This window comes from Argiope bruennichi, chromosome 10 (genome assembly GCF_947563725.1).
Source record: "Argiope bruennichi chromosome 10, qqArgBrue1.1, whole genome shotgun sequence".
Taxonomy (NCBI): Eukaryota; Metazoa; Arthropoda; class Arachnida; order Araneae; family Araneidae; genus Argiope; species Argiope bruennichi.
Window position 1 is genome coordinate 63772177 of NC_079160.1, and position 109300 is coordinate 63881476.

Below are 109300 nucleotides of genomic sequence, written 5' to 3' on the forward strand. Positions count from 1 at the left end.
AGATATTCCTTATCAGAGGACTGTTTCGGGGAACGTCTTTACAACCAGGTACGCAAATATATAAAATTAAATTTCACAACAACAAAAATACATCTAACATACTAACATACAACATACAACAAATTTTACAAAATTAAACCTATTGATGTGACATCAAAGTAACATGAAGATGAAGTTGCACATCTAATACAGTCCTGTGATATCACATAGTTTTTCTTTCTGCAAGATGCATCAAGAAAACATCTCTATATTCAAACAGTACTTTTGATAGGTGCCATGAACAGTAGCATGAAAAATGAAACTACGCATGTCATCTGCCTCTACCTATCAGTGACGTTCCATCATTTCCATTCCTGAAATCAAGATTCAAGAAGTATTTTCGAGGTATGCCATATGAACCGGAATTGATGTTATTTCTCTTGGAACACTTTTATTATTAAGAAAATTATAAAAATATTATTCCTTGACGAATCAAGTATTTGTTATCTTGATTGCCCCATACGTCATTATAACAGCATCATTTGTATTGTGCATTTAAGATTTAGGAATCTGAGCTTAAAATATTGTTACAAATCTGCAATATTGCTTCTTTGTACATTAAGTATCAGGAGAACAATTTAATAGATATTTTAGAGGATGCCTAATGAATGTCAGACCAGTGACCTTTGACCTTGGCGGCAAAATTGTAATTCTAGACAATACAAGAGTTATGGCAATATCTCTATTAGTGATGGAAATCCTTCTTGAGTTTTCGGTATTCTGGCTGGAAACCTATATAAAGCGGGAAGTCAAAATTCAGTGAAAGGATTTTTCTCTCTGGAGTGTTGAACGCTGAGTGAACTCTCTAGCTGCACCCTGAGGGTTATCGTTGTTTTGAAATTGTTTAATAGCGATTTACTGTTCATCTATATGTGGCTCATTTCTGCAAGTACTGTTTTTGCGTATACTCCGGTTATGTTTTACTCTCTGTGCTTCGTGCTTTTTGCGAAACAAAGCATCGTAACTCGTAATCGAGTGTGTTGGTCTTCTCAACAAATAGTCACCGGAATTATTTTTCTCCAAATAAAGTTTACGTGACTAATATTTTTTGAATTCAGAATATGAATTCCAAGAAGGATTCAAATTAAGAAATCCAAGCGGTGAATAAATTCAAGGAAGAATTTAAATTATGAAGTTACGAAATGAATTTCACTTTTTTTCTACTTCAAAAACTGATAAATTTGATATTTATTCATTAATTTACTTTAAAAGAAGAAAAGAAAAAGTGAGAAAAGATATGGACTCTTTTTTTTCCCGAAACATTGTTATTTCAAATCATATATTTCTTTTAATGAATTCTGAATTAAAGAAAACAATGGCAAGATGATGAAACGATGACAATCACATGATTATGTGAGCTTTGAAAGTTGGAAACTATGTTCATTAAATTTTATTGACATATTGCTACTAATATGCGTTAAAGTGTAAATATTCTTTTCATTTTACGGCTACAATAATATTGATTATAGATAGATTTGCAGTTTTTAAATGAACACAGTATTTGATAAAATTATGCAAATGAGAATTTTCTCATTTACCATATTTGCTGTTAAATAGTATATTCATAAGAAATCAAAATAACGTAAAGCAGTTTTTATTGTATTTTTTTACTTAGTAACCATTTATATAGTGTAATTTTGAAATCGGATGTCTACAAAATAGAAGGTTGAATTGAAACCTGCTGTAGAAATATTTATACATTTAAAAAAGAATGTACGTTAGGAGTATGCTGAATTTCAAATATGTTCCAGAAAATTTGTCATGCTTTATGATTTTCTAAATCCACAACCATATTTTATATCTAAAAAAACAGCAACAAAAGGAATCTTCAAACTAGTTTTTTTCCTAAATACAATAGAGAATATAAATTTAATATCGTGTGAATAGGTAAAGGAAATATCTTGGTACTTTTGATGTGTTTATTCTTATTAGAAACATAAATATTAATATAAAATGTGTCTAAAGTTAGAGAATGTATTCTTCAATGCATTCTCTATTTTTATTCACCAAATATACTTCAAAAATATCTAATTAGAGAGAAAAATGTTCATATATATATATACAATATTCATCTCAATAAAGAACGATATTTGAAATCATTTATATAGTGGTAGAAATAATTATGAAACCTTAAGGAAGTGATATGATAAATGGTTTGTTGATCGGTTTGGTTTGGTTATATTAACGTCCCGTTTGAAGCAACACTAGGGCTATTTTGGAACGGACCTCGTAATTTTGAACCGTGGTCAGATGACGAAGACGACATCTGAGCTGGCCACCCCCCTCTCTACACCACACCACACTAGCGGGAGGACGTTTGGTCATGACGGATTTAACGTGTAACAGACCCCCTTACACGACGGTTCTTCGGTGGAATCGAGTCACGAACCTGAAACCCTCCGGTTCCGTAGCCGAGACCTTACCATCAGGCCACCGCAGCCCCGAAAAAAATGTTTTGTTGATGGAAAACTGAATAACTTGAGGAGCTTCATTTTGCTTGATTTCATCATTTCATTTTTTCTTAAAAGCCTTTTAACAATTTTCAAGCCTTTCTTTAGAACATGCACCCATAAAAAACAATAACAGAAAAATAATGTATAAATGATGCTGTATGAATATTTTTTGGATTTTATACAATTAACTTTTTGAAATTCATTTTAGCGATAATTTATTCTTATTCAATGAAAGCACTTAAATTGCATACAAAGGGAGAAATTTCAATTAGCAGAGAAGCTTAAAATTTTGAAATAAGACCGAATAAGCGTCGAGCAAATAATGGCGATAACAGAATCAATCAAAATGCATGCACAAATTTTTGAAAAAAATCGCTTTAAGGAGCTTATTCTCACATTCCGTAGTACGTTTGTACTGAATTTGGTAGCTCCAAACAGTAATCTGTCTCCTTAAAATGGTAACAGAGAGACAGATAATACATGCTCTATCTTCTTAAATATATTAAAACTTAATTGTAAAAATAAGAGCATGATATTACTATTTTTAAATATTTTTCTATAAACTCCATATTCTTTGATAAATTTGCTGACATTTTTTTGATAATAAATTAATAATGAAATCAATAGTTAGAAACTAATCTAATGAATTATTTAAACTTTTTGTAAAAAGTTTTCTTAATAAGCCCAGAAATTTAAAAAATTATATAAAAGCTTATTTTTTTTAACGATTTTCGGGAAAGAAATGTTCAGAATAATGATAAGGGAACAGAATTTAATTCTTCGATGTTAAATGTTTTTTTAAAACTGCGATTGTTTTAGTTTTTAGAGGATAAATATTTTCTCAAACTACTTCCTTCCATGATTTATTGACAAAACTTCATAATTAATTATATGTGCTCTTTACCTGAATTTATATATTAAAATATAAATAAGTTTATAAAAATCTGATTTATTATAAACTAGCCGCTTTTGGCGAACATCCGGTTCGCTAGTATTAATGGAGCTAAAATTTCAATCGAAATATTTTATGCTATTTGGTCTGTTAATAGCTTTGCCTGCAAAATATTTTTAAGCTTCAGATTTTGATAGTTATATAATTCAGTTATATTGTTATGTAGACCTTAAACAGTTCTGTTCATTGTACTACTTATCTCTCTCTTTAATTTTCTATCAGCACCTATAAATTTCAACTTTAAATTAGAGTGGAAATGTTAAACTGCAAGTAATACAAAATCCCGTTTTGCTGAAACCAACCAGGTTTTTTATAAATATGAAAATTGAAAGCAGAGTCGTTCAGCATTGAATGTGCACTGCAGAATAATTTTCGTAATTTAAATAATATCTTAAAGAATTATTCAACAAAAATTTCTCTGCATCATTGTAAAGTTCAGTTTTCAGTTTTACTTTCAAAATATTTAAATTATGTAAATAAAAATATTTTTTTGGAGTCAATAAATGTACTTATGAAAAAAATTATTAAATTTTGCAGTTCTTTTGTACTAAGGAATCATATTCTGCGAAATACTCTTGACACTTCAATTCTTAAATAAATGAATAAATGAATTTTAAATAAATGAATAAATGAATTTTAAATAAATGAATAAATGAATTTTAAATAAATGAATAAATGAATTTTAAATAAATGAATAAATGAATTTTAAATAAATGAATAAATGAATTTTAAATAAATGAATAAATGAATTTTAAATAAATGAATAAATGAATTTTAAATAAATGAATAAATGAATTTCTATATTCTGCTATCAAATCTGGCTGATTTATGAAGTTTTTATACATCAATTTTTAGAACAATCAATATTTTTATAATCATAGGACAATCATTGTGGAGAAACCCTGGGTGAAGATTGGCGTATCTTCTTGAGACGGTCGATGAAGTGGTCTAAAATCGCCAGTTTTTATAGGAGAGTGATTTTCAAATTTCATAAATTAGTCAATTTCAGCGATTGATTTAGATGATTGGAGTTTAACAATTTTTATTTAAAATATTGATGCCTCAATAATATTTTCTTAAATATAATACAAGGGGCAGAGAACCTATGTAAATATTTAAAATTCGTAATTCATCGGAACATTTATTGACTGCAGTTACACAAAGTACAATTATTTAATTCATTTAGACCATTTTGTTAGCAAATATATGCTCCAAATTAGCTGATGGGCCCTGATTATAGTGATTATCTTATATATATTAAAGCATGTTTGCCTTAAATTGAATGGTTTTTATTGTATTAATAATAAAGATATTGTAAAAGATCATAGAAAACTTTTCTTCCATTTACTTTTTAAAAAAATATCACATTTCCTGTTTATGTCAGTTCTTACAGTTATGTGCTGAAAATTACATTTTTCTAGATTTGTTATGAAGTAATTAACTTATTTTTTAATCAGAGCTTTTATCAATGTGATGGCAACTCGTTGAAGAAAGCTATTTTTTTTCGTGCTCATGCAGCTTAAATTTATTTTCATTTCGAGCGAAATAAATTGTTTAAAAATAAAATAAAATTATTTTTTAAAAATTAATTAAAAATGGAAATTTAATTTATAGGTTAAAACATTAGTATTATTGGAAAGATTATTTTAAAGCTTCAATATGATGTAAAAATCAATTTTGTGCTTTAATATTTTTATAACTTATAGCTGATAAACGCCAAAATTTAGCTTAATCTTTATTTAATTAAAATTCAAATTAAAAATTAGAAAGAAATTACTCCGAGGTGCACACTATCGACCTCCAAGGTATATATGTGCTAAATTTGATAACTGTAGGTCAAACTGTCTGGTGAGTAGAGCGCCAACACACACACACACACACACACATACACACACACACACACACACACACACACACACACACACACACACTGAGCTTTATTACAAGTATAGATTGCCTTTAATTTTGATGTTCAGTTTTTTTTTTAAATTTCAATTACTCATATTCTATTTTAATTGTGATTTCACGTGTACTTCATAAATTAATATTGATTAAATTGCTACAAAGAATTAATCCCAACATGACTCTAAAAAAGAAACAAGATCTTTATTTTTATTTTAAAATTGCATAAATGTAGTAAATACCTGTTATATTTTAATAATAAAAATATACTTCTGTATTTAATGATCACGATGAAGTTAGGAGATTTCCTTTAACTAGTTTTAAGAACAAATTTTTCCTTAGAATTAAAAAAAAGTTATATTTAAAAATATGGTCTCTTATCTAATAATCATGGTAAAGCCAATAAATTTCTTTGATCGAGACTTGAGAACAATTTTTGTTCAAGAATTTGAAAATATGCATAAGGAAAACTAAGTTAAAGCACTTAAATTCATTATGAAAGACTTCTTGGAATGAAAGCGTAAAAAGGCACTCTTTCCATCTTAAAAAAGATAATATTTTCTTTAATAATTTATGATATATATCAACAAGTAACTGTAGCTATAAGTATTGACGTTATTCATGAACATGATTTACAGCATAAATATATAAATCAATTTATAATTCATAAATATAATTTGAAAAAGATTCGAATTAAGATTTTCCTTTGATCAAGACTCCTTAAAAGTATTTTAATTTTATTCTATTTTTATTATAATTTCCAATCAGCTTTCCTATTTTTGTTATATTATAAAATTAACAAGTTTTTCCATGATGTTAAAGGATATTATACCCAGAAAAAAATGTATCATTGAAACCATAGTGAAAATCATTTAGCCAATGCTAGATTTTATAAAGCTGATGATATTCTTTAAAAATATAAATAAATTGACATTGCTTTAAATTTAGTGAGCATAGACTGAAGAAGTGAAAATATAAGAACAATTATATTAAATACGGAAAAAAAACCTCATAAGCACTACCTATGTCTTTCCAAATTTAAAATACATTGTATACGCTTCCGCCGCTAAATGTACATGATTTTTCATGAACATTTCCCATTCAGATGACAAAAACACTTGCTGATCCTGAAGTACAATGTAATCTAGGACGAACGCTTTGAGATCAGCATCATTGTGCATATCTGCCAAGAGTAACAAATCGCAGCAATTGGATGTTTGAAGATTGTGTTTCAGGAAAGATGAGCATTTTTGTTTCAGGGAAACAATTCCATATTTGTCTGCAGCGAAGTAAAGGTTCTTCGCACCATCCCATTGAAGATCCTCCAATGTGTCTGTATATAAGAAATGCAACATCTTCCTCACAGTATCGTCGTCCAGGTCCGGTATGTTCACGCATTCATCTGCTCTTTCTCTCATGTCACTTGTAAACATCGTTTTAAAAACTGGAGATCTGGCACAGAGGACAGTTTTATGGGCGAGAAACATTTCTGTTTCTGTGCATAGTTTTGCATCGCACAAAGCTCCCTCTTTATACAATGCGACCAAGTCGCTTTTAAGAGTACCCGGAAATTCTAACTCTCTCGGTATGATGTGTAGAGAATTCGAGTTTTCATTATTTGACGCCATCCACTGAATATTTTGGCACATGTCGAAACCATAATCAACTGTCTCAACCCTGTCTGGGTCTGCTACTACGGAAAATGATATTTCACATTTCAGCGTCATTGCACCTTTTGGTAAATACAAACGTTTGTCACTCACCAAAGTTTCAAACAGGACATTAAGAGGGAATTCGCAAGTTTGACCCGATTTTTTCCAATCCACACTTTGTCCACAAAGTCGCCAGTTTCCAAAATTATCCAAGATCATTACTTTGGCAGTGAACAGTTTTAAATATTCACAACGAAGTGGAATTTCGACAAAAAATTTTCCTTCATCTGTAAGGCGTATTGTCATGAAAAAAGATAATTTATCAGTTGAAGATGAGCTAACATGTACAACCTTTTTTAATCCAGGTACTAGACAGTTTGCGTTTTCTACAGTTCCCAGAAAGAATGCTCTTTCAATTCCTATGATAGTACGAACAAGACACTGTTCTTCTTCCATGACTGGCGAATCAAGCTCCCACATTCTACAACGGACAGTTAGAACATCTTGTGGAAGAAATGCCTCTCGCATTTGACTAAGTACATCGTCTTTCATTGCATAAACCGCATCGCTGTTATCACCTTTTCTGAAATTGTTTAGAAATCGCTCAGAGGTGTAAACAAGTGATCTTCCTGAAATAATAAAAGCGAGTTCGAGGTCTAAAACCAAACAATCAGGACCACCATCCATTTCCTCTCTCTGAAGACATAATCCAATAGAATCCTCCATTCGAAAACCATGAGTCGTTCCAAACAATTTCAATTTCCATTTGGTTCCTGTTATGGCATTTACTTGAAACTCTGGGCTATTAATTTCGGCGCCATCTTCCTTTTGCCAGTAATAACTGAAGTTTTCAAAACGCCATACTACAGTAAAACCATTCATTTTAAAGTCTCTTATAGTTTTTGAACATCAAAGCGCAATAAACATTTAAAAGAGAATTTCCGGATACTCCTTAACGATAAGGCTTCAAGTTCTTCCTGTGTCACTCGATTCTGTACTGATGCCAAGAGAGAGTAAAGAACTAAAGAAAAAAAATTGTCCGTTCCTGGATGTTTACCAAATCTTTTCTACCCAAACAGTGTGGGTGCTGGGGTTTTCGTCGTTGCCAGAGTGCACCTCATTTAAAAATAAACACGAAGTTGTGTATACGCCAGTCTTTAAATCTCTGTTCATTTTTTTTATTTTTGAGAGATAAAACAAATAAAGTTTTTCTAAATTACTTTAAATTAATTTCAACGAATAAATAAAAGTCGAATTAAAATTTCAGAATGAAATAAAAAAAATAAGACTGTATGCATTAAAAATGGGCATTATATTTATTATTTTATTTTTTATTTCTATGCGATTGGAGTGGTTTTCGCAAATCTTTATTAATAATTTAATTTTCAGAGTGCCTTTTAGAATATCGTTTCTTTTTATTTATAAGTCATAATCATTTATTTCAATATTAAAAAGATTTTTTTTAACGTGGGGCATCAAATAATGCTTTATGTGAAATCGCTGAAGATAAATATTTAAACTTACAAATATAATTCACGGTGATTTAATAAAAACCAGAAATTGAAAGTCGCCGATATCAAATTTGACAAACTAAAATGTATATATTTTTATGCAATATATTGAAATAAAATAATGCAAAATATAAGACAGTTTGCTTTAAATTTGGAGGAAAAATTCAAGAAAAAATGAGATAGATTGTATTCGCGAAGTTGTAATTATAATGATGTATTGCTCTTACATTCAAAATATTTGAATTTAATAAATAGATAGTCGTAGATTGGCTTACAATAATGAAACGAGCTATTTTCAAAATTCTGCTATCATTCAATTAACATCAACTATTTAATGAAGTTTGGCTTGGAAATCAAAACTCTATAAACAAGTGTAAGATCTCTCAATTTAATAACATGTTAAAATACTTTTATTAAAAATAAAGGAAAATTAATTTGTGAGCTTTGGCGCTTTTCTGGACGTATCGTTTTATGGAATAAACAAATTTAACGGAAATACTCTTTGAAGTGTAGGAAGATGCAACTCGGAGTAATTTTTTTTGCAGGAAGTATAATGAAAATTTTAATTAAGTGAAAATTAACTGAAATATTGTTGTTTTTAAAGGAACAAAATATTCTTACATCAAAAACTTATTTTTGCATATTTGAAATTAAAAAGAATCGACTTTTAATTATATTAATTTAAATGCAGTGAAAAGTGTACATAAATTTTGGGAATTTTTCAATAATATTTTTTGCCATAATTTTAAATAATAAATTTTACTGCTCAATGTCCTTATATCAAAACTTAATTTTTATATAATTTAAAGTTAAAATGGGACGATTTTTTAATTATTCTAATTTAATTCTAGTGCAAAATTTTCCTAAATTTTGCCAATTTTTCAAAAATAATTTTTGGCAAAATTAAAAAAAAAAACAAAAAAACATTTTACTGTTCCTACATTAAAAATTAATTTTTCATAATTTAAAATTAAAAAGAACCGATTTTTTTTCAATTATACTAACTTAATTCTTGCTCAAAATTTTACTAAATTTTAATAATTTTTCAGAAATATTTTTTGGCATAATTTTGAACAATATATTTCATTGTTGAGTGAAATTAACGCCGCCAAATATTTAATCGCTCAATTTTCTTCTATTATTGTAAGCTAAGGGAGAAGCGTTTTTAATATCTGTATAGTTAACATGAGAAATAAGGAAGTTATGTTACAAAGATTATTATTAGGAGGATTGATATGCGTAAAAAACAAAACAGGTGTAAGGCTATTAAAATAACACGACTTTGATATTCAGCACAATATGATGCATAAAAATTATTTCTTTGAAAACCAGCTGCACATACTGTAAGGAATAAGTTTTCTCTCGACTTACAAAATACAGTGCATTTTTTTGTTTTGATTTGTAGTGTATAGAAGAAAATCAAGTGTGAATTTTCTATTTATTCAAAAGTTTGTTTTGGGTGAATGGCAGCATTACTGGGATGGCTCAGACAAAGGTGTATATTCTACGAGTTCTTTTTAATCCATTAATATATAATAAATACTTATTAAATTTTGCATATGGGTATGATCCTTTATATTTACATAAATTTCATAATATAAATTATCCTTCTTGTATATGCGTTTTGTTTTGCGTCTTCTTGTCTTGTTTTGTCTGATGATTTATTTATTTTAATCTGAGATTCTGGAGTCTTCTTTACGCTGATAATGCAGCATAATGGAGATAATGTACAATAATGCAGATAATGTTTATTAAAACTTTTGTATTGTTCTGCACTAGTTCTTAATTCACTTTTCTAGTTCCGTTTTTTTGTTTACAACCTCTGGAATCTTAAATCATTTGTTCGTTTTCTTTCTACAATTTTAGTATTTACATTTGTATTTTAGTTAACTGATTTATTTTAAATATTAATCAGTTATTGTTTGATATTGCAGTACAGTATACTATATTTCCCCTTCTCTGGGCGCTGTCATTTTATTTTTATGTTTATGCGTGTTTTCTATTTTTTTTTAAATACAAGTTTTAATTTATATCTCTGCTCACAGATTAGGCTTGTTTATGATTTAATTTAGTTATTTAATTTTAGTCAAACGAATGTATATTTTTAATAGTCGATCTGGTAATGATCGTAAACCTTTCGATAAATAAATAATGATTCTTTCCCCGGTGTTTTCAAGGTCTCACAATCCTTCGGGAGGCGGGTTCGTTGCGGGGTAGACCTATACCGAGTGTCAGTTTTGGATCCCTTTTTTAATTAAATGTATGTGAATATTATTTTTGGGTCCAAATTTCAATATTATACAATTTTGAAGCCTACATGTGAGTTGTCTTTTAGTTGGCTTATTGTGCTTTGAATTACCACACCCACATACATGTAGACAAAGAGGCAAATAAGCAAGAAACTTTTGAAACTTTCGAGCTTTTAATTCAAAACATGGAACTATAATAATGCTTTAGGTTTGATTCCTCTATCGTTTTGTTGTTTTTAAAATCTGTCTTTAAATATGTAGCGACGTTAAAAAGCACTCAATAAATTATTTTAATATTTTTGCACTGCACGTGCATCAATACAATAGTTAAAAGGGAAAATGCTATTGTAAAATGTTTGAAAAATATTATTATAATAAAGGGAAAAAATCATTGAGAAATAAAATTGGTATAACTAAGGAGCTCATTTTTTTAAATTTCATAATAATGCAAAATATTGAGCTACGGGATTAAATTATTATAATAAAGGGAAATATTATTGAGAAATAAAATTGGTATAACTAAGGAGATCATTTTTTTAAATTTCATAATAATGCAAAATATTAAGCGTACGGGATTAAATTATTATAATAAAGGGAAATATTATTGAGAAATAAAATTGGTATAATTAAGGAGCTCATTTTTTTTAAAATTTCATAATAATGCAAAATATTGAGCTTACGGGATTAAATTATTATAATAAAGGGCAATATTATTGAGAAATGAAATTGGTATAATTAAGGAGCTCATTTTTTTTAAAATTTCATAATAATGCAAAATATTGAGCGTACGGGATTAAATTATTATAATAAAGGGAAATATTATTGAGAAATAAAATTGGTATAATTAAGGAGCTCATTTTTTTTAAAATTTCATAATAATGCAAAATATTGAGCTTACGGGATTAAATTATTATAATAAAGGGAAATATTATTGAGAAATAAAATTGGTATAACTATGGAGATCATTTTTTTAAATTTCATAATAATGCAAAATATTGAGCGTACGGGATTAAATTATTATAATAAAGGGAAATATTATTGAGAAATAAAATTGGTATAACTAAGGAGATCATTTTTTTAAATTTCATAATAATGCAAAATATTGAGCGTACGGGATTAAATTATTATAATAAAGGGAAATATTATTGAGAAATAAAATTGGTATAACTAAGGAGATCATTTTTTTTAAATTTCATAATAATGCAAAATATTGAGCTTACGGGATTAAATTATTATAATAAAGGGAAATATTATTGAGAAATAAAATTGGTATAATTAAGGAGCTCATTTTTTTTTTAAATTTCATAATAATGCAAAATATTGAGCGTACGGGATTAAATTATTATAATAAAGGGAAATATTATTGAGAAATAAAATTGGTATAATTAAGGAGCTCATTTTTTTTAAAATTTCATAATAATGCAAAATATTGAGCGTACGGGATTAAATTATTATAATAAAGGGAAATATTATTGAGAAATAAAATTGGTATAATTAAGGAGATCATTTTTTTAAATTTCATAATAATGCAAAATATTGAGTGTACGGGATTAAATTATTATAATAAAGGGAAATATTATTGAGAAATAAAATTGGTATAATTAAGGAGCTCATTTTTTTAAAAAAATTTCATAATAATGCAAAATATTGAGCGTACGGGATTAAATTATTATAATAAAGGGAAATATTATTGAGAAATAAAATTGGTATAACTATGGAGATCATTTTTTTAAATTTCATAATAATGCAAAATATTGAGCGTACGGGATTAAATTATTATAATAAAGGGAAATATTATTGAGAAATAAAATTGGTATAACTAAGGAGATCATTTTTTTAAATTTCATAATAATGCAAAATATTGAGCGTACGGGATTAAATTATTATAATAAAGGGAAATATTATTGAGAAATAAAATTGGTATAACTATGGAGATCATTTTTTTAAATTTCATAATAATGCAAAATATTGAGCGTACGGGATTAAATTATTATAATAAAGGGAAATATTATTGAGAAATAAAATTGGTATAACTAAGGAGATCATTTTTTTAAAATTTCATAATAATGCAAAATATTGAGCGTACCGGATTAAATTTGGTGGGATAATTTGCTCCAAATTTATTTCGGAAAATATTTATAACTTTGATTAATTCTTCATTGAAGCTTTAATTAAAACTGAAATACCTTCTATTAATGATTAACATACAAGGAGGAATTGCATGCTGAATTTGATAATTCGAAGTTTAACGATCTGATCTGTAAAAAATCTCAAGCAATTTTTTCACAATATGAATTTGTCTATCGGCTCAGTTTATAGATAGTAAGTCGAATCTATAAAAATTATAAAAATAATATGTAATTTGAGAGATCAGCGTGCTTAATATGAGGTATGTAACATCCGAATGTGACGAAAAATTTAGGACAGATTATTCAAAAATCGTGAAAATTAATCTTACGAAAATATTCCAGCGTTTTTACACACTATATGAACATATTATTAAAAGAACATTTTCTTTATTGTGGTAATAAATCCAAAAATTCAAAATTTCTCTATTCTAAACATATTAATAAATTTCCTAAAGATATAACCATAAGATAAAATCTATGATTGACAATGACATGCATAATAGCTTCAGAACTTATGAATTTGTGAAAGTAAGAAGATCGAAGACTTTTGGAAACTTGTTGACTGCAATCACATCTTCTAAAAATATATTTCAATTATAAACTAAAAAAAAATTTTTAGATAAAGTTTATTTGAAGCTTAATATGTTTAAAAGATTACAAAGAAAGTTTCTAGCAAATAACAAGTATAACCAAAGATATAACCATAAGATAAAATCTATGACTGACAATTACATGCATAAATAGCTTCAAAACATATGAATTTGTGAAAATAAGAAGATCGAAGACTTTTGGAAACTTGTTGACTGCAATCACATCTTCTAAAGATAAATTTCAATTCTAAACTAAATAAAAATTTTCAGAAAAAGCGTATTTGAAGCTTAATATGTTTAAAAGATTGCAAAGAAAGTTTCTAGCAAATAACAAGTACAACCATAAGATAAAGTCTATGATTGACAATGAAATGCATAAATAGCTTCAAAACTTATGAATTTGTGAAAGTAAGAAGATCGAAGACTTTTGGAAACTTGTTGACTGCAATCACATCTTCTATAAATATATTTCAATTCTAAACTAAATAAAATTTTTCTGAAAAAAAGCTTATTTGAAGCTTAATATGTTTAAAAGATTGCAAAGAAAGTTTCTAGCAAGTAACAAGTACCAAAGAAAACAGCATAAAAATATGTATACTTCTACATATTTTTACTATGTGAAGGAAAGATTTGTTATATGAGTCGAGTAATTAATTTTGATCTTTACCATTCTTTGATTGGATCTAAAATTTGATGCTATTTTCGATGACTATATTCCAATTTTCTTTTAGCACTATGAAATCAACACTTTCACATTTACATGAACAGACAGACTTATAGATTGTCAGTCATTTAATGGATTCCGTAAAATTAGACACAGATAAACAGTTTTGGAAAAAACTCATTTATAAAAATTCTATCACTATTTTTGTGTGCTTTTGAGTTATCGTGTATACATATGCATTGAATGAGAGATCTTAACATCAAAAAACATTTGATGAATTTATGTTAAAATTGTTTACAGATATACAATTTTGACGGAAAGCTAATTTATTAAAATTTAGTTCTTCCTAGTGCGCATTTTTGAGGTATCATATTCACATACCACGAATACACAGACTTAATGACCGTTACTGAATTGATGGATTTAGGCTAAAACTAGATAGAGATATGAAATTCTAATTCTGTGCAAAAACCATTTACTAAAAATCAATTCTTCTTCTTGTGTGCTTTTAAGGTATCATGTTTGTATGAGATAAATAGACAGACTTAATGACTGTCAAAGAATCGATGGACTTAGAGTAAAACTAGATAGAGATATAGAGTTCAAATTTAGTAAAAAAATAATTCACTGAAACTCATTAATTATTTTAGTACAATTTTGAGGGATTACGTTCACATATGCAAAATAGGTAAATCCCCTGAAAGATAATCGATAGACGAAATTGGTTGATACTTAGCCAAAATTTAGCATTGGAATTTTTTTTTTTAATATTTGGCTTGTTATGTTATTTTTTATTTATCTCATTTACATGTGAAAGGAAATCTAAATCCTGCTGATGTATTTTGTCTAATTTTAGAAACGGATAATTTCGTCAGAGAACGAAATTTCATTTATTTATCTTATTTTGTTCTTGAAATGTCTTTTTCAAAAACACACTGTAAGTCAGAAGAATGGACATCCAAATATCATTTCAAAAATGATTATTTAGGCCTTAAATAGGAGTTCAGATTCCAGAGGTTGAATTTTTTTTTTAATCATTTAAATATTTTCTCTTTGCGCATCGTCAAATTGCTGATTACAAAAAAATTAAGTTGTTTAACTAAAAAATACAGTAATATAGAATACCAGCAGTTAATTTAAAACAATTAGCGATAAGACAAGATAATAGAGACTCTTCTCCCCCTCGACTTCCTCTTATATTTAAGCAGAAAGTTTATTTAGGCTTGTTTCCGGTTCAAGTGTCTGTGATGGTAACTTCATAATCCAGATAACAACCGCCGGAAAGGCGTGTACACTTCTGTCTAGTGGCTTTATTACTCAGCTATAAACTCTAACGTTGTGAGTTCGAACCTGAAACTTGCACATGTCCAAGCCCACATGATGCGTATGAATCCTCCCCCTCAAACGACATAACCGTGCTTTTTAACTTAGTATGACGAAGGAAACCAAATAAGCATTTGCTAAAAGCTTTCAATTTGATCACTCAGACCAAAATTCGACGGAAATTTAGTTTTGGGAGTCAGACCATTACGTTTCATTAATTTAGGTTAGTTTATTTTTTGTCTTCCCGTTCATATATATGCAAGTATATTGAAGATGGACATTTTGAAATATTTGGTCTAGATAAAGATTTATAATTCGGATGATAAAACTAAATACCTAAATTTTATTCATTTGCTATTTCACGTTTTTACCTTCCCATAGAGAAGGATACGTTTTTACTTTCTTATAGAGGAAGTGAAATCGTCAAAGCATTTGAATTCGAGATTTTGATGTCTCACACCACCTTGAGTCCGAAAAATAAGTTTCTGGCATTAAGTTTATTTGGCTTGGTTTGGTTATATGAACGCCCCGTTTGAAGCAACACTAGGGCTATTTTAGGGTGGACCTCGTAATTTTGAGCCGCGGTCAGATGACGAGGACGACACCTGAGCTGGCACCCTCCCTCCACACCAGCGGGAGGACGTTTGGTCATGACGGATTTAACGTGCAACAGACCCCCTTACACGACGGTTCTTCGGTGGAATCGGGTCACGAACCTGAAACCCTCCGGTTCCGCAGCCTTGGCCTTACCACCAAGCCACCGCGGTCTCTATTTGGAGTTTCAATAAAACGATAGTAGTTACCGTGTCTAAACGATAGTAGTTACCGCGTCTATGAACACGGTAACACTAAAACGCTTTCATCCAAACGATTGAAATCCGGGATATGGAATTACGAATAAATTTGTAGCTTTCTACAAAATGTTGCTTCAGAATTCTGTCTCCCTGGCTGTTTTAGCACACGTGAATCCGATAACTATAAAAACTAAAAGAGGTAGTTAGATAAAATTTGGTGCACATGTTTTGCATTTAATATGTAGATACTAACCAAATTTTGAGATAAATTCATCAAATGATTGATCAACTGCCTGTGTGTACTTCCAAATGCATACGAACGTATAAATGGGATGACTTAAATCAATGAAATTTAGTATTGTTACGAATCTGTAATGCTGCTTTCCAGCATAGTTGGTTCCATCATCAGAAAGACTGTTTTACAGTCATCTGTATTGGACGGAGTTCGGGTGCCGCTTCGGAGGTCGCAGAGCATGGCGACACACTTGGCGAAGAAATTGGCGACTTTGGCGCTAAAATAGATTATACCCGAAACATCGAGAATTTTCCCGATCCGTCCATTGGGAACCGAGATACGTCGAGATAGTTAGTTCCTGATTGGTTGAGAGGCTTCTAGCCCCGCCTCCTGAGACCTATGAAAGGAGGCAGTCTGCAGCTGCCGGGAGTAGTCGGAATCGACGATGAAGATCGAGTCTTTCAGAGATTAGCAGAGCAGCGACGGAGTCAAGCTAGTGCTGAACTAAGCTGTGCGCTACTGTCTGCAGTAGAGTCTTGTTGTATGCTGCTGTGTGCACGTCTCGGCTGAAGATAATTGTCTTCTCTATGCTAAATATAGTTGTCGTCTTTGTGCTGTCTTCGTGTCGTTGTTTTTTTTTTCTACTGCCGTCTGCTGATTGAGCGTTCTCCACACCATATAACTTCCACTATCCAAACGAACCCTGAAATTTCGTAACTGTATGTTGTCTGTTGACTACAACTGTAGTTTTGTGTCAAATTTAGGTGTTAATCAGCCGGAAAAAGGATTTCCAAAATGCATATTCTTGTGATGGATCTAGTAAAAATGCTAGATTTACGCTAAAGATCCAAATGAATAACTATCGTTCACCAATGCCTCCTTCAAAGGTATTTGAGGCCTTCCCAAAGTTCATAATTTTCAGCGCTGGAAAAGGGGATGAGAGCTTTATTGAAGAGTATATGAGAAAGTTTTATTCCTATTGGTCTAGTTAGCATATTCACATGCATAAGGACAAACAAAATTGATTTTATCCAGATAGATATCATCTCAGAATTTGACAGAAATGTACAAATGATGATAATACCACTTGTCAAATTTATTTCGTCAAGCTCAAAGAGTTTTTAAGTTGTAGTTTACAGAGATAGACGAACATTAATTCTGAATATTAGTTTCTTGGAAAAAGGCTAAAATATAGCGATTCATAAAAATCTTGAGATCAAATTTCTTTTCGTTTGCAAAACTATTTTTTGTATCTCTTTGTACATGAAAAAATAAAAAAAAATAGCATCAGTTATCGTCGTGAGATGAGGTAGGGCGAATTTCCGACAAAATGAAAACGCAAACAATTGATAAGATATATGTTGTTGTTTTATCAGTATTCGGCGACTGAAGCTCTAGCTATGTTATCAGCCACTCCCTACAGGTATCATTCTGTGGACTGACGAAAAGTTGTATACTTGTGTATGACATTTATATTTATCCGGAGATTCGAAAGTTCATTTATTTCTGGCAATAGACAAATAGGAATATTTAATCCGGAGTTAAACATAGATGCAATGCTTGTTAATTATTGAGGAATATCATATTGATGATAATATTAATAATAGAGTGATTCAAGATAATAAAAAAATTACTGAATTTTATCTTCAGAGATTAGACAGAATAAGAAAGTTTAAACAGTATAAAAGTGTTTCTTAACTGAGTACTTAGAAATGCAATTCCAACGCAGACGAAAGTTATTACTTGCAGTTTCAAAACCAATAGAAAGTATATCTTTCATTGCGGTAGTGAAACGTTTCAATACCTTAGCAACTGAATATGTGATAGAGGCCTATTTTTCAGAATTACCCGAAAATCAACCTTCTGGGTTTATTCATCGATTAAATGGAAGTGAAATTACATTCCACATAAATCTCTCTAAAGATATACATCTATATTCATACAAAGTGTCCATTTTGGATAATTTAGGAATATGGCAGGACTGCGGTCAAGGTGGCGAACAGCAAGGATATGGTATGCGATTTGAATTTCCATTAACAAAGAATTTTACAACACTCATGGAAAATAAGCAACTTTTTCTTCGAAATGACATGATCGATCTTAGATTTGAAATGAATTGTTTTACTCGATTAAATACGATGGCACAGAAAATTCCTTCTTCTGAAAAAGAGAAAACATCTGATTATGTTGCGAATCTACGTGTTCCTGTAAATGAAAAGAAACGGAAAAATCCACCATCAACTTTAGCGGATGATCTTACCTCTTTGTACAAGGAAGGGACTTTGTGCGACACAAAATTACGTACAGATTCAGAAACATTTCCAGTTCACAAGAATGTTTTGAGTGCTAGATCGCCCGTTTTCAAAAATATGTTCACGAGTGGTATGATTGAAACGACAGGGGACTGCGTTGATATTCCTGATATAAGCGCGGATACCGTACGTCGGTTGTTGATGTTCATATATACTGATACAGTAAAGGATATGACATGGCAGAATGCAATGGAATTATATGCTGCTGCAGATAAATATCAAATAGATTCTCTTAAATTGAAGTGTTCGACCTTCTTTAGATTAAATGTTCAACCAACCAACTGCTGTGATCTTCTATGGCTGTCTGATTTGCACCAGGATGCTGATCTGAAGCAATTTGTGCAACGATATATCGTCACACGGGACAAAGACGTTTTTGGCTCTGAAGAATGGCGTGCTTTCATGAGTAATAATGTTCAGCTAGCAGCTGATACAATGTACTTAAAATATGCAAGCAAATAGTGAGTAACTGTGTATTGAGGTTCAATATTTTATTAATTATTATAACTTTTTTGAGTTTTCAATACGATTTTGTGAAGATGTTACATGCATGAAGGAGAAAATAACTTTTTTCTATATAAATTATTATCGTGTATACGTTTCCTCGATATATTATCGATAAATAACATTTTTCATTATAAAATGTATTATATACAAATTGGGAGCATTAATGCAATTCCATCATTTAAAATTAGAATGAAACATTTTTGAATGTATGATAATTCGAAATAAAATAATTGTAATTAGATTTTCAACTTACATCTAAAAAATTAATGGTAAGTTATAAAGTATCTTTTATTCATGGAATTCTTTGTGTTTATGTTTTCACTATTTGAATTAGTGAAATTGTTCTTGTTATTTTTTGTATAAAATGCTTTATTTTTTCTACGGAGACTGTTTTAAAATAATTTGCAACAAAAATAACTACATATTGTATAATTTGCTTATTTTTTGCATATTTAAAATTTTATGAATTAATAAACTATTTTGTATGTGATATTCTTCTTGTCTTATTGAACTGTACTTTATTTGCCAATCTGAAGTATTGGAGACAATTATACAACACATTAGACATTCAGTAGGATTTTTTCATTCAGCATTTATTTTTATTTTTTCTTTTAATTATCTATTAGTTTTTAAAATCATATTTCAAAATCTGAAAAACTACTTTAAAATATTGTTTATAAAATGCTGACTTGAAATTCTTATTTTCTGTTTTAAGTTTTGAATTATAAGAATTTAATTTAAACAAATGATTCGCTGACTTGAATGAATATATCTATAAAGATTCTTTTATGACAATATTTATGTTTAATATGAAATTTAAATTCACTTTTATAAATTAAAAATAAATTAAAAGCCCCATATTTAAAAATAATGCACAGATTAGTCGAGGCAAAAAGTACTTCCAATTTATACCTAATCTGTAATATCGATATCTTATTAATACATATTAACATCGATTCTTCAAGTAAACGTATTTAAGACAAATATTGAACAATAATTTTGATGGGAAATTCATATGCGGACAACAGAATATTTGCAGAATTATTTGCAAAAGTTAACAAAGCCTTCCGAAATAGAGTGAAATTTGAAAAAAGAAAAATAAAAGACAAAAACTACGAAAACCTTTTTGTTCAGTCTATTATTTCTCTTGCTTCACATTTTTCTTTTGTGATTTCTGGCATTTTGAAAGTTGTTACGGGCTTCAAAAATATTTAAAGATATAAAGGAATAGTTCTCCATTCATACAAGGAAACAATGTTATTATTGTGATAAAAAAGCTACACAGATAAATCATTTAAATAAAAACCTCAAACATATAAGAAATCGTTTGCATTTTTTATTTGCCTTTTTAATAAGAATAAAAAGACAAAAAATAAATGAGAGTAGAAAGACAATAATGATCATTCTAGGCTTTGTGGAATCTTGCCCTTTTATATATTCCTGAGTGAGAAAAATTCATTTTGAGATTAACATAATTCTTTTTTTCAATATAACAGCTCGAATCACCATGAGTTAGTTGAATGAAATTGATTATTTAATTTTTTCAAGATGACTTAAACATGAATCAAATTTCAAATACAATATCAAGTTGACTGTCTAATGGTATATCTAATTTTTTCTGAATCTAAAAAAAATAATGATTAGGTAATCATTTACTTAATTTTAATCGTATTTTTATATTTAATCATGAATGAAATTTTCACCCATTTTAAACTGAAAGTTCATTTGCGATCAAAATTTTCAGACACTGTATAGCACATATCTCGTTGATTCAAAGCCAAATAGAATGATTATATTCATTTATACGGAGAGCCAGACATAATTCTGGAGTTTTAACTCTTCATGATTTTTTTTTTTCCTTTTTTTTTTTTTTTTACAGCACGCGAGATGTTAATTATTTTTTTGGTTAGAAATTAACTCTAAACTGTCACAATAGATGGCAGCACAAGCGTTGCAAGTAAATTCAGTTTGTTTTCCTTCTACAGGGCGATTCAAATTAAAGTACACAGATACTAAGTGTTGAAAATGATGAAAAAGTAATATTTTCATTTGACAATTTCGAAGAAATTTGGAAAGAAGTCGTTCCTAAGATGGAATTTAACGATTATTGGAATCTATCATAAATCTACCAAACTTATATATATATATATATATATATATATATATATATATATATATATATATATATATATATATAAATTTTTGAAACAAGATGCAATTTGCATGTCAGAATGTTGTTACTTGGAAGAATCAAGAGAAAGAATTTCAGTATGTATTTCTAGATTTTCTAATATTTTCAGTTTCTTTATTTAATAATTTATAGCTTACATCAGTTCATTTAACTATGAAAATATTTACTTCGAATTCATGATTGTAATAATTTTCTGTGATGAATTTAAGTTCAATAACATTCCAAAGCTTTATTTTACGCTCCCTTTTTAAAAGAGTTTCCTTTCAGCCTGGTTTCTAATTTTTATTTTTGGTTGGTTACAGTTTCAATTTCCTTTTCTTAACTACTATAGAATATTTTAAACCAGTGCATTGAACTTAAGAGAATCAAATTGAAGTATTATTATGTATACTATAAATTCTTGTTAGTTGTCTGAGAATATTATTGAATTCAAAATTGTCACAAGCATTTCCTCAATAGCGATATAAATGTAATATTTGTCAATTTTTTTCTTTTCCAGCATAATAATATAATCGTGCGTTTCTAATTCATTTCACTATGTTTATTATTAACTATTTCCAACAGATTCAATAGATAGTCAAAATGACTGCGATATCTATTGAGGAAAGTTATAGGTAAATATATATTTATTTTTCTTTATTGATTGATAATGATTAGGTTATAGTTTAAATTCACAATTCAGATGTTCTTCGAACAAATCAGTCAATAACTCAAGTCTTATATCCTGCATAAGGAAATATTTATTCTTTACTTTTTAAACTATTAATATTACAACTATAAATATTTAAAAAGAATTACAATTTAAATTCCCTCAATAAATTGTTACTTTATTGTCAATACCATGCTTTGATAATTTTTTCATTTTTTGACGTTTTTTTCTATAAAATATTATTTAACTTGCACTGCCTTATTTTGCTGTATTTGATAATTTATCCATCTATGATAATGATTTCTTTCTACTAGAGAAAAATGGAAATAAATGGACAAACCTTTTAAATGTTCATTATTAATTATTAGAGCTATGCTTATGTTAAAAAAAAGTAAATTTGTGAATAATTTGCATCTCAAATTATTAAGTGTATTTTATTCATCTTCAAGTAAAAGTGAATAATTTAATCCGTTTTATGACATTAAATTTTAATGGATATTCAAATCCAAACGTATTAATAGTTTAAAAGGTTTCATTTTTTCCTAATTTCAATAGATTTGAAATTCAGAGGTGATTAAATTATTTGCAGAGCATACAGTCTCGACATCAGAAATCAGACTGATAAGTATGATTAATTATCCATTAAACAAACATCATTGATATATGACATCTATATGCAGAATCAAATGAATATGTTAATTACTTACCTTTATTGTGCAACAAGTAAAATCTGTATTTGTTCGAGTTCAATTTAATTTAGTTATATTAACGTCCCGTTTTAATGCAACACTAGGGCTATTTTGGGACGGACCTCGTAATTTTGAACCACATGGAGGCATGAGAAAGGGGGTGTTAAACTATTAAAAGAAAAACAACCAATTTATGACTGTTTTGCTGTTTTATGCTGTATTCTTTGAATAAAGTCACTGAAGAACGATTGAAAATTTTCACAATTAGCAGAGACAAAAATCTTGCTTGGAAGAATTTGTTTGAATATTATATATATTGGTTGTTTATAGTTCCAGTAACTTTTTACAAGACAAGATGCAACAATTTTAAGAAAAGACATTTTGATGAAGAAATTAGAGAAAAGAATTTATTTATATAGTTCCTAACATTTTCTTAAATACTCCTATCGTTGAAAAAGCAAACATACACGGACGTATGGATGGATTAGACTAATTCCAACAGAGAGAACGGTAAATTTCATCTATCGCTATATTTTCGATCGTGAAAATTTCCAATTTAATGTAGACTTGAAGAGGAACGTGACGTGGAACAGTATACAGGAAAGTTTTGGGTTTTTAGACAATATACGGCAATGATATGACCGTTCGCGGATATTCAGACGTTCTTTGTAAAACAGAATACATTGAGATCTAGAAACACTACGAGAAAAAACAGGGAATGGAGCCAAACATTACCATGAAATATTTAGCAACAACAGTTGTAATCTCCTATTCTTTAAACGAGATCTAGAAAATTTAACTAAAAAAATCCAGACACCCTGCCAACTTTGTACAAGAAACTAACTTCAAGATATGGATCATCTAGGCAAGAAATCGTTCCGAAGAATCCTGCTACAAATTTACACTAAGCTCTTTTTAATTCCTTATATTTTAAAATCCTCTCTTTAATTCCTTATATATCGTTAGTGGAAGTTTGAAGATAAATGATCTTGCCAGCGACGAATAATTCAGAATACAGATATTTTGCGAACGACTCATAGCACCACAAGCGGATTGCTTTTTGGGCTTATCGAAACGTTAAGTAAAACACGAAAGCAATTTTACTGAGATCTAATGCCTACCGAAGTTGATAAATGGTGAAGATAATACTAAGATTGCGGAATGAAAATAGGATCCAAGGTACAAATTATAGGGATCTTATAATGCTATATTTTGTTTACCACATTTAAAATAATTACTTTGTGTATTCTGGTACATTTTTCCTATACGGACAGACATGGGGAATATTTTACCAAATGTAATGAGCAATTCCTCTTCCCTGTCAATAATTATCGATAATAGTTGAAGAACCCTTTAGAAACCGATTTCATGTTATGACGTTCCTGTGATATTACATTCGAATCAAAGTACACATTTTAAATTCTGTACTCTTTTCAGCTCGTCAAACTTTTGGAAATTTTCAAGATTCAAGCAACAGAGTTACGTATGGAATTGGAAGATCTGGTGTGATATTTAATCAAAAGTTTTAAGAAAATCATTCTTTATTTCTTTTAAAGAATCAGCCAAGTAGAAATACGCACTTTTCTCTTTTTCTCCTCATTTTTTGGAGAGCAATCCATGCACTGCATCAATAGAATCGTCACGCCTTTTTGCCAAGAATGGAATTAATTTGGCGTATTAACACGAATTTCGCAATAAGTGTGAAGGCTTTTAAAAATATAGTGATTTTAATGGTATCTCTATTCTGACTCGAGAAGTACGATACTTTTAGAAACTTCCATAACCTTTTAAGGAAATTATACGAGCAAAGGTGCACATATAAGACATACACGATCAGTCAGTGAGTGAATTCTCTCTTTGGAAAATTACTAAAAGGCAAGGTTTCTAAGATATAAGCTATATTGTGCTATCATTTTATTCGACTAATGTATGTTGTTGACTTTTGAAAGTGCTCTCTCATGTATACTTTGGTTGCACATATATTTAGTTTTTTTTTTATCGGCTTTTTGTTTTATTGATGACTAAAGCATCGTTATCCGTTTTCTATCTTTCTGGATCTCTCACCATACACTCATCTGACAAATATGTTAAGTAACTTTGATGTTAAGAATAATATCTACAGTGATGATGTTGACGACATCTCAAACGGAAATGGCTGTTAATTATATGCGTCAATATTCTCTTTTAACGTTATTTCTCATTTGGAAATTATAAGACATTTATAATGTCGTAGAATATTATGTTATTACCTTTATATATTGACATGTGGTAGTTCAAAGCACTCTTATTAATTGGCATGACGGTTAAAGTGTTTAAAACTATATTATTCAGGAAAAATTTCACGAAGTCTCCGTCATAAAGATCTTGCATATAAAATAATAATAATATTATTAATTTCACATTGCCGTAAATAATCATTTAAATACAAAGTAAGTCTCATACACAATGAACAATAAAAATTTCATTATATCATTATACTCCTAGAGTGACTTCAGTTCAAAAAAAGAAGTTGTAGTTATTACAGGCAATATATATACTATTGCCTTACTTTAATATATTTATATGTAGGGAATATTTCACACATTTTAATAAAATAATTTACAAACCAATCCTTATTTGCTATTCTCTGGTAGTTGAAAGATTTATTAAACCATATTCCATGAAAATTGCGGAAAGATAAAACAGTTCTATAAATGTTATTCAAATTTATCAATTTAGTTTATTTCAATCAGTTTTTAATTTTGATTAGGATTTGTTTTCATTCTTGATATTTCATTTCCCATTTCGAACAATGAGAATAATGAATATTAAGTTTCATCAAAATTTCTTGAGTCGTTTTGAGCATATGTTCATATATTCCTTACTCAATCGCATTCCTTACCCAACAACATAATGATACTTTTTTTTGAAGTTCTTTATTAATGTATTTCGTATGTTACCATTTTTCCTTTATTGCTTTAATAGTTCGCACATTATTGGGAACATCAACCATCTTAGTTGACCTCTGGAAAAATAAATTATATTTTATAATAGGATATTCAAAATTTTCTTTCAAATAATTTGATTAGACACATTTCAATCTTACCATATTTTTCATTTCAAAGTATTGAGTGGCGTGATTATGAAATTTAATGCTAATCGATCAATCTTTCCACAAATCTCTGAAGGCAATTTCTGTTTCACAATTTTTATTCAAACAGTTTGGTTACTGGCAATTCAAACTTAGCACATATTTTTCATTTTACAGTTTTAAACTCATTGATAAAATTTATTGTTAGTCAGTTAATTAGTTATATAAATTTTAAAAAAAAATCATCTGCAGCTTTTTTACATGTGGATCGATTTATCCTTAAAGTAATTTTAGTTAGTCAAACTAGAATTAATTTGTCAAGTATTTTGTTTAAATCGACCCGTATAATAGGAAGTACAGCAAGAACAAACATGTGTTAAATTTAAGTAGTGTAAAGAATTTGACTCGGTAATTGCCAGAACGGCCGATAGATGTCAGCACGGTATTGGTTTAGAGCAAAAATATGATGATATCACACCAGTAGAACGTTCTGCGGACTGAGAGTTTTTTTTGGGGGGGGGCGGGGGGTGTTCTATGTTGTGTTGTGTTAAGTGGTGTTGAAAGTATAAGGTCATTGATGCCTGATGATGGTGTTCTATCTTCTGGATTAAGATGATGGTCGTGGGAGTGGATTTACAAATGTTGTAATGTATGAATTTCCTATTGTTTATATGTTTGTGGATGTTTTTATGTTATGTGTTTTGTCCGACTGTGAAGTTATAAATAAACAAATTTAAAAGACAAATTTGGCCTAATCACTCGGCTATATTTTGATGACATCAAGTAGCGAGCTATTACACATTATTGTTTTACTTCATTTGCCGATTTTACATCTTTTTCTTTATTTTAGTGACACTTCAGTGGTTATTGGCTCTTTGTATATTATATGGAACGAAAGGTATTGTGAGAGGAGCTCTTCTGTTTAAACAATTAATTCTATTCTACACACCGGAAACTGTAGAGGTAGGAAAATGCGGTATCGTAATATTCTATTAAATGCATTCATACCGGCGTCCTGGCATAGGGGTAGCCCGTCTTCCCCGTGTTCTGGGCGTCCTGGGTTCGAGTCCCGGTACGGGCATGGTTGTTCTTCCTCTGTTCTATCTGTGAGATGTGTGAATGTGCCCCCCTGTAAAAAGGGGTTGTGCAAGCGAATGAGATGTGTGAGTAGCTAAGACGTATTCTTGGCCCTAGTTGGCGCTACTAAAACAAGAGACGCTACCTTGGCTTAAAATCGCTGACTTTGTCAGCGAGCTTGTGCATGGCAAGTGCCATTATAAACAACAACATTCGTAATATTTAACATTTTTGAAGTTTTAAATTATATTAGATTTAAATAAAGAAACAGGTATCAAATGAGATTTTCATTAAAAGAAACTAAATAAATAAATGTATTCTTTGAAGTTTTAAAACTTAATCATGGCATTACAACTAATGTGTTTGTCTGAAAATAGAATAGAGTGAAATTTCCAGAGCAAATTTAACAAATTTATATATAAATTTTATGACTGAAGTCAAAAAATTTATATTTAAATTTTATAACTGAAATCAAAATCAATCAAATGGTATCTATTTCTACATTTATATGCATTCGTCAATTTCAATTTCCTAAAAGGGTGCTAGAAAATTAAATGAATAGCATACACTATACAGACCCATATACATGCACTGTGCAAACTCATATACATGCACTGTACAAACCCATATACACGAACTGTACAAACTTGTAAAATAAACGAAATAATATTTCTTTTTTGAATATTAAATTATTTACATTGTAATTAAATATTTAGTCAACGCTGATCAGTTTCTACTACCGTAAAATAAAAATTTTATGAAAATATTATCCTATAATTCCAGAACAAAGATAAGATAAATATAAAAATATCAATTCTGAAAAAATATTCAAATACTTTGATAAACTTCTCATATTGCGATATGAGTCGGAAATATTTCAGCAACATTCCAGCTCAAATACAAGCATAACTTGAAGTTGCGATGTGTATCAGAACAAGCAGTCGTCAAGGAAGATAATAATTATGCACGATATTGCATAAATTTTCAGTGAAATAAGGAAGAGGCTGAAAATATTAGACACTGCTGCATTGACGTTCAGATGATTTACCCTGATAAGGTAGTAATTATGAGCATTAAAAATTTATGTTAAAGCTGTGTCTGATTTTCAACGGAGCCCAAAATGTAAGGAAAATTAATTTTCATGTAAAAATGATGTATTATGTGTAATGAATGACATTATAAATTTTTTTGAATATTCTTTCGTCATGGAACGAATTATTCTATTTTGGACAAATTGTATGAAATTTTTTTTTCACTAATAGAGAGTTTCGAATTATGATTAAAAATCGGGATCAAGTCATGCACGTTAATGAAGTTTAACTGTATTACGCATTTATTAAACATTTGCTATTTAATTTTAAGCCAGTATGCATTAACAGTAACATTATACATATACATTAACAGTATACATTATTGTTAACAGTAACTTCCACTGCAAGAATGCCAAAAGACATAAAACAGCAGCATTTTTTGAAATACATTAAGACAAAAAAAAATTTCAAAAGAAATGGAACAATTTGCTCTATTTATGGGCATTGTCTATGCTCCTGGGGTTTTTTAATTTCCATACCATTGTTCAAATTCTTTTTTCACAATTTTTTTTATTTTAATATAATTTCTCACTCTCTCTCTCTCTCTCTCTCTCAAAGAAAAAAAATTGAGCTTGTGCGCAAAATTTCTCAAAAACTACATATTCTATTAATCTAAAATTTCATGAACAGGCTGAAAATAAATTCTTCCATGACTTGCACATCAATTTTTAGATAAATTTTTCACAGAAAAAATTTTGCATGAATTTTATTTAGATTTTTTCCTTAAAATTTCTGTTTTTTTAAAATAATTGTTTTTTAAAAATATTTTTTTTCAAAAAGTTTTATAAAAAGTGTGTAGAATTTCAAAACAGAATACTTATATGCAAATTAGTATTAATTTTGTAAAATTTGACAAATTTGTAAATTCAGAATCCAGCTCTCAATAAAATACTGATTTCTAAGATTTTGAAAAAAAAAAAAAAAAAACCAAAAAACATCCGATTTATATTTCTTTATTACTTTTTAATTTTTTTCTTGAAATTACATGAAAACATGATAAACAACGTAATTGTAAATAAATATTCTATGGTTGAAATTCAAATTTCACAATTGTTTCATTTCTAAAATAGACATTCTGGAACAACAATATTTTTCTTTAATTCCATGGGTGATTGTTAAGAATCCTGAAACCCCTTAAAAGATAAAAAATTGAGAGTTTCACTTCAAAATTTTAAAGATTCTACTTATTTAAATATGTAGGTGGTCCCTAATGCGAATGCAATTTATATATTTTTAAACAGAGCTTATTTCCAAATTAAATGACATATCTGTATTCAGTTTAACTTTTATGGATTAAGAGAAATAATAAACATCTGACTACTTTTTTAAAAGACAATACCAGTTTTTCTATATGTCTGTACCATTATGAGTGAACTGAATTGTTTCACTAATTGTTTTTTAAGCGTTTAATTGCATTTCTGTTATAAAAAATTCCATAATTCCTCAAAATAATCTTTTAAAAATCATCTTAGTATGTCTTCATGAATGTTGATTACTTCAATTCATCCATTTAATTTCATCAGAATGGAAGACATTTTCATGTACCGAGGACTGCGACCATGGCTATATCCGGACATCATCTTCAACTTGACTTCATGTGGCAAACAGTTCAAGACTAATGTCCAGATTCTTCATGGATTAAGTGAGAAGGTAGAACAACTTTACTTAGTGAAAACAACTCTTTTCTTTGAATTATAATATTTTGATTTATTCTCTGAATTTTTGAATTAAAATAAAATTTATTGAATTCTTAAAATTATTAAATATAACTACTATTCGACCAGTTTGCTTACAATATTAAATATTTCATCTTGTTCAAACCTGACGACGTGTATTTCATTTCTAAATTATAGATGTTACGAACTATCTCATCTTCTCATACTTTTCGTTCCAATATTTGCTGTAAATATTTGTGAAAATAAAGTCTGTGCACTAAACACTAACATTGCAGCCTACTGTTCTGTGCTAAATTACATGAAAAAATATTTATTTATCTTGTTCAAATTTGAGAATCTCTCATTTTTTATTCTATTTCAGATATGATGTATTGAAACATTTTAACAATTACAAATTATTTAAACCTAAATATGATGAATGATATATTCTTTATGATACAACTCATAAAGTATTATCAAATTTCTTACACATTTCTAAATAAAGTTAACATTGAAATTTTTTCTTGAAGAGATCATTAAAAATTTTTTTTTATGTATAGACCTCTGATATGGTACTTTATTCTTGCACATCTATATACGAATTGAATCTTCTGCAAGAACTATATATTCCTATGTATAATTCTTGTATTTCTACATAAAACTATGAGGAAAATATGATATTTAATGTATTTGCACAGTATGAATAAGTTTCTAGTACAGAGGCGCTAGTACAATGTTTGCACCGGCTGTCACAAGAAAGTGTAGTAAAGAAGGAGTAAGGGGGGGGGGTGAACTGAGTCTTCTGCCAAGAACTATATATTCCTATGTATAATTCTTGTATTTCTACATAAAACTATGAGGAAAATATGATATTTAATGTATTTGCACAGTATGAATAATATTATAGTACAGAGGCGCTAGTACAGTGTTTGCACCGGCTGTCACAAGAAAGTGTAGTGAAGAAGGAGTACTGGGGGGGGGATGGGTGTGAACTGAGTCTTCTGCAAGAATTATATATTCCTATGTATAATTCTTGTATTTCTACATAAAATTATGAGGAAAATATGATATTTAATGTATTTGCACAGTATGAATAATATTATAGTACAGAGGCGCTAGTACAGTGTTTGCACCGGCTGTCACAAGAAAGTGTAGTGAAGAAAGTAGTACTGGGGGGGAAGGGTGTGAACTGAGTCTTCTGCAAGAATTATATATTCCTATGTATAATTCTTGTATTTCTACATAAAATTATGAGGAAAATATGATATTTAATGTATTTGCACAGTATGAATAATATTATAGTACAGAGGCGCTAGTACAGTGTTTGCACCGGCTGTCACAAGAAAGTGTAGTGAAGAAGGAGTACTGGGGGGGGATGGGTGTGAACTGAGTCTTCTGCAAGAATTATATATTCCTATGTATAATTCTTGTATTTCTACATAAAACTATGAGGAAAATATGATATTTAATGTATTTGCACAGTATGAATAATATTATAGTACAGAGGCGCTAGTACAGTGTTTGCACCGGCTGTCACAAGAAAGTGTAGTGAAGAAGGAGTACTGGGGGGGGGGATGGGTGTGAACTGAGTCTTCTGCAAGAATTATATATTCCTATGTATAATTCTTGTATTTCTACATAAAATTATGAGGAAAATATGATATTTAATGTATTTGCACAGTATGAATAATATTATAGTACAGAGGCGCTAGTACAGTGTTTGCACCGGCTGTCACAAGAAAGTGTAGTGAAGAAGGAGTACTGGGGGGGATGGGTGTGAACTGAGTCTTCTGCAAGAATTATATATTCCTATGTATAATTCTTGTATTTCTACATAAAATTATGAGGAAAATATGATATTTAATGTATTTGCACAGTATGAATAATATTATAGTACAGAGGCGCTAGTACAGTGTTTGCACCGGCTGTCACAAGAAAGTGTAGTGAAGAAGGAGTACTGGGGGGGGGGATGGGTGTGAACTGATTCTTCTGCAAGAATTATATATTCCTATGTATAATTCTTGTATTTCTACATAAAAATATGAGGAAAATATGATATTTAATGTATTTGCACAGTATGAATAATATTATAGTACAGAGGCGCTAGTACAGTGTTTGCACCGGCTGTCACAAGAAAGTGTAGTGAAGAAGGAGTACTGGGGGGGGGATGGGTGTGAACTGAGTCTTCTGCAAGAATTATATATTCCTATGTATAATTCTTGTATTTCTACATAAAATTATGAGGAAAATATGATATTTAATGTATTTGCACAGTATGAATAATATTATAGTACAGAGGCGCTAGTACAGTGTTTGCACCGGCTGTCACAAGAAAGTGTAGTGAAGAAGGAGTACTGGGGGGGATGGGTGTGAACTGAGTCTTCTGCAAGAATTATATATTCCTATGTATAATTCTTGTATTTCTACATAAAATTATGAGGAAAATATGATATTTAATGTATTTGCACAGTATGAATAATATTATAGTACAGAGGCGCTAGTACAGTGTTTGCACCGGCTGTCACAAGAAAGTGTAGTGAAGAAGGAGTACTGGGGGGGGATGGGTGTGAACTGAGTCTTCTGCAAGAATTATATATTCCTATGTATAATTCTTGTATTTCTACATAAAATTATGAGGAAAATATGATATTTAATGTATTTGCACAGTATGAATAATATTATAGTACAGAGGCGCTAGTACAGTGTTTGCACCGGCTGTCACAAGAAAGTGTAGTGAAGAAGGAGTACTGGGGGGGGGTGAACTGAGTCTTCTGCAAGAATTATATATTCCTATGTATAATTCTTGTATTTCTACATAAAACTATGAGGAAAATATGATATTTAATGTATTTGCACAGTATGAATAATATTATAGTACAGAGGCGCTAGTACAGTGTTTGCACCGGCTGTCACAAGAAAGTGTAGTGAAGAAGGAATACTGGGGGGGGGGATGGGTGTGAACTGAGTCTTCTGCAAGAATTATATATTCCTATGTATAATTCTTGTGTTTCTACATAAAACTATGAGGAAAATATGATATTTAATGTATTTGCACAGTATGAATAATATTATAGTACAGAGGCGCTAGTACAGTGTTTGCACCGGCTGTCACAAGAAAGTGTAGTGAAGAAAGAGTACTGGGGGGGATGGGTGTGAACTGAGTCTTCTGCAAGAATTATATATTCCTATGTATAATTCTTGTATTTCTACATAAAACTATGAGCAAAATATGATATTTAATGTATTTGCGCAGTATGAATAATATTATAGTACAGAGGCGCTAGTACAATGTTTGCACCGGCTGTCACAAGAAAGTGTAGTGAAGAAGGAGTACTGGGGGGGGATGAGTGTGAACTGAGTCTTCTGCAAGAATTATATATTCCTATGTATAATTCTTGTATTTCTACATAAAACTATGAGGAAAATATGATATTTAATGTATTTGCACAGTATGAATAATATTATAGTACAGAGGCGCTAGTACAGTGTTTGCACCGGCTGTCACAAGAAAGTGTAGTGAAGAAGGAGTATTGGGGGGGATGGGTGTGAACTGAGTCTTCTGCAAGAATTATATATTCCTATGTATAATTCTTGTATTTCTACATAAAACTATGAGGAAAATATGATATTTAATGTATTTGCACAGTATGAATAATATTCTAGTACAGAGCCGCTAGTACAGTGTTTGCACCGGCTGTCACAAGAAAGTGTAGTGAAGAAGAAGTACTGGGGGGGGGATGGGTGTGAACTGAGTCTTCTGTAAGAATTATATATTCCTATGTATAATTCTTGTATTTCTACATAAAACTATTAGGAAATATGATATTTAATGTATTTGCACAGTATGAATAATATTCTAGTACAGAGGCGCTAGTACAGTGTTTGTACCGGCTGTCACAAGAAAGTGTAGTGAAGAAGGAGTACTGGGGGGGATGGGTGTGAACTGAGTCTTCTGCAAGAATTATATATTCCTATGTATAATTCTTGTATTTCTACATAAAACTATGAGGAAAATATGATATTTAATGTATTTGCACAGTATGAATAATATTATAGTACAGAGGCGCTAGTACAGTGTTTGCACCGGCTGTCACAAGAAAGTGTTGTGAAGAAGAAGTACTGGGGGGGGGGATGGGTGTGAACTGAGTCTTCTGCAAGAATTATATATTCCTATGTATAATTCTTGTATTTCTACATAAAACTATGAGGAAAATATGATATTTAATGTATTTGCACAGTATGAATAATATTCTAGTACAGAGGCGCTAGTACAGTGTTTGCACCGTCTGACACAAGAAAGTGGCGTGAAGAAGGAGTACGAGGGAGAATATAGAAGAACCAGAATTGAGAAGTGATGAGTCCTTTTCAATTAGTGTTCATGAAATATAAATTCTACACAATAGGTGTCACTCTCCCTTTTCGTCTGGAAAAGATGTATGGTAATATTTATATTTGTAGATACAAAAAAAAATTTAGCATTATTTAATTAAGAGAAAATAATGATAATTTGAAGAATATGCTGTCTCAGAACATGATTCTTTCTTCTTAGATTCATTTACCCTCATTATACAATTGGTTAATGTATGTGGTAATATTTAGACCAATATACATTATAAAAAATCTTACCAATGTCCAATTTTCAACAATGAATAATTATTCAGAGAATAAACAATTATGTTTCTAAAGCCTGCGTATTGTTTGCTCTCATTGTACCTCTGGAAAGACAGTGAAATGATACTCTTATCAATAATTATTAATTACTGAAGTTTGAAGACTAGTAATGAATAAGAATTAAGAGAATATAGACTTGTATATAATCCTCTTTATTTTATGATATTACATTTGCGTTAGAATTATTGCAATCTTCACCACAGACAATAAAAGAAAAGAAAATTGAAATGATAACAAGAGCCGATTGCAGATCGAAATCAAAAATGGAAATGGAAGACTTCTTTTGAGAGAAAATAAAATGCCCTTTAAAGTTTGTAAGTGTAACCGTTAACTTTATCTTCTTTTATTATTAATAATTCTTTGTTTCAAATTGTTTGTCCATATCTCAATATTATAATGTTTTGAATGCAAATAAATTCAAAGGTGCAAAAATGATTTTTAATGCGTGTGCATATTCTAAAATAATTATTTACTATTCAATAGTTAATAGACGATAGTTTTGCAGTTTCTAAAAATGCTAGGTTGAAATAATAATAATAATTAGACATGCATATTATGAATTTGGGAGTATTATTCTTATTTTACTTTAATTATATGGTTATACTGCATTAGAATATTTCGAATCTGTATTATGACTTTTTTATAAATTTTCTTTAATATGCGCACTATGACGATTGTTCTGGAAGAAAAATATTTGTATATTCAGTGTTTTGTGTGGCAACGTATGGTTTTCTAATTATCTCTATTCAATATGAAACAATACTAACTCGTTTCTTTGAATTACTCGTATCGTTTCTAAAGCATATACAGAGACTACTGTGATAAAACCGCTTGAAATTTCAGCTGGATATACCGTACATCCTGATACTTTATGCCTCATTTTTATTTTAGTCCTGCACCGAGATCGTGAATCATTTCCAAATCCAGATCGCTTCCTACCAGAAAATAGTAAAAAAAAGACATCCTTATTCTTATGTTCCTTTTTCTGCTGGACCTCGGAACTGCATAGGTAAGAATTTAAATTTCAATAATCGGGTATGGAACTTCTCTAATTATTATAAAAAACCAAAGCATTAATTAAAAAAAGTTTAATAAAGATCATTTTTAAAAGTACATTTTTATTTACAATTTCTTCAGAGTTGGCGAATCCCATATAAATATTAGAAAAAATAATGAAAAGATTTAAAATATGTGAGTCTTGAATTCGAGCTTAAATAAATCAGTAAAAGTGAAGAAAAAAAATTCATTTCACTGTAACCATTTGTTTCTTTGGATTTTCCCTCTATATGAATTTAATTATTTTATTTACTTTTGAATATAGTTTTACGAAGTGTTCTTAAATTTTTAAAATAATTATTTTCAAAGTGAAATTTTCTTTCTGTTTATGTGATGAGTTAAAATAACATTTTCGTGTAATAGATTTATTACTTAAATCTAGGATCAAATGCAAATGATCTCTTTTGACTAAATAATTACTGAATTTATTTTATTAAACATATTTTATGTTGAAGAGTTAGAATATTATATTAAACGAATTTATTACTTTTCTATGTTTTTTTTATTGGTGATTACATGCGGTTTTTTGTTCATAGGTCAGAAATACTCAGTGATGGAAATGAAAGTAATTTTATCAAGTATCCTAAGGCGCTTCTATGTCACATCATTAGACAACAGAGAAAAGGTGATTATCTGCCGAAAATAATTTTATCAAGTATCTTAAGGCGCTTCTATGTCACATCATTAGACAACAGAGAAAAGGTGATTATCTGCCGAAAGTAATTTTATCAAGTATCCTAAGGCGCTTCTATGTCACATCATTAGACAACAGAGAAAAAGTAATTATCTGCCGAAAATAATTTTATCAAGTATCCTAAGGCGCTTCTATGTCACATCATTGGACAACAGAGAAAAGGTGATTATCTGCCCATATGTTTTTCTTCGGAGTACCAGACCTTTGCGCTTGAAATTTCAGTCCAGGTGGTAGTAAAATGTTCAGTATTCTTATTTAAACCCCAATTATTTTTAATTTATAATATAAAACTGACTTCTCCTTCAGCACTCCAATAAAGAGAATAAAATGCGTTTCTTCTTCTGAAATTTACATTTCTCTTGGATAATAAAAGACTATGAGGAGTGAAAAAGCTAAAACATTATAATTTTTCGAAAGCAAGTAACTTGGTGGACAAACGCAGCAAGTCAGAAACAAAATTCTTGATTAACCCTGCCATGAAAAAGAAAACTATCTCTTATGTGAAAATTCATCCTTTCGTTCAAAATTGAAAGAAAAAGGAACATTTCTATGCTTTTAAACCTGAAATGACTATAGAAAGGATTATGAAGTAACAAGAACTATCTTCTGCTTGTAAACGTTCAACTAAATATCCCGTATATCCTTAATTTTATACCTTTTTTTTTAAATAGCTTCTATTTTCAAACATACAGAAAGGCGTCAGTCTGTTAAATAGTTTCAAAGGATTATAAAACTTCGAGGTAATTTAAATACAAACGATTTTTTGCATTCTAAAGAAGAAGAAAAAGAAGGGGAAAAAAAAAAACTGAAACAGCATAAGCAAATGGGTGTATTCATACTTGCTCTTGTCAAATAAATTCTTTAAACTGAGTGTTAAGCTAAAATGAGAGATAAACCCCTTTTAATTGTTGTCTGAGAAACGTGACTAAAACTTTATTTTGCAGCTTTCAATTGTTAAAATTAATTTTTTATTTTTCCCATATTGCTAATATTTTACAGATCAAATACATTGCACTTTTAATCTTTTCATGACATAATATGATATGTTTAAACCTTCACGTAGATTTTCTAGCATCTGTTCACAAAGTAGAATGTTTTTTCCTGAGAAAAAAAATCTATTGGTTCTTATCCTAATTGATCCTAAATTGCAATCTTATCTATAATTTCTTACGTTAAGAATATGTTATATTCCAAGTTTCACTGGTCTATCAATTGTATTTTTGCATTAACGTAAACACACAAACATAGACATGAACATAAAGACGTAAACAAATTTTCAAAATTTAGTTCTTTAGAATCGAAATGCTCTAAACAGTAAAGCCATTTTTAAATGTCAAGATAAAACGTTCTGAATATTTCAGTTATCTCCAATTTGTATTTCACATTCAAGATTGTAAAATATTAATATTGTCACGAAATTTCAGGGGTTCGTTTGGATAGTTGATGTTATATGGTGTGAAGAACGCTCAATCAGCAGGCGGCAGTAGAAAATAAAATAACGCCGTTTATTTACACGAAGACACACAGGACAGCACAAAGACGGCAACTATATACAGCACAGAAGACGATTATCTTCAGTCGAGACGTGCAGCATACAACAAGAATCTACTGCAGACAATAGTGCACAGCTTAGTTCAGTACTAGCTTGACTCCGTCACTGCTCCGCTTATCCCTGGAAGGCCGTTATCACCGTAAGGTAGAAAGATAATAATCAGAATATGACCAGGGTCTGAAAGTGAACTAGAACTATCCGTGACCAGATGAATCGATTACTGAAGACTTGGAAATAAAATTCTTAAATTCCTTGATTGTTGATCAGTCTGTACGTTTAAGTTAATAGGTAATATAAAAACACAGTAAGGTAGTTAATGCAATTGGGAATGTGGTTTAGAATTCAAATTTGATCAGATGGAGAACTGTTTAAAATGCATACACAATTGACATCAGTATATGACGAAGTTGAACACAAAATGCACCTATTATTAACTTATGTGAGAAGGTTGAGAGAGATCTCTTGCTGGTTTTATTGCAAACAGTGACGTTCGAAAATTAAAAATAAAAGGCTATTCAAGATAATATATGTGGGAGTGAAGGGTCCATCCTCTGAAAGAACTCACTTCTAAACGGTGTCTAGTGTTAAATATAGGTTCTATTGTACATATTTACATTTTGGTACATATTACAGCGTGGACACCTCATCGTGCTACCACGGTTCACAGCCATTCAACCTGAACAGTCAACACCCACTCTCCAGTTTCATTCAATATACTAGAGTTAGTGTTCTTTCTGGCTCCGCCTGCGCCATCTCGTGGAGACTGTCACAACCATAGAGCTGAGATACTGATAGAGGGAGTGCAACCCTACTTTGGTGTAGGACAAGATAAAATCACGTGACTTGTGGACAGAATTTGTGTTCACTGTAACCTCATTCTCCGGTTCCCATTATATTTCAATGGCAGATTTTTTCTCGCTTTTCACTGTTGGTTTTTAAAACTTATTTAAGCCATGATTAACTATTGCTGTGCAATTGGATGCAAAGAAAAGGCTTCTAAGGATAGTCCTGTATCATTTCACAGGTAAGTACAATAAACAATTTCTGTTAATATCCATTTTAAGTCAATTTAAAATTTCATACCCTCCGTCACTCAGTGGTTTTGGTGTTAAAACTGAATAATATTTCATAGTTTGGTTTAATTATTGTATTAAATTTATTTAATTTCTTATTAAGCTTCATTTAAACTGATGTAACTGCATTATATTTTGTTACTTGCTTTATTTTAATTTCGAATGTGTTACAAGTGCTTGGCTGCAAGCTTGGCGTGATTTTTCTCTCGCCAATACACGTGTTTACATAAGCATTATTGACCGATTAATAATTGTGTATTTATTTTAGTGCAAATAAAGTTCCTTATTATTTCCAATATGTTGTTTCTTTTTTACCATAAATATTCGAATCGTATTATACCGTGAAAGATATTAAATTATCATTGTGAATGAAATAGTGAAACTAAAATTTATGTTTTATTGAAAAATTTATATAGTAAAATTTCATAAATGTGCTAGCAGTAATTACATCTTTTTATAAATTTTAATTAAGATCTAAAAAGAAACTAGGGCATATTCTAAAGATAAATTATTAAAGAACAAAATGCTATCTTTACAGATACAAATTTTGTCTGAATGTTAACATTTATTAATAACTTGCGATATGCACATATCCTAAAATCACCATTTTCGTAAAAATTTCGAATTTCCTTATTATTTTGTATTAAATCAACACATGTAAGATTCCAAAAATGATTTAATTTTGTTTCTGCGGTAGTTAGAAGCAAAGTTACCGCCAACACTATAAACCAGAATCGAAATATTTAAAACTGATATTAACAAGGAGAAGGCACGAAGTTTAAAACTGAGTTCTGAATGAGATTTTGTATAATGATAGTATACATTTAGAATGTTTATTAATGAAAATATTAAGACTCAATAGTCAACCTTAAAACTTTCAAATTAGCTTATATACTATTAATGTGTTGCCCGAACGAGTGCTTGAATAGTGCAGCGGTTAGGACACTGGCGCCGCATTCAGGATACCTGGGTTCGATTCTGAGCTAGTATTATTTTTCTTTCTAAATTATTTCAAAATAATTTAACAGTTTTAATTAATATCTTTTTCATTTTTTATGCAAAAATAAATATTATTCTGAATATTCAAGAAAAAAAAAGATATATAGAAATATAAAAGATATTTATATTATTTCTTATCTATATCTAAAAGATATAGATAAGAAATATAAAAGATATTAATATAAGGTCACTTTTATAATCTGCTTTTATTATAAAAAGTTTTTTTTTATCTGTATGAAATAATGATAAAAGTATTTGAACATGTAATGTAAAATTAAAAGATGTTTTTATGTAAAGAAAAGAAATAAAATGTTTACTTAAAGAAGAAAAATACTCACTTTTAATTAATGCACAAAAACAAAGTAAAAAAGTAAACATAATTTAAATCAACAAACTCGGCTATTGATTGAACATGTAATGTAAAATTAAAAGATGTTTTTATGTAAAGAAAAGAAATAAAATGTTTACTTAAAGAAGAAAAATACTCACTTTTAATTAATGCACAAAAACAAAGTCAAAAAGTAAACATAATTTAAATCAACAAACTCGGCTATTGATGTAAAAAAGAAAACATTATGCTCAGTTTTCAAAGAATGAATGATATCTCTCTCTCTCTCTCTCTCTCTCTATATATATATATATATATAAATTATTTAGGAAATATTAACCGGAAATGAAAACCGACCGGACCTAATGCGGGGAAGCAAAATGTCTCGCGGCAGTTTTTGAGTATGCCAAGATTTGCGATATGGCGCCAAAAAAGGCCAGATTTCTCACAAGTCACATGGCTCATGTTGCGTACACTTGTTTAGACTAGAAACAAGTGACTAGCTTCCTCAATTTATATATCAGCTCTATGGTCACAACCACTTCTACATGTAAAAATATATACATATACTTCTACATATATATACATTTTCCATTATTCATCGTATAATTATTATCATAATGATGATTATGATTAAAATGCAGAGCAATCAATTTGAAATTCCAGGTGGAATCTAAAAGTTACCTCTAAACATGAGTTTTCAATTCTTTAATATATTTAAGCCTCGAAGATGATAAGTAAGTATATATTCTGACTTTACACAACTATGTTGGAAGTTTTTGTGGAATGCTGCTATAAAATAATCATGAAAGGAATACTTTATATTGTAATATACTCTACATATTAAATAAAATCACAATTATTTAGATAAATTACATGCTTTAATAGGACATTTTAATGGGACATTTCATCCCCTCTCCTTTTTCTTTTGCCACCAACTAGCGTAGCGTTACAAATTATTTTTTGTGATATTTACACTCTCTAATAAAACTGGCAAATAAAACAAAGAAACACTTGTGTTTCTTTCTTTTTTAAAAAATTTCTACTACCGGTATTAAAACCGGTTTCCCGGTATTAAGATCTAAAAAATACCGAATACCGGTATTGAACTTTTGGTCCGATATTGCAATAACTACTGCTGATGTTGATGGCTATCCCAAAGATTTCAATTAAAAAGTGTTTATTTGGTTTTTGTCCAATTTTGGGCATCCTGTATGAAATTTAGCAAAGAGAGTATTCTTTTTTAATCTCAAAAACGGGAATACATGCATTAAACCTGCGCTTGTCCATCGTTTACAATTTTTGAATGTTTAGCTAAATTATTTACAATTTAAAGGTCATGCACTTTATTATAATTCATTTTCATTATGAAAGAACTGATGGGGCAATTAGAGCACGATTAATAATTACATAAATTATTTGCTTTATATCATTTCTAAGACCGAAATCAATATTCTCTATTCTCCAAACGCGATACCAGCATTTTGCAATATCTGATAAAGCTTTATAAAACATTTTTCGTCATTCAAGTTTTCGGCTTTAAACGACGAATTACAAAAATTTAAATTTAAGCACAATATGGTTATTCCAAAACCTAACTAGAGACATTAAAAGTTTTCTTTGAAATGTTTGGGAATAAGTGGAAAGGGAAAGAAATTAATTTACATAAATATCTAACATCTTAGTTTATCAGAATGAAAAACAACGGCGAAAAAATGGACTAAAGTTTTTTATGACCATAATCATAGAGCTAATAGTTTTTTACACTAACATCAGCAAGTGGTTAAATGACGGTCGGTATTCTTGTTTATCAGTAGTTTATCATGGTAACACAAAAATAGAACAATGTAGCGAATGGTACTTTTTTTCATGTGTATTTTTCACACTGAATTCTACATTTGTATTAAACTTTAGCCCAATGAACCAGTAGAAAGAGTTCTAAAGAACATATTGTTCTTCATCATATGATGAAGAAAACCGTGTTCTATATTTCAGAACTTTTGTTAGAGATAAAAGGAAAGTTGAGTAAAGTCCGTTGTTAGGTTTATTTTATTTCGATCAAAAATACCCATAATCTCTATATTAAAGACAGACAGCTTTATGTTGATTTTAGTTCTGGTTATAAAAAAAGCTGCTGCTGGATGATAGGCTAAAACCTTCTTTATCTTGGTGAGGATTTCAGCAAAGGATAGACCGATTCAATTAAATCAGAGATAGCGAAAGAATATGTAAAATTAAACGATTATTAGGACGAACACATTAACTTTTAGAACATATTTATCATTACTTTATTCTTCCTTATAGAGAAGATTTTGATTCTGCTACACTTACACTCATACGTTCATTAACGCAGCATAAAGGAAAACACATATAACATTTAATAGGTCAACGGAAAAGTCATAAGATTCCGATCAAACAGCTGTGAATGTCAAAAAAGTGTGACTAGGTAATTATGTAAAACAATGAGGCGAAACCTTGAGGAAATAATGCTTCTTATCTGATAATACAAAGTACGTGAAACTTTCTGAATTTAGTACTAAATGTAAGGTATTTCATATCTTAAATGATGAAATTCCAAAGAGAGAACATAAAATAAAGTAAAAAGGATATAACTCTTTGTATTTTGTATTACATTTTAAAACAAATTTTCTGTCGAAATGATATTTAAATAAAAAGAGAAATATTAAAAAAAAATTAATTCAGGTGATTAGAAAAGACACGCGAGCAATTATGAAGCAGATTTCTTGGTTTGTTCGAAGAGACGAAACTAAGGCTTTCTGATGCATTGCAGAATCTTGCTTAATCAGTGTTTTAAATAAATTATGCTCAGAGGAGAATTAATAGAAGCCACTGCTAAATACATTTTTACCGTTTCTTATTAGGGATTGCAATACCGGACCAAAAGTTCAATACCAGTATTCGATATTTTTTAGATCTTAATACCGGGATACCGGTTTTAATACCGGTATTAGAAATTTTAGAAACATAAAGAAAACACAGGTGTTTCTTTGTTTTATTTGCTAGTTTAGTAAAATAATTTGTAACTTATAAATTATAACAGTATATAAAGAATCACAAAAAAGTAAAGGAACAACTTATTTATTTAAATCACAAAAATTGTAAATATCACTATTCAGTCTGTGGTATTATTACAAATTTTTGAAATGTGATCTTAAAAAACATAATGCATCAATTGTACTGTCTTTAAGCCTGAAAAGTAATTTTGTGCAAAAATTACTAGCTGTCGAAAACGCTCTTTCGGCATCTATTATAGTTAGTGGCACTGTTAGCAATGCGCGATATACTTTTTCCAAGTATTTACCTCTAAATCCCCCGTCTTCAAATAAATCAATTTCTTATCGGATGGTTTTGGATATAGTTGATTTCTTTATTGTATTTTGGTTCGTTGAAATTTTCTTATTTATCGCTAATTCTAATTTTTGTTCAAGAGACAATTCCTTTTCACTATCGACATTAGTGTCATCATAATCTTCGATAACTGAACCGAATTCTTTTGAATGTGGATAGGTTTGCGGGTAAAAAATTTTAAGAAAATTTACTATAAACTTAATCAGATTTGAATTGGTTATTTTCTTTTCTTCTTTTTCATTTTCATTTTTAAAATCATTATAATTATGTAAATAGCATAAGACATTTTCTATTTCGATATGCCTTTCTTCTGTGCGATTTTTTCAATGTAATATATAATCTTCAGATAGTGATGTGTGTTGTTAAGAGTAAACGGTTCCAACGTGTTTTAAAATCTAATATTAACATATATTCTGTTTTATTTTCAGTTAGTATGTATTTTAGTAATATGTCATCTATTTTAGGGGAACGTTTAAATATCTTAACAATTTTTCGAACTTTATATATTATAGGAAGCAATTCTTGATGGGTTAATATTTCAGCCTCATTAGCAATATCTTCTTCAACAATTACATTGTCATTATCTTCATTGTCAATATCACTCTCACTCTTACACTTTTCAAAATTGGAATCCGAAATTTCTATATCCACAGTATTTGGATTCGTCTGTTCTTTATTTTTTTTGGTATAATACATCTATTACTCCTAAACTTTTTTCATAATTGTTGCTCCATCAGTCGTTATGGTTACAATATTTTCTTTCAGGGATAATCCATGTTTCGCTTATTTAGATTTAAGCAATTAATTAGCTAATTAATTTCGCCCGTTAGGGAGACATAAAAACAAAAACGTATACTATTTTGCTATGTTCTCGATATCTGAACGTATAGTGGAGACAATTTTAAAAATTTCTAGTAAATACCGAAAAACCGGTATTTAAACTTGTCAATACCGGTATTACAAAATTGTACAAATGGCTCAAAATACCGGTATTCGGTATCCCGGTATACCGGTATTGCAATCCCTATTTCTTATGGATTAAGTAAATTTATTTCTTTAATTCGAAATTGCGTGAAATAGCTGAGAATTTTGGAATTTGGACACTATGTAATTCGTGGCAAGACTTAAATGCATCGCGAGTTTGGACCAACCCTGCCATCACCGATGTTTAAAATTTAACTACATGTGCATTTTAAACTGTCGAATGACATTTTATTGTAGAATGCTGGATTTATTAAAAAAATGTTTCAAATTTTTTTTATTACTATCTATTTTCATCTGTTCCATTTTTTCTACAAAGTTTAAATGTAATAAACTTCAAACTGCAATGTCTTAAATTGGATTGCGCTATAATTAAATGACAGTGAAATTTAATAGTAAATAACTGTTAGTTTAGTTTAATTCCATGTCATCAAGTTTTTAAAAAGCTGTCAAATAGTGAAGTATTTGCATAATGAATTTTTTTCAAGTTTTTTATTAAGATAATGTTTCCGACAACATTTGAAGTTCTTTAAATATTTGTGTGTTTTCAATTTACAATCCCATATTTAGCACAAATAGGTGATGCATTCTTCATTAGTTCATATACATAGCTATACAAAAAAAATTGCTTATTAGTTATGTATCTCTCTCTCGCTCGCTCTCTCTCTATACATATATATATATGATATATATGTAATGATAATTTAATATTTAATTTAATTCAAATTAATTTCCTAAAATTTTCGCCTAATTCGGCCCATGTCGGGGGGATTTTAAAGTATTCTCTTATTTCCTGATATCATTTCACGTATGAAGCTGTGTAAAAATTACTGCGCAATCACTTCTACATATTAAATGAAAGTGATCCCTTTCGTTGCCCTTGTCAAAGGTCAACATATGTATTTTATCGGCACGTGGCCTGAAATCCTATGTAATATAAGACTAGTGATCATTTGTTTCTCGCTTTTTCTTACTTCTGCTTTTGTGCGCACTGTGGCGGACATGCCTTATCCACGTCTCTGCTTGTAAATAATTATTCTTTTCCGATGGATTAAAATGAATTTATGTCTTAAAATAATGTTATATATATATATATATATATATATATATATATATATATATATATATATATATATATATATATATATATATATATATATATATATATATATATATATATATATATATATATATATATATATATATATATATATATATAAGGAAAATATGTACTAATTCTTTATGCTTCTATAACTGCGTAAAGGAAGACATTGCTAGATTAGAGATAGAGACATTGCTATGGATTAGAGATAGAAGAGATAGAGTTTGTTCGCTTTCTCAGCATACATAACTCTGTTATTGTTGATTTTACTTTTTCTCAAAGCTGAGTTTCTTTTTATCACTCAATTGGTAGTTTTACTTTCCTATATGCTACATGAGACAGCTATAATTAGTGCTCATTATAGAAAAGAAGAAGAAAAATCAATAGCTAAATAATTCGAAATGCATCTAACTTTTTTTTATTTTAATGGCTTGAAAAATGGAAAACCCTTTCCTATTTCTTAATCAAAACCAATGTTTTAAAAGGATATTTAAATTCTGTCTCGTTTTATCAGATTGCACAAAAAATCTTTTACTTCTAGATATTAAACAAATTACTCTCAGGTTTGTGCCATCAAATCATTAAGACTTCATGTATAGAGAAACATGCAATTTCAGTCATAAAAATACATAAGAAAACAAATCACTTTGTCATTAATAGCTAGTCTAATGACGATGATTAATGTCAAGAAAAAGGTTCTCTCACATGGGTAAATTAGACTTAAGAGTTACTTATAATAACTCGGAAAAGAAATGGGGTTAGATTATGAATGTCACCAAATTTTATTTTAAAAGCATATTTTGAATTTTTTTTTCTGTAATTGGAAAGTTTTGTAGTCTGAAAGTCTGTAATTGTAGGTGACTTTAAGACTATATCCTGTGTGGTAGCTTTCAATCCAAGGAAAAACAAATATTTCATGACAGATTGTTTCATTTTATGATGCTTCAAAAATAAGGATGCTGTTAATATCTGTAGCTAGCGGAACAAGGATTTTCTGTAGTTTTCAAGAACAATTTCTCCAGAAACTTGCTTGCTATCTCTCAGTGATATAGAAAGCAAGAGATAGAAAGCTATCTATTCTTATTCGTGAAGGTATCTCTCAATAAAGAAATCTTTTTCTCCAATTAAAAAAGAAATAAAATATCGATATTTTCTTTTATATCTTCAACCTTTCATTCGTTCTCCCAGTCTTATAATGTTTAAACATGTCATTTAAATATAATGTGAAGTATTAGTTATCCTATGGCTTTGCTGCTTAAAATCAGAAATGATAAGAAATTTAAATATGTTTCTTGAATTCAGAAATCTATTTGTTTCATAATGCATGCAATGACATTTATATCTATGTAATGATTATACGTACATTTAAAATAAAAAGAAAAAAGATTTTTAAATCATTGCCAATAAATCGAAACTCCGCTCATTCAGTATTTTAATTATTATCTATCGAAGCAACATTGCAAATAACTTTTGTCGAATAAATGTCATCTGCTCAAAAACATTATACTCGAACAAATCAACATTTTAAATTATTAAAAGTGATATTTCTCTAAATATTATTCTAAATTGTTTCTGATGGTGATTGTCACTTCAGCAATTATTATAGATTGCTACTGGTTGTATATAAAGACACTTAGCGATACCAAGTTATAAAACTGATTTAGCTCCCTAACACAATATTTTGAACCATATTTTCCTTTCCTTCAGTTTATTTAGCTCCCTAATACATTATTTTGAACCATATTTTCCTTTCCTTCAGTTTATTTAGCTCCCTAACACAATACTTTGAACCATATTTTCCTTTTTTTCAGTTTATTTAGCTCCCTAATACAATATTTTGAACCATATTTTCCTTTCCTTCAGTTTATTTAGCTCCCTAACACAATTGTTTGAACCATATTTTCACTTTACTTCAGCTCATATGCACGACCAACGAAATTACTTGCTTTTCTGTATTCTCTATCTTTTTTTTCAGATACATTATTATTTTTTTAAAAATTTGTATTCATTTCAGTATATTATGTTTTTTAAATTTGGAATTTTAGGCCTGTGCTACCTTTTTTTGAGAGACGGTGGTGTAAAGTTCGGTGTTTTAATGCTGATTCGTTGATGAACACGCAGAAATAATATTTTTTTATATATCATCTGAACATTTTCATTATTGCTGAGTAATTATTTGTGATATTTTTCTAAACTGTTTTTTTTTGTATTTCCTTTTCATTTTGAGTTTTTTTGCATGCATGTATATATTTTTGTGGTGTATAATACATAATAGACTTTGATCATACTTATTAAATTTACAAGTAAATAAGTACTTGAAGTAAATAATTTTGAACCTCGGATATGCGAAACCTCGGATATGCGTCATACTTTTTCCCTTGTAATTTTAAAGCCAAATGTTAATAAATGTATCCATAAAAATATAAACACACACACACACACACACACACACATACACACACACACACACACACACACACACACACACACACACACACACACACACACACACACACACACACACACACACACACTGTAATATATTTATTGATTATACATTATATTTATTATTATATTAATATTTGTCATATATTTATTACTAATCATTATATTAATTATGCCGGCATAGAGGTCTGGCGTTTTCCCCGTGATTTGGGCGTCTTGGGTTCGAGTCTCGGTTTGGGCAGGGTTGCTCTATATGTGAGATGTGTGAATGTGCCCTCCTGTAAAAAGGGGTTGTGCAAGCGAATGAGTGATGCGTGAGTGCCAAGTCGTACTCTTGGCCCTAGTTGGCGCTGCTAAAAAGACAAACAAAAACACGAGATGCTCCCCCACCGGCTTTAAATCGTAGCCTTCGTAACAGCGGGCTTGTCCATGGCAAGTGGCATAAGAAAAAATTACAACATGTTAAAAATTGTCCAATATTTATTAAGAAAAGACATATAAGTTAATACAAGGACGAAACATTAACATAAAAACAAACATAAAAATGTAAATAAATATGAGCGGTACTTTTTACCTACTCACTGTCAAACTCTCGGCTACCAGTTTAGGCTCAAAAACAAGCGTGTTTATCATGACATAATCAGTAATGAATTATGTATTTTCTATCCCTAAGAGGTGCAAATTATTATTTAAATTCCTTGTTGATGTGTTCGGTATCTGTTAGGAAATAGAATTCGTTTGTATTGCAAATTTACTTCATATGGTTAACTTGCAAAGAAAAACATTTCTTTTTTAAAATTAGTACAATTTTAGAAAGGAATTAAGATTTTAAGTTAGCGCAATTTCGTTACATACATATTTTCGCTTTTTAATTATGTATTTTATATCCCCAACAAGTGCAAATTATTATTTATATTCCCTGGTGGTGAATAAAGTATTATGAAGTAGAATTTATATGTAATGCAAATTTACTTTATATGATTAACTTGAAAAGCAATACATTTTTATCTGTGTTGGTTTCTATAACTACATTGCCTCTTTCAAATTAAATTAAATTAAATTAAATAAATATTCGAAATCAAATTTAGTTGAAATCAGAATCGTTGTTTGTCACCAATGGAAAATTTAAAAAAAATCCCATTTATTAAAAATAAATTTCAGAACTGTCACTATAAAAAGTTTATTTTAAATTGCCATTGTAAGAATATTGACTTAGATAGTCTCTATGATTGATATTTCCTGCATTAAGTATATGCAATTAACGTATTTTTTATTAGAAATCGTTGAGAACACGATATCTGCAAAGATAATTTTTTAATTTGATCTCTTTAAGATAAACAAATCTTCATTCCGGCTCAACATTGGTTATTATTGGGATAATTTTGAATATCTTAGATTTATATTTAGAACATGAAACTATAGTTTGTTCTCGTCTTTTTTAATTTTTTTTTTTTGCCTTGAGCGAATTGAGAATAATTTGTGCTCTATTTTATGACCTGAAATAGTTTCTATTTGAAACATACGGCCACTTGGTGAGAGATGCAGACTGTAAGGAACGATCCATCATCATTACGAACACTAGAATTAGATGATTTCAATTTTTATCTAAAAAGAACTTTTTTTTCTTTAAATATAACTCTATAGCTACAATATCCTTTGGTATAATCAGAATAAGAAAATACCTGAATCTAAAATAAAAATAAGCCATTTAAGGACGAATATAATACTCATATAATAGACTAGTAGCATAAAGCCCATTTTAATTACAGTCTTAATTTACACAAAATATATGGATCCATGAAACAACTTTTAGTAATAATTCAGAGTAATTTTTCCACATTTTAAATTCTCAAACTACTTAATGCTACAAATAAGGTATTGGTTTATGAATTATGAAAAATCTAAAACAGTTAAACTGAATTCTGCTGCGAAAATATATTTCAAAGTCGCTATTTTAGGCCGTTAAAAATTTTAATGAAACATTTTAATAGATTTAAGAAGACATTACTAATAACCATATGCAAATAAGATTGAGGGTTGAAAATAGAAGAATAAATGTATTATTATTGAACTATGTATACTACTACGAAATACTATTAAACGTTAATAGTATTTTATTAGATTTTTTTATGTACTCAGATTGACTCATTTTAAGAATATAAAGAGGCCACTTTCAGCAGAAATTAGAGCCAAAAATAATTATTCTTATGTGGTATAATAATAATAATTTTTTATTAACTATTATTATTTAATAAATAATTTAACTATTTTGTTTAATCATCTTTTATTATTACTGTAAATAATTATTTAGATTTGTCTAATATTTGAGAAAGTTAAAATATAATGAAATTTACTTCTTTTTAAATTCTACAATTTAAATTGCAGTGACGAAGAAGTATGATAAAGTATTTAAAATATTATAGAAGTGAACTCATGCATTCACTTAGAATTACAAGAAGGAAAGTTACTATTCAAATGAATTTATTATGTTTCGGTCACAGTTTTTCAGATAATGCAGTAATAAACTTTATAATAAAGTAGTAAATTGAAATGTGATAAGAAGTTATCATTTAAATTCAAACGCTATTATAATTTTTATTTTAATAAACTCATCGATTTTGATTTCCATGGTATTCCACAAATGATCGATTATGCAGATAAAATAACTTTTATATATCATAATATTTATATGATAAATCTATAAACTTCATCATGAGCAAAATTTGTTCATCATAAAAAAATTTTAATATTATAGTATTTAAATGATAAATCAATAAATTTCATCATGAGTAAAATTTGTTCATCATAAAAAAAATTAGAGTGCTTAATGCTCGTCTTTATTTTTTATGGAGTTACTCAATGGGCCGTGTTTCGTAGAATAGTATAGAATATTTTTTTCCCGTTTAGTATCTCTTCCCTCAAATCGACTGCTTTTAAAATTAGCTAGGGTCTAGGTAAGGTCTCGGCTTCGGAACAGGAGGATTTTAAATACAAGATTCGATGCCACCGAATAGCCGTCGTGTAAGTGGGTCTGGTGCACGTCTGGCCAGACCTCCTCTCTCTGGTGTAGTGTGGAAGCTGGGAGAGACGGGTACTAGTTCTGGGGTCACCTTCGTTACCTGATCGCGGATCAAAATTACGAGGTACGCCCTAAAATAGTCCAAGTGTTGCTTTAATATAACTAATTTAACGGAAATAATCTAATTAAAATTCGACACAAATCAGCAATTTTAATGTAAAAGTTATATTCTGAATTTCATTCATTTTAATTATATTATCTCTTTTATATCCAGAAGCACAGCCTGTTGCACAATATTGAGCGATATATTATATTATTCGATATTCACCAAAATTATACAGCATTATAAATATTGTTTAATATCATACAGTTGCTTAATACTGTGCAATTTGAATGTGTTACTAGTCACATGCACTAAAAAATAAATGGATAGATGGTCAAAACGGAGATGTATTTGGTCTAAAATTTAATTCTGCATTATAATTTTTATGCAAAAAACAGGTTGCATGTTTAATTTTGATAAGGTGATATTCTATTATTCCATTTCTACTCAGATTTAAAAGTATGGAAAAATATTGGAATAATGTTTGCCACAAAGATTATGCAGGTCTAAAATTTTTGCGAAAGTCTACATATAAATTTTTATTAATTTAAATTATGGTGACTCTTTTTGTTGTAGTAAACATATACACAAGAACAAATACATAAACTTCGAAAAGCAATTAAATTTATATTGTATCATATGCAAATTTTGCCTTATATTTATTAAACAAAAGAGAAGAGGAAAATGAAATAAAAGAATATACAACAATTCATAAATTATTAAAATTTGTGTTAATATTTCATCTAAGAATTTTTTTAGACTAGGAAATTCTCTTTTAATATTTTTAAAAATTTAAGAGTTAATAAAAGTATATTTTTTATTTAATTTTAGGAAGGGAATTTTGCATAAAATGTATTATGTAACCTTCAACAAAACTAGTTACCGTTGGGCGCTAAAAACTATTCCTGCTAGGGAAAAATAAAATTCATAAGGAAAGAAGCTTAAATGATTTAAATCTTTTTGATGAAACATTAAATTTCATTACACACGAAAAACAACAAGAAGACAAACAATTAATAGAAACATTTAAGGAAAAGTACAATTCTCGGGGGTAAACATCATGCTTAAATCTATAACTCCAGAGCACAGACTGAAGTTTTATCGAGCGGCCCCTAGTTAGCAAGCTGGAAAATTGGAATTAGCTCTTATACGGATTGAAACGTCGGTTTTACTAATTTGGCATATTGGCGTATTCACTACTATAAACGTATTCATATCAATATTTTTCTTCTCCATCTAAAATATGCACATATGGTTAAATATTCTCCTTGCCGATTTGTACATCTGCACAAAAAATGATTGCAGAATGATTCTTTATTTAAGAACGGATTAGTAACTTTTGTACAGCAGTGGAAGGTTCAAACTATTGCCACTCATTATTTCTCTTATATTTTAAAGGAACAAAATCAATCTCAATAAAGAAAAAAATCCTCCGTATTTGTAAGTAAAACTTTTTTTCCCAGGCAAATATTGTATGCATTTAAAAATAGGCTGCATATAGCATGGAATTGAATATAGGTATTTGTTTCTTTAATGTTTGTTTTAAATAGCAAACCAAAATTGCTTTGAAAATGTAATAATCATTATGTTTATAACAAAATTTGGTGAAAGTTGGAAAACAATTTTGAATAAAATTCTTCAAATTTAGTATAATATGTAAACTACTGAATCAATAATGATATGTTTTCACTCTTACTTAACTCTACTTACTTTACTCTATACTTAAAATAAAACATTTGTAAAATACTGGATATTACGTAATGAAAAATTTTTTTTTATTAATCATGGCATTATTAAAATATATCCAATAAGAAATAAGCGGAGAAAAGGTTATCAGATTTAAAAAAAGATTATAAATACTATATTACAAAATTTTTCCGAATTTAAGGGAAAAAAGTAATGCATTAGTAACTAAATTTTAAAACATTTTTTTTGAGAAAAATGAAAAAAAAAATCGTTAACGTTTTTGTTAGTTTATTTCTGTATTATTCGTCAGTTTTTTTTTATGTAAATTGTCGTCCAAATTATTTACATTTTAGAAGCAAATGTGTTATGTTCAATATTTCTTTTAAATTTCTCTTGCATATAAATGTATAAACATTTTTGATGTATGCATAATAAATATTAATTGTTATATCATATTTTTAAATTTATTATTTCATTCATCTGCTTTAAAGATGAAATTTTGTTAATAATTTTTTACTGAGAAGCTCGAGTTTTCTAATTTTTTTTTTTTTTTTACTTCTGTAAGTTCTGATTGATAAAATGACTTTTTTTTATTATTTTTAGATGTTTAAAATTTAACTGATTAATTTAATTAACTGATTAAATTTTGAATAAATTTTGAATAAATTTAATTGATTAAATTTGGAATAAATTTAACTGATTAAATTTTGATTTGTACGAGTGAAGCTTAATGACGATGAATCAGAGGAAAATCTAATTTTGATCTACAGAAATTCAATTTAGGATTTTTAAGGTTATTTTAAGTTTTTTATTATAATGGATTTCAAATACGTCATAATTATAAACATGAATAAAAAATTAGAACCAAAATTCTATGATTTTGTGCATTAATAAAAATGTGTTATTGTTCTTTTATGTTATATGTTTTAAGAGAAATGTAAAGTGTCATTGTTTTATCATAATTCTCAAATACATGTGCAAGTTTTAATTATTTGAAAATTTTTTTCAGCTTCATTCCTTTTTGAAATTATGCTCCAACATACAGAATGGAAACCAGTTTTTATGATTATTCAGATTTTTATAATTACATATTTAACGTACAAGCTATTACATTTCGTGAAAGAGTATCTGCCATGTCATGGGATTTTTCGACCATCCTCAATATCAGGGATTAAAGGCAATCCTCAAATTGTTTATTTTTCTGCTTTGAATGCTATTTACAATAACTGTAATGCTACTTGCCCTGCTCTGTGTGGTAAGTATTCCTATATTGTAAAATAATTTTCCAAAATTTCTATCCAGCACACAATTCTAAAGCTTTATACTTTTCCCTATGTTTAATGAGATTTGTAATTACAAGAAAGGAACTGGAATTTATCCTACATTGTACAATCCCCAACAAAAAATAATGGGACCTTTCTATTATTTTGTTATTTATTATGGCGTCTTCACAAAACTGGTATCGATGGAAAGTTTTCGGAAGGACAAATTTTGTTTCAAGCCAATTGATCTCCCAAGTTTATAAACATTATTAATTAATTCCCATAACAAAAATCGAGATTTTTTTAATAAATCGATAAAATAAGCCTTTTTAAAATCTATTGATCAAATTTCGCTCCAAAATTGGCAATAATTATTAAGATATAATAAATTAATTTTACTTGCATTTCGACACCGACTAAAAATAGCACATATTAGACCAGGATTGGCGAACCTTTATGGATTAACGTGCCATGGTAAATTTGAGCGTTTCCGATAAAACTTTAAACTGAGAAAATCTGCATGAAATTTCCTTGATTGACGAATCAATTACGAAAATACATTCTTCAATAACCTTTTCTTCGTCTGGTTTCTTATGCCCATCTAAATCTTTGATATAATTTTTTTTCTAATTCACTGCAGTTTTTCTTAATAATATTATTCCTAAAACATGCAATACAGCGTCAAAAGCGCGAATAAATCCATCATGACGATATTTGTTTTATTTGTACCTTGAAGCGTTATGTTCAATTCATTGAAATGTTGGCACATGTCTGTAAAAACATCAATTTTGAGAGCTACATAACATCCAACAACTGTGGATATAGCTGATATTCCCACTCCTTCTGTAGAATCAGTCTGATTTCTTCCAAGCAGTCAACAAATCCTTGAAGTTCGTTCCCACTGCTCAACCAGCGAACATTATTATACATTAGTAATCCATTATACACCTAGTTGACTTCATCCAACAGACTCCAACTTTCGCTTATTTAAAGAATGCAACTATATGAGGATAGCTATTTTTGTGACTAACGCCCTTACATTATCAAGAGATGTTAAACCACTCTTCGAACACAAGACTTGTTGGTGAAAAAGGCAGTGAAGTTTAGAATTCAAGAATCGAATGTCCCATGTCTGTTTGAAATAAACTAATGAACCCATTTTTTTTTGCCCACCATATTTAGAGCACGATCAGTTACTGAAACAATTCTTTTCAAATCAATGTCTTTCACAGCAAGTGAATTTAATAGTAAGTAGTCGTAATAAATATCTGTACCAGTTTTTAAATGGAATGGGAACACTGCGTTTGTTCATAATACTTCATAGTGAACTTTGTTATTTTAAACTAAAATGCAAACCGTTTTGATCGGCGGCGTGCCCAAAATATTGTGTCACGTACCATCAATGGCACGCGTGCCAATGGTTCGCCATCCCTGTATTATTTGGATCTCAGATTACATTTATTGTGTTTTATTTCACAACAAATACGAAAAATTAACCAAACGCGATTCAGTCTGATATTTAGAAGGAAGTTGCATATTTCAAACTCTAAGCACATCAGTATTTTCAAAATATTTTCGAAACTTCTTCTTTTGTTAATGCCGTCCTAGATATTGCAATAACACTTAGAAATTAAATTTTTATTGTAAAATTAAATATATTGGTCCTCGTGTTTTTAAAACGAATTTTGTTTAATTAATAAAAAAACTAATTAGTATGAAGTTATTTGAAGTAAATGAATTTATGCCTTTATTTAAAACAGAAAATTTTAATTTCAGATGGGAAAGATTATTAATCAAATAGGAAATTCATTAAGCCGAAAAGCATTTTTTATTACTAATGTAGATATTACGTTTTGGTTTTAAATAGATTTCAAAAAATATTTGAATTAAATCAACAGAATAAGTAAATTTATGACCTTAAATTACAGAAATAAAGGTTGTCCAACATAACATAACTTAATTGGTTCTTCTGGTGAAAAAAATTGCATGAGGAGGAAATTTATGGTGATGGAACTATTCATCACAAAAATTATCATTTTTTTTTGATATTTCACAAGAATTAAAATTTTATATTTTTAATTTTCTCTTCTAAGTAGCATGTAAGGAATTGCATGTAATCAACAGTAACTGGACCCCCTGAATTAAATAAATTAAATATTATCTAAAAATTATCATATGTTAAATCTTTCTGAAGTAAAAAAAAAATAATCCTCTCCGTAAGCTGAAAGGTAAAACTAGATTCCTTTACATCTATTTGACAACATAATCTATCTGATATCCTTTATTATATCTGACAACATAAATCCTTGATCCAGCAAGTTATTATGAATATTAGGGCTTGACAAAACATTTTTCCATTCCTAACTTCTAAGGTATTGCAACTATCAAAAATTTTTGAATAGAAAAGTTGTTTGTTTTAATGAGACGCCAATTTGGCTAATTGGATTTATTTTTCTATCTTCAATACTAAAAAAGTTACAGCGAAATGAAAATTTCTACTACTTCTAAACCTTTAATCTGAGACAAGATTTTAATTTAGCCCTACTATATGGTTGCCTTCTTTGCTTATTTCATTGAAAAGTGGCTAAAATTAAAGTTTGCACCCGAATAAAATCTTTCAACAAATATAACTTTTCCATCGAGCCATTAAAAATCGTTAATTATTTTTTTTGTCCTAAAGTGCACATGACTTTAAGAATTTTGAAATTTACACGAGTTAAGAAGGTGAGTAGAAGACAGAACCAAAACCTTTCTTCTTTACAGGCACATTTCTCAGCTGTGGATTAGCCACTGCTATATTCAATCTATCATTGCGTGCCCTTTTAAATACACACTTTCTGTAGTTCCACTACAAAAGGGTTTGAATAAGCTACGATTCTAGGAAATATCACAACCAGTGCTTGTTTCGTTAAAATTTTACCCGCCTTCTTTTTCTAATGAAACAATTAGCGGCGATTCTATATATTAGATAATATGATAAAAGTCTAAATAATCCAATGGAAAGTATTGTCAAAATAAAACATTTGTGTTTTGAAGATTATAATATAAAATTTTACATTCTAAAAACATTTTTATATATGATTGAGTTTGCCAAGTTACGTGATGTATTCATTTTTCAAAATTTAGGTGGACTTCAAGCAATGATGGGTTTGTGTCTTATATACGGAAAGAATGGTTTATTTAGATTCCTTCTACTATTTAAACCATGTGTCATTTTCTTCAAAGCAGAAGCAGTCGAAGTGAGTAAAAAAAGAAAAAAAAATTCTGTTTTAATATAGATGTTTTTTTAGCACATATTTTACTAATTTTTTTTTCTTTGTAAGAATGTCTGTCAATAAAATGATTTTTTGAAAATTTTTTAAAAAATATCTTTGAAGATTTTATCATATTATAGGCTTTAGTTGAATGTTGCATTTTATAAAGTTATTATTAATTTTATTTTATGCTAAATTTGTTTTTAAATATTTTGTGTTCACAATTTGTTTATCTCTAAACAACATAAAGGGTCAAATTTAAAATTTTGTTGGATATATCTACAGTACAATCAAGAGTAACCGGTTCCCGATTAACCGGCTTCCTAATTATCCGTCCTAGTTTTTTTTTTATATTATCCGTCCTAGTTTTTCTAGATTTAATTACGATTTATCGTAATTAAATCGTAAGGCAAAGCGTCTATTAAGTCATCTATTAAGGACTTTTCAAAATCCCCAAACTGTAAGTCTGACTCTTATCATAAAGTTACCTTTTCATACCTGTGAAAAATAAAATCAGTTTGTGTCCCTTTCTTTAAGAACTAGGCTTACGATTAACGTTAATGTTTTATTTATGTTTCCTGCATTTAAATTAGGCATTACAGAAGTTATGTTAAAATGTGAACAATGTATATCTTTCAGCTTACTTTTTCTATGACAAATTCTTGAAACGTGCAGTGTAATATATAAACGAATATAAATTACCAATGCTGAGCCTTCAATTTTAACTCGACACGTTACCGGCAACTACTTCTATGATTCACTGGGCCACGGCTGCAATCTCATTGAGATAAAAGTAGGGCTTAGTATTCAGTAAGTGAGAAAATACGTATTTCGTAATACATTTGGTATAAAAACTTTGTCTTCCGGAATTGGTGGGTAGAGAAATGAATTCATAGAACTCCGGCCTATCCAGTTTTTTTGTTATCTGGTCTGCCTTTCCGCCACATTAGGCCGTATTCTCGAGAGTGTATTGTATTATAACTCTCTTAATAGATGTAAAGGTCGCTCTGATCAGAAGGTCTTTTTTTATAGCTTTTGATTCCTTAAATTCTTTTATTAAATAAAATCTTTAAATAAAGGTTTTGGTCTAAATAATTTTTTTTGTGTGTGTGCATACATTTCAGAATGTCCTAAAATATCCCAGGATTTTGTACAAATTGCTCTCAGTGCAAGGATCGTTTTTTATAAAAACCATGGCTAATTAAAAAAAATATTAATATTATTTGAATCAATTTTAGTTTGTCATTTGATAATTTTTGCAGCAAAGTTGTAATATAATGCTAGTGAAATGATGCAAATAATAATTTAAAGGATAAAATTAATATATTTATTTCAGGACTTCTATTTTGGCGATATTACAGCTTCATTGTTTAAGCTTTTTGTTATGAGTAAATGCCGGGTTTATACTAGGCCAGGTATAAGATGTACAGTAGGCAGCGCATGCGTAGAAAAGCTGAAAAATGCTGTTCGGTCGTTGGCAAGTAATTGTCCCGACGAGACAACAACATGCTGCTGTATTGTATTTTTTTTCTTACAGTGTTTGCAGAATTTGGCGTTTTTTTGACGAGAAAAAATTAATCAATTATCATCGATTAATTGCGGCATTTTTTTGCTCTTTGTTCTTTGTGATGCTATAATTATTTGCATCAGAAAGAACAAATTATTTACTATTTTATTTGCTATTTTTTTATTTGCCATTTTTTCTATGGTTTTCTAAATTTTATGTTGACTTTCTATTTATTTTATCACGTTTCTTTGTGTAAATATTCATCATTTCAATACGATTCGCAGTGAAAGAGGAAAATTCAGGAAAGCGAAAACGGCAATTTATAGCCAAGCATGGAATGCCTAAATCTATCTTATGAAATTATGGTAAACATAAATCAGTCCTTTTCTGTTCATGCTTTTCCTACTGGCCGTCTTATGACTGGCTGAGTGTAAACCCGGTATTATATTAAACGTATCTATGAAGTAATGTCCACTTCAAATAGCGCTATTAATTTATCTTTAGGTTTCTTACTTTTAATTATTGAATCTCGTACCATAAAGAATCGTAAAAACATTGTTTGATATATTTTTTTTTTACTTTTTACGTACTTTTTAAAACATTTTAAATTATTTAACTATTTTTTACCATTTTAATTATTTAACTTTTGTAATAAGCAATTAATGTTTATTCTTTCAACAACTTTTGTTACATTATAACCTCAGTTTTAAGAATTTAACCACATTTTTATAAAATGTAAGTGTCTCTTAAAAGAGTCTGTAAATATGTAGGAAAAAAAAATGTTCAAAATATGAAAAATATGTTCAAAAAAAAAAATCAGGATATATATAGCTTTACTATATTAATTGCTAAATTCTAATTTACAACACACACACTAATTAGGCAATTAACATATTTTAATCTAGATCGCGCACCCCTCTTATTCCAGTGGTCTAGACAGCTGTAAAATAGATAACCCTCCACTGATTCATAGAAACATGCTAGAGGGTGTGACTATAAACACTTCACTTTCTTGACTGATGTGTGTAGCAGGAGCGCCTATTGAAAACTTTCATTTATTATTTTTAAATCTGAATTTATTATTTCTTGAAGAATGCACTTTTTCAAATAAATGTTTTTAACTATTGTACAGTACATAGAATCAAAGCTTATCCATTATCCATCTTATTTCGTAATATATGTTGATAATGGGACTCGAACTAAGAGAAACAAGATTTAAATATTGATTTATTGTCCGAATCAGATACTATATAAATTATCTTATTAATATGAATCTTCAGTTACAAGACACATACTGATGGTAAATTATATATATTGTGAAGAATATATCTTTTTTAATTGGAGTTCTTATGTTTTAAATTAATAAATATGTTTCAGGCTGTTTTGAGCAGTCCAGAGCTTATTAATAAAAGCGGGGAATATATTTTCATACGACCAGCGATTGGTAATGGACTCGTAACAAGGTTTGTCAGCAGTATTCTTTTGATATTTTTTTCGATCGAGCAAATATCTTTTTTTACATTTCTTTCTGTCTTTTTTAAATTATTTCTTTTTTCCACATATGATATAAACCATCAAACATGTAATTTTAGATTCAGATATTATGTACTCTATTTTATATTTTGTTTACAAATTCGTTCCAAATATCAATAATGTATTAAGAATAATTCCTAAATAGCCGAAGAGTGCGTAATTGAGAGATTAATTTAAAATAAGCGTTATTAAATTGAACCCACATGATATCGTACATAACGTAACAACAATGCGAAGAGTTTTCACAAATGTTTAATTATTTTTAGGTTTTCCCGAATTCCTCTTGGGTTTGTGTTCTCACTATTTTCCTCCTTTGTTCTATATTATGTCACGCTTTACATTAACTTCCAAGAAAAATGAGGAGAAGCGAATATATAAGTTTTGATGCATTATATTTTCTCGCTTTATACCAATGATCTGGTGAATGGGATGAATTTAAGCTGATATAAGAAAAAACGAACAAAGATTTATGCTTGAACAAGGGATACAACTTTTACTACTAAATATATCTGAGTTTTTTTTCCAAACTTTGATGGAGTATTAAAAAGAACAATAGTGGAGGAAACTGAACTTTTTATCAAAAGTTATGAGTAACCCTCTTTGCTTTTCGACATAATCGCGGTGAAGATTCAATAATTGTCATATTTGTGGAAAACGTTGCTATCTCTTCCTGGAAAATGTTGTCGCCAATGATGTCAGATGGACCTTAGAATTCTTTTTAATCTCCTCACTGGTCTGGAATTTTATTTTGGCTTCCTAACAAGTTCTTTAATTCATTGATAACCTGCATTTTCCATGAAAGAAAACAAGAGCACAATATTTTCACAATAGAAAATCTTGCTCAATGAATTAATCATATAGTTCAAAAGAAATGGAGGACGCTGACATTTAAGAGAACAACCTGGACTACCAGCGTAATTAAATTGTGATTATAGAAAATGAATAGACATTTCTTTTTCTGTAATAGACATTTCTTAAAAGAAAATTGAAAAGAAACTTTAAAATTCCTTTTCACATAATTTGCAGGAACATTCTTCAAAGAAAGGGTCAGAAATTAGGTCCACCGTTTTGATATATGCTTGAATATTGAAAGTTATTATATCAAATATTAATCTTATTTGTACGTAAGTGTTGTTAATACTTTTTTCTCTATTTCTTTTTATGGTCCAAAGGGGCATAAGGGGAAAAAGGCTCTTACATTAACATTTCTAACTCAAAGAAAAAACTCAAAGAATGAATTTATGTAGATAAAGTACATTAAATTGCCATTTTGTAATATTATCAAAATTAAAATATTATTATAATTATGTTAATTCAATAAGAAAAACTGACCTCAACTGGTGGACAAATTTTGAAAATAATTTTTTTTTCATCAGTTATCCATAAAGAAAATTTAGGTAACAGCTATTTTGCACTCGCAAATTCAAAATTGTACATACTTCAAAATTGTATTTCTGGGGCTAAATAATTACTGCAAAACAATAGAAACACAGCAATCTTGATGCTTAGTATTGTATTTTGATAATGCTTAATACATTTGATTCTGCCGCCTCAACTCCGTAGGCAGTTCGAAAGGAGCAGTTATAGATTTTGATTGGATAATATTGAGCTCAGAACTTGTCCCTTTGATTTTGTACATTTTTTTAGCAAGAGATTACAAGATGGAAATGACATGAAATAAACTGTTAGCAAATTGTCACCATCAAATACAGCAACATTTGACGATACAGATATAAAAAGATATGTTGACTTAATATAAAGATTGTGGCATGCAGCAATATGAATTATACTTTTATGCAATTCATGTAATAATGAACATAATAATATATTTCATGGTCTACGACTCATTTGTCCATAATATATTTTATTGTTTCTCATTTTGTATCCATTCAATTGGCCAATGGAACCTACATTGGCGATAAATTAAATAGATTAACCCTTTACACTAGTAAAAATAATACGATGGGTAATTATTCACTTAAAACAAGAACTTGCTTATTGATCAGGAAAAGAAATATATATAATTTTTTAAGTTTAATTTCCCTGAAAAAGTAATTTACATCTTTTTACCATTCTGTAGGCATTTTTAACAATCAAAATTGAAAAATAAATAAATAAAATGCTAAAATAATGCACCATCTTGAATGGTGAGAGAGAGGCACCATCCGAGTGCAAAAGGGAAAATGCGATATTAATGAAAATAGTTAAAAGATCATTAAGGGATATAAATGTTTAAAAATCACAAATACATATTACTTAAAGATTGGCCTTTAAGTAATATACAGCTATTATTTTTTGTTTGGAATTAAAGACAAACAATGTATTTCTTTTAGAATCAAAGACTTTTTGAAGTTCGTTATGCATTTTTTGATATTTTATAGCTTAGGGACAGATTGGAGAAAGCAGAGGAAGCTATTAACGCCAACATTTCACTTCTCGATTCTGGATGATTGCATACCTATATTCCAAAAACAAGCTAATGTTCTGATTTCAACTATAAAATCTCGTATTCATGAACCTTGGATCGATATAGCACCTTTGTCACATTTGTGTGCTTTGGATATTATTTGTGGTAAGCATAAAAATGTTATTTCATCTTTAATGGATTTTTTTTCTGAAATTGTAAAAGAAATTTTTATATAAATTGTTTATTTTTATATATAATCATAAAATATAGAGAAAAAAAATCAAGCAACACTTAATTTTTATATGAAATTATGCCAGAAGTTAAAGTGTTTTGGTGTCGTTCATTTGATTAAAATACTTACGTCACTTGGGGATTTATATTATAATTATAGTTTCTTTCTAGTTATATTTCAATTATAGTTTATTTCTCAGGAATGGTCAAGCGTTATCTTCTTCTGAAATAAAATATTACAATTGTGCCTACATTCAAGCAATAGCAATCTTTCAAGCAATTTTTGAATATTAAGAGTTCTATGTAGCAATAGAGGTAGTCGCTTTTACTAAAGATCCTCCTCTCCGTACAAGAACATTACCTCCGACATGGATGTCTTTTTCTTGTAAGTTAAACTGTTTCATGTGGCAGTAGACAGAGGTAATTTATTTTTGCTAAAGATCCCCCTCTCCATACAAGAACATTGCCTGTGACATTTATGTCACTTTTTTTGTAATTCTTATACGGATTATATAAAATATTAACAAGTTTACATATGTGAATATATCGAGAGTCATCCAGTAAAACGAAACAGAAATGAACACTGAACAGAATAAGCTTCTTCTGATTTTTCATTCCAGTTTACATTTTCCCCCAATTCAAACGATCTGACTTGAGAGAGAAATTAAAAAGATGCATTATTTCCGTCGTTTAGTATACAAATCTTTTTCATTCAACCTTATACACTGATACACTTCTTTCGTATAAAAATATAATCGTTTATTCTAAAACTAAATGGAGCCATCATTCTATTACGACTAGTACTACATGCTATCTGAAGCAGTAGTGATTCTTGCCTTACTTTAAGTAGGTTTACGAAAAGCTAAACCACATATTAAAAACTACTCCCACATATAGTACTAAACAGAACGGTCGACACATAGCCACCTTGCAAAAACAGACTATTATCGATGTTTTTCTGAACGGCCTATTACTCTATGATGCAATATTGCTCGCAAGTGTAATATGTAGCCTCGGTCTTAATCTTAGTCTTCGAGTATCTACAAATTTGATACTGTAGGTCACTCAATTTTGAAAATATCTTGTTTCACAAATAAGAGAAAAGGATACGTGAGTGAAATATTGCTTTGTCAGAAGACCGAAGCTATAATTATTCCAATAACTTGCCGAACCTTTTGAACACTTCATAAGAAAGCTTCATCCAAATAATGTTAGACTACTTTAAAAATACGTTAGTTTAATAACTTTAAAAAGAGTTTTAAAAGTTAAACCTATACGATGTTTTTGTTTTATTTGGAGTCAGTTTTTCTAATTAAAATGAATGAATGACAGGACAGGAACGTTCTATTTTCCATGACATATTCCTTGCGATTATTTCTATGATATTTTGGTTGTACTGTTTATTGGAATGTAATGATCACTTTGACGTGGATTCGAAGTGATCACTACAAATGACGTCCACTATATGCTCCAACTAAATACAATTAAATTATTACATTATATGTTGCTGAATTTTATTTTGTTCCATAAATATTGAAATGCCTTCTTATTATTCTCATTCAATGCTGCCTATTTCAGAAACTGCCATGGGTGTCACTATGAATTTCCAAATAGGAGGAAATTGTGATTACTCAAACGCTCTTCATGAGTAAGTAATTAAAAATGAGTTGTAATTCAACATTTTATTTATTCTTATGTCCAATGTTAATGAATTATTGTATGTACGGAGCACTGATATTGCGGTTTTCTCTGTTTTAAAAAAAATTTATACTATATAATTTTATTTTGCTTCACGTATTTCATGTTTGAAATATAGATTTTTCATTTACTTTCTTGATGGCCTAGAGCCTTAAAATTTTGTACGAATATTTCTTCTTGAAGATAGAAGACTATTTTTAAAATGATCAGAATATCAGCTAATCGATTAGTGCAAAATAATTTCGATTTCGTAAACATGTTGGCTGAAAATGAATTTATAATAAAATTAATCTCAATATTTTATAAAAATTATATTAATGCAAAGTTTTAAGTTTAAATACTAAGAGGTTTTGTTTAGAAAAGCAAAATGGTCAGTCGTTGAAATTAGAAATAAATAGTAATGACAGACAGTAATATTGGAGAGTAAAAACAATAGTAACAATATTAGTAACTAATTGTAGAGAGTAATAGTAATAATAGTATAAGAAGTTATAATAGAAAATAGCCACTGAAAATCACGAAGAAAATTATTTACGGAATATAAGTAAAGAAGTTTTGAAAGGAAATATTTAAACGAATCCTTTCATATTATAACTTGTCACCCTCCATCATCAATATATTGATCGTGCAGTGTTCTGTGCAGCGTAAGTAAATTTTTCTCGTCCATTTTCATTTGTTGACTTCTCAAAGAAATAGATCTGCACATATGCACCTGTGAACAAGAGACATTGCTTGCCAATGGATCTTTTTGTGCTATCCTTTATCGCAAGGAAAATGTTTGTATATTATCTAATATATAGAATCGTCTCTAACTTTTTTTTATCGAAATTTAATGAAACGAAGCTTTTAGTGCTATCATCACCTCAATACAGTCAAGTTGTTCTTTCAGCAGTATGTTGGCAAAAGTGTCTGAAAACATGCATATAACCGAGTTATTCTTTTTCATGGTTTTTGTTATTATTTTTGGAGTCCTTGACTCCATGTTTCTGAAAGTGCTTTTAATACGAATGACGCAAAAAGAATAAAAAAATATTTTAAAAATAATATTTTAAAATATTGTATTCTTCATTTTTTTTTGTTAAATTCTAACAGAGATGTACATTAATGTAATTCCGTAATATCTAACTGAAAAAATTTTCATAAAAAATCGGCAATACAGAAAAAAATAACTAGAAAGATATTGGACAAAATGAAACATGAAATTTATTAACGGCAGAGTTCACAATATAAAACATAAAACCTTCTTTTCTGTTATCGCAATTATGCCTTTTATAATGTGTCTAATAAAAGCTTATTCATGTATTTGATTCCAGAATATGGCTACCAAACTAAGAATAATAATTATTTTTTCTCAGTAGAAAACAATATTTTTGTTCATTATGTTCAGTCATATCAACATCACAATTTGCACATGACGGTGGAAAAGCAGCATGGTAATGTCAAATACAAAATAAAATAACATGCTTCAAAAATGATTTTCACTAACTACATTACTGGGTGAAAATATATATTTTACTCTTTCACTGCTATTTACGAGATATATCGCAGGAAACTGCTGTAAAATTAAGCGTCTATAAATGTCACTGGCACTAGAGGGGTTAATATTTTATTGAATTTTTCTTTTATCTTAATTGATTCATTTTCAGAAGAGTTCGTAAGTATTTCTAAATTAGACAAGCTCTCTTAGATAGTTAAAGCAAGAAGTGAAATAAATCAATCTTTTTCTAAAAGTTTCCCCAAGAATAAGGTGTTTTCACTGCTATGACCTTCTCCCCTCCTCTAATTTGATTTGTTTTGTCTCAGATAATGATGATATGTCATGACACTAAATCATGTAACATTTATATATTTGAAATTATATATATGCTTCATAAGTTATAATGACATGGCACGAACAATTTCTGCATTTTTTCTATTAACTTTTTATTAATTATTGGACTAATTTGCTTACTGATTTTTTAAATTCTTTATTATGATTTCTTTAAAATTTAATGCAAATTTACTTACTTCTGACTATATGCTGAGATATCAAAGCAGTTAGACTAAAAATTATAAAATTTTCAGCGCTAATGCTTTTTATCCAAATTGTTTTGAAATGACATGTTTTCAAGAAAGAAAAATTAAATATTATTTTTAAATTTATTACTTTAACTAAGTAAATTTTTTTAATCAACATAATGAATTTAATGATCTAAGAGTACATTCATCTCAATACATTCAATGAATACATTCAATCTCAATACATTCAATGAATCTAAGAGTTCATTGAATATTTAGTTGTATTTATCACACAATAAATCATTGTTATAAAACAATGACTCTCTTTGTTATAGAACTTAAAAAAATATATAATGTGCATATATATAATACATAAACTTATTAAACATTCTCTAACATAATAATGATATTTGGATTAATATTATGAACAAAATATTATTATTGTTTTCGTTACTTATTTATTGTTGAATGTTGTATATTGTAAGTACAGATATATTATTAGATTAACTGATAATACGTTTCAAAACCGGAACTAATAAAGTTCAGTGTACATATGAAAAGAATAAATCTTGTCATTGAGAGGAAGAGAGTAAGAAGTGATAATTTATAACCAGTTTTTATTATATGTTCTTTAATATGTTCATTTAATTCTTTATGTATATGTTCATTTAATTCTTTATGTACAAATATAGCTCATTAGCCACCTTTGGCGATCAATTTGTTTGCCCTAATTTTTAACTTTTTAGGCTCTTAAATTATTAACATGGGATGCATTTCTTTTAAAAAATATTCCATCTAGTTGTTTAATACCATTAAAGCACATGAATTCAATAAAAACAGTATACTGAAAAAAAAAGCGAATATATATTTCGAAATAAAACTCCTACTACGTATTGAATGATTTGTAAAAGCAATTCGTTGTTGTTTCTTATGGCAGTTGCCACAAACAAGCCCGCTGTTATGGAAACAGCTTTTTAAACCGGAGGGGGAGTGTCTCTTGTTTTTATAGCAGCGCCAACTAGAACCAACAGTACGACTTTGCTACGCACGCATCACTCATTCGCTTGCACAAGCTCTTTTTCAGGAGGGCACATTCACACATCGTACAACGTAAGAACAACCATGCCAAACCGGAACTCGAACCCGGGACGTCCAGATCACGGAGAAAACGCGCTACCCCTATGCCAGGACGCCGGCTGTGCTTGAATGATTATATTGCCATTTGACAATAAGTAATAAGTTCGATTTTTGAGCCCCGTACGCCAACGTTTTATATAGAGAGATTTTCAAAATTTTATCACCAGCATTGAGAAGTTAAGATGATTTCGATTGTAAATATATCTTTCCTTTGTATGACATTTATTGATTTCATAAAAGCAAATTTAAGTATTATGTACACATTTTCATGCCTGTTATGTTTTTAATTACTTCAAATAGTAAAAATTCTTATTCTGAAATTTGTGAATGCAGAATCGAGGGGGCAGTTATGTATCGAGCATTGCGCCCCTGGCTGTATCCTGATATAATTTTCAATTTGACAACAGTTGGCAAGAAGTTCAAGTCTAATGTTCGTCTTTTCCGTGGCTTGAGCAAAAAGGTAAATCATTTTAAAATAAATATTTTATTCTCTTTAAAGAAAGATGCAAGAGTTAGAAAATTTTTATTTATTTTCATTTACTAAGTTATTTAGTTTGGGAGAATACATATTTCTAATGTACAACTCTTTTGTATATTTGTTTGAAAAGAAGAAAGTTGTAAGTTACAACTTTACAAGTTGGTTGTAAAGAAGAAATGAACTTTATGGATTATCATTAATCTTCAGTGAAAACAAATCCGTCTACAATATAAAGAATCATTTTTTAGACAATAATAATTCCAAACAATAAGATAATAATGCCAAAACTGTTAAAAGTTGTCTTCGTGCCATGACTCGAAGTTTTATTGCCGTCAGTGGGCATTTCAAAATCGATTTCTAAGCTAACTAAGCTAAAGCTTAGAAGGAAAGTTTGGATCTTAAAGAACGAAAGACAGTCATCTTCTTCACTAACAAACTTTATTTGTTTTCACTTAAATATCCTTCAGTGTTTTGTAGAACCCATGCCTAACCGAATAGGGTTTTAATGCAGAACCAGAAGATCTGCATTAAATTGATTGGCACTATATTGATATATAACTTTGGTATAGGACAAATATATAACAGATTACTCTTATGATATTAATTAATACTTTAAAATGTTTGTCATGCTATTGAATTCTATTATCTCTTTCCATTATATTCTTCATTTAATAGAATTGCCATTTTAAGTGTTAATTTCCATTTTAAGTGCACTGTTAATGTATTAATTTATATTCAATCTGCCCTAAAATCAGTTATCATATATTTATTATTTCAAAGATCAAAATTTTGAAATAAAAATAATATTTATTATGTCACTAAAATTTTGCCTTGAAAGCAATGAATCCACAGAAACAATGATTCCAGAACTTATGATGATATTCCATATTTTTGTTGCTAATATCATTGTTTGACTATCCATGTTCAGGTGAAAATGATATTGTAAAAGCACTGTGAGAAGATGGATTAAATTTTGTATTGGTTTTATGATTCTAAATTGACGAATGTAAATTGAATAATAAATTGAGTCCTCATAAATTGAAAAATACAGTAATTGAGGAAATTTTAAAAGAAATTTAAATAAAAAATTAACATAGAGAAATCAAACTTTTCATTAAAAAGTATATTACAATTATCAAAAGTTTATTACGAATGTAATATAAAATCAATTATGAAAGAATGAATTTTGCCAGGTTTAACATATTTTAGTATTATTTTTGATGAAAAGTCAAGAAAGAGATTTGGACGGGTCAAGAAATTTAAATCATTCCTCGAATTCATGAAATTAAAGCTTATCGCACTGTTGCTTCAGATGTACTGAATATTTTTTTGGTTGTTTTCTAATAGATATTTAATTACTGAAAAATAAATTTTCCTTTTTAATCTATTTGTCAAGAAATTCAATCTGGAAATAGATGAAAAAAAAGCATTATTTAGATGAAAAAAAAAGCAAGCAAAAAAGCATTCAAACTGTTAAAAGGGGGGGGGGTCTTCTTAGCGAAAACAAACTCTTCTATGATAATAAATACTAACTCTTATGTCGAACTTATGTTCCTAGAAAGATTAAACTTTGACCAGGAAAATAAAGTAATTTTTTAACGAAAGATCCTGAATCTATCTGAACATTAACAATACTCATGGAAGGATTAAGGGAAATGAGTTAGCGGATTCTCTGTCTAAAGAAATACCGGAGAAATCTAACGCTAACAATGTAGTACTGACTTTTAGATCATGGACCGAATTCAAGTGAAAAAGACTGATGATAAATAAACTGCAAAAAGGATGTCGTGCATCACACAAAGCAAGATTTGTCTGTGGATGATTCTTGAAAGTATTTATAAACTGGTGTTTTTGTAATTTCTTCTTGAATATAGCACTTCATAGTGAGATTTCCCTCTCCGCCAAAACCTGTTCTATGAGATATTAACAAACTGCCCAAATGTTCTTGATCAAGTCATTGCTTCTCACATCATTTATAGTTGCTTGATTTTCAAGTAAGTTATGAGGAAGGTCTATCCACAAAGCGTGGCCATTTGATTGGATCTGATTCAAGATATCTTAGATATAAAAAAACATCATGAAAGCGACACTGGCGGCTTCATTAAAAGCTAACTTTGATTCTGCATATGGCAATCAATATCTAAGTTTTTATGTTTTATGTATGTAATTCTAGATTAGAATCAAATTTGAGACCCAATCCACCATTAAGAAAAGCTGAGAAATAGACACTCAATACTCGCCGTTATACGATGAAATTGAGCATTTGCCATAGAAGTATCCAAGAAGATATGTCGATAAGAAAGAGCAATAAAAAATTATTATTTTGTCAGATGAGACAAAACCAATGGTATACAACTTATTGCTAGATAACAGTAATAGTCAAAGACAACAGCCACCTTAGCGAATCGGAAGGTAAATTGTACTTTTAAAGTTTGTGTCCCGCCCTTAACAGAAGTCACATACGCAGCAGCATGTAGTCAGTCGAAATGGCGGCATCTGCAGTGGTGAATGTTTTTTTTTGTGTTCCTCAATTGAGCAAAATGGAATCGGCAACTGTTCTACAATGACATTTTCGATTATAATTCGGAAAAGAAGTTCCAATTAGAAAATGTGTCCAACAATGGCATGAAAACTTTATAACTACGGGCTGTTTGTGCAAAGATATAACTCCAAGATGACTGACTTATCGCAAGAAGTCGTCCTTCAACGAAACCCTGAAAAATCAAAGCAGAGTGTGCATCGTAAAATGATGATTTCTTAGCTCACCGTCTGGAGAATTTTGAGAAAAAAGCTGAAAAAGGTTCCAAACGAAGTTAAAGTGTTAAAAAATCTAAATAACTTTAACAAAAAAAAAAAAAAAAAAAAAAGAGCTTTGAAATGTGAACCGATATGCAACTTTGTTTTGAAAATGACGATCACTTTGTTTTCATTGATGAAGCAACATTTCATGTCAGTGGGAAGGTACATATGCACAGTTCCCTTTTGGGGAAGAAAAAATCCTAAATTGACTGTGAACCACATGCGTGATACCCATAAGATACATTTTTTCTGTGCAATGTCCAGAAAGAAAGTGCACGCCCCTTCGAAGGGATCACACATAGAGCACTTGCAACTGTCTCTAATAAAACTTAAAATTACCCCATACATTTCTTTTACAAGTGAAATATGATATCTTACATTGTTCCTGATTTATATTACACTGAAACTGTATATGTCTTTATAAATCAATTTGTATATATCTCAGTAATTGTCAATTGGTGGAAGTGTATTCAAAGATATAGATGAAAAGAAATTATTAAATAAAAGATAAAATAAATTCCACATTTTTATTATAAAATAAAAATTTATTCTAAAATTGATAATTTTATCTGAATATATATTGTGAAGTGATCTTTTAAAAATTATCTTTAAGAAAATTTCAGATTATATTTTGTTTTCTAGTGTTTAAATAATAATGAATAGCGGACTTTCACGCTTTTCAGTTTAATTAAATAACTACAGAAGCTTTTCAAGAATAAACAAGATCGATCCAATCATACTTTGTCTTTCAGTATATATATTTTCCTTCTCTGGTCTCTGGATTAACCTCTCTTTATCTTGCAATCAAATTTTTTCAAAATCTTTCTGAAAACATTGATTTGTCCATCTAGTAGCTGAATCTCAAATGAATTATTGATGCTAATTTCTTTCAATTCAAAATTTTTGTCTGAAAAAATAAAATTTAAATAAGAAGAGGAAAAAAGGTGAGACATTAATACTGATGCATAATAATGAGTTTCCATTTCTAAATATTTGGAACAACTGATTTAATGTATCAATTCATCTTTCGATTATTTTTCCCACTTAAGGCACAATTTAAATAATCAGAGTTCCATCCAGTAGTTGAATCTCTCATTAATTATCTATGATAATTACTTTCAATTCCAAATTTCTCTGGAAGAAGGTTAATTTTAGATCAAGGTTTAGAAAGAGGTGCGCTATTAAAATTGATGTATTGTAATGAGATCGAATTCTAAAAATATTTAAATAGCTAATTTAACGCATCATTTCGTAATTCGATTATTTTGGCTTCCATACATACAATTTTTATAATCAGAGCACCATCCAATGATTGAATCATGATTAATTATTCGAAGCTAATTTCTGGCAATTCAAAATGTAAGGAAAAATTTAATATTAGCAGGAAGTTTTTTAAAAATATCACTATGAAAATAGGCATATAATAATGAGACGTATAATAATGTTCCATTCTAAAAAATGGAATAGCTGATTTAACGCATCGCATCTTCTTTCACTTATTATTGTGTCATTAGGTGTTATTATAATAATATTATCTTGCACTTTTTAAGTATAACTTTACTAAAATGTTGCGAATATCTTATAGATTTTGAAGCAGAAAATCGAATCAATAAATAATAAAAAATGCAACCCAACATCTGAAATTATATCACGTAAATATTCTGTGGAAAAGAAAATGCAGAAACCGTTCTTAGAATTACTTTTGGAACATCATTTGAAGGATCCATCATTTACTGAAGAAAATATTATAGAACAAGTTGACACATTTATGTTGGCGGTAAGGTAAAATTTTCCATTTCAGTGCTCTTTTATTTCACTTCAACATTTTCATGTTTCCAAAATAGGTCTTGTCTACAATTTTACATCCACTTCCTGATAAGCAAAATAATTGTAATTTTGTATATTTGTGCATTCGAGATAACTATATTGTTTCAGTAACATAATAACACATGTATATGTATATATTTGATTGATTTTCGTAGTTAAAATTTATTTTGGGTGCTATAAATCTTTATTGGCAAGTTATCAATCTTGTGTGAAGGTGATGAATATATAAGATTTGCAGTAAATAAAAGCTCATAAAGCTATCATTAGAACTCTGAAATGTATTAGGACCACAATTGTGTTAAAACAATATTAAAAAATAAACTAGAATAATACTTCTAAAGCTTGATTATTAGTATTTCGATTAATTTAATAAAATTGCGATTCCATACAAGTGGTTATTATCTGGTTGTGAAAACATGGAAACTGCATTTGGAGATAAACTTTTATAAACGATTTTTGAACCATTTCATCCGAATTTTGTATATTATTACAGATTTATTGAATAAATTGTCCGCCTTATGAAAACAGAAAAACAATAAATCAAATGATAAGTATGCTTTTCGTATTTTTAAGACAGAAATGAAAAAAGTAATTATATTGTAATAAAAAATATACAAGCTGGCCTTAGTTTGTAATGCGACAAAATTTTGCTCAATGAATTAATTACATTACTGTCTATTTTCTCGAGCATCCGATTAGCGACGAAGCTCAAGAATGTAATGGCTAAGATTATCCATAGTTTAGTTTGTAGATTAATTTGCAGCGAAATAATTGTATATTTCCCAAGGAGCTTATTTTTAAATTCTTGAACATGAATATTTCTGGAAATTTGGAGAATAAAAATTCACTGATACAACTGAAAAATATATTTGTATTTCGATTCTTTTTCGAAGTGAAAAGCAAATTATTTCTCTGCTATGGACATATTTAAGTATGTTTAGGTTCTTAATTCTGCGAGCAATTTCACAAAACGAATCAAGATTTGTATTATATCAACTGTATACCATCTGTATCATAATATTATATCATCTGTAACGTAATATTATATTATCTGTAAAAATATAGTGTTTTTATATTGAAAGATATTAATTATTAGTTAGTAGGTTAGACGTGTGACCATATAATAATTTTAGAGAGAAAGAGTTTAAAATTTCAAAATACATATGATAAGTTATATTAATAATAAAGGTGAATATGTGTCTGCCTGTATGAGTGTGTGTTAGCTTTCTCCAGACCAGACCATATTATTTAGAGTTACGAAACTTAATACATATATAACTTAAAGGGTGGAAATATGCGTGCTTTCTTTTAATTTTTAACTGGAATTTTAATTAAGTTCAGCTGAATTTTGGCTTTTATTTCTGTGATAACTTCGGAAAATACTACTGCACCACAATAGATTTTATATTGTTGCAAAATTCAATCAATTAATTTTTTATTAATATCAAATTAATAATCGATCATATTTTTTTTTGCAATCTCTTAAATGGTTTTATTCTTTTTTTTTCTACAATTTTTTTCAACAGTAGTTTAATTTGCTGACCTGAAATGCAATTCACTTTCCTTGTTTCATCAGGTATTTAATCTTGGGATTTCCTCCCTATGTTGAACGTAAACGAAGAAATATATCCGTGTAATTTACAAGACGAATAAAAAGCAATTTTACAATATCTCGAATGTTAGAATAGAGATGAGTCACAAATTTATGTTTCTAAAAGCATTATGAAAATGGTTTGAATTGGGACTGATTATGTAACAATTAACCGAAAATATTAAGTCTATTAAAGCAACATGGGTTTAGCTAAATGGAAATGAAATTATATCTGAGCGATTTAAATGAAATTAATTGTATTCAATATTCTCTGAGAAATAGCTGGCCAGCAAAGGTGGTAAATTAACTATAAATAAAATACTTAAGAATGATCTATTTAAAAATTATCTTTTATCAAAAAGTATAGTCTTTAATATCAGTTTTTATTGAATGGAATTATTTTATATCACGACAAGTTTTCTAAAAATCTATTTTTTTTATTAATCTAATCGTATATTTCATGCATTCAGGGACAAGATACTACAGCTGCTGCAATGAGTTGGACTTTATATTGTTTAGGAATATATCCAGAAGTCCAAAAACAAGTACATGAAGAGTTGGATGCGATTTTCGGAGACGAAAAAAACATGGATATTTCACGAGAAATCCTGTCACACATGAGATATCTCGAATGTGTTATCAAGGTAAATAAGGTATTCTTCATTCTCTGATAGTTCTTAGACAAGTAGTCACGTAAGAGGAAATTTATTTTGTTCTTTTGCAATCTGGAACCGTGCTTCAAGTAACAAAATTTTATTTTGTTATCATCAGATTTATCAAATATTTCAGCAGAGAAATTGATTTTTACATCATTTTAAAAATCGAAATATTGTCTTTTCAATGATACTAATTTTTTTTGTAGTACATACATTTTATTTTCATTCAAGATCTTAAAAATATTTTAAAGGCACTTTATGGTAATATAATTCATTGTTAAATTCTATCACAAATCGTTTCTATTGTTGCATGTATTATTTCATGACACTATTCTTTTACATAGTTGATGATCCAGATATGAAGAAGTTGATTCAAAATCAGATATGCTTTTCATACAATTTCTGAAATGTAATTAAAAATACGGCTTAATTTCTTAATCAAGTAACAGAGAAAAATTTTTTGAAGTGCGCCCTTTTTTAAACACTGCTGCTTTTTTCAGTGATATTGTTGAAGTCTATTGACGATGTGCAGTCCAGAAGGAAATGTTATATCAATTTATTTGATTCGCTTTGAGATTAAATTATCGAACTTATTTTTTCTCAAAAGATAAACTTAATTCATCTCATCACATCGCGCTTGCCGGCCGAGAGAGAGCTCTCCTCTGTTCGCTCTGATTTGTATCTTTACGTCACCGTATCGCCTTGGTGTGATTGGTGGTGAATGGGGAAATGTTTAATTGGAATTTTTAGCTATTTGTAATCCCCACGAATCAACTGGTCACCAATTTTCGTTCGGTTATAATAATGAAAACTTAAACAAATATCATTTTAAAAGTTTCTTGATTATATTTTACTTAGATGCTGTAGCAAAATTTTTTGATCTTTTCTGCTTCTTTGGAAAGTTACGGACTCTTACAATTGTTTTGCTTTTTCTAGACTTCCGTGGTTAAGAAGTCACAAGCGAAATAAAAATGTAACGATTTCTTCTAGGAATAAATTCCTAAATATCAAATTCCTTGATTAATGGCCTGCGAGTATAAACATAAGTTCCAAGTCCTCTTCCCTCGAAAGTTTTAAATTTGTTTGCTATGTTTTTGCTATTGAATAAATAGCGTAAAATCTTATCAAATTGGTTTACGAAAAGTTCATAGATTTTTATTTCATATTAATTTGATTAATTCTTATTATACTATTTTGGATTTAATCCCTCTTTAGAATCTAATTCCGCTTTCAGTATTTCCGAAACATGGTCACATATTAATGACGGCACAGGAGTTGATATAATATATTTAGACGAAATCGCTAAAAAAGAACTATTGATTGAGATGGAAAAATTATTGTTCTAAAAAATAAATAGTTATTATAAAAATAGATAATTTATTTTGACGAAAAAGAGATTAACAATTAATTTAATTATCTGCTAATTTTTATTTATTTTTTATTTATAACTCATTATTATTTTAATTTTGGAAATTTAGGGTGAATTTTTTCTTCCAGATGGTAGCACTAGCATGGAAGCAAAAACCGAGGAAATTAATCTCAATATAAATAATAATATTCTGAAAATATTTCAGTCATTAGAGTATTATCATTCAAAACACTGTGTAAAATTTTAAAATTCCAGCATTTGAGGAGAGGAACGAATAATCAATTACTTTTAGAAGAATAAATCTTGTCAAGTTTAATAAAGCATTACTTAAACAATTAACTGATTCCCGTGTATATTAAATTTATGAACAGGAAGTTACCTTATCCACACACTAATTATGTGATGCAAAAATGAAACATTGCATAAAAGAAGTTCTAAACGTTCTTTAAATGAAATTTTTTGAAAGATTAATTAGAAATTAAAACTGAAGTTTTTCTAGAATGATTACAGATAAAACGATGTTTTAAAGTAGTGGAAATCGTGCCCTTCTTATGGGAGAAAGTTAATCACACAATCCTTAACGCAGAGCCGAAAATATTAATAATCAATACATGTGCGATGCTTAAAATGTGACTCATGCTCATGAACTTCCATTTTGGTAAATGAATAAAGCCAATTTCTTTTACATTTTAGTGTTAGAGATTTTATTTTAAAAAATTAAATAATGTAAATTACATGCATACATTTTTAAAATCATATTGTCTATGATATTTCTATAAGATTTGAAATATTTTTTCCGCACACTTTACCGTCAATGATTTTGAGTTTTTCACTTCACTTATCATCTATATTCACAACTATTTAATTTGGAGTTCAGATGAAGTCTAATGACTTTATTTGTACGATAACCACTATTGATATATAAATCTACTAAATTTCGACATGGTATATATATATCTGTATCTATATATCTATCTACTGTGTATAGAAATTTCTATTAAAAGTGCGTTCGTCTTAATCAACACTGTTTTAAACTAATCTTCTATCTTCCATAATGGGATTTTATCACTTTGTCCGGGCATTGGTAATAAATTTTTTTAAACCTCTCATCTAGTCCAATTTGATCCCATTCCTATCAGTAACAAAGGTTGACGGGTCCAGTTTCCAACCTCACATCTCTGTTCACGACGTTTAGAATTAGTTAAGATAGAACGTCAATAGAGTAAAAAGGAAGAAAATGTGCAATTTTTCTCGCTATATTTCGAAAAAAAGTTGAACATTTCATATATTATATATTTTTAATAGTTGCTTGACACTCTTATTTTTTTAGGAGACAATGAGGCTATATCCTGTGATACCCTTAATTACAAGGGAAAACGATCGGGAATTTAAAGTTTGTAAGTGCTTTGTTACATAATTTTTTAATTACTATTATATAATCAAAATCAGAATTGCCAAAGTTTGCAAGAAACACAAGATGAATGTTTTTTTTTGCTTATATCGAATTTTTGCTTCCTCTGAATAAAATTTATATATATATATATATATATATATATTTTATGTGCGATTATATTAATTTACAAGTTACATAAATTTACAAATATTCTATAATGACTATGGAACTTTTTTTTATTTTATATTTATTATATTTAACTATAGAACATTTAAAGATGAATTAGAGGAATATATATCTTATAATTTTGCTTCTTTAAGTAAAAATTAATAATCAGCTTCCTGTATGTTTCTTGAATGTTATAATCAAATTATCACATAATTTATGCAGAAATATTTAATATGAAAAGAAAAGTTTATTTATCCACTGTCAAAAGTTCGTTTATATTAACAATCGAAACAAACGAGAATGTAGATGGTGCGGGGGGGGGGATGCCTAGTGAGCTTTACACTAATGGCATTCCTGAGTGATCTTTCGGCCTTGCTTGAAGGTAAGCGCATTGATGTATTTAAGAATAAAAATTGTGAGAATCGTTTTCTGTTTGCTGGTATTTTTACTTTTTAAATGAAGGGTCCTCTTTCAAAGTACCAAACATTCTTGGGTGAAATTTTTCAAAATTTCCATTTTTTTTTTAATTGAGGAGATTTTAGTGAGTATTTTGTCTCCATGCATGATTTCAGCAGAAGGGAGGAAGAGCCATGATATCAGTCTTCGCGCCATTCTGCCCAATGTGATATGGAAATTCATTGAAAGTAGAAGAATAGCTGAGAGATAAGACCTAAAATATCTAAGATTATCCTGTCCTCCATATTAGGCCAATCATAAAAATGTTTTATATAGAGCACGGCTGTCTGTTAAAATCCACATGTCTTTCAAATTCAATCCTTTAGCAACGTTACTTTAGTGAAGATCTATGTGAATTGCAGGAGGCTCCAACTTGAATATAGGTCCAACAATGACCAGCATTTATGTTGATTTCATTATGATTACTCTTTTTCCATTAGTTCATATATGTAGCAAGGGAAACTCTTTGCTTTTTTGTATTTTCCTACTATTTATTTCCTATTATTTCATTTTATTATTCTCACTCTTGGATTGATTGATTTTATAAGTGAGGAGTGGGGTATAATAATTGGTATTTTAACTTTAATTCATGGGTCAATGCACAGAAATAAAGTTATATTTCTCTGCGATATGGAAATTCTAAATAAATGGCTGTTATCTATATTAATAATAAAGATGAATGCGTGTGTATATTAGTTCAGTAAATAATAGTTTTTTTTAATTACAGCAACCAAATTTGGCATATGTATTCCTTGAAGTATAAAATGTGCATGTGGTAACAATTTTTAAAACTCTAATTAATTAAAAATAAGCCGAATTTTTGGCATTTTTTCTTGATAACTCCCGGAAATATGATCACGCAAGAATGAATCGTTTAAAAATTAAAAAAAAATATCAATTTAAATGATACCAGTTTAATAAACGTGTAAGTTTTTATTGTATTTCTGGAATCTTTGAAAAATATTTTGTCTAATTTCCAACATGAAATTACATCGTTGCTTTGAAATTCAAAACATTTTTGTTGTTTCATCTGCTATATGATATCGCGATTTTTTTCCATAGTTGAAAGTTAAAGAAGATGGATTTACATTAGTATCTGTATAATTTACGAAACATTTAAAGAAAGTGAAATTACGCTACCGCGAAATTTAGAACCGGATATTTACGTTTTTAACGGCACTCTGATGTTATGGGACATTCTTCAGTAGAAAGGTGCATGTATACAATGCACAGAGTAAGCAAGATTATTAAAATAATCCGAGATTCCATTATTAGACAATTTTTCAAAATCAGGAACATGAAGCTACAAAAAATAATTTATCGAAAATCAAAACTGTGTGCAAATCAGCTAAAATTAATTATTATGAAAAAAAATAATTTTGAAACCAAAAAAAAAAAAATAATCAAAAGGGTATACTTCAAATTTAAAATTATTTAAAATATTTCTCATCCTTTCTACATGCACAACCCGGAATTTTGGCTTTGTATTCATTTATTTCTGAATTTGTTTAATAACATTTCGGTAGGATAGAAACAAATCAAACAAGTTTAGTTCATGTACACTATAGTGAAGCAAACAAGAATTTTTGATTATACATATATTAGAAGAAACTAATGTGTGCTTTTTTTTTGTCTATTATAGTGAATCACACGGTGGAGAAAGGGACTATCTGCGTTATTTTATTCACGGCCTTACATCGAGATCCAGAAGTGTTTCCTGATCCAGAGAAATTCGATCCAGATCGCTTTCTTCCTGAAAACTGTGCAGGAAGACACCCTTATGCTTATACTCCATTTTCTGCAGGACCTAGGAATTGCATAGGTAATATAATTATATAAATTTAAAAAAAGCTTTAGCTGCCTGAATCATAATTGTGTAGTATTTTGCATTGGTATAGACTACTTATGATAGATGAGGAATTAGATAAAAAATTAGCATTACAATGAACATCTTATTTTGACTTTTAAACTTTGGTGTTTTTAAATCTAACATGAATTAATATGAGAAAAAAAATCTGGTGAATTTTTTTTGTATAATATTTTTTTGAAATATAAAGAAAACTATTATTATATCAAAATATCTCCATAAACTTTCAATATGAAAATGAATTTCATGAACTAATATAGGATTCTTAAACACATCAGAATAAATTTTAACTCTTTAACCTTTTGATGAGATATATTTTTAAAATTCGAAATATTTATATATGCCTAATGATAATAATAATAATAAAAAAAAAAACCTTTTTATAATTCCGTTAAATCAATGAATCATTTAAATTTTTTTGATTTGATTCATTTTACGTGGCGCCATCATGTAACAAATTTGAGATATATTTATAAGAATATTAACTGCTCAACAATCGGATTCGTCTATGATTCTATTGGTAGTGAAAGAAAGTGAAATACATTTACTTTTAAGTCGTTTAATTTCTATAATCAATCTCAAGGTTTTGGGCAAATGACATTTTCAAACTCAAATTTGATGCACTTATAAAACTAATAACTAAAGAATACGCTTGGAACATATAATAAAAAAAATTGATCGTTGGAGAAACATTCAGTTTTCATGTTCATACTGGCTCAAAGTAAAAGATTATTTTAAGAAATAAATGATGCCAAGAGAATGCAAATTAGAAACTGCCTGATCTCAGAAAATAATCACTCGATTTAATACCTGATGTAATAATATACGTAGACGTTATTAGAATTTAATATTCTTAACACAATGCTTTGATTTTGAACTTGATGTTATGGTAACAATTGATAAATGAGAAAATCACTGATTTCCAGGTATTACGATGTTAAGGTGTATGTAGACACTTGAAACTTCGAAAATCGTTCAAAATATTGAATATTTTTTTATTGCTTAATGATGTTCTCTGATCCTTTAGCTTTCAAACGATATCAAGATGTTGTCACTATTCGAAATATTTCTCGAGTTACAATTATTTTTCTTGAGGGGCTTTCATTAAAAACTGTAGTTACGGTGTTTTTAAAACTCATTTTATGAAGAATGATATTTTTCCACTATATTGCTTCATTCAAACAATCATAACTCGACAAGAAATTAACCAAATACAATTATTTATGTATCAAAATAATCTGTATTGAAATAGAGGATATTTTGTGCCTAAATCAAAGTTATATTTATAAAAATAAACTTTTAATAGCTATGTAAAAGTAAAAATTGCAGAAAAAATCTCGCTTTTTCTATTCATCGTTGATGAAAAAGTGTTTAAAAAAAACTATACATTTTTATAACTTGTTTGAGGAAGACAACATGAAGACTAATATTAGGCATCATTTCCAACTATAATTGTGTGTCTGTACAAATTAGAATTTAAGATATCATGTTTTAAAAAAAAGGCTAATTAGCTCATTAAATATTATTTAATTAATTAATAATTAGTGTAATATGGTTTTTTCTCACTGAAATGAGTTTAAATATATATTAATAACCTATTGTGAAAAAACTAGATTTTTGAAGTTAAAATTAAAAAAAAAAAAATCTTCAAGTGTGTACGTACACTTTAAGGGAAAAAATTTATAGCTAGTGAAAGAAAAGCTAAAAGGAAAGGGTACTAGAAAGGGTACTCTTTACTAGAAATATGGCTTTGAAACAACTGCGATAAAATATACAAAACTTATAAACTTATGAAGTATGAAGCAATTCAAATTTTATTCAGCAGACTCAAGCCAAAAAAAAAAAAAAAAAAAAAGAGAGAAAAATAGAGACATATACGTTCCGTAATAATTGCAATGGCTCTAATAGTACATCCAAAAATGTACTACCATAAAAACTCTTTGCATGTACTAACATAGCAACAATTTGCATGTACTACATAATAACTATTTGCATGTACTACCATAATAATTGCAGTATTCTAATACATTCAAAACTGCTTATAAAATAATTCAATTTTATAAGAGTAGGAGAAAAAATAGTAGTACAGCAGAAAAAAATAGACCATATAACAATATTCATTCGCTTTAATTCGAAAGAAGAAAATGTAGAAGATTGAAAAGTTTTTATACTTTCTAATTTTATAATACTGTATAATAATAAATGTATCGGAATTATTCGTTGAATAAAAATTTCATATGAATAAAATTCAGCAAAAGATTTGACCTAGTATTGGACTGATCATAAGGATCGAAAAGTTTGCATCATCTTTAATTTATAATGCATTTAATTTATTTTGCTTATATGGAATTGCATGTTATTACATTATATAAAATTCTATTTGAATTTATACTTAAGAAAATTAACACAAAGTATGCAGAATATTGAATCATGTATGTCAGCTGATAGTAGGTTGATGTTGATTTTGATCTGGGTGCTTTTCATCATCATTAGTATGGCATCATTCTTTTACATGTCGCAAGGCACACTGTTCAGCTTGTAGTTTTTTATTAATTGTCTCAGAATCTACGTCGGTGCAGTTTAGCTAATGGTAGCTCTTGTGTCAAAAATCTTAAAAGCCAAACCAACTAATCTAATCTACGTCAACTCTGAACTTGGCCTCATAATTTTTTTAAAAAATTCGGTTGATATTTCATTGAATTAGAGGCATCCTTTTTGCTAATCTTAATATAACCTTCATGCTTAACCGTTTGAATATCGAAATTCATCATTGCAAATGAACTGTTTATCTCTAGAACATGCAGATTTAAGAGGTAGCGCATCTTCCCCGGGTTCGAGTCCCGGTTCGGGCATGGTTGTTCTTCTATAGTGTTCTATCTGTCAGGGGTGTGAATGTGCCCTCGTGTAAAAAGAGGTTGTGGAAGCGAATGTGATGCATCAAGTAGCTAAGTCGTACTCTTGGCCGTAGTTGGAAAAAATAAGAGACACTCACTCGGCTTAAATCGCTGAAAGATAACTGTCAGCGGCCTTGTAAAATGCCATAAGTCACAACAACACTCAACAGGCAGATTTTCTATGTATTTAGATCAAAAAGGTCCATTCCTTGTCATTTTGTTCAGTACAATCGATTGATCGTTAACCCTGTGAATAAAATAAGCGTCAACTACTGTAGTCAGTTAGAAAATATATTCAATGCAATATAATGTATAAAATAAAAAAAAATTAAACACTTTTATTAATGCAAGGAAAATAAGGGATAATTCTTTTCGAAAATCTAAAATTCTAAATATTTTTCAATAAGCGAGACAAGTTGAAAACAATACGATAAGAATATTAAACTTTAACACATACCAAAATAAAGTATGGTCTTAAAATTTATAAAAATAAAGTAATTATGACTGAGATTAAATTTTTAATACACTTAAGAGTAGTGATTAAATTTTTAATCAACTTAAGAGTATTATTATCAATAATATTATATTTATAAGAATATAATAATTTTCCGAATATTGCTTTAACACCAATTTTTTGATACAATTTTATTATATACTAGCCGCCTATGGCGACCAGCCGGTTCGCCAATCTTAATGCACGTTAATGTTTTAATAATTAAATATTTTATGGAACTCCCATTTTAATTGCCTCCATTAAAATATTTTAAAACTTCAAATTTTAATAGCCATTTAATTCATGCATAATATTATAAAGGCCTTCAGCCATAACGTAATATATATCTCTCTCATTTTCTGTTATCTCCCGTAGAATTTATGCTTTAATTTAAAGTGCAAATGATTAGACTTCCATTAATATAATAATATTTTTTTTACTGAAACGAAACATTTTTTTTAAATAAGAGTACTGAAAACAGAGTCGATGAGTATTTAAACCTTATTATGGGCACTAAAGAATGTTTTTCTTAATTTATATAATATCTCAAGAGGTTTTCAACAAAATTTTCTCAGATTCATCATGAACAGATCGATTCATTAACAATGTTTAGTTTCAAATGCATCAAACACTAAAAAATAAACAGAATCGTTTGAAATAATCTGTCGAAAACATATTCAGTCTTCAAAACCAAGTCAGCGTCCGTTGAAAATAGTTGTCAACAATCAGAACACAATGCGTATGCGTTAATTTTCAGCGCCTATTATGGTAACGCAAATGCGTGAATGTTCTACTCCATTTGGGGTAACGCTATGCAGATTAGAAATATTTAATTTCCTTTATTCTGTTTTATTTTTATTCAAAAGTACTTCAGAATGAATCTGAAAGATCGATTGATTAACAATGTTTAATTTTAAATGCATCAAACATTAAGAAAATAAACAAAATCGTTTGAAATAAGCTGCCGAAAATTTATCAAGCCTATCCTCTTTAGCGTGAGAAAAGAAACTAAAGCCTTACTCATTTGGCGGTGGGGAATTAAAAAGATTTTTTTTAGCGGGAAAGTTAGTTTTTAATTAATAATTAAAATTATGATTAAAAATTCAAAAAAAGGGACCCCAGGTGCACATTCTCGATCTCCAAGGTATGCATGTGCCAAATGTGGTAGCTGTAGGTTGAACAATCTGGCCTGTAGAGCGCCAACACACACACACACATTGAGCTTCATATAAGTATAGAATATAGATAGATGTAAAAGTTTCAAAATTGCGCACTATCACTAATATTAAGAAACTTCCTACTTTTTTTTGTGTGTGTGTGTGTGTGTGTGTGTGTGTTATTGTTACAAACATTTTAAATAATATTTAAACTAATTATGTTTAAAATTGTTTTATATTACATTATACTACATTCTTACTTTAATAATTTCAAACTACCTATTACATTTTACCAGGAAATTCGAATATTCTTGTTAAAAATTATAAAAATGAAACGTCGAAATAATGAAACTAAGCAGAAGATTCGAATTTTTAATGATCATGCTGCCATCTGTTGGAGAGGAAATGAATCAAAAGAATTAAAGTAAATTCTTTTATAATAGTCATCCAAAACCAAATCGAGTAAAAATATCTAAAACTTGTACGTGTTCTAATTTGTATGATTTTAAAAAACAGTAAGAAACAACATTTAAAAAGCATTTCAGGACAGAAAAAACTTACCAAAACTTTTGCAACTATTTCTATTTTCTCCATATACTCGATAAATTTGTTTTATATAAGTCAGATGGATTTACTTTAAGTTTTATGGTATAACAATTCTCAAACACAGAATACAAATTCCTGCTCATGCAATGCTTCCGAATAAACAAATAACATTACCAATCATACGTAATTTGAAGTTATTATATGGCATATCAGACGCAATAACCACAGCAATCTTTTAGAATACTTAAGTGCTCAAAAGATAAGTTGTTTGAATTTTTCATGTGCTCTCGTTGTTTATTTCGTCATTTTGTTTAATCATCAAGAATTAGTATTTTACATACCTAATATGTTCATTTTATATGGTGTGTCATTTTTATTTTATTTACTTTAATGATAAAGAGCTCACATTTGCATCTTTATGTCCAGATTCTCAACCTTTCCTTAAAATTTCAAAATTTTTAAATCATAATGTTTATATAAATAAGATAAACGCAAATTGTTTACCATTATACAAAACTAATTTTGCAAAATAACTTTGTATATGTTTATTTTTTCATTTTAACACTAATTATCACATAAAGCGTGTCTCACAAGTAATGTATTTGTATCCTATGAATCAGACGTGCTTCATAAGCTTACATATGTTATGAGACTGCTGTTTCTTGCAACCCAGAAAGTTCAAACGATATTTTATATTGTGGTGATTAGCGTGTAAAATATTGAAAAGAAAATGACTGTCCAGTAAAGGGTTGAATAGAAATGGTCAAAATATACTACGCTTTTCCTCTGATCAAAATTATTTTGAAATTGACTATTTACATTCATAGACCAGTTTCACTATGTGTTCGACAAAAGAAAAAAGAAACTCTAAGAATAAAGTTATGCAATGATAAGAATTTTGCATCACTATTTTTTGCATTACTATTTATTGCGTACTGAAACTTTGTCGGCGCGCAAACAGGATGCTCATTTTCTGCATAATGTGCTTACTCTAATGTTGGTCAAAGGCTACTTTCTAAGTAATTAAAAATATTTATATACTTTAAGTTAGAAAAATGTTTCGAATGACGTTAAGAATTCATTATATTTTGTGTTATTTTAATCAATATATGCAGTACTAAAAAAATCACAAAATCTATATTTTCAATAAATTTATCAGCTCTATTAGTTATATTTGGTAACATATGCCTAACACATTGACTTTTAAAGTTAAAAACGACCAAGTTATGAAGCTTCGAATTTCATTATTTTAAACCAGTCAATGGTCCCTTCCAATAAGTATTGCTAGTTCATAAACAAATTTCCCTCGAAGTAACTTTCGAAATAGTATAAATAATATTTAAAAGAGTAATATTCAAAGTTTCGTAGCTCAGTTAGTTTCAGTCAAAACAAGAAGGGAATATTTTGTTTAAAATATTAGTGTAACAAGAATATTTTAATATATATGACTAACAGGACGGGAGATTCTATGAAAATTTAGAATTTTTTATTTATTCATTTATTTGGCAATACATTTATTGATACAAACAACATAAAATATGATTCTTTTCATTACTTTAAATATTTTTCTACCCGAAATCCCATGCGTGATAAACTATCTCTGACTGTGCAGAAAATACCTCACGGGTCGCGATTAAAGAGAACACCCTGAAAAGATGAAAAAGATGATCATCAAAGAAGGCTAAAATTATATACATTTCAAAACGAACCAGATTTTTTCCCCCTTTAGCTGGACAAAAAAATATATATATCTTTCTTTTTTATCTGAGGAAGTTATTTTTCACTTATGAACGGCTTTCTTAATCAGAAAATATTTCCAAAATAGTCTTCGAATACCTTTCTATCGAAGCTCATCCGCTTCGCAAAATTTAATGGCCCTAATTCAATACCGAGTATTTGGACAGTTGACTGAATAAGATGTAAATTTTTATTTTCAAACATTAAACACTTTCTTTCCCAGTATGTATAAAATACAATGTTACTGTTTGATGTAACATAGACATGTTATCTACATATGTTACAGAACGGGTTAAAAAGAGACGAGTTTTTAATTGCATGTGCACATTAATCATTTGGACGGGTTAAAGCTGTAGTGGTATAAGTCACATTTGTTTTGTTTTTTACGGATTAAAGAATCGAAAAAGGGAAATTCGGAAACAAAACTGTTGTATGTTAGTTTAAGAATCTCTTGGTTCTACATTTAGCATAAAATGGAATTGAATTTTTATTTTGAAATGCAACTTTAATTTAATTTTAAAAATGATAATAACTCACACCACTCACCAGTGGAAAATTCCAGCAGCTACTGTACTAAACAGCACGTGCCTTATTTCATGATCTTATTAGTGTTAATGAGATTAATGTAAAGAAATGCTGTTATCAACATCGGTGTCACTTATACCGGCTTCGACTGAAACAGGGTTTAAAATAAATTAGAGCTCATTTATACCAGGGGTGTCCAGAAACTAAGTTCCGTTTAAAAATTTGGGCGTTGCGTTCATGATTTCATACATGTCCATGCACTTAACTGATTTATTGCCAAACAGTAGAAGTCATTGTTAAATCCTTGAGTAATACATTGGCAGTATTTTGAGCATTTAAATATACATTAAATATCAAATAAGCAGGTGTTTTTAAAAAAATGAATATCTCGCCACATGCGAATTACGTTCGATCATCATCTTTCTGAATGCTAGGAACACAAAACCCAACTGGGATTCACAGAGAAATATGCGAAGTGCAGAAAGTGATGAGAGATTTAATGATAAGTCAGGTGGGTGTGAAGTGATAGTCGTAAAAATATTCACGATGTAGAAAAAAGTGGGTGTATGTCTCTGATTGATGATAATTTGTTTACAGATGTTGAACAGAAGTTTAAGGAGAATCAAAGATTCACCATTACGACACTGCCAAAATATTTTCCTCGCATTTTCCGTTCATATCTTCATCACCTCAGGTGACATCTTTCTATGATAAGAGCATACTAAAGCTCACAGCTTGCTAAGATAAATATATTAACAATGGTGGCAAATATATTAAAAAATAGCTAAGGCATTGAATTTTATTAAACAATAAAAATCTTTTCTAATAATAGTTTCCTTATTTTTTAAATTCCTTAACAGATTCGGTTCCTGCATATTCTTAGTATTTACTAAAAAAACAAAACAATGTTATTCATTTGAAAACATGATTTTTACAATTTTGTCATTATTTACTCATATCAGTTTAAGCAAAATATTGCAATGTTATTCTTCGATCCTCTGAAGTCATTCGTATTCGAAGACGCACTATAACGCAATGTTTGAAATATTCAGAAGTATTTCATTAATTTCATTTAATTTTTGCTTTAAAGAAATGGTACAAACTTTGTGGCATTTAAGTCAGTATTTTATTAATTAAACATTTTTTGTTCATCTTTATCTCTATTAATAACTAGCCGCCTTTGGCGCCCAGCCGGTTCGCCAATCTTAATGTTCGTTAAAATTTTAATAATTAAATATTTTATGCAATTTCTACTTTAATAGCTTCTTCATCAAAATATTTTAAAACTTCAAATTTTGATTATCATATAATTCATTCATAATATTATAAAGGCCTTCAGTCATAACGTAATATGTATCTCTCTCATTTTCTGTTAGCACCCGTAGAATTTATGCTTTAAATTAAAGTGGAAAGAATTTATCTTCAATTAATATAATAATATTTTTTTACTGAAACAAAGCATTTTTTTATAATCTGATTACTGAAAATAGAGTCACTCAGCGTTTAAACTTTATGGGCACTAAAGAATATCTTTTTAAATTTATGTAATATCTCAAGAGTTGGTCAACAAAATTTTCTTAGATTCATTATGAGCAGATCGATTAATTAACAATGTTTAAATTTAAATGCATCAATCACTAAGAAAATAAAACGAATCGTTTAAAATAAACGGTTGTAAACGGTAGAATTTATGCTTTAAATTAAAGTGGAAAGAATTTATCTTCATTTAATAATATAATTTTTTTTACTGAAACAAAGCATTTTTTTATAATCTGATTACTGAAAATAGAGTCACTCAGCGTTTAAACTTTATGGGCACTAAAGAATATCTTTTTAAATTTATGTAATATCTCAAGAGTTGGTCAACAAAATTTTCTTAGATTCATTATGAGCAGATCGATTAATTAACAATGTTTAAATTTAAATGCATCAAACACTAAGAAAATAAAACGAATCGTTTAATATAAACGGTTGAAAACGGTAGAATTTATGCTTTAAATTAAAGTGGAAAGAATTTATCTTCAATTAATATAATAATATTTTTTACTGAAACAAAGCATTTTTTTATAATCTGATTACTGAAAATACAGTCACTCAGCGTTTAAACTTTATGGGCACTAAAGAATATCTTTTTTAATTTATGTAATATCTCAAGAGTTGGTCAACAAAATTTTCTTAGATTCATTATGAGTAGATCGATTAATTAACAATGTTTAAATTTAAATGCATCAAACACTAAGAAAATAAAACGAATCGTTTAAAATAAACGGTTGAAAACAGGTTTTAAAAAAACTACTTAAAAAACGATATACTTAAAACTATAAGCATATACAAAAAATATATAACTAACATAAATACAATGTACTTACAAAAGCATGCAAGTAACCCAAAAATAATTTAAGTCTTCCATTGATAACGTTGTCATGGCAACAATCAGAACAGAATGCGCATGCGTGAATTTTCTTCGCCGGTTACGTAACGCAAATCAGTGATTTTTTCTACGCCAGTTGGGGTAACGCTATGCGGATTAGAAATTTTTAATTTCCTTTATTCTGTTTTATTTTAATTCAAAAGTACTTCAGAATGAATCTGAAAGATTGATTCATTAACAATGTTTAATTTTAAATGCATCAAACATTAAGAAAATAAACTGAACCGATTGAAATAATCCGCCGAAAAATTTTAACCCTAGCCTCATTACTGTTGGGAGAAAAAAAAACTGAAGCCTTTCTCGTTTGGCGCTGGGGATAATGGCAGATTTTTTTGGCGGAAAAGTTGGCGGTGGGGAAAATGGGAAATTTTTTTTGCGGGAAAGTTAGTTTTTAATTAATAATTAAAATTCTAATTAAAAATTCGAAAACAGAAACCCCAGGTGCACATTCCCAACCTCCAAGGTATACATGTACCAAATTTGGTAGCTGTATGTCAAACGGTCTGGCCTGTAGAGCGCCAACACACACACACACACACACTGAGCTTTATTATAAGTATAGATTTAGATTTATTCATTTAAATGTACTTTAAAAATGTTCTGATTATTTTATGTATTCATTTTTCATTACATAATATTATAGCATTCTGTATTTTAATGGTATACAATTCCATTTCTCTTAGGTCAAAAATTTGCGATGATGGAAGCGAAAACTATTCTAGCTTGCATTCTGGCTCACTTTCGTGTTAAATCATTGGACAGCCGGGATAAAGTACTCTTTTACCCCAATATCACTCTTCGAAATGTTTATCCTATGCGTCTGAGCTTTGAGCTTAGATAAATGCATTGTTGAATTGCATACATTAATTAATGTACTTATAAGCGGCGATTTTCATTCAGACATTGTTCAAAGTTTTTATTCCTTATCTTTTGTGCATACAATAAAATAAAATATTTAAAAAAGAAATTTTGGAAATTTTAATATTATTTCAAGAAATATTTTTAAACATAACCGGAGTACGGTGTAGTCTTCTCAAAACATCTTTGCATACTCTCTATTAATAGCATCCCCCCCCCCCACCCTCACCCCTGGGAAAAAATCGATTTATCTCTCGCATGACATTGACAAACAAAAATTTCGAAATATGATTCTCTAGTGGGTATTTATCGTTTTAATGGAAGCTATCGTTTATCATTGGCGATATTTTTGCGATTTATCCCTGGTGTTTAATAATCGGTGCCCAAATATTTAATTTTTGTTTTAGATGCGTTGTTTTCAACCGAATGGAACGAAAATTTAACACAAAACTTCTAATGTATTCACAAAATCACATTTTATTTTTCATACATTTCATACAAAGTACAGGCTGACAGAAAATAATCAACTTGTTAGGTATGTACATTTCCAATGAATAAATGTGCATATCAAATTTTATTAATGCAGTTCCCTTCGTTTTGTAGTCATTATGTTAACTTTTATTTGAACAGCTGGACTTCTCTGAATGGATTTCTGTTAAAATTTTATAGAAATCGACAAAATATATCTAGATACCATATACCTGACTTCATCAGTCTAGCTAAAACCGGTTATGTTATTGTAACACGTATGAATTGTACGACTTCAACTACTTATTTCACCATTGATTCTATATTCATCTGGCAAATAGAACTGAAATTCTAAAATTTTAATTAACATTCTTTAAAATGTTACATTTTTGTTCCAGTTTTATAGCTTCTTATTTCTAGCGAATATTTTAATATTTTAGCATTTACATTTTTGATTTAAGTTATTCCAATTTTGAATTAATTTAAATAATTTATTTTTAATTAGATATTGAATATCTGATAATCTAAATTCATAAAATTAATTCTATCTATGTTCTCCAAAATGTGTATCTATGTGTCGGTTTTTTTTACCATACTTTGTTCAAATGAAGCTTTATAGTCTTGATGATCTTAAATACATATAAAAAATCTCTTTAATTCTTGTGATCAGATTATTCATAAAAATGTTTTTACCACATTGTTATTTAAATTATTTTTATTTATTTATATCGACAAATGCTGTTAGAATGAATAGGAATATTAAACTGTGAAAGTTACTTGAAAATAATAACTTTTTGAAAATGATCACAGAAAATATAATTGCTGCGTTAGTTTTACCACCTTGTTTATAGATACTTTTTATAGTTCCTCTTTTGTCAGATCTTTTATTTTATAGCTTGAAAAATTCCACATCTATAGTGGTGGGAAACTTCCTATACAGTAGTAGGTTCTCGCTTTCACATATGCACTTTTATGGTATACTTAAAATTTGTGAATAAACTACTAATTATAATTAAAATGTCTCATTAAAGCAATAATTATAATTAAAATGCATGAATAAACTACTAATTATAATTAAAATGTCTAATTAAAGTAATAATTATAATTAAAATGAATGAATAAAGTACTAATTGTAATTTAAATGTCTGAATAAAGCGTTAATTATAATTAAAATGGCTACAACGTGTCTAAATTTTGTTAGACATGTTGACTGCGATTGAATTATTATATATTATAATATATTTATAATATATATATAAATGGTTGCATTTTTATAAAATTCTTTTATAGTAAGATATCCAATATTTAATTTTCTTCTACGTAATGGCTGAATAAAACATCTCCTTTTTGCATTTCATGAAAACTAAATCATTTTTAGAAGCAAAAAAGTTTAATCTTCTATAAATATAATCAATAAATAAGTTGCCGGCTCCCTGGCTTAGGGGTAGCGCTTCTTCCCAACATTCTAGGCATGCGGGGCTCGAGACCTGATTCAGGCATGGTTGTTCTTCCCGACGTATTCTATCTGTTAAGTTTGTGAATGAGCCCACTTGTAAAAAGGGGTTGTGCAAGCAAGTGTGTGAGTGTCATCTTCATAGGGCTGGAAATCGTTCTTCTGCCTTGGTATGCTCAGGGTATTTGACCTCAGAAGCTACTGGAACCACTTTCTGTGGTAACGCGGACACGGCATCCTCATCAATAAATAATTTAAAAATTTATACAATTATGCTTTTTATAAATTGTTATTTGTAAGGATTGGTAGATTGTGGAACGACCAAACATAAAGGAAGAAATGCAAAAACCTTATGTTTCCCAATAATTTTTAACTTTAGTCACATAAAAGTTTTAAAGAATTGTGTTTTGATCGTCATTGCTTTACAATAAAGTTATGAGTAAAGAAATTCATATGCAATTGCAAAAAAAAAAAAAAAAAAAAAAAAAAAAAAAATCAGATCAATTTTAGTTTGCACAGTTGCAAAAATGATAATATTGTTACGAATATGTGAGCCGGCGTCCTGGCATAGGGGTAGCGCGTCTTCCCCGTGATCTGGGCGTCCCGGGTTCGAGTCCCGGTTTGGGCATGGTTGTTCTTCTGTTGTTCTATCTGTGAGATGTGTGAATGTGCCCTCCTGTAAAAAGTGGTTGTGCAAGCGAATGAATGATGCGTGAGTGGCAAAGTCGTACTCTTGGCCCTAGTTGGCGCTGCTATAAAAAATAAGAGACGTTCCCCCTCAGGCTTAAATCGCTGTCTTCGTAACAGCGGGCTTGTCAGTGGCAAGTGCCATAAGAAACAAACAAACGATTATGTGATGCGGCTTCCCAGCATAGTTGGTTGCATAGGAGGTCCTAGAACTTGGCGACCATTTGGCAACTTTGGCGCCAAAACAGATTATTCCCAAAACATCGAGAATTTTCCCGACCCGTCCAGTAGGAACCGAGATACGCCTCGAACGTTCCTGATTGGTTGAGAGGCTTCTAGCCTCGCCTTCTGAGACCTATAAAAGGAGCTGCAGCTGCCGGGGAGTGGTGGTGAATTGAGTAGCCGTAGTCGGAAGCGGCGGTGAAGAACTGGTCCTCCAAGGAGTTAGCAGAGCAATGACGGAGTCAAGCTAGTGATGAACTAAGCTGTGCGCTACTCTGCAGTAGAGTCTTGTTGTGTGCTGCTGTTTGCACGTCTCGCGGATGAAGATAATTGTCTTCACTGTGCGATATATAGTTGTCGTCCTTGTGCTGTCCTGTGTGTCTTCGTGTAAATAAACGTCGTTGTTTTATTTCCTATTGCCGCCTGCTGATTGAGCGTTCTCCACACCATATAACTTCCACTATCCAAACGCACCCCGGGAAATTTCGTAACAATATAAATCGGAATCGAATTGGCGCAGTCGACAATTAATTCCCTTTTTCTTTACCTGAACATAAATGCATGAATGGCATTTTTCTTCTGATATGAATTTATTTTTATCTAGTTCTTTTATTTGTATACGATAAATACATTCATTTAAATGCATTAATTGAAAATAGAAATCAAACTAAATTTCTGAAGGCTTTTGTTTGAAATACTCTTTCCTACTTTATTGAATTTAAATATTTTCGTCTTTGAATTTTTGTGTTATAAATATGATTATATTTCCGCAACATTATATTGAAATCTGGCTTCATTGTAACATATATATTAAGATAAATGAATTCAGTAGAGAATTCTACAATATTTCTTTAAAGAATTTTTCTCCTCAGATTTTTTATTTTGAAGATAAATTGAAAAACACTTTACTGATTTTAAGCTTTTATGAATGCACAGAAATATTTAACTTCGAAAAATATATGTGTAAAGGTAAGATTTTCTAATCAATTTTTGATTTGAGTTTTACAGAGGAATTATTTAAAACGAAAGTGGAATTGGATCAGGAAATAAGAGAATATTTTTAGAATGAAGTTACTATGGGCTAAATGAAGATAAAATATTGGAAATTAATTAAATTGGAATTAGAATTAAAATATCATTACACACACACACACACACACACACACACTCACACACACACACACACACACACACACACACACACACACACACACACACACACACACACACACATATATATATATGAGAAGCGCTGACAGATCTCGTATCCTGTATGACGCCATGTTGGCCATGTTGCGTCGCGTCATTAATCATGTGATGCTTTCCCGCCATTATTGGCAGACGAGAGTTGGGCAGTGAGACTGCAAGACGTGTAGCTCACGCTCATGTATCTTTTATGTTCTATGTAGTAATGTTTTATCTTTTCTCCTTTAATCTTAATAAATATATTTCACATATTAATGCTGGTCGTCGCCTTTTCCCACATTTTTGGGGGCTCGGCCTTTCTCGTGAATACCCCTAGCAAATCCCGCCAAATTGTTGAAAAAGCTGTGGACGTTAGTACAATTTAAGACGCTAAATTGATGCTAAAAGTTTTTATAAGAGTGGATTTTTGCCGTGGATGTTTTACTGGACTGGTGAATGGACGTTAGTACACTTTTTTGATGGATATGATTCAAGTGAAAACGTTAAAGGTTCAATTACTTCGTGTTCTTGTGCAACTGTGCTGACATATACTGGCTGCTTTAAAAAAAAAGGAACATTTAAGAGTGAATAATTCGACTGCTCCCAACCAGGTAGGCGCAATTTTTTCCCAAGTTTGTAATTTATAGTACGTTACTTTATTTCATTTTCCCTTTAAATTTTAATCCCGAGTGAATGTGTATTAATTCTGTTTTAATTCATTACAATGTCTTTAAAACTAGGTGATATTCAATTAATCGCTAACTCCCTTAAATATGCAAAAACTAATTCAGTAAAATTGCTTAACTCTGTGTTAGGTTACAGTAATTTTGACCATTCTTCTCGAAAAAGAATGAGAAATTTTGAAAGATTTGAAAATTTAGATGTAGAAAAACATAAACAAGAGTTGTTGAATAATTTTTCTTTTTCTGATTTTATCTCCGTTTCTGATTTATTACATTTAGAAGTAAACGAAAGTAACAAAGATGATTTGTGTGAAAATATTTTTAAAGCCCTAACAAATTTAAATGAATTTCAGAACTCGCTAGATATTAGTTTTTTATCGGAAACAGAAGAAAAACCTTTGTCTCCTCAAAAGGTTTCTCAAACTGAAACTTCATCTAGTAATAACAGCTCTATGAGTAATACGGGTAATAATTCTTCCTTCCCCATCCCCGTAACTTCAGACGAAACATTAATAAATAACAGTCAGGCATTAATTACTGGCGCCAAAAGGGAATCACTCCAAAATGATCCCTCGAATAACCAAACGATGAATGAAATAAACCTTCAGTTTTGTTTTTTATTACGCGATCTCTGTGGTAGTTGTAGAAACTTCACAGGAAATGATTCCTATTCGATTAAAAGTTTTTTTTGTGATGTTGAAGAGAATTTTTCGCTTTTTCCTTCTTTAAGCGAACAACAAAAATTAATCTTTGCAAAGAGGTTAGTTTCCGGTACTGCTAAATCTTTTTTATTCTCCCAAAGAAATCTAAATTCCTATCAAGCTTTTAAAAGTGCATTAATTCATGAATTTTCCGATAAAGTAACTTCTATTGAAATACATAAATAACTAGAAAGACGTAAAATGCGATCGAATGAAACTTTTATGCAATAATTTATTGCCATGCGTGAAATTGCGAATCAGTCTGAAACCCTTATTGATGAATGTTCTGTTATTCAATACGCAATAAATGGGATACAGGGTTCCCCTTCTGATAAAATTATTCTTTATGGTGCAAAATGTTATTCTGAGTTTAAAGAAAAATTACGAATTTTCGAAACTATCGTAAGTGGAATGAACGCAAATAATTCAAAGATGTCGTATTCTAGATATGCTAATGACGGCCAAAGACGTGATACAATACATAAAATCCCTGCCCAACAAAGAGAATCAAAATCGAATCTTAGTAATCCGACTAACAGTAAGACGCGTTGTTTTAACTGTAACGATTTTGGACATATCGCAAAGTCTTGCCCTAATCGTAATCGTGGTCCTAAATGTCTTTCTTGTAATCTTTTCGGACATAAATCTTCCGATTGTCATCGTACTACTCGGAATGACAGTTCTACCCCACGTGATAATGTCAACACTTTACATTTATTGCATTCTCCGTCGAATATGCATAAAGAGGTTGTTATTCTTAATAATACACTTTCCGGATTAGTCGATACTGGTAGTTTTTCGACACTTCTCAAACATTCTGCATGGATTAAACTAGGATCGCCGCCGTTGACGAATAACAAGAGAACACTAACTGGATTCGGTTTTTCCCAAACTAAAATAATAGGTTCCTTTGAATCTGAAATTATTATTGACAAACAAAGTTTTCCTGTTTTTATTTCTGTGGTACCTAATAATTGTACTACTTATGATCTAATAATAGGTTGCGACGTAATAAATCAGGCAAATTTGACAATTAAACCTGACGGTGTTGTATTTTCCAAAATTTCTAAATCTGATGATCCTGTTGAAACTGAAAGTTTTATAATGGCTATTTCTGCCGAAACTCGCACGTTTGATATAAGTCCGAATATTTCTAAACAAACTCGCAATGAGTTTGAACAGATTTTCTTAGCCTATAAACCTAACAAAACTAAAACCACGAACATCGCACTTGATATAACGCTTACTGACGATGAGCCAATTTTCCACACTCCTGGACGTTTACCCTTTGCCGAACGTGATATAGTAAATGCACAGATAGACGAGTGGTTAAAAAATGGAATTATAGAACCATGTTCTTCACCCTATGCTAGTCAAGTTGTCGTAGTTCGTAAGAAAGATGGAAAACATAGAGTCTGTATAGATTATAGAAAATTAAATCGTAAATTAGTTAAAGACCATTATCCACTACCATTAATTGATGACATTTTAGATCGTCTTCAAAATGCTAAAATTTTCAGTACTCTCGATTTGCGTAACGGATTTTTTCATGTGCCGGTAAAAGAAAAATTCGTTGTTACACCAGTTTCGTCACAAATACAGGTCAATTTCAATTCCGTTATATGCCATTTGGTTTAAGTTCATGTCCTCCTGTCTTTATGCGATACATAAATGCCGTTTTTCGTGATCTCATTGCAAAAACCATTGTCGTCCCGTATATGGATGACATCGTCATTCCCGCAAATAATGAATCTGAGGCTCTCGAACGCCTTAACACTGTTCTAAAAGTAGCTCGCGATTATGGACTAGATATAAACTTTAAAAAATGTCAATTTTTGTATAGTCAGATTGAATTTTTGGGTCACGTAGTAGAACACGGCAAATTGCTCCCTTCACCCTCCAAAACTAAAGCCGTTCTTAATTATCCTGAGTTAAAAAATGCAAAAGCCGTACAACGTTTTCTAGGTCTTACGGGATACTTTAGAAAATTTATCCCCTCATACTCTACTATAGCAAAACCACTTAGTGATCTTCTTCGTAAGGACAGCCCCTTTCTATTTCAAGCTCAGCAAAAAACTGCGTTTTTACGTTTAAAACAGTTACTTTCTGATAAACCCGTTTTAACTATTTTTAATCAAGGCAGTCCCATTGAAATTCATACAGACGCGTCAATTGATGGCTTGGGGGCAGTCCTACTACAAAAATCCAAAGATGATAACAAATTCCATCCAGTGTATTATATGTCCAAGAAAACGTCTGACAGATAAAGAAAATACACCAGCTATGAACTGGAGGTACTCGCCATTGTAGAAGCTGTTAAAAAATTCCGAATTTACATCCTCGGATCACACTTTAAAATTATCACTGACTGTAATGCATTCGTCAAAACGTTAAATAAAAAAGAAATGAATTCTCGCATTTCGCGATGGGCATTATACCTTCAGGATTTTGACTACGAAATAGAGCATCGAACCGGTTCAAAGATGACTCATATTGACGCTCTTAGCCGAAGCCCATGCTGCATGATCATTCAAGACTGTTTCAATCTTCAAATTTACAAAGCTCAACAGACAGATGAGCATATTACAGCTATAAAAGCATTGCTTCAAAATGCACCTTACGAAAACTACATAGTCAAGAACAACATTTTATATAAGAACTTAGACGGAATCGATTTATTTGTCGTACCTGATGATATGCAGGCCAACATTATTAAATCCTGTCATGAACGAGGCCATTTTGCAGTAAAACTCACGCAGGAAATGTTAAACAAAAAATTCTTTATTCCGAACTTGAAAGAGAAAATTGAACGATGCATACGCAACTGTGTAACATGCATTCTAAATAACAGAAAACGTGGCAAATTAGATGGCGCTTTGCATCCACTTGACAAAGACGATACTCCCTTTCATACATACCATACTGATCATTTGGGTCCTCTTCCTAGCACTTCTAAGAAATATAAGCATATTCTGGCAATCATCGATTCCTTTACGAAGTTTGTGTGGCTTTACCCGACCAAGTCCACCGACACCGCTGAAGTTCTCAATAAGCTCGAATGCCAAAGATCAGTTTTCGGTAATCCTTCAAGGATTATTACGGACAGAGGTACCGCTTTCACATCTACGTCATTCAAAGAATATTGTGAACATCAGCATATCACCCATATTGCTATTACAGCTGGACTTCCTAGATCAAACGGTCAGGTAGAAAGACTTAATTCTACTATCATATCTGTACTCTCCAAGCTATCCATAGAAAACCCTGAGAAATGGTATAGCCATGTTGCTTCCGTTCAGCAAATTATTAATTCTACATTTCAACGAAGTATCAATTCTACTCCATTCGAAATTCTGTTTGGAACTAAAATGAAATCTGAGCATGATATAAAAATCCTCGAAATTGTCAACGAAGAGATCTAGTCTGCATTTCTCCAACAGCGTGATGAACTCCGTAAAGATGCAAAACAACAAATCTTCAAAATCCAAGAAGAAAATCGCCGTACCTACAATCTGCGTAGGAACCATGCTCAAAAATTTCAATTGAATGATCTCTTCGCAATCAAGCGCACTCAATTTGGCCCTGGTCTGAAATTGAAACAAAAATTTCTCGGACCATATAAAGTGATCAAAATTAAAGCAAACGACACATACGATGTTGAAAAGTGTGATTTCTTCGATGGACCATCAAAAACTTCAACTTGTGCAGAATATATGAAACCATGGTCCAGCAATATAGAACATATCACTTGAATTGTGTTTCAAAAGAAAACACTGAACACTACTTAAAAAGAAAGAGAACTATTTTCCTTCTTTTTGTGTGTGTATATTTGGACGATATAGACTTTGATTTTTATTCTATTTATTTTGTGTTATTGTATTTCTATATGCTGAACACTAATATTATTTTTATTTTTAGTTAGTTATTCGATATTTCCAGTGCACGCTTATATACTTATGCTATCACTGATGGTATGACTATTTTGTTTGTTTTATCTTGTGAATATTTCAATTTTACATGTTATTATTTTCCTGTATTTGCTGTTTGTTTTATATATTTACTTCAATGTACTGTATACCATAAGGCGAGGTCGCCTATCCTGTCATGATGGCCGATGTGAGAAGCGCTGACAAATCTCGTATCCTGTATGGCGCCATGTTGGCCATGTTGCGTCACGTCATTAATCATGTGATGCTTTCCCGCCATTATTGGCAGACGAGAGTTGGGCAGTGAGACTGCAAGACGTGCAGCTCACGCTCATGTATCTTTTATGTTCTATGTAGTAATGTTTTATCTTTTCTCCTTTAATCTTAATAAATATATTTCACATATTAATGCTGGTCGTTGCCTTTTCCCACATATATATTCCTAAGATATGAGATTAAAATTTTAAAATCACCTGGTATTGAAATCAGCTTTATTAGCAACACAGATATCTTCATAATATATTTATCACTCATTAATTAAGTTAATTAAACTTTAATTAGAATTAAATATGTAGCAACTCAAGGTGCTACATATTTACGAAATTGAGAAAATAATTCTAGATACCATGATAATGAATTTTAAATGAAGATTAATCTGAAATGAAAGAATTCAAAATAATTTACATTATTTTACTGAAGGAATTTTAAATCAAGAGTAATAAGGTAAATATAATCAAATAAAATATTATTTCTTTTTAGTGCACAAATAAATATGTATCATTAAAATTTACATTTCACTTGAATTCAATGCTATGGATTTTTATCATAATTAGTGAAGTTAACTCTTTAACATTGAAAGAAAGTTCATAAATGATGCAAGGGGTGTTCAAATGAAAAGGTACGAAATGACCCTGTGAGTATAAATGAAGACTTTATTCAAAGTAGGAATCAGCACATCGATAACATTGATTAACGAGTCGAAGGATTCCTTGTTCCCAGAATTCCTATGGCCGTGACGAGACCCAGTCCTTCAAAGCATCCTTGCGTTCACCTTCCGAGTTGAAGTGCTTCTCTTTCAGACGTTTTTTCAGGGGACCAAACGCATGAAAATCGCAGCGACATGTCCGGGCTGTAGGGCGAATGATCGAGCTGCTCCCAATTGAACTTGGCGAGTTCAGCTTGTGTGACCTTGGAGACGTGTGGACGCGCTTTATCATGGAACAGAACTACACCCTCCGTGTGTAGCCATCAGATTTAATGGTTTTTCTAAGCTCGAGTAATTCAACACGCCACGTCAAATGGATGGCGTTCTTTATAAGAGCCTCTGCTCACTCCTGCGTATGCCTCGATCTACGCCTGAGACTCCAATCGCATCCCTAGATATCTCGCTACGTTCTCCCATAGCGGCATAGGCAAATATGTTAACGGTATCGTTATTACGACGTTTCCTACCTTTTTATTTGAATACTCCTTGTATATAATACTTATTTTAGATATCTTAACGAGTGCCGTATAATTAGTTTTAAATATCTATTATGTTTTCAAAAAAAATATTGTAAATAAATCTTTCTATTTGATTTCAATACAAAATTTAGGAATTTAATAAAACTTTGAAACTTACAATTAATAATCTTTGAAAAGCAAGTGGACATTTTAAAGTTTACCCACGCTTGAAAAATGGATTTACATCTTTGAATTTATCCGCATTTGTAACATATTATTATATTTCAATACATTCATAGTAGTTTTATACATTTTTTATACATTTTATCTAAAATCTCTTTTTAACAAAACAAAAACAAGTATTTTTGGCATTCAGCTGAATAATTTTCCTGCCATAAAAGTCTTTTAAACCTAGCTTATGCAGATATTCGGAAATATAATACTTACTTTACTAAGTTTAAAAATCATACACAATCTAATCAAATTAATCAAAACACATATGATATTAAAGTTTTTAAAATATTGAGGTACGAGAAGTCATTAAAATCTTTAAAAATTTAATCGATCACAAAGCTTCGACTTCACAAATTTAAAACATGTTAAATAAATGACTAAAAGTTAAGTCAAATGTTAAAAAAATAAAAAAAAATAACTAACTAATATTTGCTGAAGAATTTTTAATGGAAATTCCAGTTAAGAAAATAATTGTAATCTGCTCGAGAAGATAAACATATGCTATTATAAATTCAGAATTTCTATTAACACATATAACAAAAACTGAATAACCCTACTAGAATAAAATTTGACACATAATAGTGGTATAGCATCTATCCAAGGTTCCTGTATACGGAACTATAATTTTGAAACCAAAATTTCTGACTACTGTTGAAACACGTGAATGAAAAAATAGAATGTTGGTGTCAGGAGCTTCCGATGTTTCCGCCATTTTGACATTATCACTAGCAAAAGTAACTCTCCATTATTTGGCTAATAAATTACATTTTCTAAAAACACACAGTATATTTACTAGTATATTTTATTTATTTTCAAGATGTGTCAAGGACATTTGACTAATCAGGTTTTCTCAAAATGTTAATTAAATTCTCTAAAAATATATAAAATTATAAAAGCCTTTTTATTCAAAGATATAAGCGAATATTGTGTTTTTTTGCCTACAGTCAGATTTAATGTCAATTGAAAAGAAAGAGGAAAATTGAATTGAAAGAGGAATTATAAATTTTTATCTGAAAATTCCTTCAGTCTGTCCTGTCATTCCTTACTTGAATTAAACTTAAATTTATAAAAGTCTAAGAAAATGGCAAAAGAGATGTCGTTTATCTAATAAATCAAGTTTTTCTTTTGGTTTGACATCATTAGTGAAATCGAAAAGATATTCTAAGAAAGCTTTTATATAAATCAAATTTTAACTACTCGTGGTTGTTTCCCGACATATCAAAGTAGTTTTTTTTGAAAATCGAGATTGTGGTAGTAATAAGAGAATAAGGGACATTTTGTTTATAGATAGTCAAAGTACAGAACTGATATGGAAAAAAAACATTGCTTTCGAACAGTTATAGAACAAAGTTAATTTTGGAGCCGGTTCAATATAATTCTGGTAAAATCGGAATAAAGAACATTGGACAAAATATACTCTTTTACATAATAATACATGCAGAGAAAAATATTTATATATTGAGATTTTGAGCAGTATTATGTTTTGCCAAATATGCTAATTATTAATCGAACATACTTTACTTGTTATTATCATTAATTATCTGTAATTTATACTATTACCTTATCTTTTATTTTTTTTACATGATTCTTTTGATAGTTACTTATATTTTCCTCTTTTATATTATATATTCCATTTTTTAATTATATGTATCTCCTTTTTCTTATATTTTAATACTATACCTTTAATTACCTTATATTATGTTCTGTTATTTTGCACATTTCAATTACCATTTTTTTACAATATAAAAATTAAACTAGACTTTTATACTTAATATACTTTATATTTTCAAAATTCTATTATAATGATCAATTTCGCTGTTTCTAAATTCTATTTGATTATATGTAAATTTTATATTATATTTTATCTATTGTGTTGGAAATAAAGTATGGCAATTATGGAAGCTTCTGCTGTTATCGGTCTTATTTGTCATATCTTTGCGGCTGGTGTTGCAGCAGATTAGTTGCATATCCACTTTGGATTGCTTGGGCTTCTCTATTTTAGATATATTTATCGGTATGCTTTCGAAGATAGATACTATAAAGTCATTTCAACTATCTAGTTGGAAATTCAGCCGTCTCTGGGGAAATAGATAATAAGCGACGATGTGAATTAAATTAAAAACGTAGTTATACCAGACCGCGTACATAAAGAAAAAAATCTGTTTGCATAACATTTAACGTTATTGAGGAAAAGTTTACTCTTTGCAATTACCGATATTCTCAAACAATAGATAAGATTTCAATACATGCATATAAGTGCTTGAAGCTTATTGCTTGACATTTTTTACATTTTGATTGAAGTTCTACGCGCAATTAAGAGAGAGAATTGGAATAAAAAAGGCGCCTATCGAAAATAAAAATGAGAAAGCGAATTGAAAGGAAGCTCTTTTTTTTCAAAAGGGAAAGTCCCTGGAATTTCATCAGAAAGAACTATTATTTACTAAAGGAGAGGTCAAAAAAATGAATAAATAGTTGTAATAAATAATAAATTGTTTTACATATGTTATAGAAAAAAATTTCAGCCTTCTTTCAAATATTTTTATTTGTATTTTAAATGGAAAAAGTTTATTAATGTGAAAAATACTTTTTTTCCGTAAGTCATCTAATTTTTTACACAGTTATCATACTACAGTTGCAACAATTAATTTTGAATACTTTTGATGTACACATGGGTTAAATAGTATCGAGACATATTTTATTCATAATCAAAGGAAGGTAAATTCAAGAAATTAGAAAATTGGAAACACTTTCTTTTAAAAAATAAAGATGTTGTATTCACATAAGTGATAATCTATATATTTTTATTTCTAAATATTTCCAATTGCAGCCCTAAATTCTATGTTTTTTTAATATATCTGAATATTAAGAAATTTACAGATCAATCGATTGAATATAATTGTATATATACAAGAAAAATTTTTTGTGGTTGTTCCAAGATATGCAAATGTAATAAATATGTCACTCTACTAATACATTATTCCATTCTAGTCATCGTTCATAAGTAATTGAAGTCGCTAATGTAAATACAAACTTTATTCTAAAAAAAGATTAAATTTGATGTCATTTAAACAAAATGTGTAACATTAGAAAAATTGAAACATGACGAAATAAGAATTCGAAATCCCTGTTTTTATTAGCATATTTATCTGCAAAAAATTAATAAATAATAGCCATAATTTTCTCATTGCATATCAATTTAAACGATCCAAGATCTCGAAAAAGTTTAGTAAATACTGTCAATATAACATTTTAATATACAAGTGTATATCAAAACGTTGTTTGGAACAGCTAATAAATAAACACGCTTATTTTCTGAAACATTCCTTTATAATTGTATTATAAAGGTTGTATTATTATAATTGTATTGTAAATTAATCCTTTATAATTCCTTTATAATTATAACAGAATGTCGTTGATTTTTATTTTGCAATATTAAAAATATTTCAGACTATTTTTAATTTTTTTTTCTATATTTAATATTTTTTAACAGAATATTAAATAAAAACATTTATATTTCTAAAAATGGAATGATTAACTTGTTAGAATTGAATGGCAGTAAATTATCCACACAAAAACAGTTTCCCTTGAATTTTGTCCATTTATAAATTTGCATTTAGTACAGGATTTTGCTTTTGTGCCTTTTTCATTAAATGAAGATCTCACAAATCATTTCACTCTACGCCCCCGCACTTCTTTATTGGAAATAAAATGGCGTCTCATTCTACAGCAGTTGCCACCTTATTCTATAGCAATATTGAAAGGAATGTTTTGTTTCTTCTATTCTACTTGGGCAATTTTTTCAAAATTTCTTCCAGAAAATCCAGAAAGATTGGTTATTGTCACATTTCTTGAAAGGTTTTTATGATTATGGATAATATTCGGTATCTGTTAAGAAATGGAATTCATTTGTATTGCTAATTTACTTTATATGGTATTAACTTGCAAAGAAATACATTTATTTGAACTAGTACAGTTTTAAAAAGATTTTCCGTAAGATTTTCCGCGCAATTTCGTTTCATACATATTTTCACTTTTGAATAATGTATTTTATATCCCCAACAGGTGCAAATTATTATTTAAATTCCCTGGTGGTGAATAAGGTATTATGGAATAGAATTTAGATGTAATGCAAATTCACTTCATATGACTAACTTGAAAAGTAATACATTTTTACCTGTGTTGGTTTCTATAACTACATTGTCCCTTGGAAATTAAATTAAATTAAAGGAAATAAATATTCGAAATCAAATTTATTTGAAATCAGAATCATTATTTGTCGCCATGGAAAATTAAAAAAACAACAACCCATTTATTAAAGATAAATTTCGCAACTTTCACAATAAAAAGATGATATTAAATTGCCATTGTGGGAATATTGACTTAGAGAGTCTCTAGGATTGATATTTCCTGCATACAGTATATGCAATTAACGTATTGTTTATTCGTATCGTATATAAAAATATCGTTTTATCAATGCGCACGATGTCTACAAAGACAAATTATTTAATTTGATTCCTTTAAGATAAACAAATCTTCATTCCGGCTCAACAATGGTTATTATTGGGATTATTTTGAATATTTTAGATTTATAATTAGAGCATGAAACTATAATTTTTTCTCGTCTTTTTGTCAATTTTTTTCTTTTGCCTTGAGGGAACTGAGAATAATTTGTGCTCTATTTTATCATCTTAAATAATTTCTGTTCGAAACATAAGGCCACTTGGTGAGAGGCCCAGACTGTAAGGAACGATCGATCATCATTACGAACAATTGTATTAGAATTCAATTTTTATGTAAAAAGAATAATTTTTTGTTTAAATATAACTCTATAGCTACAATATCCCTTGGTATAATCAAAGTAAAAAAAATACCTAATAAATACATCTAAAATAAAAATAAACCATTTACTGACAAATACAATATTCATATAATTGACTAGTAGCAAAATGCCCTTTTCAATTACAGTCTTAATTTACACAAGATATATGGATCCTTGAAACAACTTTTATTAATAATTCCGAGTAATTTTTCCACATTTTGAATTCTCAAACTACTTAATGCTACAAATAAGGTATTGGTTTATGAATTATGAAAGATATAAAACAGTTAAAATGAATTCTGCGGCGAAAATATATTTGAAAGACTCTATTTTAGGCCGTAAAAAATTCCAATGAAACATGTTAATATCTTTAAGAAGACAATACTAAAAATAATTGCAAATAAGATTGAAGGTTGAAAATAGAAGAATACATGTATTACTTACTTCTATAATATTATTAAACGTTAATAGTATTTTATTAGCTTTATTTTATGTACTCAGACTGGCTGATTTTAAGAATACAAAAAGGCCACTTTCAGCAGAAATTAAAGCAAAGAATATTTGTTCTTATGTGATAATAATAATAATAATAATTTTTTAACTAAATTTAATAATTAATTTAACTATTTTGATTCATCATTTTTTATTATTACTGCAAATAATTATTTCGATTTGTCTAATATTTGAGAAAGTTAAAATATAATGAAATTTACTTCTTTTTAACTTCTATATTTGAAATTACAGAGACGAAAAAGTATAATAATGTGTTTAAAAATTATGGAAGTGAAAGAATGCATCCACTTAGTAAAGAATTACATGAAGGGACGCTACTATTCAAATGGATTTATTAATTTTTCTGTTACATTTTTTCAGATGATGCAGTAATAAAGTAACAAATGGGAATGTGATAATAGTTAATCCTTCAATTTCATACTTTATAATTTTTATTTTATGAAACTTATTCATTTTGATTTCCATAGTATGCCAAAATCATCGATGATGCCGATAAAATAACTTTTATATATTATAGAATTTATATGATAAATAAACAAACTTCATCAAGAGTAAAATTTGTTCATCATGAAAAAATTAGAATGTTTGATGCTCGTCTGTATTTTATATGGAGTTACTCAATGGACTGTGTTTCGTAAAATAGCATAGAATATCTTTCCCCGTTTAGTATCTCTTCTCTCAAATCGGCTGCCTTTAAAATTGGATAGGGGCGAGGTGGCCTGGAAGTAAGGTCTCGGCTTCGGAACAGGAGGATTTCCGGTTCAAGATCCGATGCCACTGAAGAGCCGCCGTGTAAGTGGGTCGGGTGCACGACTTGTCAAAAGTCCTTTTTCTGGTGTGGTGTGGAAGCTTGGAGAGAAGGGTACTAGCTCTAGAGTCATCTTCGTTACCTGACCGCGGATCAAAATTAGGAGGTATGCCTTAAAATAGCCCAAGTGTTGCTGTAATTAATTTAACCGAACTAATCTAATTAAAATTCGATACAAATCAGGAATTTTAATGTAAAAACTATATTCTGAATTTCATCCATTTTAAATATATTATCTCGTTTATATCCAAAAGCACAATCTGTTGCACAATATTGAGCGATATATTATATTATTTGATATTCACCAAAATTATAGAGTATTATAAATATTGTTTAATGTCATACAGTTGCTTAATATTGTGCAATATAAATGTGCTGCTAGTCATATACAAGAAAAAATAAATGTATAGATGGTCAAAACGTAGATGTATTTGGTCCAAGATTTAATACGGTATTATAATTTTTATGCAAAAAACAGATTACATGTTTTATTTTGATAAAGTGATGTTCTGTTATTCCATTTCTCTCTTTGATCTTTGACTCATTTTGATGTAGTAAACATACACAAAAGAACAAATACATAAACTTCGAAAAGCATTTAAATTTATATTGCATCATATGCAAATTTTGTCTTATATTTATTAAGCAAAAGAGAAGAGGAAAATGAAATAAAAAAATACACAACAATTCTTAAATTTTGAAAATTTTTGTTAATATTTCATCTAAGAATTTTTTTTACTAGAAAATTCAATTTTAATATTTTTGAAAATTTGGGATTTAATAAAACTATATTTTTGATTTAATTTTGGATAAAATATATTATGTAACCTTGAACAAAACTAGTTACTGCTGGGCTCAAAAAACTATTCCTGCTAGGGAAAAACAAAACTCTTAAGGAAAGAAGATTAAATAATTTAAATTCTTTTTGATGAAACATTAAAGGACATAACACACGAAAAACAATAATAGGACAAACAATGAATACTAATATTTAAGGAAAAGTACAATTCTCGGGGGTTAACATCACGCTTAAATCTATGATTCCAGAGCACAGACTGAAGTTTTATCGAGCAG

At 29.2% G+C, this 109300-nt stretch overlaps 3 protein-coding genes across 4 annotated transcripts; all 3 read left to right on the plus strand.

The window, feature by feature from the left end:
* Positions 1-18205: 18205 nt before the first annotated feature.
* LOC129987561 (speckle-type POZ protein-like B) lies at positions 18206-19267 on the plus strand. Its single transcript, XM_056095528.1, has one exon. It carries the CDS (start codon positions 18206-18208, stop codon positions 19265-19267), a length of 1062 nt encoding a protein of 353 aa, XP_055951503.1.
* Positions 19268-26445: 7178 nt separating this feature from the next.
* Positions 26446-37887, plus strand: LOC129987544 (cytochrome P450 4C1-like). Of its 2 annotated transcripts, XM_056095511.1 has the most exons (6): positions 26494-26560; positions 26762-26874; positions 29603-29729; positions 35297-35414; positions 35998-36086; positions 37580-37887. In XM_056095511.1, the coding sequence occupies exons 3-6, from the start codon at positions 29604-29606 to the stop codon at positions 37640-37642; spliced, it is 396 nt and encodes a 131-aa protein (XP_055951486.1). In that variant the 5' UTR covers positions 26494-26560; positions 26762-26874; position 29603; the 3' UTR covers positions 37643-37887. The 2 variants fall into 2 exon arrangements, with proteins under 2 accessions (XP_055951487.1, XP_055951486.1); XM_056095512.1 differs by lacking the exon at positions 26762-26874 and having other exon boundaries at positions 26446-26560.
* Positions 37888-52572: 14685 nt separating this feature from the next.
* On the plus strand, positions 52573-91077 carry LOC129988525 (cytochrome P450 4C1-like). Its single transcript, XM_056096770.1, has 12 exons — positions 52573-52644; positions 53822-54067; positions 57201-57313; positions 60213-60298; positions 62750-62940; positions 64585-64654; positions 68173-68299; positions 72702-72893; positions 75005-75178; positions 77890-77956; positions 80219-80398; positions 90910-91077. Exons 1-12 carry the CDS (start codon positions 52629-52631, stop codon positions 91065-91067), a joined length of 1620 nt encoding a protein of 539 aa, XP_055952745.1. The 5' UTR covers positions 52573-52628; the 3' UTR covers positions 91068-91077.
* The last annotated feature ends 18223 nt before the right edge of the window (positions 91078-109300 follow it).

Bases quoted from the DNA above. Each gene is read 5' to 3' on its own strand.
- LOC129987561 (XM_056095528.1), top strand. From the start codon at position 18,206: ATGCAATTCCAACGCAGACGAAAGTTATTACTTGCAGTTTCAAAACCA.
- LOC129988525 (XM_056096770.1), top strand. The intron at 60,299-62,749 runs GTTTGTCAGCAG...GATATTTTATAG, and splicing joins GGTAATGGACTCGTAACAAG to CTTAGGGACAGATTGGAGAA. The intron at 80,399-90,909 runs GTAATATAATTA...CATTTCTCTTAG, and splicing joins AGGACCTAGGAATTGCATAG to GTCAAAAATTTGCGATGATG.
- LOC129987544 (XM_056095512.1), top strand. From the start codon at position 29,604: ATGGAAGACATTTTCATGTACCGAGGACTGCGACCATGGCTATATCCG. The intron at 35,415-35,997 runs GTAAGAATTTAA...TTTTGTTCATAG, and splicing joins TGGACCTCGGAACTGCATAG to GTCAGAAATACTCAGTGATG. The intron at 36,087-37,579 runs GTGATTATCTGC...ACGAAATTTCAG, and splicing joins CATTAGACAACAGAGAAAAG to GGGTTCGTTTGGATAGTTGA.